Genomic DNA, 144,179 nt, shown 5'->3' on the forward strand with positions numbered 1-144,179 from the left:
ATTTGGCAGCTGGCACAGGCTTACCCCATGTCTGATTTTATAGATAGTGAAAAATAGCTGGGACACTAGCAACGCCAAAATGTGGCCTCTCGATCAGTGAAATTCTTCATTACGCCTCCCCCAAGGCGAGTCGAAGGAGTGTGTCCCACAGATTAATATCTGCGAAGAGTGGAGATGATTCTGTCAAAGGGTGCAATAGTACCCTGTTTGGAACTCTTAGACGATGAGGGCTCCAACAGGCGGAGAGCCTGGGGAGAAGCCACAAGCAAACTGTCGATAAGGGACGTGTTATGACAGAAAGTAGTTCACCTGAAGGGCAGTGATCGGTTGGCGATGGAGAACTTGTTGAGGTTGAGTGATTTCTTTTGTGCAAATGGAGCGTTACCGGCAACCGGGCTGCCAACATGACATCCCAATAGATGACAGCGCACCAATTTATAGGAAGCCATAAGATATAGCAAAGCCGCTGCAACGACTAGTAGAAGAATTTATTGAACAACCATTACGGGATGGGACTATAGACACGAGTAGTAGTCACTGGAGCACAAATTCTGTCATCGTGCTAAAGAAATTGGCGAAAGGGACACGGAAATACAGAATTTGCTGTGACTACACATATCTAACTAAACACGTGTACCATTTCCGATGCTTATCCAGTTCCAGACATCACGGGAACTTTGGATAATCTATATCAGTATCGGTTCTTTACAATATGGACCTCAGGAGCTGACACCATCAATTGGAGGTGGCATCTGAAGAGAGGCCGAAAACAGTGTCTAGTGTCGCAGCAAGACACTTTCTGTAGAAGTGCATGCCATTTGGATTAATAATCCACCTACAGCTTCTCAGCAATTGTTGGATGGGGTAATGAGAGGATTGTTTCGTCTATCCTGATGACATAATTTTCTATTCAAAGGATTTTCCGCAGCCTGTGAGACGTTTGGAGGATGTTTTTAGTAGACCACGATCGGCACGTTCGACGTAAAGTGTGAGGAAGTGCCATTTTGCGCAAACTCAGGTTAGCTACCGTAATTAGTGAGCGCCATGTACAGACCGATCCTCGTCTTATAGGCGCAGTTCAAAATTATCCGATACCACAAACAAATATGCAGGGACAGTCGGTCGTCGACCTCTGTAATTATTACAGACAATTCGCGAAGCACTTTGCAAAAATAGCCGGATCCTTGAACAAGCCACTGAAAAAGAGAAAAAGATTTCATTGGTCGCAGGGATGTCAGTAGTTTCGTATACAGTTTTCAACGTCGTTATTTACTTCATAAAAAAACATGTTCATAAAAAAAACATGTACCTTAGGAAGAACCTGTAGTTAGCATCTGATAGCGTATGATAAATAAAGGTAAATATCGTGTAATTTATTTTTAAGCTTCTACTAACTTTGGATAACAAGCTACTATTAAATTCAGGTGTTAGTAACACACATGGTCCTTGTGAAAATTGCTAGCAGTGGTTAAGTTACACACGGCCCCTGATGTCATCGAATCGTGAGAGCACAGCAGCACGGCTCAAACAACGTTATCAAAGGCGCCACTCAAATCTGATTAGAGTAATGCGATTACCGCGACTGAGAACTCGATATATCGTCCAACTCCTGTGGCACGGCTAGGCAGGGCCTACGGGAGGCAGTACTGGCGTGATACCGCGGTGGTCACTCCGTGGCGCGGTGTGTTACCATACAGCGGTGTGCAGAACGCACGAAAGTAACTTCTGCGTGATGTGTCAGTGTCAAGTAACAAAGCTCGATGAAGTTTGGGCCATACATGGAAAGCCGTTCTTGATTATTGTTCATAGGGGAAACTGAAAGACATACGCAGTGAGGCAATAACTACACTGAAGTCATTCTGACTTATCATTATCCCATGGAGATTACAAAAAGGGACGACATAGTTATAAATACGATTTGTAATGAAGGGAGTGCATGCTCTGCAACGTGGTCAAGTCCCAGCCACAAGGTTGCTAAGGACTATGTGTGGTAGGACATGTACTGCTCCATTAGCGCTGTTGACAGCTGCTGGATGGTTGTTGGTGCATGTGCTTGTGCACGTGCCGCAGTACATCTTCCCAACGCATCCCACACGTGACAGATGAGGTTCAAGTCGGGAGAATGGGCAGGCCAGTCCATTCGCCGATTGTCCTATCGTGCCTAGTTCTCCTCCACCTGCGCTGTTCGAAAGAGTCGCGCGCCGTCATCCGTAAAAATATATTCAGAGCCGAATCTATCCCCAAAAAGCCGCACGGGGGAAAGGCGTACAGTGTCACAATGATGACCACTGTGTGTGCCATGGGCAAAGAGAGATCAGTGCGTCCATGTTACATTACGCCTTCCCACATCATATACTTGGAAAACAGAAACATTCGTGTTCGACAGTGTTCTTTGGTGCGTTCAATGCCATATGAAGGAATATCGAGCATTGTCGAAAATGATCGTTTTATTTGGACAGGGTTTATGGTGTTGGGTGTCGTAACACCCAATTTTTTAACACGGTACACTCAACTTTCAGTGTATGAGAAAAAAAAGAATGACAGATACCCTAATAAAAGCCGTAGTTTAATAAGTTCACTGTGATTCTCCTTATGCTGAATAGCGTGTAGCATCCATATTAGCTCTGTCACAAATCACCTTATTAAATGAAGTTGGCACAAACATATTGGCAAGCTTCAAGACATTTTTACATTCTCAGATATGGCAGGAAGAGGCACTTTATAAAGCTTTGCCTCAGGAAAATTCAATCTAGTTTAGAGTTTCTGAATGACGAAGTTATGAAAGACAGACTATGATAATGATCGTTACAGCGAACTTTTTTCTTGTGTGCAGTGGAGTACTCAAAGAACCTGTACATCTAAAACTTTTCATAAGCAGCACTTTTAATGTTAGACCGAAAGAGCCTTTTTGGGTGGAACAAGAAGTGTAAAAAATATCTTGTTTGACATTAAGCACAGTGAACTTCTTGGATGTATTTCACATTCCAGAATCTATTTAGTGGAATAACAAAACAAGCCCTAAACATGCCTGGTTCTTTCATTCCCTGCATTACTCTCAACTGGTCCCATAGGAAAATTTTATTGGCTGGCTCTGAGCACTATGGGACTTAACTGCTGAGGTCATCAGTCCCCTAGAACTTAGAACTACTTAAACCTAACTAACCTAAGGACATCACACACATTCATGCCCGAGGCAAGATTCGAACCTGCGACCGTGGCGGTCGCGCGGTTCCAGACTGAAGCGCCAAGAACCGCTCGGTCACCGCAGCCGGCGAAAATTTTATTCCTGCACCACACGATAGGACAATTTTTCAAACCATGCAGTGGTAATAAATCCAATTTTAGGCCAAAAAATTGCATATCTGGTTACTGCACAAATGCCTTAAATTTACTTGAGCCCGAGAGTGTTCAATAACAAATGGGACCAACGTCGCATGCATGATTACAAGGGGCCCAAAGAAAACGTCGACATCATTCTAACAGTCTAGTATCTCGTACAATTCTCATACAGGTAAGCGAATGATTGAGAGGTGAGGGAAGCCCACAATTAGTTTAAGAAATCTTCATGGGGCATACATAACGAATTTAGTATGCCTTATATTTCTCTAAAAAGGATGATGCCTTATGCAGCTCATTAGTTTTCATCAACACATTGTCTGAATCGATGGCTGTTAGGATGGTGTGGTTGAAGCTGAGTTTAACGCCTTTTCAGAGTACCGTCCTCAAAGGTCTTCGTACGTTCAGAGCCCCATGGTTAGCACGCATTGGATGTGTCTCACCCAAGCATTCATAGTCAGAAGGAAAACCCAGGTGTAAATGGGGAGGTCCGTTCCGACCTCGGCCAGTTTCAGCAATGGTCATGACTGCCACGGAGGATTTCACTTGGCCGTTGAAGAGAACCCCGTGAAATTGTGATAATTACGTGCCTTAAATCAGCCAGGTAGGAAAACAGGGAAAGATTGGATCAGCGGGAATTTTACACACTTCATTGACTGGCAGAACACAGTTTCAGTCACATAGTAGCCATCTAAGCTTATTTTATTTATTAATTAGAATGCCAAGCAATCAGATTCTCATTTAAAATTCAACGCCAATTCAAACAATTTTCAGCAAATTTAAAGTTTAAGGTAATACTCGCCTCATATAACACAGAATTAAATAAGGGTAAACTCATAAAAAGGCAGACGTAAATCTAAAAAGTAGTATCCGAAAAGATCTGAAGGGCCTTAGTTACCAAATGGTGAGAATAAAACATGATTTAAACTTGACTGATCAAAAAACCTAAAAACCATACTTAAAACAATGAAAAACAGTTTAACAACAATATCTAGGCGAGATAATTTTAAGCCTCGAAACACACATCAATTGGAGATTTGAAAAATTTTTCAATAAGACAAGAATAATTAAGTGACAATAGATTAAGGTGTTTGTTGGGCACCAGCGCACATCAGCATTCGCTTAAAATGACGGCCACAAGCTAACAGATACAAATTCAGAATTGTTCCAAGTGTAAACTTACCTTTGACAGGAACATTAAGTAGCGCGGCGACGGTTGGAGAAAACAGCGCGGAAGACAGACAGCGGCGAGAGCTGCCGAGTGTATGCACTGTACATGATCTAAACAGCCCCCTAAGCTAACCGGCGGGCCATAAGTAAGTGGGACCCGATCCTGGGTAACACGTACCAACCATGGAGTAGAAAAGATCATTAACGACAGTTTCTTGCAGCACATAATTTTAATTAGACAGAATTCCACCACAACCGCGCATCAAATAAATATCTCTTAGAATAGAAATAATTAATCTAAGCTCTTACCAAAACCCAAGACAACTTAACTGTCTTCTTAATAAGTCAACCACAAGATTTAAGAAACCAACTACAAATATTTTTATAAAGTTGTTTCAGCAGTAAAATGATAATATTATATTTCTTTATTTCTAACAAACAATTTAATCAGCCACAAATAGGTCCTAGAACAGATAATAATGTACCTGAGCCACTTGAATAGCACAGATTCGCTATATACACTCCTGGAAATGGAAAAAAGAACACATTGACACCGGTGTGTCAGACCCACCATACTTGCTCCGGACACTGTGAGAGGGCTGTACAAGCAATGATCACACGCACGGCACAGCGGACACACCAGAAACCGCGGTGTTGGCCGTCGAATGGCGCTAGCTGCGCAGCATTTGTGCACCGCCGCCGTCAGTGTCAGCCAGTTTGCCGTGGCATACGGAGCTCCATCGCAGTCTTTAACACTGGTAGCATGCCGCGACAGCGTGGACGTGAACCGTATGTGCAGTTGACAGACTTTGAGCGAGGGCGTATAGTGGGCATGCGGGAGGCCGGGTGGACGTACCGCCGAATTGCTCAACACGTGGGGCGTGAGGTCTCTACAGTACATCGATGTTGTCGCCAGTGGTCGGCGGAAGGTGCACGTGCCCGTCGACCTGGGACCGGACCGCAGCGACGCACGGATGCACGCCAAGACCGTAGGATCCTACGCAGTGCCGTAGGGGACCGCACCGCCACTTCCCAGCAAATTAGGGACACTGTTGCTCCTGGGGTATCGGCGAGGACCATTCGCAACCGTCTCCATGAAGCTGGGCTACGGTCCCGCACACCGTTAGGCCGTCTTCCGCTCACGTCCCAACATCGTGCAGCCCACCTCCAGTGGTGTCGCGACAGGCGTGAATGGAGGGACGAATGGAGACGTGTCGTCTTCAGCGATGAGAGTCGCTTCTGCCTTGGTGCCAATGATGGTCATATGCGTGTTTGGCGCCGTGCAGGTGAGCGCCACAATCAGGACTGCATACGACCGAGGCACACAGGGCCAACACCCGGCATCATGGTGTGGGGAGCGATCTCCTACACTGGCCGTACACCACTGGTGATCGTCGAGGGGACACTGAATAGTGCACGGTACATCCAAACCGTCATCGAACCCATCGTTCTACCATTCCTAGACCGGCAAGGGAACTTGCTGTTTCAACAGGACAATGCACGTCCGCATGTATCCCGTGCCACCCAACGTGCCCTAGAAGGTGTAAGTCAACTACCCTGGCCAGCAAGATCTCCGGATCTGTCCCCCATTGAGCATGTTTGGGACTGGATGAAGCGTCGTCTCACGCGGTCTGCACGTCCAGCACGAACGCTGGTCCAACTGAGGCGCCAGGTGGAAATGGCATGGCAAGCCGTTCCACAGGACTACATCCAGCATCTCTACGATCGTCTCCATGGGAGAATAGCAGCTTGCATTGCAGCGAAAGGTGGATATACACTGTACTAGTGCCGACATTGTGCATGCTCTGTTGCCTGTGTCTATGTGCCTGTGGTTCTGTCAGTGTGATCATGTGATGTATCTGACCCCAGGAATGTGTCAATAAAGTTTCCCCTTCCTGGGACAATGAATTCACGGTGTTCTTATTTCAATTTCCAGGAGTGTAATTCCTTAGACAGTATAGGCCTTTAGCATTAGCATGAGAAAAACCAGAGTAACAGCAAATTATAAATAGACCAATAAGAAAGCGAAACTGAAACACATTCTGACATGAACAATTGCACATCCGTGGTAACTGGTAACACTAAACATTTCACCGTGCTTCCAATTGAAAATTAGATGACCAATCATTTGCTTTATAAATCAGAACAACTAATAGATGGCAGACAAGAATTGGTAGAACATACACTAGTGCACACCGCCAGACTTCCAATTAAGCTTTCTTCTAGTAGACGGCGCTTTACGCTTGCTAAACGTTCGCAAGCACCACTGATACATGAGGTTAATACATAAAACAAATTATAAGAAGTCATCAGCCAATGAATCAGTCTAAAGTGTCAACCCTATCTTGGAACCACATTGCTTTTGGAATACTATGGAGAAGAGGCCGCCCGTACCTGAAAGAAAACAGATCAAAATGACAGTGAACACTGCCCTGACAGATCAACGCCCTTCCGATAAATCACAACACGAGCTACGTTGATATTTGATAACTTACAATGGGTAGCATGATCCCAACATTGGTCGCCCGACAACAGCTAACACCACGGGAAAGAGACCCAAGGAAAGCTCATTACAGCCTAATTCGTCAGCTGATACTGCCAACCAAACTGACCACCACGCCTGGAGCCGCCACACTCTCCAACGGCAACATGTTAAAGATCATTAGAATAGTAATATCGATATGTTGCGAGAAAGTCGCCACAGCTCAGCCTCCCCCTCCAAAGGTCCTAGGCCGCGCTATAGTGCGGTTTAGGGCTAAAACTCACGACTTTCCTTAACCTGACTAACATATACCCTACATAAATTGCCAGTCTTAAGGTTACGCACTAGTAAACTGACTGGGCTCAATAGCTGAAGAACCCAACAAGTTCCCCAAACTGGTCACGCAATTACCAGAACCTTCTAGCTGTCATCCTTGGCCCACGGCGAAGTTACGTATAAAATTACCACCAGTTTTAATCTTAAAGTGGTGCTTGCCGCAGTTATATCTAAGACGCTACTTTCGATGGGCTAAGTCGATATTCTTCCTGGCCTTACTCCACTTACTTTCTGTAACCCCCGATTCGATCTTGTCGGGCTAAATTTCATCAAGAGACCATAAACTGGCCAAAGAAGAATTAATAGGACAATAAAATTTCAAAGATGTTGGGGTGGGTTTAACAGCTTAATGCTGTTTAACAACTTAATGCTGAGCTGTATAAAACGCAAAAGGAAGCCACGGGAAAGAACTGTCTCACTTTTTCTGGGCCGTATCATGGAAGATGATAAGCAACGATTTAAAGTTTCTATTAACCCTCTCGGCAAACGATAGCTGGGAATTTTGAGTGGTTTTATAATGCTGAATGTCATTTTGAAAACAAAATCTTCTGTACTCGAGACAAATGCGGGAGATTTGTCGCTAACCATGTTCCTGGTGAACTGAAGATAGAAAATATCTGTTATTGATGTTAAATGCTCAAGTCAGCAGTGACTCCCGGACTAGGAATCAACCATAAGAATATAACGATACCAGTTCCGGGTAGCAGGGAGAGGACCTACATTTTTTCTGTCCATGGGGCGGTCGTCCAGCCTAATATGCAAGAAAACTCTTCCGAGAACTTGGATTAGGCTTAGCTATTTTACATTTTTCGAACTGCCCCACCAAACGCCGAAAATCCTTACACAAGGCAGGCCAGGTAACATGTTCCCTAATGTTATCAGTGGTTTTATGTTGTCTCAAGTGACCTCTATAACGGAGTTACGAAGATAAAAGAACACGGCAGGTATTAACTCACTAACGAGATAAACGTTTAATCCCTTGCTTTGGTTATCCTTAAGACAAACAACGCCCTTGCTCAGAATATGGCAGTTAACCTTCTCTTCCTCTTGTAAGCGGCATTTAATAGGTCGAATAACTGGGTCTTAGTCTTGCTGAAGTTTAAGATCAGAAAACAACTTCGGACTTCATGAACAACATCCATTGGCTCAGTATGGTCATGTTCTTCGAACATGTTGCTAATAGCACCGGTACCCTGATTGTCACTGCCTTTAATGTGCCTAAACGTGAACTTAAATGCTGATATACGGACAGCCCAACCGGGCGATTCTTTCCGTTAAGTACCTAGACCCAGAAAACCACGTAAATCAATTGTGGATGTCTGACAGGGGAACCGACTGCAAAATTACCTTTCTGTTGACCAGGTGGTAATCTACTAAAGGCCGGAATTCTCTCTTATTAGGCTTAGGGAACAAGAACATGGGAGATGTATACGGAGAGGTTGAAGGTCTTATAACCCCTTCCCTTAGCATGCCCTCTATTAACCAACGCAAACTCTTCATCTTCGGGCTTGACAATCGACAAGCAGATCGTCTAACCGTCGCGTCATCCTTCAACCTAATCCTATATTTGGCTTGTCATTCCAAACTTGTTGGTCAGCACTTCTGGAAAATGCTCAAAGGGCTGCAAGAGGGATTCCCTGCGCTGATTATCGAGATGACTCATGTCATAGTTCTCTGTGGTACCATTCAAGAAACAAACCGGAACTGACACACGACATGAACAAAGAGCAATGCGCTCCTCAGGCCGAAATTTCAAAAATTGAACGCATTATTGGCCATCCAACACTAAACCGGCTTTAGCCATAAAATCACAGCCCAAAAGTAAATCCACGGCCAGTTTCTTAACCACCAAGAATCGAAACGGCCACGCAAAACGTCCTATGCCCACACTAGCCACACATTCCCACACTATGTCTAAGTTTGTCCGTTGACCGAGCGAAAAACCCAGGACGACTTACACAGTGGAAACAAGCGACATAATGTGTGAAATTCCAATAACCACTGATAGTCCACTGCTGATATGGCACTACCCGAATCCAGGAGAGCACAGACGGGTCCGTGATTGAGCTGGGCGCACGCGAAAGGCAACTAGGTGCCCGTAATTACCACTATTCGTCGTAAACGCTTGGGAGTCCTAACCCGCGTATTTGTACCCTCCTTCCGACACCGTCAACTGTTATTTTCCTTCTTCCGAGCGTACGGGCAGTGACGCACAAGGTGACCTTCCTTGTGACAACAGAAACATACTTTTGGTTTGGAAACTATCGGTCGCGCCACCTCCCCCTGAAATAAATAATAATTCGGTTGTCAATCTCTAATTTGAGACCTCAGCCGCTGTCTGTCAGCATACGACAGTTTCTAAATCTCTGATGATAATACATTAAGTTCACCCAAGGTGGCAGGTATCTTGGCAAATGTAATTCTTGACCTATCTCTTGGTATAACTGCCCCCAAAATGATTTCTGCCACCTGTGTTTCCGACACCTGTAGCTCCAGAGCTAGGACGGATGTTCGCACACTTTCGGTAACTTTAGTCAAGGGTTAATTATCCCCCTGTACACGTCAACAATGCTTATGTTGCAAGTCATTCAATAAACGAGGGGCACCTTAAGTGCAATTAACTGTTTTACATAATTCCCTCAACTTCTTTCCTTCCTGCAAAATTTGAGCAATAACTTTTATAAGGGGCCCATCGCTCACTGGATATAGTAGTTGGACAACCTGATCATGGTGAAAGTTCAAGGTGTCAGTGTGGTGTTCAAACTTGACAGAAAGCCACTACAACTGTCCAATTTCCGGAATCGATTCCATTGATAATCTATTTATTACCTTTAGCAAGAGACCCATGGGATGAGGCAATTTAACAAAACTCGAACCTACATATACTGAAAATCTACTTTCCCCTTGTATTACCGGCACCTGTATGCAATGCACAACGGAACCTTGTTCCCCGCTCTCATTTGTAGCCTGCTCAACATCTAATTGATTCAACGTCGCCCTCAACGCCAAAACGTAATACCGCAGTTTCTGCTCCTCCTGCGCTTGCTCTCTAGCAAGCTCAATCTCACTCAAATCTTTAACGCGCCACTCCCAATGCTCCGTTGCGCTTGAAGACGCGCAAGCTGTTTAGCAGTCGGTGCAAGATTCTCAAAAAACTGAACCTGCTGCTTCAACGAGGAGAACGATGTGAAAGAAAAACTCAAAGCATCACCTACCTCACCGATGACTTGTGGAGAAATTACCACCGGGTTTTCCAAGGACGATTTTACCTGCGTCAGTAATTCAGGCACGCCTCCCTCGCCCGTCTGTCCGCACATACGTTCTTCATATTCCAACAGTTCACCCTGTTCAACGCCACACTTCCATATCGGCTTAGCCGGCCGGGGTGGCCGAGCGGTTCTAGGCTCTACAGTCTGGAACTGCGCTACCGCTATGGTCGCAGATTCGAATCCTGCCTCGGGTATGGATGTGTGTGATGTCCTTAGGTTAGTTAGGTTTAAGTAGTTCTAAGTTCTAGGGGACTGATGACCTTAGAAGTTAAGTCCCATCGTGCTCAGAGCCATTCGAACCATTTGAACCATATCGGCTTCAAACCTGAAAATAATTTAATATTAGTAAAAATTCAAGTAAAAAAAATACGTAAAATTTAAATATTTGCCAAATCCTAATAAAGCGAATACTCAACAATTTATTATCATTGGCCAAATCCTGATAAAATGAGTACTTAACAGTTTTGATAGAATTTACAGAAATTGCCTCCTATAATGCCTCTAACCCAGGTTACAAATGATCGAAACCACGCGCTGCTACCATTTGACATGGTCTCGCAGGCGTTAGCTAGGATAGATACCAGGGAAAACATCAGACAACGCCTGAAGCCCAGTTCCTCGAACATGTGGAAGTTCTGGGGAGTACGAGCAGGCACTGTTCCTTTAATAAGTTTTCTTTACCAGTGAAATTTTACAACTTTTTTAACTTGATCTTAAAATAGTAAGTGAACGTTATTATAAACAGCAAGATCGTCAGTATAGCTTCTTAGTGAAAGTTTCTGAAGCATTATTTAACCAACAGTCTCATGAATAAAACATCAAAGAACAGCTCTCAGAATCAATTTACAACGCTTAAAACTCAAAATCCCTTTTTAAGCAAAGGAAGTAAATACAAATTATGTAATACAAGGTTAAATAAAAGACTCTACCGCCACATAGCAATACCACAATTTCCCTAGATATCACTTGTGATCTCTGAAGGCAATAAAATGTCACAAAATTTTAATTAAAACGACTTAAATGCAGTAAAGTCTGGTTACTATCAACGTACACTCAAACTCCGCGCACTACAGCCAACGAATTATGACACGTAATTAAGCATAGATGTTATAATTAACCAGGTACGTAAACCTTTTCCTTTCAAAATAAATAAATAAAAAACAAATCAAATCTTAAGTTCCGTGGTTACATCCATTATAAAATAATACACAATACATATCTTTCGATTTCGGCTTGGTCCTGCGCTGTTGTGCACCTTGCTGTCCTTCAGGATCACATGTGGCACGGGAAAAATTTTCACGATGTACAAAACGTTAATAAGGCGCAACCAAATTACACAAATTGCATACTGGGATTATACGTCGATATGGATGAGGCGTGGCGTGGAATGTCAGAAGCTTGAACGTGGTAAGGAAACTAGAAAAACTGAAACGGGAAATACAAAGGCTCAGTCTAGATATAGTAAGGGTTAGTGGAGTGAAGTGAAAAGAAGGCAAGGAATTCTGGTCAGATGAGTGTAGGGTAATATCAAAAGCAGCAGGAAATACTATAATGGGAGTAGGATTCGTTATGAATTGGAATGCAGGACTGAGAGTGTGTTGCTGTGAACAGTTCAGTGACATGGTTGTTCTTATCAGAATCGACGGCAAACCAACACCGACTACGTTAGTTCAGGTATACATGCAGGTATACATTCAGATATACATGCAGGTATACAAGATTAAGATATAGAGAAAGTGTACAAAGATATTGAAAGGGTAATTCAGTACGTAAAGGGAAATCAATATCTGTTAGTCATGGGGGACTGGAATGCAGCAGTAGGAAGAGAAGTCGCAGAAAAGGATACAGGAGAATATGGGCCTGGGACAAGGGCTGAGTGAGGAGAAAGCCTAACTGAGTTCTGTAACAATTTTCACCGAGTTATAGCAAACTTTCCGTTCAAGAAACTGAATAGGAGGAGGTGTACCTGGAAAAGACCCGGCGATACGGGAAGATTTCAGTTAGATTACATCAGAGTCAGACACAGATTTCGAAATCATATACTGGATTGTAGGGTGTACCCAGGAGCAGATATACACTCAGATGGCACTGTAGTAGTGATGAAGAGTAGGCTCAAGTTTGACATTAGTCAGGAAGAACCAATACGCAAAGATGTGAGATACGGAAGTACAAAGGAATGATGAGATATGGTTGAAGTTCTCCATGGCTATAGAGACAGCAATAAGGAATAGCTCAGTAGGGAGCAAAGTTGAAGAGGAAAAAGGGCCGTCAGAGATGTTGGGAACGAAAACATAGATACAAGAGAGGTAACTGCGAAGAAACCATGGGGGACAGAAGAAATTCTTAAATTGATGGATAAAAGGCGGAAGTACAAAAATGTTCCAGGAAACTCAGGAATATAGAAATAAAAGAGCTAAGCAATGAAATAAATAGGAAGTGCAGGGAAGCTAAGATGAAATGACTGCAGGAAAAAAGTGAAGGCATCGAAAAAGTAATGATTGTCGGAAGACAGGCTCAGCATACAGGAAAGTCAAAACAACCTTCGATGACATTAAAAGCTAGAATGATAACATTAAGAGCGCAACGGGAATTCCATTGTTAAATGCAGAGGAGAGAGCGGTTGGTTGAATGCGTCTATGAGGGGGAAGATTTGTCTGATGTGGTAGGAGAAGAAACAGTCGATTTAGAAGACATAGGGGATCCAGTATTAGAATCACAATTTAAAAGAGTTTTGGAGGAGTGAAGATCAAATAAGGCAGAATGTATAGATAAATTCCATCAGAATTTCGAATATCATTTAGAGAAGTGGCAAATAAAGGACTACTCACATAGGTATGTAGGACGTATGAGTCTGGCTACATACCATCTGACTTTCGGAAAAATATCATCCACACAATTCAGAAGACGGCAAGAGCTGACAAGTGCGAGAATTATCGGACAATTAGCTTAACAGCTCATGCATCCAAGTCGCTTACGAGAGTAATATACAGGAGAATGGAAAATAAAACTGAGGATGCGCTAGATGACGATCAGTTCGTCTTTAACAAAGGTAAGTGCAAAAGTGAGACAATTCAGACGATGCTTTTAGTAATGGAAACAAGAGTACAGAAAAAGGCACGTTCATAGGATTTGCCGACCGGAAGAAAGCGTGCAACAATGTAAAATGGTGCAAGATGTTCGAAACTCTGAGAAAAGTAGGAGTAAGCTATAGGGAGAGATGGGTCATATACGATATGTATAACAGCCAAGAGTGAATAATGAGAGTGGGCGATCAAAACGAAGTGCTCATATTAAAAAGGGTGTAAGGCAAGGATGTAGCCTTTCGCCCGTACTGTTTAATCTGTACATCGAGGAATCAATGATGGTAATAAAAGACAGGTTCAGGAGTGGAATTAAAATTCAAGATGAAAGGATAGTGTGATGCGATTCGCTGACGACATTGCTATCCGGAGTGAAAGTGAAGAAGAATTACATGATCTGCTGAACGGAATGAACAGTCTAATGAGTGCACAGTATGGTTTGAGAATAAATTGAAGGAAGACGAAGATAACGAGAAGTAATAGAAATGACAACAGTAAGAAACTTAACATCAGGATTGACGATCACGAAGTAGATGAAGATAAGGAAGTATTGTACCTAAGCAGTAAAATAACCAATGATAGATGGAGCAAGGAGGACATCAAAAGCAGACTAGCAATGGCAAAAAGGGCATTCCTGGCCATATGAAGTATCGGCCTTAATTTTCGGAAGAAATTTCTGAGAATGTATGTCTGTAGTACAGCATTTTAAGGTATTGAAATATGGACTGTGGGAAAACAGGACAAGAAGAGATATCGTACAACTGACCTTTGTATCTGCACAGTGAGTGTACTAATGAATGCAAACTTAGCTTATCACTTAGCACGTAAATGGACAAAACATCTGATCTGTCTCCTCAAGCCCAGGGTATGAAACAGAAATTCTAAATAAATTAGAAACATGCCCTGAAAGGCAGCTAATATCAGATGCGGATTATAACAATAATTATTAGAAATGCTGCTGCCACATACCTAGAATGCATGAATGTGACATTTTGGGGTCTACTCTAGAAAGACAGTGCAGATATTCCTTTTCTTATTCTGCATATAATTTATCAACTGTAGCTTTCAGGGTTCAAGTGATAAACAACAACCATTTTCAATTAATTTTGACACTCAATAACAAATTATTTAAGTCTTGGATATATTGAAATGACGATTATTAAAATCGTTATGTCTGCACACGAAAATTTTTTATCACGGAAAAGAATTATTATTAAAATTCCTCATTAGCTCATTTAAATCAACATTGTCAGAGCTGGTCAATGCATTGAGTTAGTGGAGAACAAATTTACTTTTGGAATCAATGGAAAAACTCTCATGGACTCAATGTGAGGATAGGTTAGTATCCTAGTTGTTTTATGTTCATCGGTCAATGTATGAGCCGTGCGTGGCTCGTGTTCCCGCCATCATGTATTTTACACCATGTTTTAACGTACTTCCACCTCACTACGTTAATTTAAATTACTACTGTCAGTGAGTTGCTGCTTTGCTTGACCGTGAGCGGCGCTAGCAGCGCGTATCGATATATCCCCTCTCGTAGTATCTTTGCTCGACTGCTATTACTTCGCAGTCCTTGTCTGTCGTAGTTCAGTTCGGATAGGGAGTTCGGGTCGCGAGGCCTGGGCTGCCAGTCGGTTGGAATGCGTCTGGAGCGCAGTCTGGACCTGCCAGTCGGGGAGTTGCAATGCGGCACTAGTGCAGTCGGGTTGGAACAGTGAGCTCTGCATCGACATGGCTCGCCCGACCATTGCCGCCACGCATCACTTGAGCCAGGCCACGGTCTTGGTGGATCGTCAGTCGGTCGTCCTACCGGACGACGCGTTTTGGCTCGCCGATCATTCATGAGTCAGTTGTGTGTGTGCATCGACTCCCGATTTGTGCTTAGTTGCTGTTGGGTATCGTTCTGGTCTTCGTGCAAGTGTTAGTCTGGTTGTGTGTGTGTAGTTGGTGTGATTTTCTTTGACAAGTTATTTTAAATGTTGTCGGCATACTGGCTCTGAGAGGTCGGTCATATCATCGGGCGACGTGTAACTGGTTCTCTGAGCGCTTGTGTTCCCCTTCAGTTACCTGGGTAGGTCCTTCCTGGAGCAGGGATGTCGTTTAGCGAGTGGGCGTGTTTCCTCTGCATGTTTGGGTCCGAGCTAGTATTTTCTCCGTCGTCTATCTGGAATTGAGTCGGAGACGCATCAGCAGTGCAGTCGCGACGGAGCAGCAGTCACTGACGGATCACCAATCAGCAGGCACCCGTTCGGTTGGTGCGGACCAGGGAGGACATCTCCGTGCGGTGCCCGCCTGGGTCCGCTGCCGGTCCCTGCGCAGCGTCTCAGCGTGCGTGGAGCTGTCCGATCGCTACGAGCTTCGTGGTTCACCGACCCAGGACGTCGAAGTTGCGTGTAGTTTTGACAGCTAATACGTATTTCATTGTTGATAATCACGTTCGTAACCTTTTGTGTTTGAGTTCTCATGTACTGATTCGTGGCAAGCAAGTCGTGTGTCGGTCCGCCCGTGGCTGTCCCCTCGTTGGGCTCACCACCTGTCTTACCTAAGTGAACTAGGGCAGACCGATCTCCCTGAGGGCTTCAAAGTGCTACTGGAGTTTAATTATCTGTTTTCAGCTGCTTAAAATTTAAGGCTGATGGTTATTTTCCTTTGGTCTTAAAATTTTGCAAAATTAAATTTATCTTTGAAGCTTAAACCTTGCGGCCTTCTGCTTTTAAAAGATTATGGATACATTTTAGAATTTTGAAACTTAATTGTGGCCTTCAGCCATTGGTATTGCAACTGGCATATGTATGTTGTATCTTCTTAGTCCTAAGGCTTTCCACGTAGCCGTGATAAGTTTTTTTATTTATTCGATTTGCCTCTTTAATTGTCTTTTAATCTTGTTGATTTTTAAGTTTTCTTGTTGTTAAACATTCTGACCTACCTTTTTAAGTCTATGGTAATATATTCTAAAATATTTAAATTTAGTTGTGGCCCTCAGCCATTTGTATTGCACTTTGCATGTGTTTGCTGTTTTTAAAAAATTATCTTATTTCTATCTTAAATGGATTTTTATCTTGTTGATTTGTTAAGATTTCTTGTTTGGAGGCCTTCAGCCGTGAAAGAGTTGCATTCGGTAAAGGTCCGGGTATGTGCCGCTTTCGTTGTAAAGGTTATTAAATTACAATAAATGACAATTAGAAGCAGAAACTGACCTCAACCTTTGGCCCTTTCAACAATCCTGTTACCTGTTCTGCCCAGCGGGTTTAGCGGGCGTATCACTGTACACAAGTTGGAGTGAGCAAAATTTAGACTCCACATTTACTGTGGCCTAATGCACATTGGTGCTTTACGAAGCCACATCTGCAATGGCATTGTCTCCGTGCTGGATCTGAAACGCTGAGTCCCTACTCTGACCTAGACTGATTCACTCAGACGCAACTTTCCTGTGTTCCATAGAACGTTAATCTTTTCCTAGTCAGAGCAATGGCTATTGCACACTCGCTATGGGTTGGAGCGACGTGCACAAATTCATTGCCCGAAAAAATTCCCGCAGGAATAATGAACTACCACTTTGCTATCTATCACCACGACACGTGAAGCGTATCGTCCTCAATTCACAGAAAGCAAAGCTTTCAATGCCCTCGCTTATTTACATATACTTGTGCAGTCCGCCGCCAGGTGAGAGAGGGAGATAGACCCTAAAGATCTCAAAATACTTTTATATATCCCCACTGTGCAGTGTCTGTGTAGCCAAGTTTGGCTTCAGCCAATCACCGTCTCGCTAGAGGTGAATACATTTTTATTTTTCTTGCTGGGTCGCAACCTAGCCCTGTTAATGACATGCAGCCAAATACCCTCTGTCCCAGACTTATTTACGTTAAGGGAATGATGCATTATTCTGGCCTTATCCCTTTCTGCGCTGAAGCTCGCCGTTCTCTTGTTAAATGAGAATTCTATAATATCATCAGTTACCTGCTCGGTTAGTCTCCAAAATGCGTTTCGCTTTAACTTATTTATTCCATGCCATTGCCCATATTGGTAAAGATTCTTTTGTTACTTTTCAGTACATGAAATTAACGGCCTTTCGTTGATATAATGTAATTATTGTTTTCTGAGGATCACATACTGTATTGTCCTATCGTTATGGATCAAGCTCATGTAAGGTAGGCCAAATAGAGACGCAGTACAGAGAACTGAAGTATTTGAGATGTGGTGCTACAGACAAATGTTGAAAATTAGGTGGACTGATAAGGTAAGGAATCAGGACGTACTGCGCAAAATCGGAGAGGAAAGGAACGTGTGGAAGACACTGATAATGAGAAGGGACAGGATGATAGGATATATTTTAAGACATGAGTTAATGACTTCCATGGTACAAGAGGGAACTGTAGAGGGCAAAAACTGTAGAGGAAGACAGATATTGGAATACATCCTCCAAATAATTGAGTACGTATGTTACAAATGCTACTCTGAAATAAAGATGTTAGAACAGGAGAGGAATTCATGGTGGGCCGCATCAAACCAGACAAAAAACTGAGAAAAAAGAAAATAAAAAAAATGGATGACCCTCACAAACCCTAAACCGGGCGAGGGAGTCGATGCGGTACTATTGAACACTTCGACTATACCCTACCGCACCAAACAGTAGTACCGTGGGGTAGACAACAGACATATCAACAACTGTTGCAAGGCAACCTCGGCAAAGGCAATAAAAAATATTTGGGGCTTTAAACCCATGGGTGAGCCATACCGAACCACAGAATGACGACCCAAGCTTAGTTATGAAAATAACATGGGCGATTTCGCCACGACAACTAGAACCATAAAAATACCATAAGAAGTGAACTGCAATTTATACGATTCAAAAGCGTCTGACTGAAAAGCTCAACAGTCAATCTTTCCATTATTACAAACACTTAACAGTACCTCCAAAGTTCACTCGTGGACACTACCAGAGTGTCAAATTACTCGTAACTATAGATAACAGAGTTCAATATGCTGGGGGCTAACTTAGATTTCTTAATAAGACAAGCAGTGATTCGGTCCCTCGCTTGGATCCAGCAGCTAAATAGGTGACAATACCGATATCAACGCTCACCTCGAAAGCAGCGCTCTAGCTGGAAACTGTAGTACCAAAGTAAAGTGAAGCCAACTCAACAACAATTTGCGGCGACCAGAGACTCCGATATCAATATTGGCATCACGGTGAGTACTGGGAAGGTGGGTGATTTAAAAAAAATTAAATAGTGAGCCATACCGGCTCAATAAGGAAGTTGCCTAACAGGTACATCATCTTTCAAATGAAACTTATACACACATTAAAGGAAAGTTTTCCATCACCCCAGTTCCCAGAAATCCTGAAGACAGGCGTTGACTGTCTGTATTTCACCACAGATACACTCCCTTTGACTGTTCAGAAATGCCGCTAAACCCGCCAAAAGATTTAAACAACCATGCATGAGCAGCGCCTATTAGAAGGAGAGAGTCCGACAGCCGATCACTTCTAGTCATTTCACCAGGAAGGAGGTACACGGCTCGTGTTGTCTGTAGTTCAGCCATGGCTAAAAGGTCAATACCAAAGTTCTTTAGTGTCCGCGTTGTTACTTTGTGCCAGGAAGGGCTCTGAACAAGGGATGTGTCCAATCATTTCGGAGTGAACCAAAGCGCTGTTGTTCGGACATGGAGGAGATACCGGCTTAACTCAGACCACCCAAGGGCTACAACTGCAGTGGATGACCACTACCTACGGATTATGGCTCGGAGGAACCCTGACAGTAAAGCCACCATGTTGAATAATGCTTTCCCTGCAGGCAGGACGTTGTGTTATGACAATAGGCAGCATGATGCGCAACTTCACTCCTGACGTCCATGGCGAGGTCCATCTTTGACAACCACAACAACATTCAGTGCGATAAAGATTGGCCCAGCAACATGCCGAATGGATCGCTCAGGATATGCATCACGTTCTCTTCACCGATGAGCGTCGCATATGCCTTCAACCAGACAATAGTCGGACACGTGTTTGGAGGCTACCCGGTCAGGCTGAATGCCTTAGACACATTCTGAGTGCAGCAAGGAGAAGATTCCCTTCTATTTTGGGGTGGCGATATGTGGAGCCACCCTACGCCGCTGGTGGTCATGGAAGGCGCCATAACGGGTGTACGATATGTGATTTCCATCCTCCGACCAATAGTGCAACCATATCGGCAGAATATTGGCGAGGCATTAGTCTCTATGGACGACAATTCGCGCCCCCATCTTGCACATCTTGTGAATGACTTCATTCAGGATAACTACATCGCTCGACTAGAGTAGCCAGCATGTTCTCCAGACATGAACCCTATCGGACATGCCTGGAATGGATTGAAAAGGTCTGTTTATGGTCGACGTGGCATACCAACCGCTGTGAGGTATCTACGCCGAATCGCCGTTGAGAAGTGGGACAGTCTGGACGTACAGTGCCTTGAACTTTCTGATAGTATGCCACGACGAATACAGGCATGCATAAATGCAAGAGGACGTGCTACTGGTTATTAGAGATACGGGTGTGTACAGCAATCTGGACCAGCACCTCAGAAGGTTTCGCTGTATGGTGGTACAACATGCAATGTGTGGTTTTCATGAGCAATAAAAATTACGGAAATGATGTTTACGTTGATATCTATTCCAATTTTCTGTAAAGGTTTCGGAACTCTTGGAACCAAGGTGATGCAAAACGTTTTTAATGTGTGTACTTAATTCTACTAATAATAACAACTCTGTCAGTTAAACCGTCGGGAATACTTTCTACCTCTGTCAACGTCCAAGTGTGCAAGGTCGATGCCATGAGCTGGCTCGTGCATCATATTAACAAGAAACCACGCCTGACAAGGGCAAAGAGCAAAACCTACATTAGAACAAAACTTGGGAACATGCTACCCCCATAATCAAGAACATGTGCATCACGCCATATAAAAGCGCACGCTTAAAATATTTTTACAGTGAGACCATCAACTGCTAACAGATTAACGGGCCACGAAAACCCTAGGATACTAAGTTCACCCGCACTTCACCTGTCACAGGCAACATTTACCCACTGGCAGCACAACATCCCTGATTGGAATCACGAAGGATGCAGCTTGAAAATGGCGTGAAACTCGAGATAACATTGATAATCGAGCAAGGAAAAAGTACTACCAGAGTCAAGAAGATCACAAAGAGGCTCCTGATTAAAATATACATAAAGAAGTCTTCCACCCACTGCCGGTATAATATGGGCTCATCGTTACGTGGTTCTGGCGTCAGCTGCTTGGACATGGCCCCCGCTTTGCCATGCAGTCACGCACCAAATGCCCTGGGTTACCACGTTGATAACAGTTCCTGACTTTAGGCTGGATATAAAGGACTCTTTCCGAACTCTTAAGATAATAAGATAACCACAAAATATAAGAAACCAGCTACAAAAGCTTTTTTTTATTATTTCAGCAATAAAATACTAGTATCATATTTTCTTCTTTTTAACAAACAATTAGAACAGCCAAAGGAACACACGCATGCCATTCAAAGCTCAACCGAACACAAATTAGTCCATAGCGATTCGGAGAGAACGAAAGCGTTCTGGAACAGACTGCAACTAATCTGAGCCACTTAAATTCAAGAGACGCACTACACGATTTCTTAGACACTATAGGCCTTTAGCATTAACTTCAAGAAAACGAGAAAACAACAAATTATAAATAGGCCAATAAAATATCAAAATCGACACTCATTCTGACATGAAACATTAAAAATCCGTTGGAATCGATAATACCATACATTTCATTGGGCATCCAATTGAAAATGACATGACTAATCATTTACTTTAAAAATGACGAAAATTAATCATAGTCGAACAGGTATCACATACACTAATGCACACCGCAAACCTCCCAAATCAGCTTTCCTCTGGAAAATGGCGCTTTACACTGGCTACAGGTTCACAAGCATCACGGATACATAATGTTGATACATAAAACAAATTTTAAGAAGATTTCAGCCCATGAATCAATCTAAAATGTCCACCAGATCATGAAATCACATTGTTCTTCGAATAACAATCCGTAAGCAACAATCAGAAGGAAGACAGATCAAGATAACTGTGGACACTGCCCTGGCAGCTCGGCGCCCTTCTGATTACTGGTTTGACACGGCCAGCTGCGAGTTCTCCTCCTCTGCCAACCTCTTCACGTCATAGTAGCACTTGCATCCTACGTCCTTAGTTATTTCGTGGAAGTATTCCAATCTGTGTTTTCCTCTACAGTTTTTGCCAATGACAGCTCCTTCTAATACCATGGAAGCCATTCCCTGATGTTTTAACAGATGTTCTGTTATAGTGTCCAATCTCCCCGAATCTGCGCAGAACTTTCCCATTCGTTACTTTATCTGTCCACTTAATTTTCAACATTCCTCTCTAGCGTTACATCTCAAATACTTGCATTCTCGTCAGTTCCGGTTTTCCTATAGTCCTTGTTTCACTACCGTGCAAGGCTATGCTCCGAACGTACATTCTCAGAAATTTATTTCTCAAATTAAGGCCAATATCTGATACTAGTTGACTTCCCTCGGCCAAAAATGTCCTTTTTGCCACTGCTACTCTGGTTTTCATGTCTTCATGTCCTTCATGCACCGTCTGTCATTGGTTATTTCGCCGCCTAGGTACTAGAATTCATTAACTTCGTCTCCTTCGTAACCATCTCACTGTTCTCATTTCTGCTACTTATCATTACCTTCTTCATTCCATTTGCTCTGAATTTGTATTGTGTACTAATTAGTGTGTCATTGCATTTAGCAGATTATATAATTCTCCTTCACTTTCACTCAGGACAGCAATGTCATCAGCGAATCGTTCCACTGATATCCTTTCACAATGAATTTTAATCCTACTCCTGAACCTTCCTTTTATTTCCATCATTGCTTGTTCGATGCACAGACTAATTAGTAGGGGCAAAAGACTACATCGCTGTCTTACACTGTTTTTAATCTGAGCACTTCGTTCTTGTCCATCCACTCGTAATATTTCGTCTTCACTCTTGCACATATTGTACGTTACCTATCTCTTCCTATAACTTCACTCTATTCTTCTAAGAATATCGAACATCTTGCACCATTTTACATCGTCGAGCCCTTTGTCTAGGTCGAAAAATCCTATGAACGTGTCTTAATTTTTCTTTAGTCTTGCTTACATTATCAACCGCGTCTCTGGTGCCTTTACCTTTCCTAAAGTCATATAACATATTTTCAATTTTCTTTTCCATTCTTCTGTGTAATAAACTCGTCAGCAACTAGGATGAATGAGCTGTTAAGCTGATTGTGTGATAATTCTTGCACTTGTCAGTTCTTAGAGTCTTCGGAACTGTGTGGATGATGTTTTTGCGAAAGTCAGATGGTGTGTCGCCAGATTCATACATTCTACGCACAAAGGTTTTGTTGCTACTTCCCCCAATGATTTTAGCAGTTCTGATGAAATGTTACTTACCCCTTCTGCCTTATTTGGTCTTACGTTCTCCGAAGTTCTGTTAAATTCTGATTCTAATACTGTATCCCCTACCTCTTCTAAATCTTTTTCTTTTTGTTCTTCTACCATATCAGACAAATCTTCCCCCTCACAGAATGCCTTCAATATACTCTTCCCACCTGTCCGCTCTCTTCTCTGCATTTAACAGCCAAGTTCCCATTGCAGTCTTAAGGTTACCACCCTTGATTTAAATTTCAGACAAGGTTGTTTTGACTTTCTTAAATGCTAAGTCCGTCCTTCCGACATTCTTTTTCGTCTTACTTTCCTTGCAGTTCCTGTTAATTTGACCTCTTAGCGGTTTGTATTTCTGTATTCCTGAATTTCTCAGAACATTTTTTTACTTCCTTCTTTCATCGATCAAGTGAAGTATCTCTTCCGTCACCCATGGTTTCTTCGCGGTTACCTTCTATGTACCTAAATTTTTCCTTCGAATTAGATGTTCATTCCTGTTCATCTGTACTGCCTACTGAGCTTTCGTTATTGCTGTATCTATAGCCTTAGAGAACTTCAAGCGTATATCGTCATTCCTTAGTACTTCCGTATCCCACATCTTTGCGTACTGATTCTTCCTAACCATCCTCTTGAACTTCAGGCTAATCTTCGTCACAAAGATCATACGAATAGTGATATCGATACATAGCGAGAAGGCGCCACGTCTCAACCATCTATAAAACTTAACTCCGCCCGAACAGGCCGCCGTGTCATCCTCAACCCACAGGCGCCACTGGATACGGATGTGGAGGGACATTTGGTCAGCACACTGCCCTCCCGGCCGTATATCAGTTTACGTGACCGGAGCCGCCACTTCTCAATGAAATAGCTCCTCAGTTTGCGTCACAAGGGCTCAGTGCACTCCACTTGCCATCAGCCACCTACAAGTACCAAGAATATGTGTTACCTTTCTTCCGTAGATATCCCATTCATCCAACTTGGTCAAATGTGTTGATTTTTCTATGCCTCACCGCTCTTTCCTGATACATTATAGCGAGAAAGAAAGGGACATATGACGTATGTTATTATTTACGCAGAAACTTTAATTTAGTAGTATCTGAGGTCTATTGTCGGATAGATTTTTGTGTGGGAGACCCTCGAATGAAAATTCTTTGGGGCTAGTGTAGTGTACTTCTGCTACGTATTTAGCGTATATTAACTACATATGTGCAGCTGGAACTGGCATCTACCATTATTATGTATATTAATGTAAAAAAAAAAATCCCTCGGAGAAGTTAATGTAAATCTTGTACCATGGCTCTATTGGATTTGTCTATGAGGCAACGCCGTACAGTATACCGTACGCCGAATTTTAACATTTTTTTGTACACTTCTTAGGTTCTCTCTTGCTGTCCATGTTTTAGTTAAATTCTCTAACGTAATAATTTATGTACAGTTTCAGAACTACTTCTTCCAATACTTTTTACTATTCAATAAAAATAACGTTGTTTTTGTTGACAGTCATCCAGTGTAAACTGGTTTCATTAGTGGAGTATAGTTTTCACTTTTATTAATATTATCAAGAGCCATCACATTTGTACTGATGCACATGCGCTATCTCCATTTCCTTGCTATTCTTTTTTCCTTTTGTTATGGTAAAGTGAAATGTAAAAGGCAAAGCGAGACTTGGAAAGAGACTGGAACTAGTTCTAAATAATGTAAAATTATAAGCAACATGCAAACAGTGTGCCTGATATCATGCAAAATCACACAATGAATAGCAGCGCTAAGGACTCTGAGCCTTGGCAGCTCTTTTCACCTGGCCACTACTGACAGATTCTAACTGGCGTCTCAGTTGGTGGCACGTATCAGTCCCTTGTGCGGTTATCGCTGCTCCGCCTAGGTTTAAGCGGCTGCTAGAGCGGCGTCGAGAGAGGCCGCTCTGTCAGTTTACGTGTAGTTTCACGCAGTGTGTAGGTGGGGCCAACGGCAGTGCTTCGACCAACGTACACGCGGTGCAATTCGGCACGACGTCTTTTCCGAGTCGTCGTTCACTATTCTTCGCCAGGGTTGCGTAGTAAGCAAAAGTTTTGGTTCACCTATACCATGCGTATCTGGTTGTTCAGTTCTGTACACAGATTTTCCACTCCGCAAGCTGTTTGAGCGGATTTTCCTGTTTATACAGATTGACTCACGAGGTGTTCCCTCGGTTGCTGGAAGTTTTTCATTAGCCTATTTGAAAAAAAAATGTAAATACTGTAATGTAATCAGATCCATTAATAAGGAGCTACAACAGAGTTCCGAGACATGCCACAGTGTATGGAGGGCTACAGTTGTGTTCAGAGGACACACGATCAGTCTTAAGTAGACAAGTGCAGCGAGTGGTACGTTTACATAACAACCACATTGTTGGTACTGCAGTTACTGTTTACAGTTATTGTCTCCTGTGTACAGGACACTTTGCGATGCCGTACAAGTTTCCATTCCAGGAGTATGGAGAGATGTTCTACATTTTGCGCTTCTGTCATAGTAATGCGAATGCTAATCGTAGGATTCCGAGTGCCAAAACATTTAGTGGAACATATCGAACATTGCTAGAAACTAGTACTCTTCCCAGTACTCGTATTCACTCCGAAAGACATCGTGACGTTCAAGAAGAGGAAAACATTCTTAATTCAGAAGAGCGCAGTCCTCGTTCAAGTACAAGACGCCTAGGTACCCGATTGAACGTTTCACTATCTGAGGTACTTAGGATTCTTCATGAAAGTGGACCGTACCCTTTTCATGTGTAGAAAGTCCACCATTTAGAGCCACATGATTGTGACAACCGTTTTCACGTTTATAACTGATTAAATGGAAATCAGCAACTCTATCGCTTCATAATGTTCAGTGATGAGGCAACATTTACAAGAGATGGCATCAACAACATGTATAACATGCATATATGGGCAGACGGGAATCCCCATGCCATGGTAGTATCTCAATTTCAAGGCATATTCAGTGTTATTGTCTGGTGTGGTGTTGTGTGTGACCGTTTATTTTCCAGGGAAATTTAAATGGTCAGATTACTTTTTACGAGACGACTGACCGCAGCTTCTTGATGTTCGTCGGGAAACAAGACGCCACATGTACGTCCAACATGAAGGGGCCCCTGCACACTTCAACCAGGTGGTAACAGCTTATCTTAATCAGCAGTTTCCACATCGATGGATAGGTTGGGGGGGCGGGGGGGCTATCAATTGGCCTGCCAGATCACCAGATTTAACAGCCTTAGATTCTTGCACTTGGGGGTGGATAAAGGCATCGTATACGAAGTTAATGTGGAAACACGAGAAGAATTGATACAATGCATTTTCGATGCCGCAACGTCAATAAGGAACCATCATCTGAAATTACGAAATGCTGTTCGCGCGACTTACTCCCGTGCGAATCTTTGCCTTGAAATTCAGGGAGGAAATTTTAAACGCTTCCCTTAAATCCAGAAGTTTATTGTAGAAGTTGAGGAATATTGCACAAGATGATTTTAATATGCTTGTGATTGGCATTGAATTGATTTAATAACTATGGGTGGCGAAAATGTGTTTGACCATAGGACACTCAATGACTGTGCCGTATGTTCATCCACCAGTTCAGATATGGAATATTTTTCAGAAAAACTGGCAATTTTTTGCCATAACTTTATTCAGATCAAATGGAGTCAGATCTGTGTAATTATTCTTAGCAGATATGAGTACTAATCCAGTTTCTTTACACATTAAAAAATATCAAATCCCTTCCTCCTGTTTGATGTAGACTCCCCATAGCCTTGGGAGTGGTGCCAAAAGAATCAAATTTCTGCCCTAATGATCACTTAAGTTCTGATTATCCCACACCCATCAGTATCCTGTATGACTGTCACCCTACATTTTTCTCCGCCAAGATCCTCTTTATCCTCATCTTCATGCTGTCTTTTTCATGACATCTTGCTGACACAGATACACAGTATTAATGTTCTTGACTATAGCACACTCCTATTCACCAATATATGTCATATATTTCTAATAAATCGTACAAAACATGAATTTGCAAACCCTTGACACTTATGAAAAATTTAGCAATATTACAAAGATGTACACTTTAACAAGGCCACCTGTATACTCATTACTACTTGGAACAAACATCTGTTCTGCTTCTCTTGTGTACAATAACAGGTTATAATTTCGATACGTTATTTGAAAAACCTTAGCTCATCCACGAAACGTAAAACAAGGTTGATCGGTTTTTGGTCAAGGTTTCTCCGTGCTTCCATTTTGACCCACTTCAAATAAGGAGCCCAGAATTATTCAATAAAATCCACAGTTACATCAGCAGCTCATGAAGTACAAATGTGCTAGCTGCAAAATATTTACTTGTCAACCTTGGTAAAATTCGGTAGCCTTTGGTAATTCACTAATACTAGTCGTAATGATCATAAGATAAGCTGAAAATTTACACTTACACAGCAACTAATTTAGAACAGATATAAATTCTATAAATGATAACAGGAGTTTGAACTCATGCAGAATTTATGAATATTGATGTACAGTACCATTCTACTCTGTTATACACAAGAAATGAGTGAAGGCCGGCAATGAATAATGATCATCATTTATAAACGAAACTTGTTCAGTATCAAATGAACAAATACCTGACAAAATTAAGAACAATTGTAAGCCTGATGGCAGCTAACCTCTTAATCTACATCTACATCTATACTCCGCGAGCCACCTTACGGTGTGTGGCGGAGGGTACTTATTGTACCACTATCTGATCCCCCCTTCCCTGTTCCATTCACGAATTGTGCGTGGAAAGAACGACTGCTTGTAAGTCTCCGTATTTGCTCTAATTTCTCGGATGTTTTCGTTGTGATCATTACGCGAGATATATGTGGGCGGTAGTAATATGTTGCCCATCTCTTCCCGGAATGTGCTCTCTCGTAATTTCGATAATAAACCTCTCCGTATTGCGTAACGCCTTTCTTGAAGTGTCCGCCACTGGAGCTTGTTCAGCATCTCCGTAACGCTCTCGCGCTGACTAAATGTCCCCATGACGAATCGCGCTGCTTTTCGCTGGATCATGTCTATCTCTTCTATTAATCCAACCTGGTAAGGGTCCCATACTGATGAGCAATACTCAAGAATCGGACGAACAAGCGTTTTGTAAGCTACTTCTTTCGTCGATGAGTCACATTTTCTTAGAATTCTTCCTATGAATCTCAACCTGGCGCCTGCTTTTCCCACTATTTGTTTTATGTGATCATTCCACTTCAGATCGCTCCGGATAGTAACTCCTAAGTATTTTACGGTCGTTACCGCTTCCAATGATTTACCACCTATGGCATAATCGTACTGGAATGGATTTCTGCCCCTATGTATGCGCATTATATTACATTTATCTACGTTTAGGGAAAGCTGCCAGCTGTCGCACCATGCATTAATCCTCTGCAGGTCCTCCTGGAGTACGTACGAGTCTTCTGATGTTGCTACTTTCTTGTAGACAACCGTGTCATCTGCAAATAGCCTCACGGAGCTACCGATGTTGTCAACTAAGTCATTTATGTATATTGTAAACAATAAAGGTCCTATCACGCTTCCCTGCGGTACTCCCGAAATTACCTCTACACCTGCAGATTTTGAACCGTTAAGAATGACATGTTGTGTTCTTTCTTCTAGGAAATCCTGAATCCAATCACAAACCTGGTCCGATATTCCGTAAGCTCGTATTTTTTTCACTAAACGTAAGTGCGGAACCGTATCAAATGCCTTCCTGAAGTCCAGGAATACGGCATCAATCTGCTCGCCAGTGTCTACGGCACTGTGAATTTCTTGGGCAAATAGGGCGAGCTGAGTTTCACATGATCTCTGTTTGCGGAATCCATGTTGGTTATGATGAAGGAGATTTGTATTATCTAAGAACGTCATAATACGAGAACACAAAACATGTTCCATTATTCTACAACAGATTGACGTAAGCGAAATAGGCCTATAATTATTCGCATCTGATTTATGACCCTTCTTGAAAATGGGAACGACCTGCGCTTTCTTCCAGTCGCTAGGTACTTTACGTTCCTCCAGCGATCTACGATAAATTGCTGATAGAAAGGGGGCAAGTTCTTTAGCATAATCACTGTAGAATCTTAAGGGTATCTCGTCTGGTCCGGATGCTTTTCCGCTACTAAGTGATAGCAGTTGTTTTTCAATTCCGATATCGTTTATTTCAATATTTTCCATTTTGGCGTCCGTGCGACGGCTGAAGTCAGGGACCGTGTTACGATTTTCCGCAGTGAAACAGTTTCGGAACACTGAATTCAGTATTTCTGCCTTTCTTCGGTCGTCCTCTGTTTCGGTTCCATCGTGGTCAACGAGTGACTGAATAGGGGATTTAGATCCGCTTACCGATTTTACATATGACCAAAACTTTTTAGGGTTCTTGTTTAGATTGTTTGCCAATGTTTTATGTTCGAATTCGTTGAATGCTTCTCTCATTGCTCTCTTTACGCTCTGTTTCGCTTCGTTCAGCTTTTCCTTATCAGCTATGATTCGACTACTCTTAAACCTATGATGAAGCTTTCTTTGTTTCCGTAGTACCTTTCGTACATGATTGTTATACCACGGTGGATCTTTCCCCTCGCTTTGGACCTTAGTCGGTACGAACTTATCTAAGGCGTACTGGACGATGTTTCTGAATTTTTTCCATTTTTGTTCCACATCCTCTTCCTCAGAAATGAACGTTTGATGGTGGTCACTCAGATATTCTGCGATTTGTGCCCTATCACTCTTGTTAAGCAAATATATTTTCCTTCCTTTCTTGGCATTTTTTATTACACTTGTAGTCATTGATGCAACCACTGACTTATGATCACTGATACCCTCTTCTACATTCACGGAGTCGAAAAGTTCCGGTCTATTTGTTGCTATGAGGTCTAAAACGTTAGCTTCACGAGTTGGTTCTCTAACTATCTGCTCGAAGTAATTCTCGGACAAGGCAGTCAGGATAATGTCACAAGAGTCTCTGTCCCTGGCTCCAGTTCTGATTGTGTGACTATCCCATTCTATACCTGGTAGATTGAAGTCTCCCCCTATTACAATAGTATGATCACGAAACTTCTTCACGACGTTCTGCAGGTTCTCTCTGAGGCGCTCAACTACTACGGTTGCTGATGCAGGTGGTCTATAGAAGCATCCGACTATCATATCTGACCCACCTTTGATACTTAACTTAACCCAGATTATTTCACATTCGCATTCGCTAATAACTTCACTGGATATTATTGAATTCTTTACTGCTATAAATACTCCTCCACCATTGGCGTTTATCCTATCCTTGCGGTATATATTCCATTCTGTGTCTAGGATTTCGTTACTGTTCACTTCCGGTTTTAACCAACTTTCCGTTCCTAATACTATATGCGCACTATTTCCTTCAATAAGAGATACTAATTCAGGAACCTTGCCCTGGATACTCCTGCAGTTTACCAATATTACGTTAACTTTTCCTGTTTTTGGTCTCTGAGGACGGACATTCTTTATCAACGATGATAATGTCCTCTCTGGTAAGCCGTCAGGTATTTTATCGTTTCGCCCAAGGGGGGGTCCCTCTAACCTAAAAAACCCCCGTGTGCACGCCACACGTACTCTGCTACCCTAGTAGCTGCTTCCGGTGTGTAGTGCACGCCTGACCTGTCTAGGGGGGCCCTACAGTTCTCCACCCAATAACGGAGGTCGATGAATTTGCAACCATTATAGTCGCAGAGTCGTCTGAGCCTCTGGTTTAGACCCTCCACACGGCTCCAAACCAGAGGACCGCGATCGATTCTGGGCACTATGCTGCAGATATTAAGCTCAGCTTGCACTCCGCGTGCGATGCTGGTTGTCTTCACCAAATCAGCCAGCCGCCGGAAGGAACCAAGGATGGCCTCAGAACCCAAGCGGCAGGCGTCATTCGTTCCGACATGTGCTACTATCTGCAGCCGGTCACACCCAGTGCGTTCAATAGCTGCCGGAAGGGCCTCCTCCACATTACGGACGAGACCCCCCGGCAAGCACACCGAGTGCACACTGGCATTCTTCCCCGACCTACCCGCTATTTTCCTGAGGGGCTCCATAACCCGCCTAACGTTGGAGCTCCCTATAACTAATAGGCCCGCCCTCTGTGACTGTCGGGACCTTGCCGGAGAATCGGCCACTGGCCCAACAGGCGAGGCACCCTGTGGTGGCTCGGAAACGATGTCATCACCACTAGGAAGCACCCCGTACCTGTTGGAAAGGGGTAAGGCAGCTGCCACGCGGCCAGATCCCACCTTCGCCTTTCGGCCAGGCACGCGCGAGCCCACCACTGTCCGCCATTCACTCTGGAGTGATGGCTGACCGGTAAGATGCTCACTGCCGGAAGACGCAGCGACATCAGGGGTTCCATGTGATTCCAAGGCCACCGAAGTAGGCATAGGTCTCACCACAGTTGCCCCAACGCCACTACGAGCCGACGCCTGCGCCTCGAGCTCGATGAGCCTAACAGACAAAGCCTCCACCTGCCCCCGAAGAGTGGCCAATTCTCCTTGCGTCCGCTCACAACAACCACAGCCCCTACACATGACTATGTTTACCCTACTCTATACGGTGACAAATTCCCAAGATAATCTTCTGATGAGCTACTCTGATAATCAAGAAACACTCACTGAAATACGAGACGCGAAAACTACGCTAGGTTTTCCCAGAAAAACTATTTAAAAGCTAAGCGCAGCAAATAAGTACAAAAACGCTTTATACAAACAGTACTCGCTGCTGCTGGTGCTGTCGCTCTGGCTGTCACAAGACAGATATTAATCATTTGTTAACACGCGATGGGCAGGGAGGGGGGAGGCATGTATTATCTTCCAGACATCTACACTTGAAACTGCTACTACCTGATAGCATCAACGAAAATGGCGTTGCCGTTCAGGTACTGCAAAGGCAAACTTCCAGCCGTAATTTTTCCCGTCGTCAGTAGGCGAAACAAAACTGGAGTTCTATGGATTTGAGTGTGGACTATTAGCTTCCTTAATCGTGCAGACAGGTTAGGAGACTGAAAGGGGGATATGGATATGTTGAAGTTAGATATAGTTGGAATTAGTTAGGTTCGGTGCAGGAGGAACAGAGCTTCCCATCAGGAGAATGAAGAGTTATAAATATAAAGTCAAATAGGGGTAACGCAGACGTAGTTTTAATAATGAATAACAAAATAGGAATGCAGTAAACTACAATGAACACATTACTGTAGCGCAAAACAGGCATAATCCCAACACTCAACAGTAGTAAATGTTTGTATACCAATTAGCTGATGTAGAGTTTGAAAAAATATACAATGAGGTAAAGGAAATTATTCAGATAGCTAAGGGAGACGAAAATTTTTGTGATGGGTGACTGTAATTGGATGGTAGGGAAAGGAAGCTACCTGGTTCTGTTTTGTACGGAGCATAATTTAATCATCGCTAATACTTTGTTTAAGGATCATGAAAGAAAGAAAGTCGTATGAGTGTAAAAGACCTGGAGACACTTTAAGGTTTGAAATTGATTATTTTATGATGAGACAGAACTTTTGGAGCTACATTTTTAATTTTAAGATATTTGCAGGGTCAGATGTAGACTCTGACCACAAATTGATGGTGATGAACTGTAGCTTAAAACTAAAGAAACTGAAAAAGGTAGGAAGTTATGGAGATAGGACCTGGTTAGGTTGAAAGAACCAGAGTTTGTTGAGAGTTTCTGAGTGAACATTAGGCAACAGTTGAATAGAACAGAGGAAATAAAAACAGTTGAAGACGAGTGGGCAGCTTTGAGAGATGAAACAGTGAAAGCTGTAGAGTATCAAACAAGTAATAAGACAAGACCTAGTAGAAATCCTTGGATAGCACGGGAGAGAATGAATTTAACTGACGAAAGGCAAAAATACAAAACTGCAGCTAATTAAGCAGATGAAAGGGAGTACAAACTTACGTAAAGTGGGACTGATAAAATGCAAGAATTTAGAAGCATTTTTCACCAGTATAAAGACAGATACTACTTACAGGACAATTAAAAGGGCCTTTAGAGCAGAGGGAAGCAGATGTATAAATATCAAGAGCTCAGATGGAAAATCAGACCTAACTAAAGAAGGGAAAGCTGAAACGTTGGATATAGAGGGTCTACGCAAAGAAGATGAACTTGAAGGGATTTTGCAGACATGGAAGAGGGCATAGATGAAGATAAGCTTGTGCAAGAAGAATTTTACAGAGCTCTGAATGACCTAAGTAGAAACAAGGCTGCAGAGGTAGACAACATTCCGCCAGAACTACTGATAGCCTAGGGATACCAGACATGACAAAACTCTTGCTTCTGATATGCAATATGTATGAGACAAATTAAAGATCCTCAGGTAAAGCTGGTGCTGACAGGTGTGAATATTATCAACTACTATTGTAATAAGTCGCAAAATACTAACATGATTTTTTTACAGAAGTATGTAAGAACTGGTAGAAGCCCACATCTGGGAACATCAGTTTCGATTCTGGATATATGTAGAAACGTGCGAGGCAATACTGATCCTGCTACGTATCTTCGAATGCAGGTTAAGGAAAGGCATAACTACGTTTACAGGATTTGCAGACACTTAGAGAAAGCGTTTAAGAGCGTTTAGTGGAATACCCTCCTTGAAATTTTAAAGGTAGCAGATGTAAAATACAGGGAGCTGAAGACTATGTACAACTTATACAGACACCAGACGGTAGTTACAAGGGTCTACGAGCACGAAAAGGAATCAGTGGTTGAGAAGGGAGTAAGACAGTATTAGAGAAGGGAGTAGCCTATCCTCTATGTTATTCAAGTACTGAGTAAAGCAATAAAGCAACGAAGTTAGAGACGGAATTAAAGTTTACAGAGAAGAAATAAAGACTCTGAAGATTGTCAGTGAAGTTGTAATTCTGTCATAGACAGCAAAGGACTTGGAAGAACAGTTGAACGAAATGGACAGTGGCTTGAAATGAGAATATAAGAGAAACATCAATGAAAGCAAAACAAAGATAATGGAACGTATTTGATTTAACTCATGTGAGCTGGGGAGTTAGATTAGGAAACGAGACACTTAAAGCCGTAGATGAATTTTGTCCTTTGAGAAGCAAAATAATTAATGGTGGGCAAAGTAGAGAGGAAATAGATTGTAGTTGGGCAATGGCAAGAAAGTCATTTCTGTAGAAGCGAAATTTACCATCTAATATAGATTTACGTGTTAGGAAATCTTTTACGAAAATATTAGTATGGAGTGTACTCACTCACGGACGTGGAACATGAACGATAAACTGTTTAGACAAGAAGAGAAGGCTTTTGAAATGTGGTGCTACAAAAGAATGCACATGGGTAGATCACGAAACTAATGAGGAGGTATTGAACAGAACTGGGGAGAAAAGAAATCTGTGGCGCAACCTGACTATAAGAAGGAATCGGTTCTTGGCACATATTCTGAACCATCATGGGATAACCAATTTAGTTGTGGAGGCGAGTGTGAGATGTAAAATCTGTAGAGGAAGTCAAGTGGTGAATACCGTAAGCAGATTCAGAAGGATATACGTTGCACTAGTTATTCGGAGGTGAAGAAGATTGCACAGGGTATGGTAGATGGCGAGCTGCATCAAATCATTCTTCGGTCTTCACACATACAAATGGCTATGGCTCTGAGCACTATGCGACTTAACTTCTGAGGTCATCAGTCGCCTAGAACTTAGAACTAATTAAACCTAACTAACCTAAGGACATCACACACATCCACGCCCGAGGCAGGATTCGAACCAGAGGATGTAGCGTCAGACATACAACAACAATTATAAAGTGACATGTTAAGGAAAATGTAAGACTTTGTTATTTGCAGGAGACTGTAAACAATATAATGACGTACATTTTTAACTAGCGCACAAGCAATACGGCAGAGATCATACAACAATGAATAATGAGAAGCAGCGTCAACACGTGTAAGCGCTCTATGAAACCAGAGAAGGATTATTCAAAAACCTGAGACGGATTATTCCTTGTATTCACCTTTTAGAAGAGAGAGAGAGAGAGAGAGAGAGAGAGAGAGAGAGAGAGAGAGAGAGAGAGAGAGAGAGAGAGAGATAGAGAGAGTTAGAGACAGTTATGTACCTTTTGTGGTAGAAACGAAGGTGATAGACCTGAACTGACTTGATCCTCCACAATTACAAAAATGGTTCAAATGGCTCTGAGCACTATGGGACTTAACATCTATGCTCATCAGTCCCCTAGAACTTAGAACTACTTAAAGCTAACTAACCTAAGGATATCACACAACACCCAGTCATCACGATGCAGAGAAAATCCCTGACCCCGCCGGGAATCGAACACGGGAACCCGGGCGCGGGAAGCGAGAATGCTACCGCACGGCCACGAGCTGCGGACTCCACAATTACAGATTATGGCGGCGACAATTATATAAAAATTTCTCCAATGACGAATACTGACGCCATCCTGTGGACGAGCCTAACAATAATATATCTGCATATTATATGAAGCACGTTCGGCGCATTTTTTTTACTTACTTGTTCGTTAATCTTTCACGTATTTCGTTCGGCGTTTTTATAAATCTTGGAGATGTGTGCAGGAAGATTCAGCAGTACGAAGCTGCACTACGGTCAACGTCCACTTGGGTTTAATATTTCCTTTACTTGTATTCCTGTATTCGACAGCTCTCCTTGCAACCTCCAGACAGCCAGACAGGGAGCCATCCTAACACAAATACATACTCCCCTTCGGTTATAATTACGAAAGACTCCAGTGTCTTGCAGGCGATCTTTATAATGCACTCTTCCCAGTGTATTCCACATCAAAACAGAACAACTATGTTGAAGGGACTCGCTTAATTGCTAGTAACTTCTCAGAATCATTGATAATGGAAAATAGTATTTGACTGCCAGAATAAATACTTATGTCATCAAAGCTCAGTATCGTAGGCGTGAGACAAAATTAATAACAATCGTGGATAAAATTTACACATTTATTGTGTCACAACCGGTTTTATTCGCCAAAGATTATCATCAGAGTACGCTGCTAACAGCCTTCATAATCATTTTCTGAAGCTTTCCAAGAAAACTGTTGGCAGCGTAATGTGTTGATCTCTTTCGAACGAAACCGGTCGTGACAGAGTAAATATCAGTATAGCTGGAGGATTTTTACTAATATTTATGCTTAACAGGTTTCTGCAGCTCATTACTTGTTAACTAAGTTATGTGTACAGTAGCCTATTGATTTCACCGTAGCTTTTTAAGTTTTACTTCTTTATGTCAAAGTACTTACATGACCTACGATTTTCAGCACTGTTGCTGTTGTGCCTTGACGTCGCATTAGTTATTCCTGCAGCGAAAATTTCTTTCGCGTGTATCGTTGCCTCCTTAAGAGACTTTACACTCTTTCTATACACTGCCTTTCACTGACTACTTTACTTTCGTAATTCATGTATATATAATTTACTGTTTTTTACTTGTATTTTTTAATGCTTCGTGTGGGCTTTTCGAACATCCTACATCATCTAACGCTCCTCAAAATTTCAGTAGATGACGAACTGCGATGAATCTATGTTGTCCTTCCCATCCTGTGGGCACCGAAATCCTTCGTTTAATTTGTAAATGAAAATCATTAGCTGATTTTTTGATAGCAGAAACAGAGAATTCCAGTCAAAACTAACAAATAGTTGCCGAATTTACGAGAGCACACTGAAAAGTGGTGCCACCGAATTTTTTATACGATAACTCTTGAAGTTAATTAAACGAAAGTTTTATTAACATTTATTTGTCAACATAGTCATTCTGGCTACTCTCACATTTCACCCAGCGAGAGGCCAGTGAACAACATCTAGTTCGTTTCACCACACTTCTCCAGTTATAACTCGTTCTCCACAACTTGGGTGCTCAAAGCGAACGCTGCGCTGAACACTGACCTTGTTGTCCTCTTTACATATTCCTCTAGCGTTATTAATCAATTTTGATGCTTCGTCTTCCTGGAGGCCTTACAACAAACACATGCAACATTAAGCAAAATCATACCACGCACAAGGGGATGGATGTTACGATATACAAGAATGCTAACTTGAAATACATTTGTTTATGTTACCTCATCGGGAATATCAAGCCTTATTTATGGGCGTATACCAATCTTATTATCGTTCGGCAATAGCCATCCTCTTCCGAACGTGTCATTAGAGAAGCTGACATTATCGCTACCTACATCTAAATCTAGATCGATACCTTGCTCGGAAAGCCACCTAATGGCGTGTGGCGTCGTGCAAGAAATTAATTTTCCCTCCACCCCCCCCCACCCCAATCCGCAGCTGCCCTGTTCCACTTGCGAATGGCGCGTGGGAGAATGATTGTAAGTAAGCCTCTATTTTAGCTCGAATTTCTCGAATTTTCTCTTCGGTTGTTTTGTGAGTTGTGAGACGTACATTTCTAGAAACTTCTGTAGTAAACCTCTTGGTGATGCACAACATGCGTTCACTAGAGTTTGTTGAGTAGCTCTGTACCTCACGCAACCCGACTAAACAGAACGGTGACGGAACGCAAGGCACTTGGTCGATCTTCTCTATCTCTTCTATCAGTTCTACCTGGTAAGGCTCTCAGACTGCTGAACAATACTTCAGAATCGGTCGAGCAAGCGCATGTAATCCGCCTCCTTCGTGGATGAGTTACACGTCCTTAAGATACTGCCAATGAAACTTAGATTGACATCTTTTCTTCCTACTGTTTGTCTTATGTGGTCATTCCACTTAAGGTTGATCGGAATAGATACTTCTAGGTACTTTACGGTAGATACTCTTTCCAGTAATTTGTCATAAATAGTTAGCTATACCCTAGTGAATTTCTTTTCTTAAGTACGTGTATTATGTTCAGTTTATTTATGTTCAGGTTCAACTACAACTCGTCAGTCTTCTGTAGGTCATTTGGCAAATCAATACTGTCGTACAGCGGCGTTCCTTTCTTAAAGACACCCACATTATCCTCTAACATTCTGAAAGAGTTTCCTGCGCTTCCTACTAGATCATTTACAGGGTGACAATTATTGAACATATGAGAAAAAAACGTAAATTAGTTACAAACTACGGTTAGCATACACTTTATTCAACATGAAAACATCACTGCTGATATTCGGGTTCAGGTTATGACATGTTCGATGTGTCTACCACCATTGGCGATGATGTGGCGCACATGATTAGCGAAATTCTGCATGGCTAGCTGAAGTGTCGGAACATCGATGCTGTCGATGACTTCCTGAATGGCTGTTTTCAGCTAAGCAGTGGTTTTGGGGTTATTACATGTCTTTAATATATGCCCACGAAACTGCGTCACAAGTGTTCAGATCTGGAGAATATGGCGGCAGTCGAGATCCAGGCTAGTGGCTTCTGGGAACCCCAGGGCCAGAATGCAGTCCCCAAAATGCTCCTCCAGGACATCTGTGGGGTCTAGTTTCGTCTTGCATGAACTACATCTTGTCGAAATCAGGATCACTTAGGATATCAGGGATGAAATCATCTTCCAAAACGTTCACGTATCGTTCAGTAGTCACTGTGCCATCAAGGAATATCGCACCGATTATTCTGTGACTGGACACTGAACACCACACAGTCACCCGTTGGTGAAGAGACTTCTCGATCGCGAAATGCGGATTCTCAGTCCCCTGAATGCTCCAGATTTGCTTATCGACGAACCATCCAAATGAAACTGGACTCCATCGCTAAACCAAACCATGCATGCGCGTACTAATTCCCATCATGCCCTACTGCCATCTGTGCAGCGAGAGCGTGCTAACGCATACAGTATAGAAGTTATGACGATTTTATTTCATATGCTTCAATAATTGTCGCCCTCTATACAGGGTGGTCCATTGATCGTGACCGGGCCAAATATCGCACGAAATAAGCGTCAAACGAAAAAACTACAAAGACGAAACTTGTCTAGCTTGAAGAGGGAAATCAGATGGCGCTACGGTTGGCCTGTATATATACAGGGGAGTCATAAATGAGGAAAAATTTGTCGAGGACCGCATGCTGCTATGAATAACACGTGACGCACCGTTGTTAATTTCGTTCTCCTCGGTGTACTGTGTACGTACAACAGAAACACGTGGTAACCGTTGAACGAGATACCGACGAGCCACACGATCACGACATGTCATTCACCCATAGGTACAACACATGACACACCAATGAGCTGATGTGTATCTGCCAGCGTTTGAAAGATACGAGAAAGAACAAATCCCATCCTAATGTATGTGAAATTGTGACAGAACTTGTGAATCACACGTTGCCGGCGGTAATGTAGTGTACAGTCCCATGTTAGGGAATGTGTGTCCTGTAAGCGAAAGAGTGGTCAACGGCGGAAGTGAATCCACGGCGTGCATGACGTGTTTACAGCACCTCTGCGTTGCTCACTCTGCCCGATACTCGCCGTGTCGAAAGCTGCTAACGGCCACGTCGCAGTATTACTACAGTACCACGGAAAGTTTCACAAACGAGGAATACGCCGACATCCACCTCACCTACGGGCTTTCAGATGGAAGAGCTGAAGTTGCAAGGCAACTGTATCACGAGAGGTTTCCTAGCCTGCGCCTTCCATCCGAAAAACGTTTTACTCTGTGGACAGGTGCTTGAGGGAATATGGTGCATGTGTAGCACCTCCAGGATTTAGTGGTCGTGGCCGACAGTCGACGTACAGTGCGGATGACGAAGAAAAAGTGTTGCGGAGGACCGAAAAATAAGCACCAGGTCTCTAGCCACTGCGATCAGAATGTCACAATCTACTGTTATGTTCTTTTTGTGGGCCCACCTGAAATCTGTGAGTTATGAAGAAGAGGTTATTGATGTCAACACCCTTCAACGCAGAATACAACAATCCTTTGATATTGCGCAAAGAGACACAGACATGTTGGATCGTGTTCAGCAATCCTTCCTGCGAAGAGTTCAACTTTGCCACACACATCGAGGCTGTCATCTCCTACAGTACTTATAAACAGCGACTGCAGCTTGTGGTCATGTGTTTCTATGTTAGTTTCGATTTGTACAGCTGTGCAGTTGTGTTCGTTTGTATTAACTGCCACATACCTGTGTAGTTGTATTTTTTATTCTGCATCTATGTACTCGTTTCTTAAAACTAAGTCTGGGACACAAAAACCGAATTATAAAACTTGCATGCACAGTAGTGCAGCCCCTCCTCACGTTCCTTTCCCTATGCCAACTAGCCACTATACATAATACCGGACAGCGTAACCGGTACGAGATAGATGTCGGCTCTGTCATTCCTCGCAGTGTCACGCAGACCGTCGCTTGAAGCCGCATGCCTCGCCTTCTCGTTCGCGGCTAGACTACCTACAACACTTGCATGTTGTGCCCTGTTGCCTATATGTCCCCTCGGCCAATGTCGGCGCACAGTAACACCCAAAAGTGTACTTCATATTTCCTGATTTTTGCTATTCAATTACCCGTGGTCTAGGGGTAGCGTCTTTGATTCATAATCAAAACGTCTTCGGTCCCGGGTTCGATCCCCGCCACTGCCTAAATTTTGATAAATAATCAGCACTGGCGACCGAAGACTTCCGGCATAAGAAGTCAGCCTCATTCTGCCAACGGCCTTGGCAAAGAGGGCGGAGAAGCGGATATAGGTTCAGGGCACTCTCTTGTCCTAGGGGTGGGAAGTTGCCACTAAAGGCGGAAGAATCAGCAATGATCAACGACATGAGGATGCAGAAGGCAATGGAAACCACTGCATTAAAGACACAAAATCTAATAGTCATGGGCGACTGGAATGCAGTTGTAGGGGAAGGAGTAGAAGAAAGGGTTACAGGAGAATATGGGCTTGGGACAAGGAATGAAAGAGGAGAAAGACTAATTGAGTTCTGTAACAAGTTTCAGCTAGTAATAGCGAATACCCTGTTCAAGAATCACAAGAGGAGGAGGTATACTTGGAAAAGGCCGGGACATACGGGAAGGTTTCAATTAGATTACATCATGGTCAGACAGAGATTCCGAAATGAGATACTGGATTGTAAAGTGTACCCAGGAGCAGATATAGATTCAGATCACAATATAGTAGTGATGAAGAGTAGGCCGAAGTTCAAGACATTAGTCAGGAAGAATCAGTATGCAAAGAAGTGGGATACGGAAGTACTAAGGAATGACGAGATACGTTTGAAGGTCTCTAACGCTATAGATACAGCAATAAGGAATAGCGCAGTAGGCAGTACAGTTGAAGAGGAATGGACATCTCTAAAAAGGGCCATCACAGAAGTTGGGAAGGAAAACATAGGTACAAAGAAGGTAGCTGCGAAGAAACCATGGGTAACAGAAGAAATACTTCAGTTGATTGATGAAAGAAGGAAGTACAAACATGTTCCGAGAAAATCAGAAATTCAGAAATACAAGTCGCTGAGGAATGAAATAAATAGGAAGTGCAGGGAAGCTAAGAGGAAATGGCTGCAGAAAAAATGTGAAGACATCGAAAAAGATATGATTGTCGGAAGGACAGACTCAGCATACAGGAAAGTCAAAACAACCTTTGGTGACATTAAAAGCAACGGTGGTAACATTAAGAGTGCAACGGGAATTCCACTGTTAAATGCAGAGGAGAGAGCAGGTAGGTGGAAAGAATACATTGAAAGCCTCTATGAGGGTGAAGATTTGTCTGATGTGATAGAAGATGAAACAGGAGTCGATTTAGAAGAGATAGGGGATCCAGTATTAGAATCGGAATTTAAAAGAGCTTTGGAGGACTTACGGTCAAATAAGGCAGAAGGGATAGATAACATTCCATCAGAATTTCTAAAATCATTGGGGGAAGTGGCAACAAAACGACTATTCACGTTGGTGTGTAGAATATATGAGTCTGGCGATATACCATCTGACTTTCAGAAAAGCATCATCTATACAATTCCGAAGACGGCAAGAGCTGACAAGTGCGAGAATTATCGCACAATCAGCATAACAGCTCATGCATCGAAGCTGCTTACAAGAATAATATACAGAAGAATGGAAAAGAAAATTGAGAATGCGCTAGGTGACGATCAGTTTGGCTTTAGGAAAAGTAAAGGGACGAGAGAGACAATTCTGACGTTGCGGCTAATAATGGAAGCAAGGCTAAAGAAAAATCAAGACACTTTCTTAGGATTTGTCGACCTGGAAAAAGCGTTCGACAATATAAAATTGTGCAAGGTGTTCGAGATTCTGAAAAAAGTAGGGGTAAGCTATAGGGAGAGACGGGTCATATACAATATGTACAACAACCAAGAGGGAATAATAAGAGTGGACGATCAAGAACGAAGTGCTCGTATTAAGAAGGGTGTAAGACAAGGCCGTAGCCTTTTGCCCCTACTCTTCAATCTGTACATCGAGGAAGCAATGATGGAAATAAAAGAAAGGTTGAGGAGTGGAATTAAAATACAAGGTGATTCGCTGATGACATTGCTATCCTGAGTGAAAGTGAAGAAGAGTTAAATGATCTTCTGAACGGAATGAACAGTCTAATGAGTACACAGTATGGTTTGAGAGTAAATCAGAGAAAGACGAAGGTAATGAGTAGTAGAAATGAGAACAGCGAGAAACTTAACATCAGGGTTGATGGTCACGAAGTCAATGAAGTTAAGGAATTCTGCTACCTAGGCAGTAAAATAACCAATGATGGACGAAGCAAGGAGGACATCAAAAGAAGACTCGCTATGGCAAAAAAGGCATTTCTGGCCAAGAGAAGTCTACTAATATCAAATACCGGCCTTAATTTGAGGAAGAAATTTCTGAGGATGTACGTCTGGAGTACAGCATTGTATGGTAGCGAAACATGGACTGTGGGAAAACCGGATCAGAAGAGAATCGAAGCATTTGAGATGTGGTACTATAGACGAATGTTGAAAATTAGGTGGACTGATAAGGTATGGAATGAGGAGGTTCTACGCAGAATCGGAGAGGAAAGGAATATGTGGAAAACACTGATAAGGAGAAGGGAAAGGATGATAGGACATCTGCTAAGGCGTGAGGGAATGACTTCCATGGTACTAGAGGGAGCTGTAGAGGGCAAAAACTGTAGAGGAAGACAGAGATTGGAATACGTCAAGCAAATAATTGAGGACGTAGGTTGCAAGTGCTACTCTGAGATGAAGAGGTTAGCACAGGAAAGGAATTCGTGGCGGGCCGCATCAAACCAGTCAGTAGACTGATGACAAAAAAAAACCATTCAATTGCATTGTCATTTATTGACACAGGAACATGAGGAAAACGAATTTATGTTTGTAGCTCAGTGTGTGATAATTTGCATGACATATTTTTCCTCATTTATGACTCAGCCTGTGTATTACCCAACGTTTCTCTAATTCGCTTAAAGCAAATGTGTGGATGATTACTTTGAGTAGGACTCTCATACTTTCCTTGCCAAATCAGAGCTTGAGTTCCGTCTATACTGCTATCCTAGTCCACAGGACTCAAGTAGCTTCATTGTTACCAAAATTTGTTGTGTCATCAGTCTTCTGACTAGTTTGATACAGTGCTCCGCGAATTTCTCTGCTCTGCCAACCTTTCCATCGCAAAGTAGTACTTATAATCTAAATTATCTGCTGTTCTCTGGACGTATTTAACTCTGTTTTCGTCTACAGTTTTTAAGCTCTACAGACCCCTCCGGTATCATGGAAGCTGTTCCATGATGACTTCACAGATGTTTCGGTATTCTGTCCATTCCTTGCTCAGAAATGTCGTCCTCCTATGAAGGCCTATGTTTGATACAGGTAGTCTTCTCTGGCCCAGGGATGTCCTTTTCCCCAGTGCTAATCTGCTTTTTATCTCCTCCTCGCTCCTTCTGTCATGGGTTACTTTACTGCCATCTACTTTGTGATCACCTACTCTGGTGTTAAGTTTCTCGGTATTTTGAGTTCTTCTATTTCTCATTACTTCCGTCTTTCTTTGGTTTATTCTCAATTTATAATCTATACTCATTAGACCGATCATTCCATTCAACAGATTGTGTAATTCTTCTGCAATTTCACTTCGGCTAGCAATGTCATCAGTAAATCTTAGCACTGATATCCTTTCACATTGAATTTTAGTCATACACTTCAACTTTTCATTTATTGACATAATTGCTTCTAAGCATAATCGTAGACTGAACAGAAGCGGTGAAAGACTACACCCCTGTCATACATGCTTTATAATCTGAGCACTTCATTCTTGGTCCAACATTCTTAGTGTTCCTTCCTGGTTCTTGTACATGTTGTACATTACTCAATTTTTCCTACAGTTTACCCCTATTTCTCTCAGAATTTCGAACGTCTTGCGTCATTTGACACTGTGGAACGCTTTTTCTAGATCGACAAATCATATGAACGTGTCTTGACTTTTCTTTAGTCTTACTTCTATTACCAATCGCAACGTCAGAACTGCCTCTCTGGTGCCTTCACCGTTCCTAAAATCCAACTGGTCGTCATATCTGGTGCCTTTACCTTTCCTTAAATTTAACTGATAGTCATCTAAAGCATCCTCAATTTTCTACCCATTCATCTGTAAATTATTCCTAGCAATAACTTTGTTGCATGAGCTTTTAAGCTGATTGTGCGATAATTCTTGTATTTGTCGGCTCTTGTAGTCTTCTAAATTCTGTGTATGATGTTTTACCGGAAGTCAGATGGCATGTCGCCAGCCTCATACACTCCACACAGCAAAGTGAATAGCCGTTTCGTTGCAACTTCTCCATATTGTTTTACAAATTCTCCCTTTTGCCTCATTTAATCTTAAGTCTTCCAAAGTTCATTTAAATTCTGACTCTAAAAGTGGATCCTCTATGTCTTTCCTGCGACTCCTTTTATGACGTTATCAGACAAGTCCAAATCCTTACTTACCCTCATAGAGCCCTTGAGTGTACTCTTTCAACCTAGCCGCTCCCTCTCTTCTGCATTTAACAGAGGAATTTCCATTTTATTCTTAATGTTACAGCCCTTGTTTTTAATTTCACCGAAGGATTTTTAACTTTTCTAAATGCAGTGTCAGTCCTTCCCACAATCATTCTTTTGAGATTTCTTCAAATTTTCCATTCCACCATAGCTTCCTTACACTTCCCGTTTATTTCATTCCAAAGTGACTTGTGTCACTGTTTTACCGATTTTCCCTGAACATTTCTGTACTTCTTTCTTTTCTGGGAAACTTCTTCTGTTTCACCGCTACAATCCTTGTACCTGTGTTTTCTTTAAATTCTATTGGATTTAGAAGCGTCCATTCCTCTTCCACTGAACTACCTTCTGAGCTATTCATTACCGCAGTGCCTGTAGCCTCCGAGATTTTCAAACATGTCTCTTCATTCCTTAGTATTTCCGTACACATTTCTTTGCACATTGATTCCTCCTGACTAGTCTCTTAAGTTTCACCTTACTCTGCATCATTAGTAAATTGTGACCTGAGTCTATATCTGCTTCTTGATACGCTTACAATCCAGTATCTGATTTCTGAATTTCCACCTATGACGTAGTCTAACTGAAAACTTACCGTATCTCCTGGCCTTTTCCCGTATGCCTCCCCTGCTTGTAATTCCTCAACAGAGTATTCGCTATTACTAGCAGAAATTTAATGCAGAACTCAGTTACCCTTCCTCATCTCTTATTCTTACTACCAAGCCCATATTCTCTCGTAACCCTTTCTTCTACACCTTCCTCTACAATCGCGTTCCAATACCCCATGACAATTAGACTTTCATCCCCATTATATACAAAAATGTTCAAGTGTGTGTGAAATCTTATGGAACTTAACTGCTATGGTCATCAGTCCCTAAGCTTACACACTACTTTAACCTAAATTATCCTAAGGACAAACACACACATCCATGCCTGAGGGAGGACTCGAACCTCCGCCGGAACCAGCCACACAGTCTATGACTGCAGCGCCCAAGACCGTTCGGCTAATCCCGCGCGGCATTATGTATAGAATTATCATTTCAATTTCCTTAAAAATTCTCTCTAAATTGCATCTTTTGCTTGCGACGTTGGCATGTGTACCTGAACTATTGTTGTCGGTGCTGGTCTGCTGTCAGATCTGATGAGAACAACCCATCACTGAACTGTTCGTAGTAAGTCACTCTCTGACATGCCTTCCCATCCATAACGAATCATGTTATACCATTTTCTGCAGTTGTTGATATCACGCTTTACTCATCTGGCCAGAAATCCTTGTCTTTCCATTTCACTTCACTGACGTTCACCATATCTAGGGTGAACCTATGTATTTTCCTCTACAGATTTTCTAGCATCCCTACCACGTTCAAATTTCTGACGCTCCATGCCACTACTCGTACAATTTTACCCTTTCGTTAATTATTCAATCTTTTCCTCATGGTTACGTCCCCTTTGGCAGTCTCCACCCGAAGATTAAAATCGGGAACTATCCGGAATACTTTACCAATGGAGATGTTGTGAATTTACAAGGAAGTTCCCAAATGGAGAAATCATTTTAAGGGAATGGGTGAAAAAAATGAAGCGTGTTATACACGGGAAGACGAAATTAGAGGAGTTTGGTATGTTTCAACTCTGAAGTAAATGATAATTTTATAAATAAGAGACTCGTTGATTTCGTATTTATCACGGAAGTCACAAACGGAGACATTAAAGAAGGAATGGAAAGATTTGTACTGAAACAATCAGAAATACTGGCTGGTATAGAGATGTACTTGTAATGTTCTGGGAACTGACGGAAGTACAACTGAAGATGACGTCTAAAACCAACACAGATGTGGTGATGAGAGTCCACTGTCGCAAAAAGACCGGGCTCCGTACACCCACGTGGTACTACATAGAGGGAAGACCATCATGATCGGAGTATGGCTTTGTGGCATCATTCTGCATCTGTAGCAGCAGTCTGAGCAACAGTGGCCACCATATGACACAACAAACTGTTACGAATTGGTTACTTCAAAGACAATTCCGATCAGATGCCCCATAGAGTGCGTTCCACTAACACCAAATAACCGCCATTTGCGACTTCATTACTGTCAAGCGAGAGCACATTGGAGGGGAGGGTGGAGATCTGCAGAATTTTCTGATGAAAGCTAATTCTGCCTCTGTGCTCGTGTGTCGGTTAGGAGGAGGCCAGTTGATGGCCTGCAACAACTGTTTGCTTGCTAGACACACTGGCCTACACCTGGAGTAATCGTCTGAGGTGTGATGTCGCGGGAGTACTCTCGTGGTTATCCCAAGCTCCCTGAGTGCAAATTTGTACTTTGGGCTAGTGATTCGACGTGTTGCCGACGTACAGATGTTGTAACTCAGCATGTTCTACAGAATGTCGAAATTTTGCCTTCGCCTGCTCGATCATCAGATCTGTCTCCAGTCGGGCACATATGGGGCGTCATCGGACAACTCCTGTGACATTCACAACCAACATTAACAGTCTCTGCATTGATCGACCAAGTGCAACACGCATGGAACCCCATCCCACAAACTGAAACCTGACTCCTGTGCAACGGATTGAAAGCACGCATGTATGCTCACATTCAACATTCTGGCGGTTACAATGGTTGTTTTTGTATCAACATTTCACGTTTGCGATTGCTTGTCTCGCATGTGTGAAATTGCAGTGTTAATTACTTCAATATGTTATATAGACAAATGTGTTCCCGAGATTTCATTACTGTACATTAATTAATTTTTGGTGTGGCGATTTTTTACCGTTAGTGTAGTAACAGAGGCCAATTTTTGTACTGCTAAGATATCGGCTTTTAATTGAAGGTTCTTGTGTAAGCACTCTATTAAGCACTCTCGTTTCCCACCTGAGTACCTGGCTGAATGGGTTGTGGTCTTATGTAGATGGAGTGCTTTGTGAAAGTTTTTTTGACATTCTTCGTATCTTTTAGTCCTGTTTTATACAGCAGACACTCGCCATTATCAGTTTATTTTGGTTGTATCTCAGTTCTGTGTTACGATGAGTCTTAATTGATAGGTCAGTAGCAAGGCTATTCTGCTAGGTTAGATTTTGTCGTGAGCACAACTTCTTTCGTTTGGTTCCCTCCAGTTTACGAACACCTCTTTCGAGCTTTTCGCTTACTTCCTAAACTTTCAGACAGCAGAAAACGTGAACTGCTGGATTCATTCATACCAGTTTCTAAGAGATTCCCTTCTTAACGTAACACAATCTCTGAACACACCATATCACGTACACCGAAGAATTTTCTTTATGATCTAGCAGGATAATATTTGATTTCGTGTTATACAGTTTACAACAATCACAGAACACGCCAGCCTAAAATGTAAGTGACGTTATATATAAACGTATAAAGCAGCATTTTTTGTAATCAAACAAAACTATACTCAATTTTGGTGGTATATAGTCTGCGTGAGAAGAAAAATATAATCCTCGGTTTCTGCAGCTAACTACTGCATGTCTTGTGTTAGTAATTTTTTGTTTTTCATATCTACTCTCACGTGAGCACCGTTTCAGAGAGCTGAACTTGTATGAAGAGCGTTATATCGTCTGTGAGTGATACATTTTCGTCTGTCCAATAATCTAATTAGTTTATATCTTACGGTATGTGTATCTTATTCTTGTTTTAGGTAGTTTATCCTAAAGTCATATTGACACCTCGTTATCGCTTATTCAAATTTATTCTGGAATTCATTTGACGACTCGATGTTCCGTAAACGATTCCATGATTGTCATCTCAAGAAAATTTATTATTTGCACTAAATATTTCTGGTGTTCACAAATGGTGTGTGCAACTTAAAATTACTGTGATTAAAATTTTTCTTTGTTACCGTGTAAATAAAAGTTTCCTCAATTAAAAAAAGTTCTCTTATTGTGCTTCTGAGTCATTCCTGAAAGCGTGACCCTTTGCAATGGAGAAACTAATGTTGCTGAAACACAATTCGAGGGCTAATATCTTCAAGGCATTAAATTTACGTGTGTCACTTGTGGGTCTTTCGGAGGCAAGTAGTATATACCTGATTCCACATATACATTAGCACTGCCATCCTCACCACAACTGTCATCTGTAGCGCACGCTGACACGCGTCTAAGGCTGTATTATGGGGTAATATTCCCAATCGGCCGTTCTGTTGTTGTTGCAGGAGCCTTCGACAAAGGGCACAGGAAAGCCCTTGATGCAGCGCTCGCCTTTGATTAGCGGCTAACAGCGTTCGCATTGTGCTTAGGTGGGAGTGGGAGAGGGGAGGCGGCAGAACACTTTACTTCACGGTACGCCTGCTTCTATCCAGCAGTAGGCAGCGACCGTAAACACGCTTTCATTTACATATTGAGTATGTCATAAAACCCGCGTACTTTGGAAAAAAAGAAAAGGTGTAATACGACAAGAGATGTAGACAGAGATCGGCGACCATTATGTTCTGTAATTTCGTAATAAGGCTCTAAGTGTTCCCCTGTGTTCACAGTCGTAAGACATTCCTGTTGATTAGAATTTGAAACTGCTAAAAGAGCGTATAACATCAAAAGCTAACTCATCTGGAGGAAGTTAGAAATTAAGTTTGCATAAGACATGATAGCAGGAGGCTCAAAATTCCTCAACCGGAAGTCCACTAAACATGGGTTCTAACATGCTGCTTTAAAGAGCTATGAGCACTTGTTCATCTTCGCTTGAGTGAAACAGATGAAGTCCACTGCAAATGCTTTGCTATGAAGAACGCGCTACAGAATGTAATAAGGAAATAACAAGTGAGGACACATTATTGTGTTTCTGTGAAACGGCAGAGCTTCGAAGGTAATGTGTGTGTCATTACATATGATCTGCACTTCTGAGTTATCGCTAAAGTTGGTACTCAGTGTGGTGTCCATTCATAGTAGGCCATACTTCTGGCCGACGTTTTAGCGACTCATGCACACTCTGGATAACTCTTAGGTTGGTCGTGGATTCACAGGAAGATACAGGTGACGCGGTCCTGCAGAGGCTGTACATCATTAATCAAATATTTAAAGTGTCCTCACAATCAAAATTCCGAGCAATTAACATCGGGGGAACGAGCTTACCAGCGTATTGTGGCTTCCCAACCAGTCTAAGTGATGTGTTCTTGGACATATATGAGAAAATGGGTTGGTGATCCGTCAAGCATGAATCAAATCTCTTGTCGTTCTCGGAATGGTGCCACATTTAGAGGAATAGGCAAATACTTTGATAGAAAATGACGATACAATGTACCACTGGATCCGTTTGGTTGAATGTAAGGTCGTCTTAGTCCTGCTCTTGCATTAACTTGCGCCGGCCGCGGTGGCCGTGCGGTTCTGGCGCTGCAGTCCGGAACCGCGAGGCTGCTACGGTCGCAGGTTCGAATCCTGCCTCGGGCATGGGTGTGTGTGATGTCCTTAGGTTAGATAGGTTTAAGTAGTTCTAAGTTGATAGTGCTCAGAGCCATTTTAACCATTAATTTGCAATCAACACTGGTGCCTTGTATCTTCAACGGAGTGCTTTTTGCATCAGCCCACACTTGCTGGGTATCAAAACTGACATCCCACATGCAACGCCAACCTTGTCTGTGAACAGTACCCTTGACGTAAAAATGGATCTTCAACACATCTTAGCAACAGTGTTTGGTAGGACCGCATTCTGATAGGCTGATACTTAAGGTTGCTCATCACTGAAGAGACGGCTAAATAACTAACGTAACTGTGACATAACGTCACAAAGAAGGAATGTGGCCATGTTGAAAAATAAGAGTAGTCTGTAAAATGGTGAATAGGTCGCTGAGGAAAAAGTAAGTCATAGTTATTTCAAAGTTAGACATAGTTATTTCAGTATAATGTGTTTCGGACAACGTCATCAACGGCTATCGTGGAACATCATCGTGTATATAGACAACAAAAGTTACATGGTGTAGTAAAAACTATCATAAATAGATGATTAATTGTGCAGATGCTACCCTAAGTACTGAATCATGTTACCGTAAGCAGGACACCAGCTCGATAATTGCTTCCATTTGTCCGATCTTAACGGAAGGCCATATCTGATATTTCCCTTGCGAAACAATAGGCTTTCATTGTGCTGGTAAGTGCAAAGATGAAACTACACTCCTGGAAATGGAAAAAAGAACACATTGACACCGGTGTGTCAGACCCACCATACTTGCTCCGGACACTGCGAGAGGGCTGTACAAGCAATGATCACACGCACGGCACAGCGGACACACCAGGAACCGCGGTGTTGGCCGTCGAATGGCGCTAGCTGCGCAGCATTTGTGCACCGCCGCCGTCTGTGTCAGCCAGTTTGCCGTGGCATACGGAGCTCCATCGCAGTCTTTAACACTGGTAGCATGCCGCGACAGCGTGGACGTGAACCGTATGTGCAGTTGACGGACTTTGAGCGAGGGCGTATAGTAGGCATGCGGGAGGCCGGGTGGACGTACCGCCGAATTGCTCAACACGTGGGGCGTGAGGTCTCCACAGTACATCGATGTTGTCGCCAGTGGTCGGCGGAAGGTGCACGTGCCCGTCGACCTGGGACCGGACCGCAGCGACGCACGGATGCACGCCAAGACCGTAGGATCCTACGCAGTGCAGTAGGAGACCGCACCGCCACTTCCCAGCAAATTAGGGACACTGTTGCTCCTGGGGTATCGGCGAGGACCATTCGCAACCGTCTCCATGAAGCTGGGCTACGGTCCCGCACACCGTTAGGCCGTCTTCCGCTCACGCCCCAACATCGTGCAGCCCGCCTCCAGTGGTGTCGCGACAGGCGTGAATGGAGGGACGAATGGGGACGTGTCATCTTCAGCGATGAGAGTCGCTTCTGCCTTGGTGCCAATGATGATCGTATGCGTGTTTGGCGCCGTGCAGGTGAGCGCCACAATCAGGACTGCATACGACCGAGGCACACAGGGCCAACACCCGGCATCATGATGTGGGGAGCGATCTCCTACACTGGCCGTACACCACTGGTGATCGTCGAGGGGACACTGAATAGTGCACGGTACATCCAACCCGTCATCGAACCCATCGTTCTAGCATTCCTAGACCGGCAAGGGAACTTGCTGTTCCAACAGGACAATGCACGTCCGCATGTATCCCGTGCCACCCAACGTGCTCTAGAAGGTGTAAGTCAGCCACCCTGGCCAGCAAGGTTTCCGGATCTGTCCCCCATTGAGCATGTTTGGGACTGGATGAAGCGTCGTCTCACGCGGTCTGCACGTCCAGCACGAACGCTGTTCCAACTGAGGCGCCAGGTGGAAATGGCATGGCAAGCCGTTCCACAGGACTACATCCAGCATCTCTACGATCGTCTCCATGGGAGAATAGCAGCCTGCATTGCTGCGAAATGTAGATATACACTGAACTAGTGCCGACATTGTGCATGCTCTGTTGCCTGTGTCTATGTGCCTGTGGTTCTGTCAGTGTGATCATGTGATGTATCTGACCCCAGGAATGTGTCAATAAAGTTTCCCCTTCCTGGGACAATGAATTCACGGTGTTCTTATTTCAATTTCCGGGAGTGTATAATGCAAAAGCATTTCACAAACTTATCGAAACAAAAACTGCTTCTTTTACAACTAATGTATACGCTGCTTTTACCTATAACTTTGAAATCGGCTTGTAGAAACAACACTGACGAAAGTTTGCTGATTGCTGTGTCTACAGACAGTCACAGAGGAATACGTCCTCATTTGTTTGCTGTATTCCGTAGATTGTACTCAACAGCAAAGAATTTGCCATAGAGGAAATGTGTTTCACAGTAGCGAAGATGAGCAAGTGTTCATAGCTCTTAAGGTACGCATTTTAGCGCTCGTGTTTATTGATATATTTGTCTCGTTTTCTTCGGTACTACTATCTCTCAAAATATGTAATGTTTATAACAACCTGTGCAACACGGATACTTTTAATAAGCTAAAATGAAGATCAGTCAAATAATAACGTGAGAATTAGAGTTGGTAGTACGAGCGATGCGTAATGGATGGGCTTTTGGTAGATCTGAAATCAAGAGAGCTTTCAAGAAGAGATGAAATATTTCTGCATCTATTACCTTCGTTCCTGATTAAGAGTACTCTTAAGCTGATATTAAACTATTTAGAGAACCTCGAATTACACAGGAAACTATTGCTTTGAAATTGTGTGTGGACTAAACTGTACTAGGGGCATACAGAAACACTTAATACACCAGAGGGAGACTGATTAGGGCATCATCAAATGGAGATGTGGGCATAGACTCTCAGTAAGAAAGTTAGAGTTCGGTGGTGCGTGCATTCGACAGAAAGATTTCCAGTTGTTGGCAATCAGGGTGGCACAGTTAACGTATCTGGATTGATTGGGGGTATTTGGAAACCTGTTTGTTGAGCAGAGATGATACTGGGTGGGCGAGAAATAGAATGATGCCTGTAAGCCCTTAGTGTAAGAATATCTCTTGGAGAATATAGGATGCATTCGGTAGTAGTACAAGTGCCTTACTGTTAGACCAGCAGTAGATATTAAGCCAGAACACCACCATCCCTGTTTATTAGACTGCTTCTGCGTCATAATCAGGGTATCGTTGCCTGCGAGAGGTGATCTGAGTTCGGTGTCGTTGGGTGAAATCATTCTAAGTGAATGCATCACGTACTGTCTTATATATCATGTGTGAGTCCAATGCCAGGCAGAATGCTATCCACGATAAGACAGTTTGGGAAGTGTATAGGCAGTGAAAGCGTATGATGTGACGTTTGAAAACTGGAATACAAACATCTTGCGAAACAGCTGTATGGACAGGTGGATAGAAAAGATTGCTTGTAAATCCCAATTGCCGCAACAATCAGTATGTCTCTTAAAGTATATCTATTTGGTAGATCCAGAGTGTGTGGTAGGTGGAGTTAGAAAGCAGCCTGCTATCACTAAATCAATAGATCGATGCCGATCGGTAACTGAAGATAGTATGAGGTCTTCAGTGTTTTCGATCGCTAGATGGTGATCATAATGTACACTGTTTTACCTGACTGTTAACAGATTTACATACAAACAATGAATAAAACGTTAACAGTGGCTCACAGCCAGAACTTTTGAAAATGAAGTGTATAGAGTGTAAAATACGGAAAACAGAGCAACCATTTTGCAGTCAAAACCTTATTTTCATGGTTATACATTGTCGCGACACTGTTGGTCAGTTTTGATTTCCATTAGAATTGTGTGATCACCAAAGAATTAACTATGAATAATACAGATTAATGATTAATCTGAAACTGGTTGTACTAGCAGAAGTACGTTAACCCGCTACGCCGGAAGTCATTGCACACTGGGAGTCGAAACTGACCTTTCTCTGTATTGATAGCTGTACACGAAGAGACGATAAAAATCGATAGTATTGTTTTATAATATTTTTGTAGCTGACCCGGTTTTGAATCCAGACAGACGCGTTTCTTGAAGATTTTGAAGAATTTGTAATCGTGTGGAAACAACGAAACAATGACACTGTATCGTCCTTAAAGGGGCAGAACTCGTGAAAGGACAGATCAGTCCGAATTCCATTCGAGTACCGATATTTTCAACATCTCATGGTACAAATAAAGCAAGAAATGCATGCACTATGACTTGACATGATTAGTGGTTCATTAAATAAAATGAAATTTTTAGTGTAACAAAGCTTACTGGTGACAGTTTTTCTGCTTGCCAAGATTCTGCCTCCGTCATGGCCAAATCTAAAGTCGGTCTTCTCCATTCTTTAAGAAAACGATGTGATATTTATTGTGGATTCAGAGCCACAGTGTAATCGTATGTTATACACTTGGTGATACCAGAGGCGAAGAACCATCGAACTACGCTTTTGGCACCATTGTGAGTTTGACATAACGGAGGATGTACCATTCTGGATAAGAATTCTTCCTCCTTGTAGAAGGATTACAGACTGTTCAGTACATATATTTTCTTGCTGTATCACATTGTCGTTCCTCAGTTGCCTCGACTCATGCCTCTCATACTTTCGACTTGATTCTGTAATCACTCAAATAATTCCATATGGCGGCCATCTGCACTAACTGGTAACGCAGTTGAATATGGACGTTTCCACAGGACATATCATGTACTTATGCTGTTCTTAAGCGTATCAGTTCATCGTACAGTGGCAAACGTCATGCAGCGTACCCCCAAAGCTAGTAAATCAAGCTCACTTCTTTTAAATTCGAAACCGTAATTCTTATATCTGCTGCAGGTACACTATGTGATCAAAAGTATCCTGACACCTGACTGAAAATGATTTACAAGTTCGTGGCGCCCCCCATCGGTAATTCTGGAATTCAGTATGGTGTTGGCCCACCCTTAGACTTGATGACAGCTTCCACTCTCGCAGGCATACGTTCAATCAAGCGCTGGAAAGTATGTCGGGAAAAGGCAACCCATGCTGCACGGAATGCTTCGCAGAGGAGAGGTATCGATGTCGGTCGGTGAGGCCCGGCACGAAGTCGGCGTTCCAAAACATCCCAAAGGTGTTCTATAGGATTTAGGTGAGGACTCTGTGCAGGCCAATCCATTACATGGATGTTGTTGTTGCGTAAACACTTTGCCACAGGCCGTGCATTATGAACAGGTGCTCGATTGTGTTGAAAGATGCAATCTCTATCCCCGAATTGCTCTTAATCAGTGTGAAGCAAGAAGGTGCTTAAAACATCAATGTAGGCCTGTGCTGTGACAGTACCACGCAAATCAACAACGGGTGCAAGCCCCCTCATTGAGAAACACGACCACAATATAACACCACCGCCTCCGAATTTTAGTGTTGGCACTACGCACGTTGGCAGTAGACATTCACCGGGCATTCGCCACACCCACAGCCTGCGATCGGATCGCCACATTGTGTACCGTGATTCGTCACTCCACACAACGTTTTCCACTGTTCAATCGTCCAATGTTTGCGCTCCTTACACCAAACGAGGCGTCGATTTGCATTTACCGCCGTGATGCGTGGCTTACGAGCATCCCCTCTACCATGAAATCAAAGGTTTCTCACCTCCCGCCTAACTGTCATATTACTTGCAGTGGATCCTGATGCAGTTTGGAATTCATGTGTGATGGTTTGGATATATGTCAGCCTATTACACATTACCACCCACTTCAACTGTCGGTGGTCTCTGTCAGTCAACAGACGAGGTCGGCCTTTGCGCTTTTGTGTGTACGTGTCCCTTCACGTTTCCACTTCACTATCACATCGGAAAGAGTGGACCTAGGGATACTTAGGAGTTTAGAAATTTCGCGTACAGACGTATGATACAAGTGACATCCAATCACCTGACCGCGTTCGAAGTCCGTGAGTTCCGCGGAGCGCCCTATTCTTCTATTTCACAATGTCTAATGACTGGTGAGGTTACTGTTACAGAGTACCTGGCAGTAGGTGGCAGCACAATGCACCTAGTATAAACGTATGTTTCTGGGGGTGTTCGGATACTTTTCATTACATAGTGTACGTCTGACAGTTTATTTTCTAGTTCGTCAGTAATAGCAAAACATACTAAAAACAATTCTGCGCCAGAACTCGTGGTTATCTGTCACAATCAGAACATTTTGTGCCCGAAAACTTCCTCTTGCTTCAACCGGCGCAGCTCACCGACCACCGGCCAGCTGATGTAGGCCTACAATGCACATGTAAACTCACATTGTCAAGCAGAAAATTATTTAATAGTGTGTACTATTTGTATTTGTAGTTTGATTTTCAGCTGCAAATAAATAAACCTAGTGAACGCCACGCTGTAACAGCATCATTGTGACTATTGCTGATTCAGCTTATGGTATAAGGAATATTGAATTATGTCAAGATAACAAAAAATTTTACAGGTAGCCACTCCTGGATAATATGCTGGCATTAGTCAGAACCCGATGTCGTTACTCGGGAGAGAGTAGTGTCGTAGAAGCTACTCCGTTGCGATAAACGGTAGCCGCGACATTGTTCTTAGGTATATTTCTCTTCCTGACCAGAAACAGTGAAATATTTTACCTTTGGTACGTGATAAGAAAACTACTGCTCTAATTTCTTACACTCTTAGCGTTGTATAACAACTGTGTTAGAAAGACAATGTTGGTTGCTCAAAGTAGGAGAATGTTGCACAGCTGGTTTTACTGTCTCTCACTCTTTGAAGTGTTTACCGTTTATAATAACTACTAAATCAGTGGGTTACGGAAATTATTAAATGCTGGCGACGTACAAGTAAACAATATTTGAGAAAATATTCTCGGATACTACCAATATAGTATGTCATTTAAGTGATGGAAATGTTAGATCTACTTTAGAAATAACCATTATGTAGTCATGACTCTCTGGATTATTTCGTAACGAACTGACCATTTCTTGTTTGCCCTCCGAGTGAACGTTCAAATGTCTTGCATTTAACGAGGTCAGGTACTTCAATCTACAGAGAGCCACATATTTATTTGGATATGCTGAACAATGGTACCTAATCTTTAACAACATGTGGTCTGCGCTCGCTCCAAGCATGGACATGGTTTACACCATGGAAGAGGTACGTGTTACTAGCTGATCAAATTAACGTTGATAACATTTGATGGTGATCGACAACTTATCTGCAGCATGGAAGGGGCCACCACGTTAAGATTTTGATGCCACAATGACTACTGAGCTCTTTGAACTAACAACAAAAACACTGGGAAGAAAGGGTCTTTTACTGTGTGGAAAAATTATGTATAACTCATTGGCGAATTTTATACCACGTTACGATGTTCAGAGTGCGTAACTTGAATATTTATATATGATGGCGAAGGTCAGATCAGATCTGAAGATGGCAGTAAACAACCGAAACGCATATTACCAAATTGTACCTATAAGGTGATCTTAATGCTTTCGTATAATAATTTATTGCATTTCAAGCAAGGGCTAGTGTAACTTCACAAAATGTTATGTTATGCATTTGATGGCACAACAATGGTGTTTTGTGTTACGTGTTGCTCCTCAAAGGTGTGTCCTTTGCAAATAGCATTTATTACCTAGCCGGCCGCGGTGACTGAGCGGTTCTAGGCGCTCAGTCCGGAACCTCGCTACTGCTACGGTCGCAGGTTAGAATCCTGCCTCGGGCGTGGATGTGTGTGAAGTCCTTAGGTTAGTTAGGTTTAAGTAGTTCTAAGTTCTAGGGAACTGATGACTTCAGATGTTAAGTCCCATAGTGCTCAGAGCAATTTGAGCCATTTATTACCTACAGCTGAAACATATTGTGAACGTAACACAAGAAAAATAACCACTAAGACTGCATTAAGTGTTGCTACTGCTGATGTGACTGATTATTTCACACAAGATATTGTTCAGGAGCTTATCCGAGAAGCCATCAATCACTGCACTTAATTTTCTAATCTTGTAGCCTCAAACGTTTACCTTCCTGAATTGTTACGATACGACTAGCAAAAAAATTTATTTGCGTACTGAGACGTGCTTCAAACATGTCTTTATGATATCGTTAACTCAGAATCAGTAGTTCTTACAGAGGAGGGATTAAAAAATTGCCTGAGATAACGTGAGATTATTGTGACGATTAATTTCACTCGTCCAACATCGTTTATCACTTTTTCAATATATTGTCGAAGAAGGGTCAAAAACATGCACTATAATAATGCAAATCAATTAAAAATTATCACAATAACCTTTTGGACAAAATTCTAACTTAAACATCAAAAGTATCCACAGTACGAGTGTGCCAAAATCGTCGTGAATTAGTAATTTGGCTATCTGTGCACTTATGTGTCAACTGGAGTAGCTTTACAGGACTACCATACAAGTGCGTAAATATGGCAGTAGATGCATAAAGAAACACAGTCAAATTATTCAGCGCCACAATTTTATTGACAAAACTGTATTCACAATAAAACTCAAAATTATCTCAACAAATGTAGAGGCGTTGTCATATTAAAAGTACTGCAATTTCATAAGACTATTTCTTTTAGTTCTACTGGGTACTTAATGTAGGGAAAAATGTTTTAGTGAAAAATTTTCATAAGTTTTTCTTACTAATGTTCGTTCTGTTTACTTGTAGCTCTGTTACTGAAGATTGGAAATGATAGATAATGCAGCCTTTGCTGAAGAATGTGAGCACGTTGCCACAAAGGTAGTAAACAACTGAAGCATTCAGCGTTCAAACACTGCTCTCATGGTGCTCAACACAACTACCACAGCAAATTTACAATGTGAAAAAGAAAATTTATTGTAGTTTCTGTGTGGAACAACTTTCCTGTATTCAGACACATGCATTGATCACTTTACGAACCATGTGAAAAATAGTTCAGCGTATTTAATTCGAATGCCAAGAAAAACTAAAGTCAATGTAGCAAGATTATTTTGTGTTACTCCAGGAAGCAAGTTGAGTATCATAGAGTTGCCAAATACTTTCACAGCGTTTCTAAATTGCAATCATACTATCATCAGGAAAAACAATTGTACACAGAGATGAGTCAGTGTGATTTTAGTGCAGGTTAGCAACAAGAATAAAACTTGGGCTTCAGACCGCACGTAAACAGGTAGAGGGCTGAAACACGAAAAGTCTAAGCCAGACAGTGCAGACCAAATGGAACAGCAGGAATTAAGAGTAGGACGAATTATTTTGGTGGTCTTTTTCTTGTTTCCGTCTACGTAATCAGAACATTCACAGAAGAATTACTGATAGATAATTCTCTCAATACACTCGCTACTTTCAGTGCAAATAAGAAAATAACTTCGTGCTCATTCTGCTGAAGGATTCAATGACAGTTAGCACATAAATTAAAAATAATTTTAGAAAAGTAGTTTCGAATGTCATTTACACAGCAACCAACATCTGTACTGGGACTCATCTAAACCGAAATCAAACACTACTTCGAATTAGTCGTGGGTAAACATTATGATGATTTCAGATTTTTTTTTAATGTGAAGAATAATGTCCGAAAAGTTTGTTGGTGATCTTACAACGTGGCGTATTCTACGAATGGTAATCGTAGAATTCAAATTATCACCTCGAAAAATCCAGGCTGTGCTAATGAAATGTAATGACTTATTCTTTCTCTTACATTTTTGTCCCTCAATGGCACGAATATTTTTGGATACTACTGCTGATGTCATGGAGAAGTCTACATTTTGGCATTTCAGGAAAATTCCCACCTCTAAAGTCACCTCTTAGTCGTTTCGGGAGTGCCTACCACAAAATAACCGAGTGAGGTGAGGCAGTGATAAGCACATTGTACTCGCATTCGGGAGTACGATGATTCAAACCCGTGCCCGTCCATTCAGGTTTAGGTCTTCCGTGACTTCCCTAAATCACTATGCAAATTCCTGGATGTTCCCCTTCACAGGGCACGGCCGATTTCCTTCCCCATCCTTAACACAATGTGAACTTGTGCCCCATCTGTAGTGTCCTCGATGTCGACGGACGAGAAACTTAATCTTCCTTCCTTCTCTGCCAAACACAGAATCGTTTCTTCGTCTGAGAAGAGAGGAAAAATTGCTGCGTATCAAAATAGGAAAATACGGGGTTTACGGCAAAATTTTATAGGTCAAATAATCAGCACGTGGACTGGGTCCTATTCGTCTGGGGCACTATCCTGGTGCAAACCTCATGGGTCAACTTTCTCTTATTTAGCCATGACATCCTCAGGCAATTAAGTTAGGTAGTATGCTCTCGCTACGGTTTGCCCCTTACCAGCATAAACTGCTTCCCAGAAAGACATTCAGCGTCACCTTGCAATGTGATAGTTGCGTCTTTAGCTATTTAACATAGTTTGATATGTTTTTATTCCAGCTGTGGTATGCTGTTTAATGATTTGAGTCAGATCGGCACATTTCGTATTCTTTGCCATAGTAATTTAGTACTGAAAAATATGAATCTGATCAGATCGTATTATCTACGCCGCTTCCAACGGTTCAAAAGGTATTACTTTCAGTACATATTTCTAAGCCTCCATTATTAACGCGGTCTTCTGTTGGATGTTCCAACCATTTTTATCCTGCAGCTCACAGTGTGATGTTAATTACACTTCTGCCCACTTTCAATCACCATGAAGGGCTATTTACCATTGGGAGAGCGATAGAAAGGAAGAATAATGAGAATTAAAGATACGAAAACGAAAATACATCTTCAAAAGGAAGCCCCATAGGTAATAACACTTGATGTACTTTACGAATGATTATTTTCAGTGCAATTTGCAATTTAGGTGCACGGATCTGTTACTCGTGTGGGAAAGACTGCATAAAAGCATGTTTTTACACCTAGTCATAGCTTTACTCTTTGTAGTTATGAAGTCAGGAGCTGTATTTCGCTTTTGGTTTGTAAAGAGAGATCCATTTTAAGTCTCCTTGTAATCATGAAGAAGGCAGATTCAAGAGTGGAAGAGTCCCAGTGTCTACCTAGTGAAAACAAAAAACTAAGTTAACAGTGTCCTGAACGAAGTGGATCAAGATCGCAGACTCAATTATATGATGAAAATCCCCACTTCATCACTACCTCGGAGATGCTGTCTCCCGTCGCTCTTGCACCGGCTATAACACAGCCTTCAAACTCACTTAAATCTTGATAACCGGCCACTGTAGCAGCAGTAACCGATCTAACAATAGCGTCAGACTCCAATATAGGCGTTGCTGACCATAGCGCTATATTCTACCTGTTTATATAACTCTGTATTTCAATACGCATGCCTATAAAAGATTCTTTGGCGCTTCAGTGTATAATGCATCGATGTACCATCAACGGTGTTTTAATAACTTTATTATCTTACGTGATGGGCTGAGTCCAACAATAAAATCAATAAAAAATGGAAACGACCATTTTCAAACAATATCATGTGAAAATCTGATTGGATCAAAACGTATTTTGTTCAGTGAATTGTTTCAAAACATAGTAAGTGCAATTTAAAAATTAAAATGGCACCGTCTTGCATGGGTAAATGATTTCAGTCATGACTGATTCTGGAATTTAACCTAAATATCTCGACTCCACAGTCGAGAGCTTTGACATATTTCATTTGGTTAGTAAGGGAAATTTTTTTTCACTTACTGTAAAATTTTGATCTGTGCACCTAATACTATTTTAACGACGCTTCTCATTTGTTTTGACTCCTCTAGTGGCGTGCTACGGTACTGTGCCTCGAGGATTTCAGTGTTTCTCAGGTTTGCAGACAAACCAAAACTGATCTTAATTATGTAGGTTAATGATTCCAAATTGATAATTAAATCTTTATGACAGCCGCTCATACAATCCAGAAGAATTCCATGTCGTCACATACATGTTGTTCCTCATTGAAGCGTTTGGCTGAGAATGCATAAAGCCACTTACAGACTATTTCTGGAACATTCCAGTTTATAATAGCACATGGAATGAACGAACACCTAAATCTTTCCGTGTGGGCTCTGATTTTCCTTATTAAGGTGATCAGTTATCCCTGTGTTGGTCGAAGTCAACTAAATATTTTTGAGTAGAGGGATACTGACAGCATTTGCGTTGAAAGAGATCGTCGGAACGATAAACTCTTCGTTTTATTGATTAGCTTCGCAAATCAGTCATCATACCTTGTGCTACTCCGTCCCTATTCTGCGACAGTACAAAACAAGCTACTTTTCCCATGTTCTCCGTCAATACTATTAGGCAGGATCCTATATTGTACAGAAGAGGATCGACAAGCACAGTATAGGCAGTCTATTTAAAAGATTTGTTGTATCATCTAACTGTTCTGCAATTAAAACACCGTCTATGGTTCCTTTTGTCCCAAAATTATTATGGTTCCAGTTGTAATTTCAAGTTGTTTAGTTGAAGCGACCACGGTTAAAGTTGTGTAATTTATCGTATGATAACGCTCAGAGGAAAGGTTTCAGAGAGATGAAAACCAGGCATGCTGAGGGACTGTCGGCTTTGCTTTTTAACTGTATAATTGATAGGGTGACCAGGGGATGACGACGAGAATTGGAAAGAGTGCGGGAAACAGGTCTGGGGCGAAAAAAAGAAATTAAATGGAACGTGGGTGAATTGTGTTCAAAGACGCTTCTCAGTGTCCTTCAGCTGCCCTACTGATGCGTTTCATGCAGCCTGCAACGCCTTCGAATATCATTTGCAATATTTTCACATTCTTTCGCTTGGTACACAAAAATTATCGGTTTTACAGGGAAAAAGAAGGTACATTATCGTAGGAATATTAATGTAATCAAATTTAGTGCTGGGATACGCTTTTACTGGAGGCAAAGGTTTCGAGTTGTCCAAGGAAAACACATTTGAATGTTACTTTTATAGGTTTCTCTCGAATAATTTGAAAAATACGGCGTTTGATGGAAAATTGTTCCAGTACAAGATTTAACTGCTTTATATTTCCCATACAAAAATTTCTGTTCATTTCATTCGGAAGGACTAACGGCTTGTGCATAGCAAGCGAGGATATGTGAAAATCTTACATGTGGCATTTGAAAGTGTTGCAGGCTGCATAAAACGCAGGTCTATTGGCAGTTACTCACTCCACATGTTGTGATATTATCTGCATCGTCAGAATCATTAAAAGATGAGGCAACTACGTAGGCAAGCGTCTAAAGGCGGCCTACAAATCTCTGTCAAGAAGATACTCTGTGTGAGAAATATCAAGGAAGTTCTTAGACGGATGGACAATGAATAAGGGAAAAGTGAGAAGATGGAGATATTAAAATATCTAGGAGAATGGATAGAAAATGGCCTGACAGAAAAATTACGGATGAGAGAGCAAATAAACAACATTAATTTAGCAAACAGACCAAATATAAACATCTGCAGTAAAAAGAATTTTTCAGTCATCGCAAAATGGAGACATCACCAGACAGTAATATCCCATGAAGCCCTAAAAGTAGAAGGAAGTATAAATATACACACATCAAAATAGGTTTTGCATCACCTTGGTTCCGAGAGTTCCAGAACCTGTACAGAAAATGGGAAAAGAAATCAACATAAACATCATATTTGCCATTTTTATTGTTCATGAAAACGACCATTGCATGTTGTACAACTATACAGCAAAACCTTCAGAGGTGGAGGTCCAGATTGCTGTACACACCTGTACCTCTAATACCCAGAAGTACGTCCTCTTGCATTGATGCATGCCTTTATTCGCCGTGGCATACTATCCACAAGTTCATGAAGGCGCTGTTGGTCCAGTTTGACCCACTCCTCAACGGCGATTTAGCTTAGATCTCTCAGAGTGGTTAGTGGGCCACGTCGTCCATGAACAGCCCTTATCAATCTATCCCAGACATGTTCGATAGGTTTCACGTTTGGAGAACATGCCGGCCACTCTAGTCGAGCGATGATGTTATCCTGAAGGAAGCATTCACGAGATGTGTACGATGGAGGCGTGAGTTATCCTACATGAAGACGAATGCCTCTCCAATATGCTGCCGATATGGTTGCACTATCGGTCGGAAGATGGCATTTACGTATCGTACATCCGTTACGGCGCTTTTCATGACCACCAGCGGCGTACGTCGGCGCCACATAAGGCCACCTGAAAACAGCAGGGAACCTCCCCATTGCTGCACTCGCTGGACAGTGTGTCTAACGAGTTCAGCCCCACCGGGTTGCCTCCAAACACGTCACCGACGATTGTCTGGTTAAAGGCATATGCGACACTCATCGGTGAAAATAACGTGATGCCAGTTCTGAGCGGTCCATTCGGCCTGTTGTTGGCTCCATGTGTACCGCGCTGCATGGTGTCGTGGTTGCAAAAATGGACCTCGCCATGGACATCGGAAGTGAAGTTGCGCATCGTGCAGCGTATTGCGCACAGTTTGAGTCGTACCACGACGTCCTGTGGCAGCACGAAAAGCTTTATTCAACAAGATGACTCTGCTGTCAAGGTTCCTCCGAGCCATAATCCGTAGGTAGCGGTCATCCACGGCAATAGTAGCCCTTGGGCGGCCTGAACGAGGCATCGCTTTGCTTCACTCCTAGACGCCTGGACACTTCCCTTGTTGAGAGCCCTTCCTGGTACAAAGTAACATTGCGGACGCGATCGAATTGCGGTATTGATCGTCTAGGCATGGTTTAACTACAGACAACACGAGCCTAGTACCTCTTTCCTGGTGGAATGACTGGAACTGGAACTGATCGGCTGTCGGACCCCCTCCGTCTAACATTCGCTGCTCATGCATGGATCTTTACATCTTTGGGAGGGGGGTTGGTGACATCTTTGAACAGTCGAAGGGAATGTGTCTGTGATACAATATCCACAGTCAACGTCTATCTTCAGGAGTTCTGGGAACCGTGGTGATGCAAAACGTTTTTTGATGTGTGTATTAAGGACAGAAGACTAGAACATGTGGAGCGAATGATTCATAGTAAGAACAGAAGGTCAATATGGAAGCTGAGTGAACCAAGAACTATAGATCCTGATTCGGGGAACCTAAGACGTCAGATGGAAAAGGAACCTTTTTAGAATTACATTCTTAGTGTTTTCTCGCATATAGATTCCACCATAAAGGTGTCAGAGTTGGCCACTGAATTGAAAATTCCCATTAGACGCTGACATCAGTCATGCTTGGTCCGGCGGTTCCAATGGAGGAAGTCTGGTGAGTAGCGCCTCCAGCAGCTGCATACCACGAGCACCCCCAGTTACTCTGGTATAGGATGGTTGGCGGCAGCCATATAGCCAATTCGTACTTGGAACCTCTTCATTGCGTGACACAACGGAGATGCCAGCTAGACATGGTTCCGACCCCATTGTTCGTTCTATGTTTCGGAAAGCCTGATCCTTGTTGACATGGAGACAGCTGGACTGTGTTTCTTGCTGCATTATTTGCAATGAGCCTTCCTACACTTAAAGAAATAGAAGTTAAGTATAGAAGTTAAGTATATCTTCCGTTTACTATGTTAACGTGTTCGCTAAATATTTCTGCTACTGTCCAGCTTTCTACGACAACAGTTGCCACCACTCTGTGGGGCACTTCCCCTTTCTGCTACGTATAAAGTCGTACACAACATACACTGCAACGAGCGTTTTTTGGTGTTATTGATTGTCTTCTGTTTCCCCAGTGTTCGCCTTCCTTGTGCTCTTTATTTTTTAGGTTCCGCAACTGCTGTCTTTAGATCCCTTTTCGCTTTCTACGTGCTAATTTTACTTTTCACTATTTGTATTTGAGTATTGCTTAATTGACTGTGGCTACCTAGCCGCATTCGCTTGCTGTCCCGCCAGCAGTTGATCTACATCAGTTTATTCAGTTTCATAGTAAATAAATGGATCAACTGTTTGAAATAGTGAATCGCTTCATGATGGCGCAGATGACTTTACCCAAGCCGATTGACCAAACAGCGACGCCATTGTCTGAACCACTTGCGTTTGTCCCGCCATTTCGTGAGTCTGTCGAGGTGAAGGAAGACAGGATACAGTACCTCGCACAGTTCAGTGCGCATATAGCAGCACATCAGAGACGAGGTACTGACAAATATTCTTAATTAATGGCCCTAGCAGGAGTGACTATTTATAGGCTAAACGCAGAACTTTTTACCACGTCGCGCCCTGAACTAGTGCAACATGAGGACTTACTGCAGGCGCTTAGAAAGTATTATGAGAAGTGGGATCAGGTGGTGGCTGCCGTTATAAGTCCTTCAAGCTGCGTAAACAACGAGGACAGACATACCGTCAGTGATTGACTGACATGCAAGACATTACCAGGCAGTGTAGATTCAAATGTGACTGTGGCAAATACCAATGCGTGATGGCCTCACGCATAATGTAGTTGACTCTCTGATTCGGTAACAGACACTTAAATACGCAGGCCCTCCCTTGCAACAGATTCTGCAGATTCTAGACTATCACGATTCCTATGAAAGCGCAGCAGACAGTTTTGAGGAAGCGCCTGTTTATTCAGCAGATAGCCACGGCACACACACCTCGCGGTCGGCTTGTAAACAGTGGCGAGGCCGCTCACATAAACATGGGTAGCGTGGTAGCGTCGAGCAAGTGGTGATACATCGTGCCCTCACTGTAATACGACACATGATTTCTGCTCTTGCCTCGAGCGTAAAGCGACTTGTGTAACTGCGGCGAACGGAGACATGTTCAGTCTGTGCGCGTACAGAAACGTAAGGCGCCCAGTTCTGCTCCAAGTCTAAGTCACAAACGAGTATAGTCTGTTTTACAAGCCCCACAGTGCGATTAGAGCAATACAACAGTGCAATAAACATTCAGCAAATGCTCCCAACTCAACTCACCAATGCTATGTGAGGGTAATAAACTTTTTGTATCTCTTACTATTGATGGGCAATCAGTCCGTTTTCATTTTGGCACTGGAGCTACAGTGACTTTGCTCAGTCGTAGCACTCATGAATTGCTTTTCAAACCTAAGTCGTGGATGTTGCCCCATACGCTGACGGCGTATAACGAACAAGGCACTCCTGTCTTAGGCACTTGTCATCTTCCAGTAACTTTCCGAAATTTGACGAAGGCAGTGACATTTAGAGTGCTTGCCTCCCGAGTCGGTGATGCTACTTTTGGTTTAGGCTCTTTTGATTTGTTTTGGTTAAACGTTCACAACTATATACTTTCTGTTTCGTGCACTGACCCTTGGGACAGCGTTGCTAAGTTATGTGCAGAATATCAGGATCTGAGAGGACAAGGCTCAGCCACATTTTGTTAGCCTGTCCCTCAGGCTCTTCGAGATTAGGTGGCTCAGGAGCTTATTCCTCTGCCAGACAGTAAGATCTTAGTACCATATACACTGGACTCGCATTCGGGAGGACAACGGTTCAATCCCGGGTCCGGCCATCCTGATTTAGGTTTTCCGTGATTTCCCTAAATCGCTTCAGTCAAATGCCGGGATGGTTCCTTAGAAAGGGCACGGCCGATTTCCTTCCCCATCCTTCCCTAATCCGAGCTTGTGCTCCGTCTCTAATGACCTCGTTGTCGACGGGACGTTAAACAGTAATCTCCTCCTCCTCTTAGTACCTATTACTGCCAGTCAACGGTCCGTCCGGGTGACTCCATTTGTTTTAAGAAAACTGCGTATCATCAAACAGATAGACAGTTATCCGTTACCTGGAAGAATCGATGGAGAAACTGGGGGCTCGTCATTACTTTACCAAAACTGACTAGCGCTCTGCTTACTTACAAATGCCTCTGGACAAACAGTCACAAGATGTTTCTGTTATCAACACTCATCTGGGCCTCTCCAGATTTTTCAGATTGCCGTTTAGCATTTCTTCCGTACCTACCACGTTAACGCTTTCTGGAGCAACTCATTACATATGTTCCTTTTTGCTCGATTTATTTAGATCTATTTTCTCAAATGTAAAAAGAAAAATATGTGCTATTTTAGACTGAAACGGAGCAATTACGACATGGCACTAATAGCCAATTGTTCACAAATTTCTGTCATATTTGCTTACTATCTGTGACCTTTCATCGGCATCCAATGTTTGGGAAAGGCAGTCTGTGTTACGGACGCTCACGTATTATATGCGATTTAGTCCTAATACTGCTCAAATCGCAGTTCTCTCGCTTCTCTTGTGCAGGAAGAATGCTCTTTTTGTTTGGTCACATGTGTGATCTGCAGAAGCTGAAAGATGCTTTGCTTAGTGATCGATGCCTTGTTCGTTTCGCTGCAGTCAAACCTGTGGATTTATTTGTGGTTGCTTTCTCTTACAGCATCGGTGTAGTTTGCGAATAAATTTGGTGCTGTCGACCGGTCGATTGCTTTCTTTCGAAGTTGTTTAACAAAACTCAATGAAATTATTGGTAAATTGAGAAGGAAACTCTCGCCATCGTGTGTAATGTCACTAAGATTGACCAGTATCTTTTTGGAAGAAAATTTTACTTGTTGGCTGATCATAAACCTCTACAATCTTTGTTTATCCTTTACCTGTCAGCCCCAAACGCGCAAAGCGCAGAAGCTGCAACAGTGGGCTCTTCTTTTGTCAAATTAATAAAATGAGACTGTATATAAGCCCACCTCAAAGCATGCCAACGTAGACGCACGTTCTCGCCTCCATGTTGGCCCAGATTCCACATTCGACGAGTTCTCTGCGTCTCGTTGTGACACTGATGTACGAGATAGGGATGCTTAGCTTAGCTTTCCACTTAATCACCGAAAATTACCAAAGCCACAGCCGTGGATACTGATTTGCGGATTCTGTTGCAGTACATCCGCACTGGCTGGCCACGTTCAACCAGACAGATCCGTAGCTCTGTGGTTCGTCGATATTTTGCCTGTCGGTATGCCCATGCAGTTCACCAAAGTGTCATTTTACTCATCACCGATAATGGCCAGTTACGTATTGTGGTTCTCCGGGCTCTCCAGCCTGGCGTGCTTCTTTAGCTGTACCACGATACTGCGGCGTCGTTCGTACCAAGCAGTGGGCGCGACGTCGTTTCACTTGGCACGACATGGGCGGGCAAACTGCACAGTTGACTTCTCAGTGCCAAGCCTGTGACGAACACGTCATCCCCACCTCAGCAGTTCTTTGTGTGGCGCAAACCTCAAGCACCTTCGTGGGTCGTTGCTGGAACATGTTGGCTCATCGTCGTTGACACCCTCAGCAAATTACTCTTTACGATTCCTATGCGCTCTACTATGGCTCGTTCCACAGTTTAGGCCTTGTGTTCGATCTTTCGCTTCAAATGATTGCCTAAAATTATTGTAACTCAGTTTGTTGCCAACGAGTCTGAACAGTTTCGCACCGCCTCTAGTATCAACCACGTCCTAACTCCACCAATGCAACCGTGCAACTGAACGCTTAGTACGAACATCCAAGCAACATATGGACAAACTTTGTGCATCCCACACATGAATGTAACTCTGTAAGTATTCTCGTCTTTCTATCAATCACAGCCACGTGGCAGACCACCCCCAATGTAGTTATTACATGGACGGCACCATCGCACCTCCCTTCAGTTGCTGCACCCGCAACGGTAGGCGGCACCCACTCCGTCCAGACAGGCAAAGAATCACACTAACGATTCGGTCTTCTACAGATTGTATGTTGGACAGACGCGCTGCGAGCAAGGCACCATTACATAGCTTCTCGAAAGTCCTGTGTTTCTGTTGCAGGGACCAAGAGGACTGCTGAGATGCTACCAGAATCAAATTTGTCCATGTGATTTGTGTGCTCCTTCCACAGCCTCTGTGTTTTCAGATTCTGTGCCTGTCTGGACGCAGCAGCCCTCGCTGAATCCGGCTCCTGCTAATCCCGCGACCTCGGCGCCCGTCACTGTGCAGTCGTCGAGGTGCCTCTGTCTTCGTTTGCTGCTCCACATTTGCCCAGGTTTTCGGCGGTCGTTTCCAGGCGGGATCAGGGTGTACAATGGGTCACAGGCAGGTGCTCAGCAGCTGCCTTAGTTTCGGCTCCCCCCCCCTCCCCAACCCCCCTCCACCGGCGTCGTTCGCTCATCTACACTACACGATGATGGTAAGGCAGTATGGGGGCAAGGATGTGGTCCCACGTATCGATACCACACTAAAAGCATCAAATATCGCTGCGGACTGCTAGTTTCTGTCAGATACCAATAGTGGTCGTGTGGGATCTGGCGGACGCAACGAAGTACGCCCAATGAGCCATGCCTCCAGTAGCTCTGTACCACGGTCGCTCGTGATACATGCCGTAGCCTCTTCGCTAGGTGACACAACGCAGACGTCGCTTGGACGCGTTTCTATCCAGCGTCACTTGCAGCACCGTCCCTCACTTTCGGCTGTAAGCAACTAGAAGTCTTCCCCCGATCTATTTAACTAGTGCACTCTCCTATGCATTTCTGAACGCGTAGCCGGTGTCCCTAGTGAAATTTATATTTATTAGGTCAGTGGTGTCGAGGAAACCAAGATGCTTGCTGTTCAACAAAGCCAGGTGTGCTAACACACAACCGGGCTTCCACTCTGCGGTGCAATAACTAGTGAGATAGGGAAAGTTCTTTACAGGCAAGGAAAAGATAACCTCGGTCCGGAAACGCCAGAAATTTATAGTACTCCTAGGTATGTGGGCAGTATATACGGCTGTTTCTTACCGCAGTGTTGAACACCTGGAATTTCAAAACTCAACGCTGGCTGAAAACTGTCTGTTAAATAAACTCAAGATTATGTTTAAGCACACGAGAATTCTACTCCACGATTTTATTTGCAAGATAGGATTCCAAACTAAATGCTAACGTTGGAGGGTATCGACTAACTCTTACCTTTCAACAAAATCGTCTTCAACGATTGATCATCCGTCACGATCACTAAACGAATACTTTCTTCCGCGTTACAACTTACCGCAAGATGTTTACCCGCTTCCATTGTATGCGGTATAAGTCTACGATACTGTGCAACGTGAACTTAACTAATAATTTTCCAGCTCGTAATAAATGTCCAAATGAATGGAGAATTAGTTATCACTATTATCATGTACAAGTGAGAAAAAAGGAAAGATCTGTCCAATTACAGAGGGATGATTCTACTCATTTCAGCTCTTAAACGCATTAAAAAGAGGAGCATTATGGCTTTAGATACTGCTAATCATGCACAAATTCTGGTTCTCATATTTATTCCAACAACTACATCCAACCGAAAATTGATTCCAGGTAGTATAGATGTGTACCAGTGTTATACGAAAAAGTGACTCTTTGAGCCCGGTACTTTTTGTGCGGTCATGGACGAGGTGATAAAGAAAATATTCGCTGGTAGTGCTTACAGAATGGGGCAAGCAAAAAAATCATTTTCATCGCGAACGATGCAGTACTGCTAGCAAACAGTGAAAATAACCTGAAAGCACTTTTACATATGCAGCAGTTGGACAAAAATATAGAAACACGGTGAGAGATGAGTGTTTGAATATAAATCCGGTTGCCAGAATGAGATTTTCACTCTGCAGCTGGGGCTAAGCCATGTCTCCACAACATCCTTTCTTCCAGGACTGCTACTCCTGCGAGGTTTGCAGAAGAGCTTATACGAAGTTTGTAAGGTAGGAGACGAGGTACTGGCGGAACTATAGCTGTGACGACGGGTCGTAAGTCGTGCTGGGGTAGCTCGGATGGTAGAGCACTTGCCTGCGACAGGCAAAGGTCCCGAGTTCGAGCCTCGGCCCGGGACACAGTTTTAATCTGCCAAGAAGTTTCATAAATCCAGTTGCTAGCCAAACATGCAGGTTCAGGTTGCACTGTAATATTTAATCACGGTCGCGACCTGTACAGTGTCATCATCACGTTACACCATATCAAAGACTTAAACAGCATACAGGGAAAGCGAAAAAACATCACCCGGTAAGTCATAACTCGGACCAAAGTGTTCGTTGAGTGATCGTTACGGATGATCTCTGAAGATAGTTGTTATGAAAGATAAGAGAACGACAGCAGCGAAGGTCTCTGCAGAAACGAAAGTCCCACTCACGAACCCTGTCAGCAATAAAACAACGTGAAGGGAGCTCCATAAACAGGGAATTCGAGAGCGAGCTAGAATTAGTCGTGATGCAAATGCCGGTAATAGGAAAACGTGCTGCCGAAGCCTTAAAACCTGATCTTTGCGAGCAATAGGAGGATGTAATTTGGTCGAATGAGCCTTGTTTCACACATTTTCTAACTGCTGGCAGAGTTTATGTTCCAAGAGTGAATGGTATCCGAATCGCCTTAGGTTACAAGGATTTTATGACCGTTACGGCTGATCAGGTCCAGCCCATGGTACAATGTTTGTCACAATGGCGATGCTGTGTTCCAAGAAAACGGGACTCCTGTTTACACAGACTGGATCGTTCAAGACATTTATGGTGAACACTTGGATGAAATATCGCCCCTTCCCTCGGCATTGAAGTCAGAAAGTCTCAATATTATTGAGCGTTTGTGGTCTACTTAGTAGATAGCTGTCCCCCTTCCGTCATCGTCACGTGAAGTTGCCACTATTTCGCAGTAAAAATCATATAAGATTCTCTTCTAAAGAACACAGGACCTCAATTTATTCGTTTCAAAATGACTCTAAGCTTTATTGAAATCCAATGGTTTTTCTGTGCCGTATTAGGCAGAGTAATATGTCGTGATCGCCTGTTTCCATTTTTTTGCCCACCCCTGTATTTAACGCGACAGCCAAATACCTAAATATGTTCATGTCCCCAGAAAAACCTAATGTATTACCATACCTGTGGCAGCTCTCAGATGCAAAGTGGAAGTGGATGGAAAAATTATTCAGTGGGTAGTGACATTTATATTCCTTGGTAATGAATTGTCCAGAAATGCAGGTGTCAAAAGGAATCTAGATAAAAAGGAGACGCAATATACGAAGTAGCCGGATGTTTGAATGATATAATTTGAGAAACCAAAATTGTAGGAAAAGATACAAAGGCAAGAATGTACAAAACAGCACTGAGATCAATTATGACACACATGGCAGACAGAAGACCTGAAACAGCGACAACTATAAGACTTTTGAGAGCTACGCAAATGAAAGTTCTGCAAAGGAATCAAGTCAAAACACTGAGAGAATTGAAAGCATTTGAAAATAATGAAAAATGGACTCCATTAATTAGTGGGTACATAAGAGAAAGAAAGAATGGAACAAACACACAAAAAGGACAGCTGAACTCAGGTTGCGAGAGTAAAAACGAAATCACAAATGTTAAAAGAAGGACACACGGAGGTGACAAAGAGGCATGGGATAGCGATATGCAAATACACTCCTGGAAATGGAAAAAAGAACACATTGACACCGGTGTATCAGACCCACCATACTTGCTCCGGACACTGCGAGAGGGCTGTACAAGCAATGATCACACGCACGGCACAGCGGACACACCAGGAACCGCGGTGTTGGCCGTCAAATGGCGCTAGCTGCGCAGCATTTGTGCACCGCCGCCGTCAGTGTCAGCCAGTTTGCCGTGGCATACGGAGCTCCATCACAGTCTTTAACACTGGTAGCATGCCGCGACAGCGTGGACGTGAACCGTATGTGCAGTTGACGGACTTTGAGCGAGGGCGTATAGTGGGCATGCGGGAGGCCGGGTGGACGTACCGCCGAATTGCTCAACACGTGGGGCGTGAGGTGTCCACAGTACATCGATGTTGTCGCCAGTGGTCGGCGGAAGGTGCACGTGCCCGTCGACCTGGGACCGGACCGCAGCGACGCACGGATGCACGCCAAGACCGTAGGATCCTACGCAGTGCCGTAGGGGACTGCACCGCCACTTCCCAGCAAATTAGGGACACTGTTGCTCCTGGGGTATCGGCGAGGACCATTCGCAACCGTCTCCATGAAGCTGGGCTACGGTCCCGCACACCGTTAGGCCGTCTTCCGCTCACGCCCCAACATCGTGCAGCCCGCCTCCAGTGGTGTCGCGACAGGCGTGAATGGAGGGACGAATGGATATGTGTCGTCTTCAGCGATGAGAGTCGCTTCTGCCTTGGTGCCAGTGATGGTCGTATGCGTGTTTGGCGCCGTGCAGGTGAGCGCCACAATCAGGACTGCATACGACCGAGGCACACAGGGCCAACACCCGGCATCATGGTGTGGGGAGCGATCTCCTACACTGGCCGTACACCACTGGTGATCGTCGAGGGGACACTGAATAGTGCACGGTACATCCAAACCGTCATCGAACCCATCGTTCTACCATTCCTAGACCGGCAAGGGAACTTGCTGTTCCAACAGGACAATGCACGTCCGTATGTATCCCGTGCCACCCAACGTGCTCTAGAAGGTGTAAGTCAACTACCCTGGCCAGCAAGATCTCCGGATCTGTCCCCCATTGAGCATGTTTGGGACTGGATGAAGCGTCGTCTCACGCGGTCTGCACGTCCAGCACGAACGCTGGTCCAACTGAGGCGCCAGGTGGAAATGGCATGGCAAGCCGTTCCACAGGACTACATCCAGCATCTCTACGATCGTCTCCATGGGAGAATAGCAGCCTGCATTGCTGCGAAAGGTGGATATACACTGTACTAGTGCCGACATTGTGCATGCTCTGTTACCTGTGTCTATGTGCCTGTGGTTCTGTCAGTGTGATCATGTGATGTATCTGACCCCAGGAATGTGTCAATAAAGTTTCCCCTTCCTGGGACAATGAATTCACGGTGTTCTTATTTCAATTTCCAGAAGTGTATACAGTATCGCTTACACAGTGTACGGGTATAAAAGTGCAGTGCATTGGCGCAGAGGTCATTTGTACTCAGGGGATTCATATGAAAAGGTTTCTGATGTGGTTATGGCAACACGACGGAAATTAACAGTTCTTGAACGTGGAATGGTAGTTGAAATTAGACGAATGAGGCAGTTTATTTCGGTATTGAGTATGCAGAAATATACAGTGTCAAGAGCGAGGCGAGAAGACCAGCTTCCAGGTCGTACCTCTCATCACGGACAACGCAATGGCCTACCTCCTTCACTTTAAATAAACGCTGAAGTAACAGCAGAAATCAATGTGGGGCATACAACGAACGTATCCCTTAGAACAGTACGGCGAAATATGGCGTCAGTGGTTGCATTGTTAACAGCGCGACATCGCCTGCAGTGCCTCTCGTGTGCTCATGAGCATAACGGTTAGACCCTACACGACTGGAAAACCGCGACTTTGTCAGATTTACTATTTCATTCCGTAAGAGTTGATGGTAGGCTTCAGGTGCGGCTCAGACACACAAAGCTATGGACTCTACTTATCAACAAGGCACTGCGCAAGCTCGTGATGACTCAATAATGGTGTGGACTCTGTTTATACAGAATGGACTGTGTCTTCTGGTCCACCTGAGACAATCTTTAGCTTTAAATGGTTATGTTTGGCTACATGGAGTTTAATTGCAGCCATTCATGTACTTTGTGTTCCCAAACAACGAATGAATTTTTATCGATGACACTGTGCCACAACTCTTCGTTATTGATTTGAACAACATTCTCGATAATTCGAGCAAATGGCTTGGGCGCGCAGATCGCGCTCCAAAAATCCCATTGAACGTTTATGGTATATAACCAGGACGTCAGTTCGTGCGCAAAATACTGCTCGGGCAATTATGGATGCTGTAGAGGCAGCATGGCTCAATATTTCAGCAGGGGACTTTCAACGACTTGTTTAGTCCACGCCTAGCTGCTGCTCTACACTGGGCAAAAGAAGGTCTGAAACGGTATTAAGAGGTTTACCGAGACATTTCTCACCTCTGGGGAGGCCGTCCACGGAAAAGAAGGAGTAACGTCCTCAAGGTAGATTGAGGTGTAGTCAATCCTTTAGTCTCGAGAAAAAGGAGGAAGAACAAGGAAAAGAAGATCAAGAACACGAAGAAGTAGTTTACCGAGAACTTTCTTTCGCTGTCTCCGTGGCGAAAAACTTCATAGCGCTCTTCCTCCAGATTAAGGTGAGACTTTTCCATCATCTCTGACGGGGAGCCATGTCTCATGGAAGGCCTCTGGTGCTGGAGAGTTCCGCTGAACGTCCCTGCCACGGATCCGTACGGAGAGGTGGGAGTAGAGCACGCACGGCGTGCTGCAGACCTGTTGCACGGCCGGTTACACTCGCTAATGGGCAGCGGAATGTGAGCGCCGCGTGTTGCAAGCGCGGCTGCCATTAGCGGCTAACAAGTTGGCTGCGCGTCAAACTTGGCCCCGATTAAGGCTGCCCCCGTCCCGTTGGTCGATACCGCCGCGGGGAATCGCGGCTTGCTGCCAACTTGGCTGATTAATTAATGAAAGCCTGGCCTCTTGGGCCTCACGGCCGCCGACCGCAGGGTGCACGTGCAGAACTGCCCTCCTGCTGCTGCTGTGCGCCGCACAGCCCAGATGTTCGCCTCGCGGCCACCGCCTCCCTGCCACACTGAGACGCCATAGGGGAGTCTCACAGAGCGACTACCCGCAGTGTTCTCCGCCCGGAAGATCACTTCCCGATGTGAGAGTACTCGGAGGAGCGTTAATCCCTTCGCTGCTACAGACGTGCTCTTCGCATTCATTGCTGAGGCTGCTTTTGTTGTGGCTGTACTGTCAGCCAGTTGCTAATGTCTGTGCTGAAATATAGCATCCCAGCTGGCATGAAATACTTGTCATCAGATTTCTCGGAAACCGTGAGGTGAAAAAATTTGATTCATCCAGATCTTTCAGTCTGATATCTTCTCTCGACAAAGAACTGAATTTCTTTTCGTTATCCGTCATATTTACTGCGGTGCATCAAAATAAGTAAAGCATTGCATAAAATTTTAAAGAATTCGACATTGCAGTGAATGAAATGTTGATAAGGTGGATATATTTTATTTAAAATTAAGAGCAGAGTAATATCTCATTTCGTTGTGGAGTAATTGGATATGTAAAAAATGTGTTAAGTGAGCCAACTCCAAGTACATCTAATGCCGAAGCTTCTTTAATACATGTATTTCAGATTAATAACAGGACTGTTTACAGTAACTGATAAAGAGAATAATCCTTGTACAACAAAAAGTACCTGTAATGCTACACCTTGATTTACAGCTAAGGATGTGACTGAAATTTTAGAATTTAAGAGTGCAAGAGAAGAAATATATCATATGAGAATATACTAAAAGAGTGTGAAGGTACCGGGAATAGCGATTTCATACCCCCTTCAAACATGCAGCCACACACTATATTTATTAATCAATCGGGTTTATATTCATTAAATAACTAATAAGATTAAATAAAAACTCGAATAAAACAGTTTTCTATCAAACGGAACCAACACCAAATACATATGCTACAGCTGTCACAGCATTAATGAATATATATGGTGAGTCACTAAGTATTGCCACGTAGAATAACTCCGAAAGTGTGGCAGTATCTCAAAAGATTGTGGGACAAGTGATGCATGGGACAACGTGTACAATAATATGCCGTTGGCTTTTTGTTGCTAGGCTGGGTCGTGTCATAAATATGAAGGTCAACTGTTTTGTACTTATTTTCTGATAGCGGCTATCGAGACGAATCCAATGATGTGTAACAGTAAACTATGTGAAGGTCAGCGAAGATCAAAAATGTGTTATGAACGTCCATTTACAGAAGATGTTCGAAGTGATTTTATTGGTACCAACGCAGTGCTGCAGTCTTCTTATCATGGACTGAGCAGTATTACTTATCACATAGGCACTTAGCGAAGCACATGCTCTTACAATTCTCTAATGCATATCTTCATGTCTAGTTGGAATGTCTTTATAAACAGTGTCTTTTACGAATCCCCACAAGAAACACTCCAGAGGCGTCAAGTCTGGCGAAAGAGCTGGCCAATACACATCTCCTCTGTGTCAAATCCAAAGATTTGGGAATTGTCTTGCAACTCATTCCTAGCCAACAGCGAAAAATGCTATCAGAAAATAAGTACCAAAGTAAGTATCCCATTTCCAAAACCAAAGTTAACCTTCATATCTCTGAAGCGACCCCACCTAGCAACAAAAACCAACGTCATCTTATGGCTCCCGTTGTCCCATGCAACATTTTTCCCACAAACATTTCAGCTACTATCATACTTTCGGAGCTATTCTTGGTGGCAATAGTTAGTTGTGTATCAGAATACACCAGGACTGTTTATAACAATGATTAAGTTCTTGTAGTAATTGGTAAAGAGAGTAATCCATGATTTAAATCCAAAATGTTGCAAAGATGTTTGAGTATAACGACAGTGACTATACAGTAAGAAAATATATTGAAGAAAAAGATAAAAACAGTTGGAAATTTTAAAGCCCAGGAATCCCTTGGGGTTAAGAGGTAATGAAAAAAAAAATGTTTTTGTGAGGGAAGCTGGTCTGTATTCGCTAATTCCCAAATAAAAAAAAAAATAAAAAAATAGCACACACAAATTCTAAAAAAAAACATCGATTACTGTTAAGAAATATTAAAACCTTTATTTATTTCTGAAATTCCCTACAATTTACCAGAATCTATTTCTACTAGATCAGCTTGCCATAAATCATCATTTTTTCTAATTGGTTTGTGTAAATTGATGTTATTTATCTTTTTACAATAATCTTCTCTAGTACTATCATGAATCATATTTCTTTTTTGGAAGTGTGTTAGAATACTTGTCTATTCAGGTTTTGTAACAAGATTGTTTATTAATAGAGAAAGTTGCCAACTATAGTCAGCTATGGCTGATACAGGGTGTTCTTTAGCGAAACAAACTCATTTTCTAAATATTGTGCAAATGTTCAAAAGTGTGTGAAATCTTATGGGACTTAACTGCTCAAGGTCATCAGTCCCTAAGCTTACACACTACTTAACCTAAATTATCCTAAGGACAAACACACACACACCCATGCCCGAGGGAGGACTCGAACCTCCTCCGGGAGCTGCCGCACAGTCCATGACTGCAACGCCTCAGACAGCTCGGCTAATCCCGCGCGGCTTCTAAATACTATTTGGTAACTGCATCATCATAATTTTCAGAATCTTTTATATCCACCCCACTTTTATCTTTGAAACCCATATAGCTTTCAGATGTGGGACCTTAACTTTTCCCGGCGAACTGAATGTTCAAATAATTTACGGGTTTGCTGCCAGGTGACGTCGTTGACCATCGCCGATATTTCGACAGGAGCACACCCTGCCATTCTCAAGGCACAACTGCATGGAGGAAGGGAATTTAATACCTCGGTACACAGAGGAGAAACAAGGAAGATGCCACACAAAGAACAGGTCACCGCAGAGTCAACACATAACCAAAGACAACCAACATCAGAAATATCGATAATGACTATTAATCAACAGGTGAGGTAGCACTAATTCTGTCCCTCTGTTTTTTGATGAGCGACAGAGCCGGATTCCAAGCAGCATTTGAACAAAATTCACCATCTCTGTTTACAAGGTTCTTTGATAGTTTGATTTTAACCTCTTCCTTAATAACACTATCCCATTAGCTGGACGTGCAAGCCAGAATCTCCGTGTTGTTGTATTCCATAGGATGACCGGTGTCAAGGCAATGTTCTGGATGACCGGTGTCGAGGAAATGTTCTGTAATAGCGTATTAGCTCGGCTGTTGTAAGCGTGTGTGACGCATATGTTCAATACACCGGTCTTCCACAGTCCTGATCGTTTGACCAATATATGACATGCCACAACTGCAAGGAATACGATAGACATCAGCCTTACGCAAACCAAGATCATCTTTTACGAACGCCAACAGGGCTTTAATCTTAGAAGGTGGTCGAAAAACAGATTTCATATCATATTTCCACAAAATACGGCCAATCCTGTTGGAAATGTCACAAATATGGTATCTCATTTGTTGCTGTATGCTTCTAGTGCCCTAATTTGTTGTTCAATAGAATCGTCTGATGGTAACACTTATACTCAAACGTAAGTGTTACCCATAACACCTCAACAGCATTCTAGTCATAACATCATGACACTGCGTCTATGGGGGAAGTAATTTGTTCCCAACTGTTCGTGGTGACATTCAACCTGTGACCTTTTGTCGGATTTCAGCTGTTCTCGTACGTCTATCCGCCAGAGACAGTTGAATAGCGCTACGATCTCGTGTTTAGTCCTCCAGAAAGGATCGTCGCCTCGGTTTCTTCATAAGCTGCGCTCCTGAGCCCATCTCACCACCACTCTCTCTGCAGGCCTTACACCACAATTTTTCGCGCGATCCTTCGCCATCATGCTCGAGGCAATGATTATATCTTTCTGAAAGTCCGAAAGGTGGCGGTAAGCTACATGTGTACATCGTCTGGGCATGCTGTGCTTTATTCTAGGTACTATTGAGGTAAAAAGTTAAAAAGATGGAAAGTTCTAGTAACTGTAGGCACAACCAGTAACCGCCATGTACCGACACCTTTATTCATCTAAAGTAGTGGTTTCTTTCTGCAAGCAAAATATTGAAACTCGGGGCATATAAAGCGGAAATTGTAGTCAAAATTCTTGTAACTGCATTAGGCCAGAAGGTGTATGTCAGTAGTGTTGACCAGCCTATGCTTTCTTGAGGACACCTTTGTACGGTTATGGAACGGAATGAGTCGATTCACTATACTTTCTCTTCTTGTTATTTCAGAGTGATGTGGCCGAACGGTACGAGTTATGCGATTACAGGTAGCAGCTAGAAACTTTCGACAGTCGCATACTCCATGGATCAATAAGAAATCATTTTGTAGTGTCAAATTTATCCCATTTCATTTGTACACAATCTGATGATCAGAATTTGTATTTTACCAGACCTCTTCGCCCCCCCCCCCCCCCCCCCCAATGAACCATAGCCCTTGCCGTTGGTGGGGAGGCTTGCGTGCCTCAGCGACACAGATAGCCGTACAGTAGGTGCAACCACAACGGAGGGGTTATCTGTTGAGAGGCCAGACAAACGTATGGTTCCTGAAGAGGGGCAGCAGCCATTTCAGTAGTTGCAGGGGCAACAGTCTGGATGATTGACTGATCTGGCCTTGTGACACTAACCAAAACGGCCTCGCTGTACTGCGAACGGCTGAAAGCAAGGGGAAACTACGGCCGTAATTTTTCCCGAGGGCATGCAGCTTTACTGTAAGGATAAATGGTGATGGCGTCCTCTTGGGTAAAATATTCCGAAGGTAAAATAGTCCCCCATTCGGATCTCCGGGCGGGGACTACTCAGGAGGACGTCGTTATCAGGAGAAAGAAAACTAGCGTTCTACGGATCGGAGCGTGGAATGTCAGATCCCTTAGTTGGGCAGGTAGGTTAGGAAATTTAAAAAGGGAAATGGATAGGTTAAAGTTGGATATAGTGGGAATTAGTGAAGTTCGGTGGCGGGAGTTATAAGACTTTTGGTCACGTGAATACAGGGTTATAAATACAAAATCAAATAGGGGTATTGCAGGAGTAGGTTTAATAATGAATAAAGCAATAGGAATGCGGGTAAGCTACTACAAACAGCACAGTGAACGCATTGTTGTGGCCAAGATAGACACGAAGCCCACGCCTACGACAGTAGTACAAGTCTATATGCCTACTAGCTCTGCAGATGACGAAGAAATTGTAGAAATGTACGATGACATAAAAGAAATTATTCAGATAGGGAAGGGAGACGAAAATTTAATAGTCATGGGTGACTGGAATTCGACAGTAGGAAAAGGAAGAGAAGGAAAAGTAGTAGGTGAATATGGATTGGGGGTAAGGAATGAAAGAGGAAGCCGCCTGATAGAATTTTGTACAGAGCACAACTTAAACATAGCTAACACTTGGTTCAAGAATCATGAAAGATGGTTGTATACATGGAAGAACCCTGGAGATACTAAAAGGTTTCAGATAGATTATATAATGGTAAGACAGAGATTTAGGAACCAGGTTTTAAATTGTAAGACATTTCCAGGGGCAGATTTGGACTCTGATCACAATCTATTGGTTATGAACTGCAGATTAAAACTGAAGAAACTGCAAAAATGTGGGAATTTAAGGAGATGGGACCTGGATAAACTGTAAGAACCAGAGGTTGTACAGAGTTTCAGGGAGAGCATAAGGGAACAATTGACAAGAATGGGGGAAAGAAATACAGTAGAAGAAGAATGGGTAGCTTTGAGGGATGAAGTAATGAAGGCAGCAGAGGATCAAGTAGGTAAAAAGACGAGGGCAAGTAGAAATCCTTGGGTGACAGAATAAATATTGAATTTAATTGACGAAGGGAGAAAATTTAAAAATGCAGTAAATGAAGCAGGCAAAAAAGAACACAAACGTCTCAAAAATGAGATCGACAGGAAGCGCAAACTGGCTAAACAGGCATGGCTAGAGGACAAATGTAAGGATGTAGAGGCTTATCTCACTAGGGGTAAGATAGATACTGCCTACAGGAAAATTAAAGAGACCTTTGGAGAAAGGAGAACCACTTGTATGAATATCAAGAGCTCAGATGGAAACCCAGTTCTAAGCAATGAAGTGAAAGCAGAAAGGTGGAAGGAGTATATAGAGGGTCTATGCAAGGGCGATGCACTTGAGGGCAATGTTATAGACATGGAAGAGGATGTAGATGAAGATGAAATGGGAGATATCATACTGCGTGAACAGTTTGATAGAGCACTGAAAGACCTAAGTCGAAACAAGGCTCTGGGATTAGACAACATTCCATTAGAACTACTGACAGCCTTAGGAGAGCCAGTCCTGACAAAACTCTACCACCTGGTGAGCAAAGTGTATGAGACAGACGAAATACCCTCAGACTTCAAGAAGAATATAATAATTCCAATTCCAAAGAAAGCAGGCGTTGACAGATGTTAAAATTACCGAACTGTCAGTTTAATAAGTCACGGCTGCAAAATACTAACGCGAATTCTTTGCAGACAAATGGAAAATCTGGTAGAAGCCGACCTCGGGGAAGATCAGTTTGGATTCCGTAGAAATATGGGAACACGTGAGGCAATACTGACCCTATGACTTATTGTAGAAGCTACATTAAGAAAAGGCAAACCTACGTTTCTAGCATTTGTAGACTTGGAGAAAGCTTTTGACAATGTTGACTGGAATACCCTCTTTCAAATTCTGAAGGTGGCAGGTGTAAAATACAGGGAGCGAAAGGCTATTTACAATTTGTACAGAAACCAGATGGCAGTTATAAGAGTCGAGGGACATGACAGGGAAGCACTGGTTCGGAAGGGAGCGATACAGGGTTGTAGCCTCTCCCCTATGTTCTTCAATCTGTATATTGAGCAAGCAGTAAACGAAACAAAAGAAAAATTCGGAGTAGGTATTTAAAATCCATGGAGAAGAAATAAAAACTTTGAGGTTCGCCGATGACATTGTAATTCTGTCAGAGGCAAAATGGTTCAAATGGCTCTGAGCGCTATGGGACTTAACATCTGTGGTCATCAGTCCCCTAGAAGTTAGAACTACTTAAACCTAACCAACCTAAGGACATCACACACATCCATGCCCGAGGCAGGATTGGAACCTGCGACCGTAGTAGTCGCGCGGTTCCGGACTGAGCGCCTGAACCGCTAGACCACCGCGGCCGGCTGTCAGAGACAGCAAAGGACTTGGAAGAGGAGTTGAACGGAATTGACGGTGTCTTGAAAGGAGGATATAAGATGAACATCATCAAAAGCAAAACGAGGATCATGGAATGTAGTCGAATTAAGTCGGGTGATGCTGAGGGAATTTGATTAGGATATGAGACACTTAAAGTAGTAAAGGAGTTTTGCTATTTGGAGAGCAAAATAACTGATGATGGTCGAAGTAGCGAGGATATAAAATGTAGACTGGCAATGGCAAGGAAATCGTTTCTGAAGAAGAGAAATTTGTTAACATCAAGTATAGATTTAAGTGTCAGGAAGTCGTTTCTGAAAGTATTTGTATGGAGTGTAGCCATGTACGGAAGTGAAACATGGACGATAAATAGTTTGGACAAGAAGAGAATAGAAGCTTTCGAAATGTGGTGCTACAGAAGAATGCTGAAGATTAGATGGATAGATCACATAACTAATGAGAAGGTATTGAATAGAATTGGGGAGAAGAGGAGTATGTGGCACAACTTGACTAGAAGAAGGGATCGGTTGGTAGGACATGTTCTGAGGCATCAAGGTATCACCAATTTAGTATTGGAGGGCAGAGTGGAGGGTAAAAATCGTAGAGGGACACCAATAGATAAATACACTAAGCAGATTCAGAAGGATGTAGGTTGCATTAGGTACTGAGAGATGAAGAAGCTTGCACAGGATAGAGTAGCATGGAGAGCTGCATCAAACCAGTCTCAGGACTGAAGACCACAACAACAACAACAGACCTCTTCCTCTTCCCAGCTGAACCCTGGTAACGAAAATGTCTGATAGTCTGACTTTAAGATCTCCAAAACTGTCAGTCAGCAATACATACAGTATTTCTCGGTCTCTGACGTGGTGATTTTGTAGGTATACCTTCATCTTCTGCAATGGAGGTTAATGGCTTAACACTAATCCTACAATCATGCCCTTTCTTCTACACATTGTTTTAATAAGTTACTTTCGTAGCAGGTTCTTTGGAGAACCTCCTCATTTATTAGCTTATCAGCCCGCTTAATTTTCAGTACACTCCAGAATACTAATTCTGAGTCATTTCGATTTTCTTCTTTTCACGATATCTAAAATTCATGGTTCACTTCTGTACAATGCTGCAATCCACACACAGACTCTCATACAATGCTGCACTCCACTCATAGACTCTCATACATTTCATTTTCAAAGTAATGCCTAACTATCGTATTAGTACGTTTATTTTTCCGAGAAATGATCACTTACTCTGCATGCATTAGACTGCTTCTGATGTCCTAATTGCTTCATCCGTCACACGTTGTTTTTCTTCCAAAGTATCAAAACTCCTTCATCTATTACGTGGTCCCCATTCCAACGGAAATTTTTCGCTAATCTCAGTTATGCAAATTCTCGATACCGGCGCATTGTAGCAGGATGGGACATACGTAACTGCATGTTTACATATGTTAAACTCCAACGCACGTAACTGAGCTCTAGGCGTTTAATAGTACTCATAGTAAAAGTTGAAACGACCAAACAAATGATCTACCGGCTGTCTCAAGCATTTTGGGTAAAACTGCAACTCGTGGCAGCAAGTCCACAACCGATAATACACTGAGGTGACAAAAGTCAAGGGATACTTCATAATATTGTGTCAGACCTCCTTTTGCCCGGCGTTGTGTTTCAAGTCGACGTAGTATGAAATCTGCAAGTCGTTGGAAGATTCCTGCAGAAATACTGGGCCGTACAGCCTTTACAGCCGTCCATAATTGCCAAATTGTTGCTGCTGCAGTATTTAGTGCACGAACTGAAGTCTCAATTATGTCACATAAATATTCGATGGGAGTAACGTCGCGTGATCTGGGTGGCCAAATCCATTCCTCAAACTTCCCTCAATGTTCTTCAAACGAATCGCCAACAATTGTGGTCTGTTAACTTGACATCGCTGTTTGGGAACATGAAGCCCATGAATAGTTGCAAATGGCCTCCAAGTAGCCGAACGTAACCATTTCCAGTGAATGATATGTTCAGTTCGACTGGAGGACCCAGTCCATTCCATGTAAACACATACAGTCCATTAATGCAGCCACGACCAGCTTGCACAGTGATTTTTCGACGACTTGGATTCATATGAATGTGAGGTTTGCTCCGCAATGGAACCCTACCAATCAGCTGTTACCAACTGAAATCGGGACACATCAAATCAGCCACCGTTTTCCAGCCGTCTAGAATCCAACCGAAACAGTCACGAGCCTAGGAGAGGCGCTCCATGTGAAGTCATGCTGTTAGCAAAGACTTGCGTTGGCCATCAGCTGCCATTGTCCATTAATGCCACATTTCACCGCACTGCCGTAACGGATACGTACGTCGTAGATTGCACATTTATTTCTGCTGTGCTGTTCGTTTGTTAACACGAACAACTCTGCGCAAAAGCCGCTGCCCTCGCTCGTTAAGTGAGGACTGTCTGCCACTGCGTTGTCCGTAGTGAGAGGTAATGTCTGAAACCTGGAACTCTCGGCACAGTCTTGACACTGTGGTCTCGGTTTATTGGATTCCCTAAGGATTTCAGAGATGGACTGCCCCATGCGTCTAGCTCCAACTACCATTCCCCGGTCATAGTCTGTTAACTCCCGTCAGGCGGCCATAATCCCGTCGAAAACCTTCTCACACGAATCCTCTGAGTACAAATGACAGCTCTGCCAGTGCACGATACTACCACCATGTGTACATGTGAACATCACTGTCCCATCACTTCTGTCATATCAGTGTAATGATATAGGGAACCAATGGTCGGAAATGCTTATTTATTGTGTTTTGAACATACACAGCGTACACCACTTAAGAACAACGCAGCTCATAGTAACTGTTTAAAGTTTCGACCACTAGTCTCAATGCAGGCATGGCAACGGCGCATGAAGTTCTCAATGGTCCGTTGTGTCCGTTGTACCAGGAGACAGGCGGTTTGGACCGAAGCAAACAGGTCTTCATCAGTTTCTGCGGAGGGTTCATACACCACCGTGTTGACAAAACCCTTGAGGGGAGTGTCAGTAGATCCAGCTACGGTGCTGCCCATGGGCCAGCACTTCCCCTCCCGATCCAACAAGGAGGATACGTGCTGTGAAGGTGCCCGTGGGCAGTAACACTGAAGTAAGCTGGTGCACCGTCGTGTTGAAATTTTTTTTTTTTTTTTTTTTTTTTTTTTTTTTTTTTTTTTTTTTTTTTTTTTGCCGACAACAAGAGGTAAAAATCTCCATGACCTGTATCGTCACATCTCTCAAGAATACCAAGTAAAGCGGAGCAGTTAAACGGGAAGGTAGAATATAAGATTTCATCATGTGACATTGGGCAACACCCGCCCATATGTTGACAGAAAATCGTTGCTCGTGGGTATCGATGTGGGTGGCTTAGGGATTACCCTCACCCTAGACATGGCTGTGTTGTAAATACCATCGCAGGTGAATCACACCTGATGTGCAAACAGTACAACGTTCGGCACCAAAGCACTCCGGAGGATAATCCTTTTACAGAAGTGAACGTGGGGCTCAAAATCCGTTTGTCCCAGTGTTTGTACACGTTTTTTTATAACAGGGAAGTAATACCTATTCCACCTGTACTCTTCAAACTGTACCCTTCGATGAGCGCGCTTCGAGCACAAATTAATTTGTGTTTATTGCTGGGTGATCTGTCACACGACCAAACATCATCTCCTCAAAGTCTGATGAACGGATATGCCTTTGGCGGGAAGCTTGCCAGGCTGTTTGTGGCGTGAACGATCCCGCCTCTCATGTTAGCGTCAACAGAGAAACTTGTCCCAATTAGGATGACCCCGGTTGGAAAAGCGTTATGTGTATATTCGCGCTGCTCTAGCGGTAATAATTTCTGTCGCACCTTACATTAAATGCATGTCTAACAGCTCACGTAATGACTAACACTCCATATTCGACTGAGTAATGCACTGTACACAGTAACACTTCTCACCATGGACACACCACAAGCTGATTGACACCAGGAATAGTGGTATGCGGTCGTTAGAGCACACATGTGATATGAGCTAAGCTATGTACAGTATGTCTGGCTGGTGATCAGGGGCGTACATTCTTTATCATCCACTGCTTGTTCCATTGCAGAACAGAAAGATCTTTTCTAGAGTGCGGCAGAACTGCATGTGCCGTTGCAATACATTTATTGAGACTACCCGTCGTCAATCTGAAAAATTACTAGGAGGTACGTTGTTGTCCTTAAGAGGTGTACGCTGTTTGTGTCCATACAATAATGAACATGTATTTCCGATCATTGGTCCCCTGTCTCAAAATAATCAGTTGTGGGCCCACTGTCACCTGTTTAATTTGACCCAAAAGATGTTAGACACCCTGTATAAAAGCATTTAGTGAATATTATCAAGGCAGTCATCTACAGAACCTCAAAAATTAATTATGCCTGTACAGTTGACAAGATGCAGGTCTTCCCAACGTCACAATTCTTAGCAAGTAATAGAGTTTCTGCGGGTCTTCATTGCAGTTGGCGATAGTTTGTTCATAACAACGTGACATACAGGTGGTAATTCCTAACGTAATAACAATGATTACAGTTGCAAAGATTACATGTCAATTATTAGTACACATCCCATTAATATTGTAAGTTATGCTGATGTTTCACTGTTAAATTCAGGAGAGGTCATTTGGTAGATCAGTTCTTTGGACATCGTTAGCGTTACCAAGAGTACCATTAAACCTATAGCTTTTAGCTAAGCCCGTCGGATTTTTATGTAAATATACCGCCGAAAAAAAAAAATTAATACACCTGGAAAGAGGACGTGGATTTTGATCCGATGACGGCGTATGCCATCTGGGGTATACTACATGTACTGATAGTGGTTTCAACGTCGTCTGCCAACAGATAGAGCAGTGACATAGCTATCCGAGTACCTTTAATACGGAATGCTCACAGCCAAAAGGCTGGGTGCGGTCCTAATGTGTGACGTAAGCTGGCTGCCATGCCACGAAGGTGCACTCTTGCTTCCTACAGCCCACTGAGCGAGCTCCAAAAAGGTCAAACTGTGCTCTTCCTAGTGGTGGGATGGTCCTTCCACAGAACTGCCATAAAAGTTAAACGTACTTCTTTACCTGTGCAGCGATGCTGGTATCACTGAGCACTTGAACACACTTATTTCCGTAGATGAGGTTCTGGGCTACCACGAGGCACAGACGCCCGCCATGATCGTCGTAATGTAAGAGCAGCAGTGGCAGATCGTACAGCTGCGACAGCACAGATAAGCGGGCTTTTCAACCATGACGTGTCAACACAAATTTTTGTGAACGGATTTTTAGCACTGAGACTACAGGCAAGCCCACTTCTAGCCCATCTTCCACTCATCCCGCAACATCGACGTGCACGGCTCGATTGTGCTGTCAGAGGATCACCTGGAAGATGGAATGGTGCGCCGTGGTCTTCAGCAATGAAAGTAAATTCTACCTCCCGGTAAACGATGGTCGTTTACATGTGCGACGTAAATCTGGCGAGTGCTGTGTTGCAGAGTACATTCGTCTAAGATATACTGGCCCCGCCACAGGACTTGTGGTCTTTAGTGTGATAAGCTCTATCTCTCGTTCACATTTGGTGTGACGACCGCTCAGTACGGCAGAATATTGTTATACCCGATCTTTCGTTGTTCTTGCAACAGGAAGTTGAAGTGTCGTTCCAACAGGGTAACGCTCGCCCACACTACACGTGAAACTCAATGTGCTCTTCAAGACGTGCAGCAACTTCCCTGGCCAGCACGTTCCCGACTTGTCTCCAGTCGAACACGGATGATGAGAGAAATGACTCGTGCGATCATCAACCAACAAGTCTTACGAAGTAATACGGGTGTTTCAGCATGGGTCGATACGTGTCACCTCGGATCCGCTTGTGCTACCGATCCGTAAATGTAATGATTTCATGTATGGTATTTCATACGCACTGTTGCGACAGTAAAAGTTAGTGAATTCGAAACCACTAAAAGGATGCGTTATTTTTTTTCCGGTTGTGGAGGACATGGGTGCCGCGCGGAAGTCCAGAACCTCATCTACGGAAATGAGTGTGTTCAAGTGCCCAGTGATAACAGCATCGTTGCACAGCTAACGTATTACATTTAACTTGTATGGCAGTTCTGTGGAAGGAGCATCCCGCCACTCGGAACGCCACAGTTTAATCTCTTTGGAACTCGCTCAGTGGGCTGTAGGGAGCACGAGTGCGTTTTCGTGGCATAGCTGACTGTTTGCGTCACTATCGAACGAACGATTTGGCCCTAACAAATAAATTTAAAATGTCATAATAACAACAAACCTAATATATATATATATATATATATATATATATATATATATATATATATATATATATATATATATATATATATATGCCTGAATGTGTCATTATCGAGTTCCATGAACGCTAATTTTCCTACTTCTTACTATCCGCGTAACGTTTTGTTTATTTTATTTTGTAATTTGTCCCAGGAAACTTAATGGTTTATTTCAGTGTCAGAGCCTTTGTGTAATCAAGTTTATCACGTCTGAGCAGCTGAATGATTCAATGATGAAAAAAAAGTTGTCTTATATCTGTAAGAAACTACATGCACAAACAAAGTTTTTGACAGAGGATTCCACTTCATGACGATCACGACTCGAAAACTATGTTAGCAATTTTCGAAGTCAATGTACCATATTTCCCAGTCGTATACAAAGTTCCAGAGCATCAGTAGACATATCCAAAAGGCCATAGATATTAGACATATTGCACAATGAAAACAAAAGATTTTTCTTTTCTTTTTGTGCTTTAATAGTAGTTACTGAATCTTATAACGAAGTTGGCATTACAGTTGAATAGAAACTACAGATCATTAAACTCCACCATTCAGCACGTATTTGAATCTCGTTAATAAAATATATCCCAGTGCATCACGTGTAAGTAATTTATACATTGTTCATAGTATGAAAGCTTTCACGACCGGATGACATATCTTCTGGTAAACGTTCCGGGATGTAAGGTCGTGGTCCATGAAACTCTTCAGCTCCTAACGTTTCGTCCAGAGCTGCGCTGGACATCTTCAGAGGGGTGTTTCTCCTCCGGTGAGTCTTGCCGACTGACGGGTCGGACGTCTGAGAGCGACTTATGTATCGTAGAAAGTGGGCGTGACCAGAGTTACACGTGATATGCAGAGATAACCTTTGTCAGAGATAAAACTTAACTATCAATCGTAATCTCGTCACGGATAAAACTGTCTAGCAATTCTGTAGAGCTACTGTCCAAATATCACTAAGTTTCATGGTCTCTTCTTTCCGATTAAAATTATCCCTATGTTTATATATTTCAATTGCTTCTCTACAAAGCCGTGGGTAATAGTTCGTCGTCGTAGATAAAATTTTTGTTTCGGATAACTTCACTTGATGATTTCCTGGCTGAAAAGCGTGTTCTGCTACTGCCGATTTATCTGTTTTTCCTAATCGGCAAAGACTTCTGTGTTCTTTTAACCGTGTATTTACGCTTCTTTTTGTTGTTCCAACATAAACTTTACCACATGTACACGGAATTTTATATACGCCACTGGCTGATAGAGGGAGCGCGTTTATCTTTTACAGACCGAAGAACATGACAAATTTTCTTCGTTGGTCTAAAAACAGGTCTAATATCATGTTTACTTAAAATCTTTCCAATCTGATCCGTTACTTTCTTTATAAAAGGGAGAGAGACTGTATTCTTCCATCGTTTTTCGGACTTGTCCTTAAGCTTTTTGTTGTTTGGGTGCAGAATTCTGCTTACTTCTTTCTTTGAGTAGCCATTTTTCTCAAAAGCGTGCTTCAGATGTTTTAATTCGTCGTCTAGATACTCCGGCGTGCAAATCCGTCTGGCTCTGTCAACGAGACTTGTAATCACACCTCTTTTTTGTTTTGGATGGTGGTTAGAGTTTTTATGTAAGTATCTGTCTGTGTGCGTTATTTTTCTAAAAATCTGTTGTTTCAAGCTTCCATCTGTCTGTCTCATAACTAAGAAAAAGAAGAAAAAAGAGCTTTATTGAAGACTGAAGCTATGTGTCCTAGACTCTATGGCCTACCCAAGGTACATAAGAAGGACCTAACTCTGAGACCGATTGTTAGTACTATCAATTCTCCTACGTACGAAATAGCAAGATATCTAACAACTCGTTTACAACCATATTTTGGAAAAACGGACTCATATATAAAGGACTCACGTCATTTTATAGAGAAAATTGAAGGTTTAATTCTGACTCCTGAAGATATTTTAGTACGTTTCGATGTGGTATCTTTATTTACTATGATTCCAGTTAATGAAGTTATGGATTTTATAACGGATATTTTTCCAGAAGATCTGACTGCTCTTTTCAGACACTGTCTTACTTCCAGTCATTTCCAGTGGAATAATGAGTTTTATGAACAACTTAATGGCGTAGCAATGGGTAACCCATTGGGTCCTGCAGTAGCTAATTTCTACATGGAGAAATCCGAACAGTCAGCCTTGGAAAAAGCAGATAAGAAACCATCTCGCTGGTATCGGTATGTAGACGATACATTTGTGGTCTGGCCACATGGTAGAGAAGCCTTAAGCGAACTTTTTGATTACCTTAATAATATAAATCCAAGAATCCAGTTTACCTTAGAGAGAGAAAATGATAACAAAATACCGTTTTTGTATGTTTTAGTTATGAGACAGACGGATGGAAGCTTGAAACAACAGACTTTTAGAAAAATAACGCACACAGACAGATACTTACATAAAAACTCTAACCACCATCCAAAACAAAAAAGAGGTGTGATTACAAGTCTCGTTGACAGAGCCAGACGGATTTGCACGCCGGAGTATCTAGACGACGAATTAAAACATCTGAAGCACGCTTTTGAGAAAAATGGCTACTCAAAGAAAGAAGTAAGCAGAATTCTGCACCCAAACAACAAAAAGCTTAAGGACAAGTCCGAAAAACGATGGAAGAATACAGTCTCTCTCCCTTTTATAAAGAAAGTAACGGATCAGATTGGAAAAATTTTAAGTAAACATGATATTAGACCTGTTTTTAGACCAACGAAGAAAATTTGTCATGTTCTTCGGTCTGTAAAAGATAAACGCGCTCCTCTATCAGCCAGTGGCGTATATAAAATTCCATGTACATGTGGTAAAGTTTATGTTGGAACAACAAAAAGAAGCGTAAATACACGGTTAAAAGAACACAGAAGTCTTTGCCGATTAGGAAAAACAGATAAATCGGCAGTAGCAGAACACGCTTTTCAGCCAGGAAATCATCAAGTGAAGTTTTCCGAAATAAAAATTTAATCTACGACGACGAACTATTACCCACGGCTTTGTAGAGAAGCAATTGAAATATATAAACATAGGGATAATTTTAATCGGAAAGAAAAGACCATGAAACTTAGTGATATTTGGACAGTAGCTCTACAGAATTGCTAGACAGTTTTATCCGTGACGAGATTACGATCGATAGTTAAGTTTTATCTCTGACAAAGGTTATCTCTGCATATCACGTGTAACTCTGGTCACGCCCACTTTCTACGATACATAAGTCGCTCTCAGACGTCCGACCCGTCAGTCGGCAAGACTCACCGGAGGAGAAACACCCCTCTGAAGATGTCCAGCGCAGCTCTGGACGAAACGTTACGAGATGAAGAGTTTCATGGACCACGACCTTACATCCCGGAAGGTTTACCAGAAGTTATACATTGTTTCTGTGACACAAACTACACTCTATCCCTTTTTATATTTTTTAAGGAACTGATGGAAACGTTTCCGTGCACCTCATTAAAAGTGTGACGTTCAGTGCAAGGGTGTTTTTTTAGAAAAGCTAGATTGACTGTGCGTCAGCGACAAAAATTATTAACTACGGTAATTAATAATTCTTCCAGTTTAGGCCGTAACATTTATTGCGCAAATCAGTTCCAACTGCGTGTAGCTAGATCAGAAAATTCGCACTAATTGCTGAATTCAGTCTACGTTACCTCGTCAAAGTAAATTGAATGCTGTCGCTTCTAAATTAAAACTGTTGTCAATGTGGACTAATTAAAGTAGAACACAATTTACCTATTAAATTTTAATAAAGTGTCAGCTTTTGTGTTAGAATGAAAAGGTACCTTACTCCGAACATGAAGAAAATTAAATCATAGTTGACCGACTGGATTACGAAAGCGAACGTGCTATAAAATAACGTACAAGGAGAAAATCCAGTCAAATTATTCATATGCGCACTGCGATTGTAAAAACGATAATCTTTGATCCGCTTTGTGGTCTTTAAAATGATGCCTGTGACTTTACGTGCTTTGTCAGTTTAAAGAAAGTAAAATTAACGAATGACAATGCACCATAATACAAATATCTTATTCAGATATTTTTAATTACTGGTGTTGCAGTGACACTACCGAACGAACGATTTGCCCTTAACAAAGAAATTTAAAATGTCGTAGTAGAAACAATCCCAAAATTATCTGTGTACTGTTCCTACCAATTAGGAAATGAGTGTTTTAGCGACCGCTGTATCACTTGGCACATTTCAAGACCGTTTCTAGTGCACACTGTTTTACTGTATATTTGTCATCCTTGGTTCACACAACGGGTATCAATACCGATTTAGATTTCATGAAGTGAACTCTTTCTAAGACAACGAAACTGGTTATGACATTGGTATGAAGCTGGGGTTGAAAAATCGGTAAATGAATTTTCTTTGAATAATGATCACTGTGTTCCTGTTAGGTAGTATCCCTCACTTATAGGAATTGTCATGTTTACGAAAAAAAAAATCTGAATAAATTGGAAATATAGTTTGAAACCTCTGGTTATTTTAATTGCTCCGTGTCTGTGGATATGCGGATATCTGTGCCACATACGAGTACATAAAGAGTACGTTTGAGATTGAATTCTTACATGATTCAGGCTCACAATTTTTCTGAAATTATTCCTCATAGTGTTTAGCAACATTAATAACAATTGATTTTGCTCACTAATAACCTCGGTCGGCATCCCTGACCGTAATGAACGTCACCTAATTGCAGGGAGACATCTGGATTGTACGAAAGTCGCTATTGTTATACCTATGAACAACTCAGCACCCTTTATTTTCGTTGCCATACTAAGCCATTTGCCGTGCTGAAAATTGTCATGAAACATCAAGATACTGCAGCTACGAGACACCGTGCACATCCAGTGTAAACTGAATCACACGGAAAATTTTATCAGGGAAGACCTCGAACTTTCATCTACAGCACGATGATATGTTAACAAACCATTACCACAAGGAAGATTACGAGAAGTAAAACGGGCTTTTGGACTGTTGATCGTCCATCTGACATTCAACATTATTGAGCAAAATGAGTAATGCTACACAACCAATAGTACGTAATGTCTCGTTTCAGGGAAGTTCCTACACCGCCTTCGACCCGTAACAGTAGTTTACTCATAAGCTCAGTTGCAACAGAGGAGATTACTGAATCGTAAAGTATGCATCACTTAGTAGTCAAAAGATCCCATTCGGACTCGCAAGAGTATTATAGTCAGTAGAAGCTCTTCATTCCTTCTCGTTTTCGTAAAATGTGTTAGCGTACTGCATAATTACCCAGACACAGATACAATGAAAAGTACGTACCCCATCATCCCCAGTCAGAACTTGGGATCGAGAGACCATTCCATTCGACAGATCTAGTACCTCATTCTGATTTTCCCTGAAAATAACAGTCAGTGAATGTTATCATTGATATCCATTTGGTCTGAATTATAATTGCTCTCCTATTGTGGCTTATCAAACCGTCAATTACGAGGTCTTTAGCGGCAGAACTCAATCCCCTCGGGCATGGATGTGTGTGATGTCCTTAGGTTAGTTAGGTTTAAGTAGTTCTAAGTTCTAGGGGACAGATGACGTCAGAAGTTAAGTCCCATAGTGCTCAGAACCATTTGAACCATTTTTTCGGAACGATCAGATGTGGATTTCAATCGCGGTCCTCCAGGCCGCAAGTCAAATGCGTCACCCATGCGCCATCCACTTTTTTAAAAACTTTTTACCACATTTTTGATGTCGCTTCTTCGTAGTACAGTTCTAAGCGTAGAAAAAAAGGACGGCATTCCTGTCTCACTCCCATTTAATCCGAATCCTGATTTCTCGGTAGGCAATTCTTACACTTCATTCTCGGTCCACACATATTTACACATTTCGGTACATTCCTGCCACTTCTACCTTTTACGTTGTCAAACCTATTTTAAAAGTCGTAAAATTACCTGGAAGTCTTGTGATAAATCGTAAATCTTCCTTCTCTTATCAAACACAACGTTGAAACTGCCAGTTTGGTGTGTTTACGTAACGTGAAAGTAAACAAAATAATACCTAAGAGATCCTCTATTTTCTTTTCCATTCTTTTGTATATGAGCTCTGTCAGCCGCCTGCGTTCATGAATCAAATTTATCTGCTTCTACTATCTCCAGGATTGTGTTGTTGATATCCTCCCGAAAGTCAAACAGTCTCTCAGATTCTACAGGGTAACGTAAATAATCTCTCGGTCGTAACTTTATCATTACAAGTGCTACAATCGATCAGATGAGTGACAGCCATTACATCCAGTCGATACAACGGATTCTGCAAATTCAGTTGATGGCGATGTTATTAAAAATGGACTTGACGCTAGCGAAGCTGTACTGAAACTCCAGTTTCGTTATTTAATGCCGTATAAGATCTTGTTACTCGAGTCAACGATATGACGAAATTCCGATTTATGCAGAGCTACGGCGAGTGACAGTGTAATGATCTCCTTTGGAATCATACCATGGCTTATAAGATTCCTTATTACTGTAAAACAGTACGCTATACCAACATGAGAGTGAATTTTGTGTATAATTTTCTATATGGTCTAGCTACGTATAGCCAAAATTAGCAGCACATACATCATTTGAGGGAATCATTTGAGGGACGTATCTGCTCGATTAATGAGAGGGTGTTTACGCTGGAGCCTCACAAGGATAAGCTAGTGTTCCCAGAGATGGCGTTTAGGGACATCTGATGTCCCCAGACAGAGTTAGGGTTGTCACAAGTTGAGCTCAGCCAATAAGGGAATGTTATATCAATGCGTCCGAAAGAACAGACTCCACGCCGGATCCGCAGCTGTGACACGTGTTATTTAAATTGAAGGAGGAGAGGGGAGGCAGGAAAAGGAAGGAATTCATGATACCGGCTGCATCAGGAATTAGCGCCGACGAGCGAAAATCTGTGCCGAACTGGGACTCGAACCCGGGACCTCCTGCTTATTAGGCAGTTGCGTTGAGCATTCCGCCACTTGGACACAGGGTTTATCGGAACTGTGCAGCAATCTCGGCGTGCTCCCCGGACGACTCATGTTCCAACCTAGCGCCTCCTATCCACAGTCCCCGTGTACGTCCCCCAAGCTCGCTAATTTTAGGTTCCCACTGGAGTCTGACGGAAATGTATATTGTCTTAGAAAATTCATCCCAGTTTTGTTCATCAAACCATGCCAGTAAGAATTTCCCTAATTGGGGGTCTCAGATGGGTCTTGTTGAGAGGATTAAGGAAGTTTTGGCGTGTGCCCTAGTGTTGCCAGTCCTGGGTTTCCATAATCAATTTATTGTCTGAACCGATGCTTTATTGGTTGTCTCTGAACCGATGCTTTGTTGGCTGACTTTGTAGTTGTCCTACTGTAAAACAGGAGAACTGTACCCTACGCCTCTCAGACTGTTACCACTGGAATAAGGTTCTATATTATTCTCGCTTGTAAAAGTACTGATTCCGCGCTCCTAGTTGTGAGTATACTACGTCATACTGTCCACATGGATAGCTTGTGTTCCGCCCGCCTTTTGGTCTCTCTTAGTCGTTGGAGCGGGACATTTTTACTTTGCCCGACGCATGCTTGCCCTACCATTGCTCTGGTAAGGCTATGTCACGTGATACAGAGGGACAATTATTGAATTATATGACTTAAAATAGTCATAACTTCAGAACGGTTTCTGTTAGGACGTTAAAACTGCACGATTGGCCGCGGGGCATGACGGGAAATAGTATAAGTGTTACGGGTTGGTTTAGCGACGATACCCACTTTCATTTGGATGGGTTCGTCAATAAGCAAAACTGGCGCATGTCGGAACTGAGAATCTGCATTTCGCGATAGAGGACCCTCTTCACCCTCAGCGGGTGACTGTGTGGTGTGTAATGACCAGTCACGGAATAATCGGTGCAATATTCTTTGATGGCACGATGCCTATCGAACTGTACGTGAAGGTTTTGGAAGATGATTTCATCCCCATTATACTCATCGACCCTGATTTCTACAAGATGTGGTTCATGCAAGATGGAGCTCAACACCATCGAAGCAGGAGAGTGTTTGATGTCTGGAAGGAGTATTTTGGGGACCGCTTTCTGAAACTGCTGTACCAGAGGCCACTGGCATGGGCCTCGATTGGCCGCCATATTCTCCAGATCTTAACACATGTTTTATAGGCCTTTCAGACCCGATTTTTTTCTGGAGGAAGGAAATTTTTTTTAAATACTGTTATGGACTTGGATGATTTTTTAATGATTTTAGAAGCAACTTTTACAAAAAGATATGTTACCATTTTCGAAAAAAATTTTGTACACATTTGTGTACTCTGGGTCTCAATCAACACTGAAATCATAGCAGACAAAACTAATTTGTTTAAACACTACATCATTTACACACAAAATACATGCAAAACTTACCATAGTTTAAATTAAAAATGAAATGAGTCAGGAATTATGTTCATTATGTGGTTCTAATTGACATGAAATGAACGGAAACAGTTTTTTTCCTTTGACAAATAAAGATGTACGTTACATTTTTCACATTCTATTCGTATACGTCCCTTGCATCCCTGTTAGGCAGTGCACCACTTTCATGAAGAGGTAAGTGTTGCGTTACATCATACTGAATCTCTTCAGGAGGCCTAGTTTCTCCTCGTCGTCTTTGAACAGATGTATCTGGAGGTGTGGCAGATGGTTGGCCTCGTTTTCTATTCGAAGTATCCATCCCACTTAACAACAGAACATCAACTTCATACGGAAGTATAGGAGATCCATTATTTTCTTCGTTGGTAGACCAACTGCATTGGCATTTTTCCTGTATTCGATCCAGCTCTGTACCACATCAAAATCTACAGCATGGAAAATAGTTCTGAGTGTCCATTTCTTTGACTTTTTAAAAATTCTGTAGTATGACACCAATTGATCAAAAAATCAACTCCGCCCATGCCATGGTTGTGGCATTTTACAATCTCTGGTCGATCGATAGTAACATATTTACTTTCTCTTTTGTCCCAGCGTTCAACTTTGACAATTTCTCCTTTTCCAATAAAATTAGAGCCTAGAACAACTGTTTTGTTGTCAACCCATTTTACCAGTGTTATGTCATCAGCGCTGCAAAATTTCTTCTGAAAATCCTCTTTCCTTCTTCTTGCTTCCTTATCTGGTATTAGAGGAGGATTTGCAAAACGATTAACTGTGACAGTTCCAGCAGTAGAAATTTTTTCTTGTTTCAACGCTTGGAAAAGCTTCTATGAAGAAAATAAATTGTCAAAATATATTTTATGCCCCATATGGTTTTTTATTCTCTGGGCTAATTGTAAAACTACTGTTGGACCTTGGCCAAATTCCTTCAATAAAGATGTTTGAAAGTCAGTCTATGCTCCCTGATAAAGAATAAAATCATAGGCTTGTCCACTCTTACCACATAACATGTACATTTTGATACCCCACAGAGAAGGCTTTCCCTTCACATACCGTTTTACTGACAGCTACCCTGTGAATGGGATCATTGCCTCATCAACAGCAAGCTCTTCCTCCACAGATAACTCCAGACATCTGTTACGGATAGCAGTATATATATGCCGAACTTTATAGAACTTGTCTTTATTGTCTGCTGGTATAGCCACGTTGTTAACAAGATGTAAATTTGTTCTGATTTGGAAGAATCTATTTCTGGGCATACTACCCAAGAATAATTGCATTTTCAATGTTGTGCCCCAATACATTCGGACTCTAAGAAATTTTAGAGTTCCCATAATTATATGAAGCCCAAACAAGGTTTGGAGTTCCGCTGGTGTAGTTTGTTTGAAACTGCTAATTGTTCTACTCTCCAAGGCATATAGGTTTGTCATATCAGCCATAGTACTGAAAAGATCATTGGTAATGTACTTGCTGAAATAAGTTGAAGGAGAAAGTATTTCCTGTTCTTCAATACATTCTTCCCATTTGTAATATGAATCCATTATAGAGAGAGGACGATGACGCCACTTGATGTCCTTTTTTCAGACAAAATGTATTTTACATCACTGAGCTCATTGTTGGTAAGTGTATCACTGTCTCGAATATCACTATCGATGTTATCATTGTCACTGCACACACCACTTTCATTATTTGCAGTTGACTCAACATTGGTTTCTCCCCTGTTTATTTTTTCAGCCTCCACTCTCACTTCCTTCTCTCTTGAAGTACAGTAGGATTCTACATCAGGAACTGATTCTTCATCTGATGATAAATCGAAATCTGACACCTCTCCATTCAGCAGCATCTCTAAAATGGCATCTGAATCTCGCTCACTGTTGAAATACTGTTTCTTCGACATGATGAACAGAACTGAAATATTCACAAATAATATCAGTAGTGGTATTTCCCTAAAATAATAATTTACAGTAGACCTAACGACATTGTCATCAACTGGAGCTTCAATGCTATGTCTATTTTCCTAACTGTTGCTCATAACAATAGCTAGTAACACAACATACTTAATATGTTTTGAATAAATCCCAGTCAAAACTCACACAATCGTCAGGATAAAAAGAAAATGTTCCAACAAGCACTTCATGTGAAGGAAACACAAGATACTCAATGGTATGTAAAACATTGTTCTTGAGACCTCATGGCTACAATTGTGCACACAGAAAAACATCTCTTCTTCTTGTTGACTAAAACAAATGATTTTGAAATATTGATTGTTGTAATAAATAAATCGAACATTCTACAATGTTCATGCAAAACAACAATACTGGTACTCAACTATACTGTGGGTTATAGCTTACCAAAGACTACCAGGTACTTTCAAGGTCACAAACTGCTCTGCACTGCTACGTTAATCTGTTGATATATTTATAGCGCTGCACAACAGATGGCAGCACTTGTGCACAGTGAAAAGAATGAACATTCACAAATGTGTACATCAGCTCCCAATTGAGGAAAAATATCTCGATTGCAGTTAAGACGTCGTGAAAATTAATGTGCGCAATTGTAACCACAGGGTCTGAAAGGGTTAATGAAAAGGTGAACAGATATAACCCCAAAACCACCGCTGAGTTGAAAACAGCCATTCAGGCGATCATCGACATTTCAGCGTGTCACGCAGAATTTCGCTATTCGTCATCGCCTATGATGGCAGGCATATCGAACATGTCACAACCTGAATCCGAACATCTGTATGTTGAAGGAAGTATGTGTGCACCCCGTAGTTTGTAACTAACTTACTTTTCTTTCATATAGGTCAATAATTGTCACCCTGTACATTCCACACAGTAATTAGTATAACGCAACAAATAATCCTGTTACCACTGACAATTTTTATCGTCTATCCAGCCCTTACATGAAAATACTTTCAACGCCCTCTCCCAACAAAATATTTTTATTTTCTATTTTCAGATGCAGGCAAATTTTGAAACACGGCTCTATAGCTGCAAGTTTCACGTATCGCCTGTTTGTCCTAAATGAATGGAGCACATCTTCGTTACTTTTCGTTCGCCTTAGTATTGACTATATTCACTGAATGGTAAATATTGCCTAAGAGCGATGTGCATGCCTATGGTCTTATAACCGTTGAGAGTATATTTTAGATATTACCTTACTAATTTTAATATCCACAAAGTGGTGGCACTCTATATTGCTCTTTACCATGTGGGTTAAAAATGGTGATGCGGCTTTAGGCCGCGAAAGAAGTCAAGTTCAATAATCAACAAATTTACCAAAGATTAGAGGGATTATTCCTAATATGATGCGTTTCAGCAACTGCGGATACCCGGAACATGAAACTGTCTTTGATTTAGTAATGAAATAAACAAGAAGTGACTTCTAGAAAAATGTGGAGAAATCCAAATAGAAAAGATCGTTGGAAGTACTGACTCAACGTATAGAACAACCAAAGCTGTTTTCGCTGAAATTAAAAGCGAGGATGCAAACATCAAGTGTGCAATAGGAATTTAACTGTTAAACTCAGAGGAATAAGTGGATAGGTAAAAAGAGTAAATTGAAAGCGTATATGCGAGGGAGGAGTTGTCTGACAATACGAGGTGAAACTGGAGACAGTAAAGAAGACGCAGGGGATCGAGTACAACAGTCAGAACTTACATGGGCTCTGGCGGAGTTCAGATCAAATAAAGCAGAAACGACAGATATCATCCACAGGAATTTCTGAAATCTTTCGGGGAAATGACAACCAAACGAGTTTTCAAGCTGGTGCTTCGAGTCTATGAGACTGGCGACGAACCATCACACTTTCAGTAATTCATTCTCAGGATTTCGAAAAGAGCAAGACCAGATCGGTGCGAAAACTGTCTCACATTTTGGTAACAGCCCATGCATCCAAGCTGATTGTAAGGGTAATATACGAAAAAATGGAAGGGAATAGTGTGTCCGTCAGATGACTATCAGTTTGGAATTAGGAGAGGTAAAGTCAGGAGAGAGTCAGATCTGATGTTGCGCTTGAAGACTGAAGAAAAATAAGATACGCACATAGGACTAAAAATCTAGAAAAGGCGTTCGACTACGTGAAATGGTGGAAGAGGTTTCTTTTTCTGACAAAAGTATCAGAAACCTGCAATGAAAGACGGGTTGTATATAATATGTACAAGAATTAAGAGGAAACAATATGACTAGAAGACCAAGAAGCTCTGATTAATAAAGGCGTCTTTCGCTCCTCCAACTCAATAAATACATCGAAGATGTAATGACGGAAATAAAAGGAATGCTTCTGAATGGAAGTGACGCTCTGGCTGGAAGGATATAAATCCCTGCAACCTGGGGAGATGGGGTTGCATTGTGAACAGGTGGAGCGCAGAGTGTGGATGATTGGTTCAGTTCTGGCCCGGAGGTGTCAGAGGAACTGTGGTATCTCAAATAACAATTTATTTATCGTGCGGAATGTACAGAGTTACAACTGTCGTCAGGGTTGGTAGTTGGGTATAAGCACATGTGCGATGAAGAAGTGGTGATGTCTTATCAGCGAGTCGTGACACCGCTTCACAGATCAGTGGCATGGCCACGTGCTGTTCTGGTGGCGGTAGAAAATCGAGGATGGCGCCTCCTGCCCAGTCGTTTCACGGTAACCTACTGCTGATTTCACTTCAGTGCTCTCGAAGACATTTAATGAGCTCTCAGGTGGAGATTGCCAACTGTGGTCCAAGATTTCAGTCGTTGTGAAGACTAGGTCCAGATCATCCATCATAGAGAGGCCTAGATGGCAGTATAGGTTCTCAAGTCGGCCAAGAGACTGCGCGGTAGCTCCACGCCTGGTCTTTGTGTGGATGGCAGCCTGTGGAGCATCAACGATATCCTGTAGTGTAGAAGGACTGGCCACACCAAGCCCTGTCACTGACGATGGACCAGTAGACAGCAACGGCAGACCACACGGTATGCAGCATATTTTGTCTCCTTCACTCTGTGATTGAGTGGCAATCTTTGCGTCTTGTCGTGGGTCTGCTACACTGGCGGTTACCTAGTCGACACTCCGCCTGGCACACTGGCCCAGCACTAACATTCTCTGTTCTGAACTCACCAGGTACAAACTCCTAAGATATTTAATCATGTGTAATACAACTGAAGACTAGAAATTCAAAATGGGCAAAGTACCAAAATGAGTGATCTGAGGTACTGAAAGAAAACCGATTTATACTGCGTACACGGAATACATTGGTTTTATTTAAATAGTTTGTAAGTCAGACTGTAGGGCGCTGTGACCTGGTACACAAATAAGAGACTTAACCGAACTACTAGTACGCCAGTAGTAGCACAAAGAAAATGACAATCTGGGAAAGGGCTAAGTCCATTGCTCTTTTGTTGTTGTTGCAGTGATTGCAATAATAAGACGACGCCGAATAAGTGTACCAAATACCATCTCGTTACATTTTAAACGTATTTAACCACAAATGTCGTGATAAAACTTACTGTATTCTTCGGGCAAATATAGTATCATACTAAACAGGGTCTTCTCCTTCTCTCGCGATAAGCACTGGCAGTTGTCAACTCGCTTTAGTTCCATATTTTGGAAATCAGAGACTGATTTGACCTTCTTCAAGACATTTAACGTTATACACTCTTCCAGCACGTTACGGGTTCTTCGTATTTTGACTTCTCCAGGCAGTTCTTCGAATCCGCTCTCCAGTTTACATCAACAGTTTGTTGGTGGTGATCAAGTTTTCTGCAGTTGTGTAAAAGTCAAGAAACTGTGAGTCATGTATTTCCAGAACTTCGAAAGACTTTGCATGACGTGATGTACTCACTAACTTCATTAGATCACACAAAACAAAATATTTCACTGTCTTCTTTCTATTTTCAGTGGGTGCAAAATTCTCTATAGCCTGCCAGAAAGCTAGATCCAGAAACGAGATATTTATGCTCAACACATCGAAACATACGACAAGACACTAAAATATGTACGCAAATAGAAGAATTTTGTTTTTATTTTGTGCGCAGCAGTTGTCACTCCATGCACACAGCTTTTTGCTTCATTGTGACGCTGAGTACTTGACTGAGAAACACAAATAAATAGGATGCGATTTCATTGGCTCCCCTGCCACCTTCCGCCTTATTCCACATACACATTGTTGCATCACCTGTGCCACGTAAATGTACATCGAAGTCGTAACATGAGAACTGACTCAGACAGAACATATCTAAATGTGTAAGGAAGGGTACGAACATTACCTGTTGGAGACCTATGGATAGCGAGCAACTATCACCATTGGTAACGTTAGCAATAAGCTCATCAGCTCTCAACTGTGATGAGGCTCTTTCAGCTTTGCGATGTTGTAATTCAAATCCTTGCTCAGCTTTGTCAGCATTCAGGTGGAATGTTTTTTTTTTCTTTTCCCCTTGTGCTGGGGGGTCGTCGTTCTAACCCACGTCTTCAATTATTTCCTGGATGTATTCCAATCTCTCTCTTCCTCTACAGTTTTTGCCCTCTACAGTTCCCTCTACTACCATGGAAGTCTTTCCCTTGTATCTTAACAGAAATCCTATATTCCTGTCCCTTCTCCTTATCAGTGTTTTCCACATATTCCTTTCCTCCCTGATACTGTGCAGAACCTCCTCATTCCTCATCTTATTAGTCCGCCTAATTTTCAACATTCATCTGTAGCACCACATCTCAAATGCTTCGACTCTCTTCTGTTCCTGTTTTCCCACAGTCCACGTTTCATTGCCATACAATGCTGTACTCCAGACGTAAGTTCTTAGAAATTTCTTCCTCAAATTAAGGCCTATGTTTGATACTAGTAGACTTCTCTGGACCAGGAATGCCCTTTTTACCATTGCTAGTCTACTTTTGATGTCCTCCTTGCTCCATCTGTCATTGGTTATTTTACTGCCTGGGTAGCAGAATTCCTTAACTTCATCTACTTCGTGACCATCAATCCTGATGTTAAGTTCCTCGCAATTCTCATTTCTGCTGCATCTCATAACTTTCGTCTTTCTTCGATTTACTCTCAGTCCATATTCTGTACTTATTAGATTGTTCGTTCCGTTCAGAAGATCATGTAATTCTTTTTCAGTTTTACTCAGGATAGCAATGTCATCGGCGAATCGTATCATTAATATGCTTTCGCCTTGAATTTTAATTCTACTCCTGAATCTTTCTTCGCGAATCGACACCAACATTTCGTTTTTCACAAAAATGAAGCTTAGCCATTTTTGAATTACTAGTCTTCAATTATTCTGTCGCGCAGCATAATGACAAGGTTCGCTGATGGCACTGCTATGATCAGAGAAAGTCAAAAATGGTTACACGATCTGCAGAATCGAATGGACAGTCTAGTGAGTGTAGAATATGGTTTGGGAATAAATCGAAGAAAGTTGAATGTAATGAGAACGAGAAGAAACGAGAAAAGCGGAAAACATCAGGATTTTGATCACAAAGAAGATCTGCCTTGGCAGCAAAATAACCCATGAAGGACGGAACAGATTGGCACTGGTGAACAGGGCATTCCTGGCCAAGAGAAGTCTACCAGTATCAAACATAGGTCTTAATTTGAAGAAGAGGTTTCTGAGAATGTTGGTTTGAATCGAAACATAGTGTGGTAGTGAGCCATGGTCACTGCAAAAACAGAAAAAGAAGAGAATCGAAGCGTCTGAGATGCTGTGCCACAGAAGAATGTTGAAATTTTTGGACTGATGAGGAATGAGGAGGCTCTTGACGAAGAAAATAACATGCGGTGAATAGTGACAGGAAGAAGGGAAATAATAGTAGAACTTATGCTAAGACGTCAGGAAGTAACCTCCATTGTACTGGAGCAGTGATTCCTAAAGTAGGTACCGCGAAACTAAGGGGTTCCATGGAAAAGTAACCGGGGTTTCGCGAAATTACATTCATCTTGAATCGTTCGAATATTTTAGTCTGTTATATACTTCCAGAGTCACGAAAATCATTTTGTAACAGCGTAAAAAAATTGTCGAGAAGAACCCACGATCATAGTTTGCGAGAATTCGGTCCCAAAGTTCGGCGCGGGTGCAGCGCGGCAGCAGATTGTGGGGAATGCCCGGTGGACGTCTGCCGCCCACCCCCAGCTAAGACATTCATTTGCTTCATTTCATTCTTTTCGCGTTTTTTTATTGGCGAAAATATATGTTGAAAGCCAGTGGCAAACAGAAAACATATTCCGAAATTGTATTAAATGCTTTCTCTGAGAATTACTTTGAACAATTAGTTCATGAGCACATACGAATTGTAAATGGTTGCAAAAACACACTTGACCTCTTAGCTACAAATAATCCTGATCTAACAGAGACCGTCTTGACGGATACAGGGATTAGTGAACACAAGGTCATTGTAGCGAGGCCCAAAACCATATAAACCAAAACGCGAAATACATATATTTAAAACAGCAGATAAAAATTCCCTTGATGCCTTCCTAAGAGAGAGTTTCCATTCCTTCCAAGCTAATTATGTAAGTGTAGACCAGATATAGTTCAAATTTGAAAGGTACTGATCAACAGCAATAGATAGATTCATACCGCGTAAGCTAATAAGAGATGGGACTGACCCACCATGGTACAAAAAACACGTCAGAACACTCAGAAGCAACAAAAAAGCATGCCAAATGCAGAAGAACGCAAAAACCCCAAGATTGGCTAAGTTTCACGGAAGCGCGAAATTTAAAAAAGGGCTCTGAGCACTATGGGACTAAGGTCATCACTCCCCTAGAACTTAGAACTATGTAAACCTAACTAACCTAAGGACATCACACACATCCATGCCCGAGGCAGGATTCGAACCTGCGACCGCATCCCCTCGAACCGCTCGGCCACTACGGCCGGCCTCGAAATTTAGTGCGGACGTCAATGCGAGATAATTTTAATAGTTTGCGCAAAGAAAAATTGTCCCAAAATATGGTAGAAAACCCAGAGAGATTCTGGGCCTATGTAAAGTACACCAGGGAAAAAAAAAGAAACCATTCAATACTATCACAGCGCAATAGCGATGGAAATGTTACCGATGATGGTGCCACTAAAGCAGAGTTACTCAATACAGTTTTCCGTAATTCCTTCACGAAAGAAGACGAATCAAATATTTCATAATTCGAAAACCGAACAGCTGTTAGCATGAGTGACATAGAAGTAAATATCTTAGGTGTTGCGATACAACTCAGATCACTTAAAGAAGGCAAGTCGTCCGCTCCAGATGGTATACCAATCACGTTCCTTCAGAGTATGCTGACACAATATCGCCTTTCTTGGCAATCATACACAACCGCCCACTTGACGAAAGATCTGTTCCTAAAGACTGGAAAGTAGCAAAGGCCACACCAAGAAAGGAAATAGGAGTAACCCATCGAATTACAGATCCACTTCACTGACCTCAATTTGCTGTAGGATTTTGGAGCATATACTGTACTCTAACATAATGAATCACCTTGAAGAAAATGACTTATTGATACATAACCAACACGGATTCAGGATAAATCGTTCTTGTACAACACAGCTAGCTCTTTATTCCCATGAAGTAATGAGTGCTGTCGACAAGGGATCTCAGATCCATTCCATATCTCTAGATTTCCAAAAGGCTTGTGATACCATTCTTCACAAGCAACTATTAATCAAATTGCGTGCATATGGAGTATCGTCTCAGTTGTGTGACTGAATTCGTGATTTTTTCTCAGACAGGACACAGTTCGTAGTGATAGACAGTAAATCATCGAGCAGAACAGAAGTGATATCTGGCGTTCCGCAAGGCAGTGTCATAGGCCCTCTGCTGTCCATTATTTACATTAATGGTGTGGGTGATGGTCTGAGTAGCTCCCTTAGATTGTTTACAGATGACACTGTAATTCACCGTCTAGTAAAATCATCAGACGATCAATCCCAATTACAAAATGATCTAGAGAGAATTTCTGTATGATGCGAAAAGCGGCAATTGGCACAAAACAAAGGAAAGTGCGAGGTCATCTGCATGGGTACTAAAGGAAATACAATAAATTTTGGTTATACGATAAATCGCACAAATCTAAGGGCTGTCAATTAGACTAAATACCTAGGAATTACAATGACGAGCAACTTAAATTAGAAAGACCACATAGATAATATTGTGGGAAAGGTGAAACAAAGACTGCGCTTTTGTTGGCAGAACACTTAGAAGATGCAACAAACCCACTAAAGAGACAGCCTACATTACACTTGTCCGTCCTCTGCTGGAATACTGTTGTGCGGTGTGTGATCCTTATCAGGTAGGACTAACGGAGGACACCGATAAAGTGCAAAGAAGGGCAACTCGTTTCGTGTTATCGCTCAATAGGAGTGAGAGTGTCACTGATATGATACGCGAGTTGGGGTGGCAGTCACTGAAACAAAGGCGGTTTTCTTTGCGGAGAGATGTATTTACGAAATTTCAGTCACCAACTTTCTCTTCCGAATGCGAAAATATTTTGTTGACACCCACCTACGTAGGGAGAAATGATCATCAAAGTAAAATAAGAGAAAACAGAGCTCGAACGGAAAGATTTGGGTGTTCCTTCTTTCCACATGCCATTCGAGAGTGGAATGGTAGAGAAGTAGTATGAAAATGGTTCGATGAACCCTCTGTCAGGCACTTAAGAGTGAATTGCAGAGTAACCATGTAGATACAGATCTTTTTTTATTTCTTTCATAGATTACAAATTATGCTGTAATGACGGCAAAAAGTATAATTATCTTCCAAAAAATGTGCCACGTGAGTTCTTGAGTAATTTCACACGTAATTGACTTTTATATGGAAATGTGGAGGGTACACGTTGCCATGTATCAAGGATCTTTGAAAGTACGTTGCTTTTTCCAGGGATTCGTTTCCAAAAAAATGCCGGGGGGTTCTACGTCCGTGTATAAAACTTTTACTATTCACTGGATTTATAAGTTTTACAGCTGCAAGAGAAAGTATATTGTCACTTAACACGGAAAGAAATGTGTTTTCTCCAGGGATGTGGTGTAATTCCACCACGAAAAAGTGTATGTTTAGTTGGTAGATTCGGGAGAAGTCGGGGAAGTTTTTACCAAATCCCGTTATACTCCCTGGAAATTACGAATTAAATAATTTTGTGATTATTATCACATACAGGATGCTAAGCCTTGAGTCTCCTCATAGCTTTTACAAAATAAAAATAAAGATTAAAAAACTACAAAAAATACACAGTTTTGTAGCGACCAGAACTAAAATATAAATTCAAACATAAAGCTCTCATTCGACAGCAATAAGACGTCCCTCAGCCCGATATATATTTCTTTAAATAATGTTGCAAGTTAATGGTTACGATGTGTGAATGTATGTGAATATCATTATTACTACCATTATTATTACTATTATTATTATTAATCTGACATTTACAATTAGCTATCGATATTAAATCACGACTACTTATCCAAGGCACTTGTTACTGCTGATGAACATGACCTTTGTATTCAAATATTATTTTTTATTTTTATCATGTTGCTGCAGAAGCGTGTTTTTTAGTAGTTTTCAACCATCGTTTTATTTCTTTTTTCAGTTAAAACTTCATTTCTCGTTACAAATAATTGTTATACCAATTTAGTACTTCGTTAATTTTAGTGTGCATAAAAAATGTCATCAAAATCAACGAGAGATAGAAGGGAACGTAGGAAAAACTAAACTCTGCCCGATCAGGCCACGAAGGCCCAACGGCATCGACCGGCCGCCGTGTCATCCTCAGGTCACAGGCATCACTGGATGCGGATATGCGTATGTGGTCAGCACACCGCTCTCCCGGTCGTGCTTTCAGTTTCCGAGGCCAGAATAGAAGACAACATGCTGGAGAAAAAAAAATTGTAAACACCGCTAGCAAAGCTAAAACGACAGTTTGATACAAAAACCGAAAATCTCAGAGTCGAACTTGTTTAAATCTGCAAATACCAATGATAGAAATGCTATTGAAGCAGCGTTCCTCCTAAGCTACAGGATAACTTGATCTGGAAAACCACATTCAACTGCAGAGAACTTGCTTGGACAATGCATGTTAGAAACAGTTATCTGTGTACTTGCGGCAAAGAAAGCTGCAGCAGTACATTGTTCAAACAGCACTGTATCTGACTGCTTTCATAAACTATCCGATCACAATGAAGACGAAATCATGTGGAGACTGAATGCTTGTAAAATGTTCGCAATGCAACCAGATGAAAATACTGATGCAGCTGTTTTATTTATATTACTCGTATTCGTCAGATATACCTTCGGTACCTTTCTCGAACAAAATGTAATGCTCTGCACACGTCTGGCAACCAATACGCTGGAGAAAAAATATTCGAGGTCATAGAATGTTACATGAATAAAAACAACATTGATTGGAAAAAAAATGTATTGATGTATTGATGTATGTAGCGAAGGGATCGCAGCAATAGTAGGAAAAATAAAAAACACCGTATCAAAATTAAAAATGTTGCTCCAGGATGTAATTGCATTGATTGCAGTTTGCATTTTTGCGCTATTGTAGTAAAGAAAATGCCATCTGATTCAAAGGAAATTCTTGATGAACCCGTGAAGAACGTTAATTACGCGAAAAGACGTCCTCTTCAGTAAAGATTGTTCAAAACCGTTTGCAAGGAAATGGGCTGTTTGTATGAATTAGTTCTCCTGCACACTGAAGTCTGATGGCTTCCAGAAGCAAAGCTATAGCCTGGCTATATGTATCTATTATTATAATAGGTATCTCTCATGTATAAACCAGTTCTGTGTATTATTTTACGTTGTTGTTTAATAAAATTGTTTAATGAAATTTCTACCTAGACACCTATACAAATTACGTCCCCCAAAACACCCAGCCACTATTATTGTCCTGCATATACAGCAGAGAACGACTTTGGTTCGCCTTTAAAGTTCTGTAGGATCATAGTTAAAGTAAAACTCATCGTTGGGGACTGCATATTTCTGTGTCGTTAATTACACTGCATAAGCGTGCATTGGTTTACAACTATTTATGATGAGTTTGTTTCATAATGATATTTATATGCCATGTAATATATAGACATATGAGATGAAATTTACTGATGAGACACTCGAGATAAGTATTATTTTAGCGAAGTACGAAAACAAGGTACTACTTTTTAACTTAATGCCATTTTATGCAGATCAGGGGGAGTGCCTAAATGCGTGTGTTTATGTGTGTGTGGGTTGCTAATGCATACGACATGTTGCGTCCTGTACACAATTTTGAGGGTAAATAATTTTTAACATGGCACAAAAAGCTCTGATCGTTCAGATACTTTTGAGCACAGTCAAGTTAGTTGCTCTGGGGGTTCCCCTGTACTAATACGTTTTCTTTCGTTGGAGGGGGCTAGAGAAGTGTAAGGAGGAAGAAGAGGAGGCATGGCTTATACCGTCATCGATAAGAGGGAAGGGCCTGACGAAATGTTGGATTGTGACTTCATTGCCCTGCATATCGGCAACCTGCACTAGCCCTTGCACAAGGTCAGTGATATCGCAAGTTTGAATCCCGCATTTAACTGCAACGTAAGCCAAAGTCGGCTCGGATATATTACAATCTTCGTATCACCTTTTCTGCTCCTTGTGGAAGAACGTTCAAGAAAATTCCTTTCCAGGACTTGAAAGAGCAGATTTTAAAATTCATGAAATTATAGTACAATGTGCTCTGACTGTTATAGATAACATAAAACACTTAAATGTTAGTGATTAACTACGTTCTTATGTATAATAGTTCAAAGATGTATGAATAAGCTAATATCGTACTGGATAACAAATTTAAAGCCGTTATCCTATGGTGAAAGTACATTAAAATGTAACCACAATAGCCGGCCGCGGTGGTCTAGCGGTTCTAGGCGCTCAGTCCGGAACCGCGCGACTGCTACGGCCGCAGGTTCGAATCCTGCCTCGGGCATGGATGTGTGTGATGTCCTTAGGTTAGTTAGGTTTAAGTAGTTCTAAGTTCTAGGGGACTGATGACCACAGATGTTAAGTCCCATAGTGCTCAGAGCCATTTGAACCATTTTGTAACCACAATATGAGCCATATGTGCCTGCGCAAAACTTCATGGATCCGTAACTCTGTAGGATATGAAGAATAATTGACCTTCAAAAAGTGTATCTGCTAGCAGACATATGTTACACAGAAGCATAATGCCAATACCACCTCGAAAATACAGAAATCGGAGAGTGGGACTGGATGCATAAAGAAACCACTTAAACTGTTGAATTCTACACAGAATCAAACAATTGAATATCCACAAATTTGATTTCGAACAAGCTTTTTGTATCTCGGGTTCAAGAATAAGATACGATTCCCATGTGAGATTTGTACTGATTGCTAAGGGAGCTTTAGCTTCAGAAACAGAACATCCTACCACTGAGATAGAGAGCCGAAGCTAAGCTTCTCACTGCTACGGTAAGAGCTAAAGTAGAATATTCGTATCATGGACGGTGACATTACATGTGGGATAATGGTTCGAATGACTACCAGAGCTGGAATACTTTCGTTTAGTAGCTCTATAAATTGAATTTTGTTCACAGTCGCAGCAGTAACTGGACGAAACATAAACAAACGGATGCAGTACTCCACACAACTATCTAATGCTACCTAGGAAAGCTAAAACGCACTGACATCATCATTACACTACAGAGAAATATATGCTGGGATGGGTTGGTACTGACACAGAGGAAAAAAGGCAGCTCCAACTCTCGTTATAGTTAAGATACAATGGGGTCCTCTGGGAGCCTGGAGTTACATAAAACTGAGGCAATTATGAAATAGATGGTGAGATCTCTTATGCCTGTTACTCACAGAATGCTGTAACAATTTTACAGAGTTTTCGTATCAGGAGCTTTCAGGAATTTTTTGAATGTCATTGCCGTATAATTTGTAGCAGTATGGGCAAGGTGGAACACTTCGTTTACATTTGTTCGTCGTATGTCCTAGTGACGTCGTCATCATTAGTGACATCAACAGCGAAGACACTGTTGATATCGGTAACATCATCAGCCTTATAAGTGGGAAGCCAGTCCCTCCTTATCTAGAGCCAATCACAGTGCACGTTTATAAATTCAAGATGGTGGGAACAGTCAAATTGTGTAAGTGTAAAATTTAAAAACCTCCCTTGACATATCTCCCACCAATCCAAAAGTGCAGTTCTGTTTATCTCAAGCCAATCACAGTGGAAAAAATCCAAGATGGTGAAAATGGCCCAACTGCATTGATAGAAAATTTAGAAATCTCTCCCTTCTTTGCCTCTCACCTCCCAAAATCTCCAGCTAATTTCAATACAGTATTAGAAGTCTAAGTTGATGGCAACAGACGAACTCTATGCTCCACCGAGTCTCTTTCCAGCCAATGAGATTTTAGTATTTAAATGATGTGAAAAATTGTGTCAAATTACATTATTAACGACGTACACTTCGCTGTCTCGAACTGATCAGAGTTTCGAATGAAAAATAGTGTCAAATGACATTACTTATGTACGCATGAATAGCTCTGCTGTAATATTAAAATGTCAATAAGGAAAAATATATGCTTTATATATGTTGAGTGGTGCAGATGCACTTTCCATAGTGTTCGGCTTCCCTCTCCTTTCCTCCAATCAGACCCTAATATTAAAATGCAAGAGCCAGTTGCAATGTAACCCCTCTCTCACTTCCAAACAAAACGTTCTATAACAGCCAATCACAATGTAGCCCTATAAGGTCTGCACTAAAAATTGTGTCTATACAATGGAGATGCACATGAGGAGAATGTTACGGAATTGGAAGAGGGCGTAGATGAAGGTGAGATGGGAGATACGATACTGCGAGAAGAATTTCACAGAGCCGTGTGCGGCGTAAGTCGAAACAAGGCCCCAGGGGTAGACGACATTCTATCGGAAATACTGATGGCGGTGGGAGAACCATTCATGACAAAACTCTTCCATCCGGTATGTAAGAGCTATGAAAAAGGTGAAATACTTTCAGACACCAAGAATATTGTAGTAATTTTAGTTACAAAGAAAGCAGGTGCTGACAGGTGTGAATATTACCGAATTACAGTCTAATAAGTCAAGGTTGCAAAATACTAACATGAATCCTTTACAGAAGCATTGAAAAACTGCTGGATGCCGGCATGACGCAAGATCATTAGTATTCTGGAGCGATGTAGGAACATGCGGACGATAACGATCCTACAGCTTCTCGTAGAAGATAGATTACGAAAAGACAAAACTACTTTTATAGCGTTTGTAGACTTAGATACTGACTTTGAAACTTGACTGGAGCATTCTTTTTGAAATTCTTAAGACAACAGGGGAAAAATACGAGAAGTGAAGGGATATTTACAACCTGTGCAGAAACAAGTCGGCAGTTGTAAGTATCGAAGAGCATGAAAGTGAAACAATGGTTCAGCTAAGACTGAGACAGTGTCGCAGCCTATACCCGACGTTATTTAACTGTACACTCAGCAGTAATGAAAACCAAAGAAATATTTGGAGTAGGAATTAATGTTTAAGGGGAAAAGTAACAACTTCGAGGATTGCTGATGACATTGTAGTTCTGTCAGAGACAGCGAACGACTTGAAAAAGCAATGGAACACAAAAGATGGTGTCTTGAAAGTAAAACAAGGATAACGGAATGTAGTCGAATCAGGTGATGCTGAAGGAATTAGATTAGGAAACGAAACACTTGAAGTAGTAAATGTTTTGTTGTTTGAGCAGAAAAACAGCTGACAGTGGCTTAAGCAGTGAGGATGTAAAGCATAGACAGGAAACGGAAAGAATAGTCTTTTGAAAAAGGGGAAATGTTTTAACATAGAATATAGACCTAAGCGTCAGGAATTCTCTTCCGTAAGTATTAGTATGGATTGTAGCCACATATGGCAGTGAAACATGGATGGCAAACAGCTGAGGTAATAAGAGAAAAGAAGCTTTTGAAATATGGTGTTACACAAGGCAGCTGAAGATTAGATAAGTAGATGATGTAACTAATGAGAAGTTATTGAAAAGAATTGTGGAGGACAGAAATCAGTTGGCAGGACACATTCTGAGACATCAAGGGATCACTAGTTTACTTCTAGAGGGAAGTGTGGGATTAAACATCGTAGAGAGAAAGACTACGAGATGAATACAGTAAACAGATTCAGAAGGATGTTGGTTGCTAATTATTTGGGGATGAAGAGGCTACACAGGACAGATTGGCATGGTGAGCTGCAACAAAACAGCTTGTTTATGTCTTCGGTTTATATTTAAATTAGGGTTTTGGCACTTAACCCATTGTTTCCTTAAGTGAACGATTGTCTAGACAATGACATCTTAGACAGAGTTAACTATATCTACCGAACTGTGAATATGGTCAGCTCTACGTCAAATGTCATCAGTTAATTATGAAAAAGTTAAAATGTGCAGCATCACAAATAGCACATACAAGAGTATACCGAGGAAGCTACATCTGTTCCGACCATTAATCACCAATTTATAATATGAATATTTCAATAAGATGAAGAATGAGTCATAAAACGTACAGAAAAAGAGAAACAACATAGAAAACACATTATAGTACGAGATAAAAGCATGGAACTCAATACGGAAATATACTAAATGAATAATTTCTATGGAAACCCACCACTAAAGAAGCTAATGAAGGTTGGGAAAATATAAGTAGTAGTGTTGTGGAGACAGGTTTTGACACTCTGAGAACAATATTAAAGTTTATAACAAGAAAACACAGAATGAAGAGTTAGGAAAGGTAAGAAGAAAGAAAAATTAAACAAGTCTGAACATCTACGAAAAAAGCGAGCATTAAGAGCAGAATACAATTGGAAAAGAGGAGTTGCTAAACCAGAGTACTTAAAAGCACAACGAACAGTTTAGGACAGATATATGAGAGTAATCCAGAAACTGACATTCACATAAAGCAAGCATTTGGCCCTTTAAGCAACCATTTAAACAGATAAGGGAAATATACGTAACACATTGAAGCAATCGATGCATAACAATGGGAAGAACATTACAAAAAATTGTGGTGTAGCCAAAACGTAATGGATCGAGCAGAAATATACGAAGATTGGAAAAGGTTAGATGTACTTACATTAGTAGAATTGAAAATCGGAAATGTAGCATTACAAGCGAGCTATTAAAGTACTACGCAATTCTCCTCAAACAAAGATAAACAGTTTTAACTGATGACCAGAGTAGAGTTACATTTGAACAAAATACGATGGATACTGTATTCACTTATTTATAAATGAAAGACGAGAATTTTGTAATGAGAAAAGTATAGCTTTCACTGCCAGTGTCAAGGCATTTCACATTATAAGCCGGACGAAACTCTGGTCAGTATTACAAAAGAAAGGAATTCTGTGACTGGTTATGGACCATAAAAAGCGTATTCAGTGAATCTAAATTTTATGTGAATTGAAGGAGGAGGGGAGAGGGTTGCAGGAAGTAAGGGAAAGGAAAGAGAAGAGGCTATTGATATCAGCTGCATCAGAACTTTGCGTGGCATCAGCGACGAGGAGTGAAAATGTATGCCTGACCGGGATTCGACCCTCTGATCTTCTGCTTACTAGGAAATTGTGCCATATAATTCGAACTAAATTTGTAACAGAAAAAAGAGGAACAAAATAAGTAAGCTTGGCACTATTACTGACTGACGAATTTAACAAGTTTGCCGCCTTTCCATTTATTTATTCAATTTAAATATAAAAGACGTGATTAAAAAATGGAATGAGGAAATGAAAAATAAGAAAGGTGTAAAAACAGATAAGGGCTATTACATGCTAACCATATACGCTCTCGATGAGACTAAAATGGCCATTTCAGACGTAGAATTACAAATACATATTATTTTTAAGTGAAACCAAATTTATCAAAGTTATAATTTCACAGTATATGCAGGGGAGACGAACGTAATGTCATTCTGAATAAACAAGAAGTGAGCTCTATACCAGAGTCAGAAAACAAAATAATAGGCTGTGATATATCTTTTGATCACGAAAAATATTTTTCATGATAAGTATACAAAAAACAAAACTGCATAATTTCATTGTGTCTGTGGATCAATAAAAGTATAACTAAGTAAACACAACTGAAATTATATAAAACACTAGATGTTCCATCGCTACTTTACGGAACTGAGGCTTGAATGTAAACAATGAAGACATACATGGAATAGTGTCGTCACCAATAAAATCCATCTGATCGTGTAAAGGATGTAAACTGGAAGATAAATTAGGAATCGAAGATATTAGAACAGAGCTTGAAATTTTTGCACTAACATAAAGAATCGTTACATACAAACAGAAGTGGAAGAAACATGTAAGCTGAATACAACAATGCAGCTTTTCTAAAAAGTTGTGGCAATGTGTACCAAAGGGTAAGGAACGTAGGTCGGCCCAGCTAAGAAACTGTAGCCGGAACTGGTCTCTCGAATCTAATTTGTGAATGTAGATGATCATCATAATGATCACACGACGAACCTAGGAATACCCGTGTGTCCACTAGGCAGAAGAAAAGCACAGCATACTATGCAGATTATGCTTAAAAGATATTTCGTCCTGATGAACATCCTCTAAAAAGCAGCTTTTTCGCTATTCGAAAATCCTTGAACTTTTGGAATAATACTATCCATGCAAAAAAGCCGAAAAATTGCACAATTAGAGGGAGTTCTTTTTATTAAAGAGACTGTAGAAAGTAAACACAGGAAAATAATACGTTGAAGACTTCATAAATACGTCTCAAAGAATTCAGAAGTCTATCGAAATCAAAGTTTCAGTGATCTCAGAACAAATAAGAAACATTTAAACAAAATCATAAGTGTAATTTAAAGTAAATACAGAGAGAAATTATAAACGTGAATTGCGGTTCTTAGTAAATGCAGCTGCAAGGAAAGGAGAATGATTGAGAGTGAGCCCTTTCTCTCATCGTCCTCGATAATTGGCTGTTTGCCAGGGGCGCTGTTTTCTGCCGGAAAATGTAGCTAACCATTCTCACGACAACTGAGGAACGCACATTATATTGGGAACGGCAGAGAAAAGTTTCGCTTCCTCAAAAATCTTTCGCTTCCTGACGCTAGTCTGTCGCTACTGGCGCGTTAGGAATGGTGCCGCAAGGGGAACGACGCACAAAATGGGTAGATACAGACACGAGCCAATCAGCCTCACACGTTGTTTACGGGCAGTGTGGGCGGCAGTCTGCGACCGTAGACAATGTGTTCTGCCTTCCTTTGTCGACCGTCTGAGACGAGGGGCCCCTCAAAGGCCACGCAAATAATAAGCACCTGTTGGTGGGCTTGTTTGTCCTCGCTGGTTGCCCTGGCTACGGCGGAGTGCGTCATCACAAGGTGGGAACAGTGACGTGCAGCATCAGCAGCAGTAGCAGTGTGTCCTCTGAAAGGAAGAGGCAATGAATATGTAGACCATAATGTAAAATGTGGTTAGAGCAGCATGTATGTTTGCTTACACCTGTCACAGCTAATTGAAAATGATTTAACATTCGTGAACCTCATTTTGAACATAACTATTACAAACCATTTCACTTTTATCATAAATTTCTTTCAAGACTTTGTTTCGATAGTCCACAGATAAGGATCTTATTAAGAACTACTAGTCACTCGAAAATAATGCATTCCACTCAATTTCAAGCTTCTAAATTTTGGAGTTTTGCTGGTATAGTTAAATCACTGTATCTTTGAATGTGTCCCTCTTTTAAAACATAGCTAATAGTATAGCGGTGAAATTTATGATGTAATTAGGAAAGTAACAGGACACAGTCAAATGAAGCAAAATTGTCACTTAATTTTGAGATTTCAAAAATTTTTATTTAATTTATAATCCTCAAATTAATTTTTTTCTCTTCGGTGGTGTAAAATATTGAAAGAGCTAACTTGTTGTATTCGTTGTGTGATAGCTTGGAGCAATAACATGATAACCTCAAAATTTCATTCAGTTCTGATGAGAGGTTTCTGAGAAAAGGTATGCAATAGCAAAAATGCATCTAGTGGGGAAAAAAGTGTTTAAAGATGAACAGGCAAAATTCATTTATTTAAACAAATTCTTATATATGTTACATTCATAGGCCTTCGCTGCAGGCTGTATTTTTTCCTGTTTCTCTACCTTCTTTTCTTTCTGAGGACTTACACTAACCTACATTAATAATTTTTCGCATAACATCAAGATTTGCAGAGTAGCAATACATTAAAATTCTTTTTTCTCATCCATTGTCTACAGTATGAATTTGGAAGATATCTAACCGTCTTAGAGAACCATCTCACAGAAAGTGCATACAGCATACAAAAATATAGAGAATCTTTTTAATTTTTTGGGTACCTTTGCCATATAACCACACTAAATGAATAATTTTTATCATGCTGTACATACAGATACATATCTGGACAAACAAAGATAACGTTTAATCTAGAAATTGGGCGTGTCTTTCACCCATGTCTACTCAAATGTCAAAATTTAACAGGACATAGTTTTAACTCAAGATATTTTCATGATGGCAACAGCCTTAGCATTACAAAAATTACAAAAAATTGAAAAAAAACAAAAAAAAATTAAAAATAAAGAAAATGAAATTTGGTTGGTTGAACGTAACAGTGAATAGCGCCTTCTGGACACCACACAACCTGGAAACTATTCACATTGATTCAAAAAGACGTGTGTGTCAATCTCCTTCGAAATCCTCAATAACATAATCGTGGTGGTTAAGACACTTCTCTCGTCTTGCGAAGAGTCGGTATTCACTTAATCTTATTTTAATTCTTATTCAGGTAGACACGTGAAGCACACAGGAAACCACTAGTTACGACTTGACACTTTCAACTCATATGTAATTAGGACAACCTGAGCAGCAATCAGTGCACAGGGAGGCTTTAGACAGAGGTTGTCCCAATGTCAATTATCTGCATCAATAGGCCAATGGCCGACCACGTCTGGGAACAACACCATCTTCTAAGAACAATGGAATTACAACACCCTTGGCTTGCACGTCCAACTGATACGATAGGCATCGAACATGATTTGGTATTAACTAATATGCAAATTTTTCCACGGGTGCGCTCGCGTAAAAAGCACATTGAATGAAATTCCCAGAAACAAATCTAGTCTCCATCTATTTTCACGCCAAGGAATAAATCTTACGGTAATAAGGCAGGGGCATCACACTGTACTAAGACTTTTGTGTTACTATACCCTTTCTTGGTATATACTCCTGGAATATAGTCCATCGACATACGGTCTCGTGGTAGTGATAAAGTTCACCGAAAGATAACTGATGTGACCTTCTCAACAAACCAAAGTAAAATTTTAATGCACCACTAAGGTGGTAACAATACACCGTGTCACCGCTGTGTTGACATCTGTGGCAGCAAATTCATTTTTGTCACTTTTATCCCACTAGCGTAGGTTCGAAAATTCAGTGCTTCACGAAATAATTAGGTAGAGAGGTAAAAGTTGACATACGTACTTGAAATGACAGGGAGTTTTACTGAAACAAAAAAAGGGCGCAAAACGATTAACGGATAGCGCTCCATAAGATAAAAAACAATAATTAGCATGAAAATATATTTTTAGCAAGGAAGGTGCTCATTATAACATATACTCAACATATCAGCCCTCATTCGTTAGAAGTAACTGTAGTCGAGGGACAGTTTTGTGAAGAGCCATGTACAGTATGTCGGTAAGTATAGTGCGATACTGCCATTGGATGTTGTCTTTCAGCATTCCTAATGAGGTCAGACGAGCGCAGTAGAACTGCGACAGCAGGTACCTACAGCTAATAATGACACAGGTTGAGATCTAGAGACCTGGAAGGCCAAGCATGACGGAAGTTGCGGTTTAGCACGCGATCCTCACCAAACGATATGCACAAGAGCTCTTTCCGATGTCTGGCAGTACGGGGTGGTAAAACTACCTTGCGTCAAAGGTGTACCTTCCGTCAAGTGTTTATCAGCCGGGCTAGGGACAAAGCGATTCTGTAACATATCGCCATAATGCAGCGTCATGGACATGTTACTGTCCGGCACCATCTACTGGCCGGTTTTTGCATTTTTTTTTTTGCTTTTAATGAAACCTATTGTCGTTCCAGGCACGTGAGTCAATTTCTGTCTCTCTAAAGAAACTACTCCACAAATTGCTGCACTTTCAAACGTTAACCGACTTCATGGTCACCCGTTAAATTTCTGATTCATAGTCCAATTGAGGCTGGGCAGTATCCAATATATAAACATTCATAAATTGGAGAGAAATCAGGAAGGTCAATTGAACTTTACGCAACTATTACTGCTGGGCGTCTTATGGAAAACACCTTCTAGAAGTAGGCGGCCGCATGGCTCCATAGTAGCAAACTGAACTGTGACTGCAGTGAAGTGAAGTGATCATCAGTTACCTACGAGGTAACTTCGCACATGTGACCACTGTAAGGAAATACGAGTAGTACAGTAACGTTGGCATGCCTTTCACAAGCCTGACCGTAAACATGTTGCTGATTTTATGTTATTGACTTCTACCAATCAGGCAACCTCGGACCCCTGGCTGTAGTACGATGATATAGGATACAGCATGACTTTCCGGTCTTTCTTATGTCTTGGAATGCCACACATAATTTCCTTGCACAGTATTCCACCCTGTTCAGAAGCTACCTCTCATGTCAATCTCCATTTCATTTCCATAACGTTCATAATAACGCCTACACTCAAGTGTCTTATATGATCAAGTCTTTGTTTTCTTGTCACTGCCAGTAATTTCTATGTCACCGTTCAGGGCTGTGCAATCTGAATTAAAGTAACATTTGTGGCAGACAACTTTTAACATTCTATTCCACAAACACTGAAAACTTATTTTTGGAAACTCTGTAGCTCACAGCCACATTCCAGACATTTTTCACTTTTCTCTTTCATTAATTAGCTGTCTACCCATCCTCGTCTTCTGCTGTTCTACGTAAGACATGAAAATGCTCCAGTGTGCTTTACTTACTACTAAAACAAGCATTGCCTTATCAAAATCCAATTTTTCTGTCTGCGTTTGTGATTACACAGTGCTTCACATTTCAATACAATTTCCTTATTCCGTCCGCCACATCTGAAACCCAACTAGATTGGAGACTCAGGATGTGGTAGTTAGTCTCAAACTGTAGAGGAGGAACCCCTCTGATGTTTATACGTTTATCAAGTTTCGCGATTCTGCGCTGCGGCGTCTTTCATATTAACGCAAAGTAAATGACTTATATGTATCCCATCCCAGCCCAAAATATTTTCTTACCAACACACAAGAAAACTGATGTGCTTGAAGCCTACCTGCTGTATTCATTAAATGAGCCATTTCAACTAATGCTTCATAGACTAACTTCATTTCATCTATACCTTTATGACTGACTACCTTTTGCACGTTCCTGAAAACCTGTTTATTTTCAGCTTCTTCTCGGAGAGATAATAACCACTAAGAACACCAAGAAAATCATCACACAACAAGGGTTCACAGTAGCAAGAATGAAATCTCAACAATTGTGAAATCCTTCAAAGAGATTATTCAGAGTACTGAATTCTACCCAAATAGGATTCATTTGTAGAAGTAATTAATCGTCTGCCTGAAGTAACCACTCCGAAGGCGCTAGATCTATTTTTAGGGAAACTAAACTAGTATGGGCCGTGTGTGACAGTGCAGACGTGTGGGTTGATAGCAGCAAACGTGACAAACACAGTACTTCAGAAAGGTATAGAAAACTGGCTGAAGCCAGAGATAAATTCTGCCCAAATTTTTACAAAGACACAGACGGTCCAGAATGAGATTTTCACTCTGCAGCGGAGTGTGCGCTGATATGAAACTTCCTGGCAGATTAAAACTGTGTGTCCGACCGAGACTCGAACTCGGGACCTTTGCCTTTCGCAGGCAAGTGCTCTACCATCTGAGCTACCGAAGCACCACTCACGCCTGGTTCTCACAGCTTTACTTCTGCCAGTATCTCGTCTCCTACCTTCCAAACTTTACAGAAGCTCTCCTGCGAACCTTGCAGAACTAGCACTCCTGAAAGAAAGGATACTGCGGAGACATGGCTTAGCCACAGCCTGGCGGATGTTTCCAGAATGAAATTTTCACTCTGCAGTGGAGTGTGCGCTGATATGAAACTTCCTGGCAGATTAAAACTGTGTGTCCGACCGAGACTCGAACTCGGGACCTTTGCCTTTCGCGGGCAAGTGCTCTACCATCTGAGCTACCGAAGCACGAATCACACCCGGTACTCACAGCTTTACTTCTGCCAGTATCTCGTCTCCTACCGTCGCCTGATAAACAAAGTAAGAGCCTACGGAATATCAGACCAGCTGTGTGGCTGGATTGAAGAGTTTTTAGCAAACAGAACACAGCATGTTGTTATCAATGGAGAGACGTGTACAGACGTTAAGGTAACCTCTGGCGTGCCACAGGGGAGTGTTATGGGACCATTGCTTTTCACAATATATATTAATGACCTAGTAGATAGTGTCGGAAGTTCCATGCGGCTTTTCGCGGATGGTGCTGTAGTATACAGAGAAGTTGCAGCATTAGAAAATTGTAGCGAAATGCAGGAAGATCTGCAGCGGATAGGCACTTGGTGCAGGGAGTGGAAACTGACCCTTAACATAGATAAATGTAATGTATTGCGAATACATAGACAGAAGGATCCTTTATTGTATGATTATATGATAGCGGAACAAACACTGGTAGCAGTTACTTCTGTAAAATATCTGGAAGTATGCGTGCGGAACGATTTGAAGTGGAATGATCACATAAAATTAACTGTTGGTAAGGCGGGTACCAGGTTGAGATTCATTGGGAGAGTCCTTAGAAAATGTAGTCCATCAACAAATGAGGTGGCTTACAAAACACTCGTTCGACCTATACTTGAGTATTGCTCATCAGTGTGGGATCCGTACCAGATCGGGTTGACGGAGGAGATAGAGAAGATCCAAAGAAGAGCAGCGCGTTTCGTCACAGGGTTATTTGGTAACCGTGATAGCGTTACGGAGATGTTTAGCAAACTCAAGTGGCAGACTCTGCAAGAGAGGCGCTCTGCATCGCGGTGTAGCTTGCTCGCCAGGTTTCGAGAGGGTGCGTTTCTGGATGAGTTATCGAATATATTGCATCCTCATACTTATACCTCCCGAGGAGATCATGAATGTAAAATTAGAGAGATTCGAGCGCGCACGGAGGCTTTCAGACAGTCGTTCGTCCCGCGAACCATACGCGACTGGAACAGGAAAGGGAGGTAATGACAGTGGCACGTAAAGTGCCCTCCGCCACACACCGTTGGATGGCTTGCGGAGTTTAAATGTAGATGTAGATATAGATGTAGAAGTACACTTGTGAGTGAACGTGAAGTTGTTGAGTACATCATTGCGAGTCTCTGAAGCTATAACATCGTATATTCATACACAATGACGATAAAACGAACAATGCATTAAACAGTGGTTACTCTGGCATAAATTTACGCCGTCAAACTCATGTTTTCCCATAACCGATTTTTATGCTGAGCTCTCGTTATCTGCTGCACCGATGATTTGAAGGGGACCTCTAGAAAATACACTACTACGAATGTACCGCTCTACAAACATAGTACAATCACATGAAGAAGAATATCGCAGGATAGCCACTGCTAGAGGTACGTGTGGGGGAAACTGCGGGAGAGGATCGCCAGGACTGCGATGAGTGCAGATTCAAGAATGGTTACTCAGTAATAACATTCCTGCAACCAAAACGGCGGGGTATCAGTTGAGATGCCAGACAAACGTGTTGTTTCTGAAGACGGTCAGCAACCTTTTCAGTAGTTGCAAGGGCAACAGTCTCTAAGATTGACTGATCTGGCACTATAACAGTAACCGAAATGGACTTGCTGTGCTGATACTGCGAACGGCTGCAAGCAAGGGGACAGCCGTAATTGTTCCCGAGGGCATGCAGCTTTACTGTATGGTTAAACGATGATGGCGTCCTCTTAGGTAAAATATTCTGAGGATAGAGTAGTCCCAAATTCGGCACTCCGGGCAGGGACTACTCAGGAGAGAAGCAAAACTGGCGCTCTACGGATCGGAGCGTGGAACGTCAAGTCCCTTAATCGGGCAGGTAGGTTAGAAAGTTTAAAAAGGGGAATGGATAGGTTAAGTTAGATATAGTAGGGATTAGTGAAGTTTGATGGCAGGACGAACAAGACTTGTGGTCAGGTGGAGATAGGGTTCTAAATACAAAATCAAATAGGGGTAATGTAGCAGTATGTTTAATAATTAATAAAAATATAGGAGTGCAGGTAAACAACTATAAACAGCATAGTGAATGCCTTGTTGTAGTCAAGATATACTCGAAGTCCACGCGTCCCACAATAGTAAAAGTTTATATACCAACTAGCTCCACCGATAACGAAGAGATTGAAGCAATGTATGACGAGATAAAAGAAATTATTCAGATAGTGAAAGGAGACGAAAATTTGAAAGTCATGGGGGCTGGAATTCGATGGTGGGAAAAGGAAGAAAAGGAAAAGTAGTAGGTGAATACGGAATGGGGGTAATGAACGAAAGAGGAAGCCGCCTGGTAGAATTTTACACAGAGCATACCTTAATCGTAGCTGGTGCTTTGGCATCATGAAACAAGGTTGTACACGAGAAAGAGGCCTGGGCATACTAGAAGGTTTCAGATAGATTATATAATAGTAAGACAGAGATTTAGGAATCAAGTTTTAAATTATAGGACACTTCCAGGGGCAGGTGTGGACATTGACCACAATCTATTAATTACGAATTGTAGATTAAAACTGAAAAAAATTCAAAAAAGTGGGAATTAAAGGAAGTGGGATCTGGATCAACTGAAAGAACCAGCGGTTGTAGAGAGTTTCAGACAGAGCATTACGGAACGGTTGACAAGAATAGGGGAAAGAAATAGAGTAGAAGAAGAATAAGTAGCTTCGAGAGATGAAATAGTGACGACAGCAGAGGATCAACTAGGTGAACAGACAAGGGCTAGTAGAAATCTTTGGGTAACTGAAGAGATATTGAATTTAATTGATGAAAGGAGAAAATATAAAAATGCTGTAAATGAAGCAGGCAATGAGGAAAGCAAATATCTAAAAATGAAATCGACTGGAAGTGCAACATCGTTAAGCATGGATAGCCAGAGGACAAATGTAAGGATGAAAAGGCATATTTCACAAGGGTAAGATAGATACAGCCTAGAGAGAAATTAGAGAGACCTTGAGAGAAAAGAGAAACACTTGTATGTATTGAGCCATGGCTGGCTCATGTTACGCGTTGCATTAAACCTTGATTGCTATTCTATGTTTAGTCTCATGCGGTTATCGCGAATATAATGTTATCTTCCCACTCCGCGAATGGCAACAGCGGTGAGTATCGATATTCGCACCTTGTACTATCTTTGGCCTGGCGCTTATAGTTTCCAGCTGTGCCGAGTGCAGAGAGTTGGTCGGTTGGCGTGGAGCAGCGAGTAAATCTCCGCGGGGCGTGGTTTGGCCGAGGCCGCTGGCGGCGTCCTGCGCGGTCGGAGTTGTGCTGTTCTCATTGCTATGACACCCGTGGCCCACCAATTCTGGACTTGAAAGCTGAGTTTTGACTTAATCTACCAGCAAGTCAAGACAGTTCACACTGTGTCGTTTGGATTTCGTTGTCGGCTGTTGGGACATTCCCGCGAGCAACAACGTGTGTTTTGAAGTTGGCAAAATTTAGCCACCCTCCGGTGGAGTTTAACTGTACTTGGTTATTTTGAATTGAAGTTCACCAGTGGAATCTTATAGCTTGTGGTCGTTAATATTATGGTTACCTGCCCTTGCCGTTGACGTAAATTCAGGCAGTGTAGTTTCCTCATCGTAGTGTCGCTGTCCAGCATGGTGTGTAGTTTGACAGCTCAATGTACAATAGGTTGTCGGTTCCAATGCCTTCTACGTTGTTGCATTGAACTCCCTGTTGTGTGCTGGACGGGTGGAGGGGAAGTTATCTTGTCGGTGGGTCCGTTGACTTTCTGTCGGTTGGGTTGTTGTCGGATCGAGAGTGGTTGGGGCGACTCCCTGTCTCACCTAAGCGAGCGTTAGGGTTTGAATTCCAGGCCGACTCTCGGAAACTTCTGAGCACCATTGTGTGTACTGCCTTTCCTTATTTGTTCTTGTTTATATTTGTATGGTTTCTAGCCGATTTTTAAATTAAGGTTGCTTTGTCCTTAAGGTGTAAGATTGTTTGAGCCTTCAGCCTAATTTAAAGAAATGTTTTAAGGTATGGCCTTTGGCCTTTTAAAAATTTATTTTTGTTGAGTCTTAAGTGATGGGCGTTCTGCTCTTATTGTGTCTGATTGTTTGGGCCTTGAGCGGAATTGAAGAACTGCTTTAAGATGAAGCCAGCCGGTCGCGGTGGTCTAGCGGTTCTAGGCGCTCAGTCCGGAACCGCGCGACTGCTACGGCCGCAGGTTCGAATCCTGCCTCGAGAATGGATGTGTGTGATGTCCTTAGGTTAGTTAGGTTTAAGTAGTTCTAACTTCTAGGGGACTGATGACCACAGATGTTAAGTCCCATAGTGCTCAGAGCCATTTGAACCAAGATGAGGCATTGTGGCCTTTTAAAATTTTTTTTTGGTTTCGGTCTTAAGTGATAGGCCTTCACCCGATTTTTAAATTGAAGGTGTTTTGCTCATAAGGTGTCAGATTGTCTGGGCCTTCAGAATAATTAAAGAACTGCCTTTTAAATTTGTGATTATGGTTTGACTCTTAAATTATTGGTTTTCAGCTGATTTTAAATTAATTTGGTCTTCCCCCTTAAGGCATGAAATTGTATGGCGCATTCAACAGAAAATTAAGTTCCAAAATTAATGCTGTGTTTTTCTTTTAAATTTTCTTGGCTGTTGAAATGTTTGGTCAAATAAATAAAGTTCTATGTTCGAATGTATCTGACAGCCGCTTATTTTGGCCTCTTTCCACAGTTCAAACTACCTGTTCCGTCCTATCGGTTTATCAGGGCATCTCACTGGTTGCGCTTGTGTTTGCCATTCTAGTTACTCTGAGTTTCATTTTTGTTTCGTTTGTGTTCTGTAGCAACATACACTCCTGGAAATCGAAAAAAGAACACATTGACACCGGTGTGTCAGACCCACGATACTTGCTCCGGACACTGCGAGAGGGCTGTACAAGCAATGATCACACGCACGGCACAGCGGACACACCAGGAACCGCTGTGTTGGCCGTCGAATGGCGCTAGCTGCGCAGCATTTGTGCACCGCCGCCGTCAGTGTCAGCCAGTTTGCCGTGGCATACGGAGCTCCATCGCAGTCTTTAACACTGGTAGCATGCCGCGACAGCGTGGACGTGAACCGTATGTGCAGTTGACGGACTTTGAGCTAGGGCGTATAGTGGGCATGCGGGAGGCCGGGTGGACGTACCGCCGAATTGCTCAACACGTGGGGCGTGAGGTCTCCACAGTACATCGATGTTGTCGCCAGTGGTCGGCGGAAGGTGCACGTGCCCGTCGACCTGGGACCGGACCGCAGCGACGCACGGATGCACGCCAAGACCGTACGATCCTACGCAGTGCCGTAGGGGACCGCACCGCCACTTCCCAGCCAATTAGGGACACTGTTGCTCCTGGGGTATCGGCGAGGACCATTCGCAACCGTCTCCATGAAGCTGGGCTACGGTCCCGCACACCGTTAGGCCGTCTTCCGCTCACGCCCCAACATCGTGCAGCCCGCCTCCAGTGGTGTCGCGACAGGCGTGAATGGAGGGACGAATGGAGACGTGTCGTCTTCAGCGATGAGAGTCGCTTCTGCCTTGGTGCCAATGATGGTCGTATGCGTGTTTGGCGCCGTGCAGGTGAGCGCCACAATCAGGACTGCATACGACCGAGGCACACAGGGCCAACACCCGGCATCATGGTGTGGGGAGCGATCTCCTACACTGGCCGTACACCACTGGTGATCGTCGAGGGGACACTGAATAGTGCACGGTACATCCAAACCGTCATCGACCCCATCGTTCTACCATTCCTAGACCGGCAAGGGAACTTGCTGTTCCAACAGGCAATGCACGTACGCATGTATCCCGTGCCACCCAACGTGCTCTAGAAGGTGTAAGTCAACTACCCTGGCCAGCAAGATCTCCGGATCTGTCCCCCATTGAGCATGTTTGGGACTGGATGAAGCGTCGTCTCACGCGGTCTGCACGTCCAGCACGAACGCTGGTCCAAATGAGGCGCCAGGTGGAAATGGCATGGCAAGCCGTTCCACAGGACTACATCCAGCATCTCTACGATCGTCTCCATGGGAGAATAGCAGCCTGCATTGCTGCGAAAGGTGGATATACACTGTACTAGTGCCGACATTGTGCATGCTCTGTTGCCTGTGTCTATGTGCCTGTGGTTCTGTCAGTGTGATCATGTGATGTATCTGACCCCAGGAATGTGTCAATAAAGTTTCCCCTTCCTGGGACAATGAATTCACGGTGTTCTTATTTCAATGTCCAGGAGTGTATTTTTTGGCTGTTACTTGTTTCAGGTGCTTATCGTAATGAGTGAGACAGTATCCGGGGATTGGCCTGCTCAGAAAGGACCAACTTTTTTACAAGTTGGCAATAAGGTGCCAACCGATTGAGGGCAGTGTTCCGGAATTTGTATCCCGTTTGCATGCTTCCGTTCTTCAGGAGGTAGACGTCACTTGGGCGGTGGTGGATGAGATAGGAGCGGCAATTGATATTTTGTTTCAGCCTTTTAAAGGCCTTGAGAACACTATTTGTCTTTTAGAGGGAACCCAACCTAGTGACAGTCAGCTGGATAGGGTGCGGGGCACAGTTAATGCATTTTACTAGTTGGATAGCGGATTTAAGCACGTTAGATTTCGAAGATCACCACAAAAAACTAATCGTTGAATGAATTGGGAACTTTGGTGAGCACATTACTGATTAAGCTTACGCGTTTGGAGTTGGATGGGTGGAAGGTTGAAGATAGAGACTTCAGCTGTCACGGAGAGGGTGAGAGCCAGCCCGGGGGTGGTACTGTTACATCCTGTGTTAAGTTAGATGCTGTGTTTTCCAAGTTGCCTAATCCTCTGACCTGTTTCTTCCGAGATATTACTGAACTGGTTTTGGAGCGACTTGATCAGGTGGAAAAATTATTGTGGTTATTGGTTCGTCTATAACGACATGCGGCCGTCCTTCGCGTTCCGCACCAAGTAATTTTGTCGTTGTTGTAACCGCTAGCTAGAGGAGAGTTGTACAACCTCCTCTCGCGAGCCATAGCTGAAATGTTTTCCTTGCAGCAATAAAGGGAGCTCGTAATTAAGCAAAAGGTGACCACCGGGGTTCGTAAACAGCTTGAGTGTCGTTACATTTGGCCTTGCTAATTGATTTAGCTGAACAAGAATTGGTCTCTATCGTTCTTAGGGGAATGCGTGCGGCGGATAAGTCGCATTTTGTCTTCCATAAGCAGCCTTCAACCTGGGAAGAGCTCCGTGACGTGGTCATAGCAGCAACCGCATTACCACTTGAGAACCATGTATGTCACGTGGTTAAGGGGTGGGACATCGGCGCTGGTTCCGGAGTATCTACATCCGCTGAAGTTATCAAAAGGGAACCACGGCGTTGTTTCTGGTGTGTGAATACTGCTCGTTTGGTGTGCTCTTGTGTTCAACCTCTTGCACCCAGAGGCAATAGATGACGCCCGGTTGGGCCGCGAACTCGGTTACGAGCTTTTACCTGAATACAAGTTTCGCCTTTGCGAATGTGCTAAACCTATTGTGCATCAAACTGCTGGGGCGTTGGCCGTAGCTAACGAGTTTGATCTGGCCCATCTCTTGCCCCATCAGGCTTCTCAGTTACGCGATTTGTTACACAGTTTTCCCCAGATCCTTAGTGATAACTTGGGTGTTAGTAACATTCTTGATTATCATATCCGTCTGTCCGACAATATTCCCGTTAGGCAGTCCCAATACCGCCCCTCACCCCCTAATGTGAAGATACTCAAGAATAAAATATCTCAGATGTTCCAACAAGGAGTGATTATGCCTTTTACATCTGCTTATGCTCCCCCAATATTTCTTGTACCTCAAGATCGGGGGCGCAATTTCAGACCTGTGGTTGACTACCGCCGTTTAAACGTTAAGGTTGTCCTTGAATCGGTACCCCTACCTGCATAATTATTTTACTTGGTTTGCCAGCGTTAATTGGTTTACGGTCCTTGATTTGAATCAAGCCTATTATCAGATTCTATTGGCTGACGATGCAAACATGTTACATCATTTTGTACTGATTGGAACTTGTTCCAGTTTAACAGAGTTCCTTTAGGGCTAGCAACTGGAGCGGCTGTGCTTACTAGTTTGTTGGATAATATCCTTGGCGACATGAAGTTAGTCTGTGTGTATAATAATTTGGACGACTTGGTTATCTATAATCGTTCGTTTGAGGATCATTTGGAGCATATCCCGCAAGTTCTTTTGAGATTACAGGCAGTTGGCTTACCATTAAGTCTAGTAAGATGACGCTAACAAAGCAATAGGTATCTTTCTTAGGTCATATACACTACTGGCCATTAAAATTGCTACACCACGAAGATGACGTACTACAGTCGCGAAATTTAACCGACAGGAAGAAGATGCTGTGAAATGCAAATCATTAGCTTTTCAGAGCATTCACAGAAGGTTGGCGCCGGTGGCGACACCTACAACGTGCTAACACGAGGAAAGTTTCCAACCGATTTCTCATACACAAACAGCAGTTGACCAGCGTTGCCTGGTGAAACGTTGTTGTGATGCCTCGTGTAAGGAGGAGAAATGCGTACCATCGCGTTTCCGACTTTAATAAAGGTAGGCTTGTAACCTATCGCGATTGCGGTTTATCGTATCGCGACATTGCTACTCGCGTTGGTCGAGATCCAATGACTGTTAGCAGAATATAGAGTCGGTGGGTTTAGGGGGGTAATACGGAACGCCGTGCTGTATGCTAAGGGCCTCCTATCACTATCAGTCGAGATGACAGGCAGGCATCTTATCCGCATGGCTGTAACGGATCGTGCGGCCACGTCTCGATCTTTGAGTCAACAGATGGGGACGTTTGCAAGACAACAACTATCTGCACGAACAGTTTGACGACGTTTGCAGCAGCATGGACTATCAGTTCGACCATGGCTGCGGTTACACTTGACGCTGCATTACAGACAGGAGTGCCTGCGATAGTGTACTCAACGACGAACCTGGGTGCACGAGTGGCAAAACGTCATTTTTTCGGATGAATCCAGGTTATGTTTACAGCATCATGATGGCCGCATTCGTGTTTGGCGACATCGCGGTGAATGCACATTGGAATCGTGTAATCGTCTTCGCCATACTGTCGTATCAGCCGGGTGATGGTATGGGGTGCCATTGGTTACACGTCTCCGTCTCGGTTACCTCTTGTTCGCATTGACGCTACTTTGAACAGTGGACGTTACATTTCAGATGTGTTACGACCCATAGCTCTAGTCTTTATTCGATCCCTGCGAAATCCTACATTTCAGCAGGATAATGTCCGCCCCAGTAGCTGAGTGGTCAGCGTGACGGATTGCCGTCCTCTGGGCCCGGGTTCGATTCCCGGCTGGGTCGGAGATTTTCTCCGCTCAGGGACTGGGTGTTGTGTTGTGTTCATCATCATTTCATCCCCATCCGGCGTGCAGGTCGCCCAATGTGGCGCCGAATGTAATAAGACCTGCGATATGGCGGCCGGACCTGCCCCGCGAGGGGCCTCCCGGCCAATGACGCCAAACGCTCATCATCATCATCAGCAGGATAATGCACGACCACATGTTGCAAGTCCTGTACGGGCCTTTCTGATTACAGAAAATGTTCGACTGCTGCCCGTTATTACGGCCAGAAGTGGCTGTTCTGGGTACTGATTTCTCAGGATCTATGCACCCAAATTGCGTGGAAATGTAATCACATGTCAGTTCTAGTATAATATAGTTGTCCAATGAATACCCGTTTATCTTCTGCATTTCTTCTTGGTTTATCAATTTTAATGGCCAGTAGTGCAGTGTCGGGTCAGAGTATTCGCATCGACCAAGAACGAACTAACGCCTTACGGTCTTTGCCTACGCCTAGTGATAAGCGGGTAGCTGCTAAATTTATAGGCTTGGCAAATTGCTTTAGGCGTTTCGTTCACAATTTTTCTCTGCTGGCCGCACCCTTAATTAATCAGTTACGCCGGAAGGGCGTGCGTTTTGAATGGGGACCCGCCCAAGAGGATACCTTTCAGCACATGAATGCAGCAAATAATCAATCCTACGGTTCTTGACGTACCCCATTTTAATAAAAGGTTTGTTGTTCCAAGTGACCCTTCTAGCCGGCCATATAGGCCGAGCGGCTCTAGGCGCTACAGTCTGGAACCGCGCGACCGCTACGGTCGCAGGTTCGAATCCTGCCTCGGGCATGGATGTGTGTGATGACCTCAGGTTAGTTAGGTTTAAGTAGTTCTAAGGTCTATGGGACTGATGACCTCAGAAGTTAAGTCCCATAGTGCTCAGAGCCATTTGAACCATTTTTTTACGCTTGTAATGCTGGTATTTCAGTTGTTCTCCTCCAGGAGTTTGAGGGGCAGAGACAGCCATTATCCTATGCGTCTCGTTGGTTAACTGATGCCGAACTCAAGTACTCTGTCTACGAGTGCAAGGCTTTGGCTGATTTATTTGCATCAGAGAAGTACCGCTTCTACCTTGAACATCGGGTTTTCCAATCTGAAACCGACAATCAGGCTTTCAGCTGGGTGTTGGCTAGGCCGGGTAGAACCGGCCGCATTGTCAGGTGGGCAGTACGCATTTCGGTATTTCGGTTTGAAGTTAAACATGGGAAGGGCTCTGAAAATATCCTTGCCGATGTCGTCAGCCGAATTTTCGCCGAAACTACACCTAGTGAGAGAAACCAGCAGGTAGAGGGAGACAGTCTTAATTGTATGGTGTTCGGTGAATTTCCCCTCTTGTCTGAAGATGTTGCTCAGCATCAGGATGAGGACCCTGTTTGGGCCCCCATTAAGCAATGTGTGTTGGCAGGAGAGCTGTCGGATGAGTAGTATATATAGTTAAGATTGGTATTCTCTTTAAGAGGGTGGGAGATGTTAAGCAGTGCAAGATCTGTTTGACTGTAAGCTTGGTGCGTCCGGTTTTTCGTTATTTTCATGATTCGTTGGTGGGTGACCATGTAGGTACTTACAAGACTCTCCAAATATCAAGGATCATTTAACTTGGCCCTCCATGGACCGGGATTTGAGAGAGATGATATCCCAATGCCACTTATGTAATGTAGTCAAACCCAAGAATGCTCTTCAACAGTGTTTGATGAGTTCTGAACGAGAGTCCTGTCCTATACACAAGCTCTATATTGATTATTTAGGACCTTTACCTCCTACTAAGGGTCATCGATATGTACTAGTTGTTATCGATGCGTTCTCCAGATTTACTTGGCTCTTCCCGAGCCGTAACATTACCGCTTCCATCACTATTTATCATTTAACTAATGTCTTCAGTGATTTTGGCCTACAGAAGCACCTTGTTAGCGATAATATTCCTGCTTGTCTTTCGGCTCCTTCGAAGACCTTCTGTTTTCAGAATGGTGCAAAGCATATCACGACCGCCCCGTATTATCCCATAGGGGTCCTTTCCGGAGAGAGTTCACCGAAATCTTAAGTCCGCGTTATTATTTATCATCAGAAGACCCATAGTAAATGGAACTTCAGTCTTCCCTGCCTTAGTTTTGCCATTAATACCGCCAATCATGAAGCCTTGCGAACTACGCCCGCCTCCTTGACTCTTTCCTATCAACTTAATTCCCCTGTTTCGAACTTGTAGGGAATTCAAGATCTTATTTCAGCCTATATTAGTCCTCGAGTTTTCAAGGAAAACTGGAACCGGGCCAGGCGTAATGTACTCAGAGCCCATAATAAACAAAATGAGCGTTATAATCGTAACGGAGAAACTGTTAAGGGCAGGCCAGGGGATAAAGGTTACGTCCGCAATTTCCTGGGGAGGTAGGTGCGTGGCGAGAATCTTAGTAAATTTACTCCTAGTTTTCTGGGCGTCTTGCACTATCGTGCATATTTTAGGCCTGGTAAACCTGTTGCTCAAGGAGAAGAGTTGAGGTAAGCAGTATCGCGTTCACCTTAGCAAAGTTCAGGTAGCTCAGGGGTTGAATCACCCCCTACGCTTGTTACGTTGAGGGGGTGATGTTGAGCCATGGCTGGCTCATGTTATGCATTGGATTAAACCTTGATTGCTCTTCTGTGTTTAGTCTCCTGCGGTTATCGCGATTATGCTGTTATCCTCTCTCTCTGCGTGCGGCAGCAGTGGTGTGTATCGATATTCGCACCTTGTACTATCTTTGGGCTGGCGCTTATAGTTTCCGGCTGTCCTGTGTGCAGAGAGTTGGTCGGTTGGCGTAGAGCAGCGAGTAAATCTCCGTGACCAGAAGTTTGGCCGAGGCCGCTGGCGGCGTCCCGCGCGGTGTCGGAGTGGTGCTGTTCCTATTGCTATGGGATCCGTGGCCCACCGATCCTGGTTACGAAAGTTGAGTTTTGACTTAATTTACCAGCAAGTCAAGACAGTTCACACTGTGTCGTTTGGATTTCGTTGTCGGCTGTTGGCAAATTTTAGCCACCCTCCGGTGGAGTTTAACTGTACTTGGTTATTTTGAACTGAAGTGCATCAGCGGAAGCTTCTGTTTTGTGACCGTTTACGTTCCGGTTACCTGCCCTTGCCGTTGACGTAAATTCACTCAGTGTATTTTCCTCATCGTGTTTTCGCTGCCGAGCACGGTGTGTATTTCGACAGCTCAATGTATAATAGGTTGTGGGCTCCAATACCTTCTACGTTGTTCCATTAAACACACTGTTGTGTGCTGGACGGGTGTAGGAGGAGTTATTTTGCCGGTGGATCCGTTGACTGTCTGTCGATTGGGTTGTTATCGGATCGAGAATGGTTGGGCCGACTGCCTGTCTCACCTAAGCGAGCATTAGTGTTTGAATTCCAGTCTGATCCTCGGAAACTTCTGAGCACCGTTCGGTGTACTGCCTTTTCTTATTTGCTCTTGTTTGTATTTGTATGGCTTCTTGCCGAGCTTTAAATTAAGGTTGTTTTGCCCTTAAGGCGTCGGATGGTCTGGGCCTTTAGCCTAATTTAATGAACTGTTTTAAGGTAAGGCCTTTGAACTTTTAATAATTTATTTTGGTTTGAGTCTTTAAGTGATGTGCCTTCAGCCTAATTAATAAAATGATTTAAGATGTGGCCTTCTGCCTTTTAAATTTCTGATTTTGGTTTGAGTCTTAAGTTATTAGCCTTCAGCTGATTTTAAGTTATAGTGGTGTTTCCCTTGAGGCATAAGATTGTATCGCACATTCAGGTGGTAATTAAGTTCCAAAATTAATGCCGTGTATTCTTAAAAATTTTCTTAGCTCTTATAACGTTTGGTCAAATATTTAAAGTTTTATGTTCGAGTGTACTGGCAGCCGCTTATTTTGGCCCTTTCCACAATTTAAACTACCTGTCCTGTCCTGCGGGTTTAGCAGGGCGTCTCATGTGTATCAGGAGCTTAGCTGCAAGACCAGTTCCAAGCGAAGAAGGGAAAGCAGAAAGGTGCAAGGAGTATACAGAGGGTCTATACAAGAGCGATGTACTCGAGGGCAATATTATGGAAGTGGAAGAGAAAGTAGGTGAAGATGAAATGGGAGATATGATACTGTATGAAGAATTTGATGGAGCTCAGGAAGACCTAAGTCGAAACAAGGCTCTGGGATTATACAACATTCCATTAGAACTATTGATTGTCTTTGAAGAGCCAGTCCTGACAAAACTCTAACATCTGCTGAGCAAGATAAATGAAACCCGAAAATCACCCTTAGACTTCAAGAAGAATATAATAATACCAATTCCAAAGAAAGAAGGTGTTGACAGGTGTGAAAATTACCGAACTATCAGTTTCATAAATCATGACTGCAAAATATGACACGAATTCTTTAGAGGCGAATGGAAAACTGGTAGAAGCCGACTTTGGGGAAGATTAGTTCCTATACGTAGAAAAGTAGGAACCCATGAGCCAATACTGACGTTATGACCCTATGACTTATCTTAGAAGCTAGATTAAGAAATGTAAACCTTCGTTTCTAGCATTTGCAAAATTACAGAAAGTTTTTGACAATGGTGAATGGAATACTCTCTTACACGTTCTTAAGTTCGCAGGGATCAAATACAGGGAGCGAAAGACTATTTACAATTTGTACAGAAGCCAGATGGCAGTTATATGAGTCGAGGGGCATGAAAGGGAAGCAGTGGTTGGGAAGGGAATGAGACAGGTTTGTAGCCTATCCTTAATGTTATTCAATCTATATATTCAGGAAACAGTAGAGGAAAATGTCGTAGCAGCCCCTTATTAGCTAGAGGGCACACACAACAGACACACAAGATGGATTGCAGACCCCCTTTCAGGAGCGCGGTTAGAAAAATCGCCTACGGACAGAAACAATAACAGACTTCCCAAATAAACAAGTAACTACTTTGCCAGACAACATGTGACAGTATTCCACTAATCGGAACTCATATGACTCATGTAGCACTCCGCCGACCTTGCTTTTTAAGCACGCCTAGACCGTCAGACCAGCAGTGTTTAGCGACCGCTAGGAACGTCTCCGGCCAGTACTTACGCCGGCCCTAGCATTGTATTCACTCGCCTTAGCATTGTAGTAGCACGTTGTATTTTGTACAGTAGATTTTGGTCAGTATTCTCTTCCATTGCCTCCTTTCCTTATCTGGTTTGCCGCCACAAGAGTTGTGGGGTTTTCTGGTTGTTCTTGCGTTTAAAACTTAGTGTATCCCAAGAAAGCGCTAGTATTTAATTATAATAAAGTGTGTTCAAATTGATTGTTAGTTCTCTCCTGTCATTGACCGCAGTACATTACAAAAGAAAAGAAAAATTTGGAGTCGGAATTGAAATCCATGGAGAAGAAAAGGAACGTTGAGGTTTGCCGATGACATTGTAACTCTGTCAGAGATAGCAAAGGACCTGGAAGGGCAGCTGAATGGAATGGACAGAGTCTTGTATGGAGGATATAAGATGAACACCAACAAAAGTAAATTGAGGATAATGGAATGTAGTCGAATTAAATCAGGTGATGCTGTGGGAATTAGATTAGGAAATGAGACACTTAAAGTAGTAAATGAGTTTTGCTACTTGGGGAGCAAAATAACTGATGATGGTCAAAGTAGAGAGGGTAAAAAACGTAGACTAGCTATGGCAAGGAATGCGTTTCTGAAGAAGAGAAATTTGTTGACATCGAGTATAGATTGAAGTGTCAGAAAGCCTTTTCTGAAAGTTTTTTTATGGAGTGTAGCCATGTATGAATGTCAAACATGGACGATAAATAGCTTTGACTAGAAGAGAATAGAAGTTTTTGAAATGTGGCGCTGCAGAAGAATGCTGAAGATTAGATGGCTAGATCGTGTAAGTAATGAGGAGGTACTGAATATAATGGTCAGAAGAGGAATTTGTGCCATAACTTGACTACAATAAGGGATCGGTTGGTATTACTTGACCTGAGGCGTTAAGGGATCGCAAATTTAGTACTGGAGGACAGCCTGGGAGGGTGGGGTGGGGGGTAAATATCCTAGAAGGAGACCAAGAGATGAATAAACTAAGCAGAATCAGATGGATGTAGGGTTCAGTAGTTACCTGTAGATGAAGAAGCTTGCACCGGATAAAGTTGCATGGAGAGGTGCATCATACCAGTTTCTGGACTGAATGCAACAACAACAACATTATTCGATGCTCCTGTACATAGGGTCACCGGCTGCGTCAGAAGAGCCGACCTTGCGGCTAGTAACAGCCCGTGTAATGAGGCAGCATAGTGCTGCGGTGGAAAAACAGCAGCTGGCGTCGATGGCGCCCATGCTGATGCAAGTCTGGTGTCATCTCTACAGTGTGGTGAGGCATCTAGCTTGATATGGCATCCACACTAATGTGATTGGCAGCAACGTGCGGATTTCACGAGTTGAACACAGGACCTCAGAGCCTGAGTAGAGTGTCGTATGATGACATACACTGGGATTCCTTGCCTCAGAAGATCCATTTCGTGCCCAGAACGATAAGGGCTAGTTGACACTTCGTAGTCTCGTGGCTTCGCCTAGTTGATGACAGAGCTCAATAAGAATATAGAAGCTTAGCCACACAGTCGACTGATGGCTGGCATGGAGACTGCAATCCAACAGCTAGAGGTCTGTGGAATGCTGCTGGAGCCAGATATACTCGTGTCTAGTTACACTGTGTCGGGAGCTATGTATTCCGTCACATACTCTGCTGTGAAACTCCTTGAGACTCTGGTGAAACGCTATCTAGCTGAACGCCCGTATTATTGCAGCACCGATCTGTAGAATTATATCGGCGGGTGCCCAAGTATCTCCTGCCTGGTTGTGAAGGGCTGCTGATGGTTGATGGAACAATATAACGTATATCATTAGTCATACCGTAAACAATAAATGGCCACCACTAAACAGTTAACCCTAAAAGGGCCTGACTCTCAAGTTTTTTGTCTCTTATTGTGAAAGCGCCACCACACATACACATCGGGCTTTCACACATCTACTCAGCTTTGAATGAGGCCTAGTAGAGGACAATCGTTCGATGTTGTGAAATATTGCTTAATGAATTTGGCAGAAATAATTTTTGAACAGTCACTTGGACCTTAGTGTATACTAATTGTTCTATCGCTGAGAGCGAGGCACGTTTATGTGAAACATAACGTGGATGCGACATTTTGCTAGCGGAAGACGATATACGGGAAGCAATGTGAAAGTGACGTATATGACTTTTCTGTTGAAAGTGATGCTGGAGCTGATCTCCTGCAACAGTTATCGATAATAATGTTGAAACTGATCAGTCTGTCGAATCATCAGTACCAATAAAGAAAGTCACAGTCATTCACGGTAAGAACGTCATTGATGGAACACAGCTGTCCTTAATAGTAGAGGTCGGCCAGTTGCAGGTAACACTGTAATCACTATTCCAAGAATGTGGAACAAAATAAATGAACAGCTTTATGAATAACTAAGAACAACTCAGAATATTTGTGTAATATACAGGATGTTTCACTAAATGTGTTTGCCTCTGTAAGTTACGAAGTAATATGTGACGGAAGTATTTATTGCGGTAGGTCGCCATAAGAAACTTTACACTGTCTGCGAACCTATGAATATAGTTTATTGTGTTATTATCCAAAGAGTTGCAGCAAAAAGATACAATTTTTTGAATGGATCAATAGTTGTATCTATCATGCACTGGAATCAGTAACATCAACTGTGTATACAGCAACTTAAGTTACATTCCTATCACTTTTAGTTTGGGAGCAACAACCCTTCAAAGTTACACGGGGAGGTACCACATGCTGGACATAGTATATGGCTGTGTGGTGGGTGATGGATGTTCTGGCGGTGGGAAGTCGATTTAAATGAGATGTTCAAATGTGTGTCCATGTTCCTGAATGCATAATGCAATGCGGCTTCTAAAGGATCATTGTAGTCCTCGTCATATTTTTCCTCTTCCTCTAATGCTCCACCTTCCACTTTCTGAAAAGATTCAACATTTTCCAACAAGCAAAACCAATATTCAGCAAACTGAGACTTTTCAAGATCCTTCCCACGAGCAGGAAGGCTGTCAGCTAGAGGAGATGTCAGTTATTGGTTTTGTAAGGGTGTCAGCCATTGGGGAAAACTATACGAAACATTGGTGTCCTATTAAAGTAAGCATTAAAGGCGTCGTAGAAGGACAGAGAATGGAAATGAATTGATTTGAGGGGCCATTGAGCTTTCCATCATCTACAATACAGAAAACGAAATTTGCCCATTTACTAGTGGAGCTTAACACGCAGTTTACGGCGTAAACACACACACACACACACACACACACACACACACACACACGCACGTGTGTCTGAATAACACACAGTCAGACACACACGTGTGTGTGTGTGTGTGTGTGTGTGTGTGCTCTGCTGACGCATTTTAAATGTAGAAATATCACATGATACAAAAATTCAGACTGGATAATTTTGAGGACAGCGATGACTGCTCTGGTGTTACATTTTGATTTCATTTTAATGCTCGCTAAAATACTATGTTGAGATTGACTGTTTTGTTCTAATACTACACTGATATAGGCTGAAGAGAGAGATGAAGGGGAAGGGGGCAGGGGACTCGGAGAAGCGTGGTATGTCAGTTGATTATGATTGTGTCACTGATAACGGAGATATCATTGATGAAAGTGATGATATCGTCACTGATTAGGGGAGCAGGGCTTGTGAAGTCAGGGTCTGGGCACTGATCTGCTAACGTGAATACATGAAATGTAAACAAAGCATTCTGGAGACCTAATAGATACACATGTAATGATCATTGGATCGTAGACTTTGCTGCGAAACTAATTTCTGCTTATTCTATTTAAAATTTGTTAGTAATCACGTTCAAGATTGCAACGGCAGAACGCAGCCATTGGTGATTAATTACTTCGTTGTCTTTCTAGACCTATGACAACAGTCCTGTATAAGGTAGCAACGGTTCAAATGATTTTTTACGTTATACATCTACCTCCGTTAAATCACTATGCACTTGCATTTTAACAAATAAAACACATTAAATATGTCGTACATCTCCATCGAATTCACAAATATTCTTGGTCTATTTGGCATGTCAAACTCCAGTAGAAATTTAAATTCTGACATGGTGCTTTCCTTAACTTCATTTGTTTTATACTTCAGTGGCAAACGCCTGTGTCATATTCGAAGGATTAATCTTCTATCAGAGATTACATTAATGACAGTGATGGAAAACCTACATCAGTGGTGCATAACAACGAACACTTCACTCTGGGAGGCTGCAAGAAATGTCGTCGAATTCTTTACGGAAGGAAATCTTTATCGAAAAACACTTACCTAGGGCAGTGGATTTGGAATAGCATCTTTGACATTCAGAGAAGCAGTTATTTCCGATATCAACTGGCAGTTTGAATAATTGATCGCCCATTTAATAATACTATCAGCATCCTTTTCTCACTGGTATCACTCTTTCGTTGACAGCTTAATAGCTTCTATCGTAAAATGCTGCAGTAACAATGTCTGCATTAACTGAGACGTGTGGAGTTAGTTTTATTATGATTTTCTTTCAGTTATTGTTTGGCTAGCTTATAATGCTACACTGTTGACTTTAGTTCTAGCATGAAAGGTAGAATGGGTAATTCATCACGTCGGAAGGCACTATACGTGATAAGCTTTCTGCAGTGTGCAAGATCTCTCCCTCTCCCTCTCTCTCTCTCTCTCTCTCTCTCTCTCTCCTCTCCCTCTCTCCCTTCCTATCTCTCTCTCTCTCTCTCTTTCTATCTCTCTGTCTCTTTCTCCCTCTCTCTCTCTCTTGTGGGTAAAGCTTACCGAGGAAATGCCAGCGAACATAGAACGTATGGCTGCTAGTTCAAGGCTGTTTTCATCACACGTTTTCTGTGCTAGCAACCAACAAACATGAATCGATTTGCTGTGAAGCATGAGTTTCAGCACGTTCGTTACGATCCAAACTACTGTGAAATATCCGACTGCCAATAACATACTTCTCACTGTAATACCAGGATCAGGAAACTGGCTCATTATACACTCCTGGAAATTGAAATAAGTACACCGTGAATTCATTGTCCCAGGAAGAGGAAACTTTATTGACACAATCCTGGGGTCAGATACATCACATGATCACACTGACAGAACCACAGGCACATAGACACAGGCAACAGAGCATGCACAATGTCGGCACTAGTACAGTGTATATCCACCTTTCGCAGCAATGCAGGCTGCTATTCTCCCATGGAGACGATTGTAGAGATGTTGGATGTAGTCCTGTGGAATGGCTTGCCATGCCATTTCTACCTGGCGCCTCAGTTGGACCAGCGTTCGTGCTGGACGTGCAGACCGCGTGAGACGACTCTTCATCCAGTCCCAAACATGCTCAATGGGGGACAGATCCGGAGATCTTGCTGGCCAGGGTAGTTGACTTACACCTTCTAGAGCACGTTAGGTGGCACGGGATACATGCGGACGTGCATTGTCCTGTTGGAACAGCAAGTTCCCTTGCCGGTCTAGGAATGGTAGAACGATGGGTTCGATGACAGTTTGGATGTACCGTGCACTATTCAGTGTCCCCTCGACGATCACCAGTGTAGGAGATCGCTCCCCACACCATGATGCCGGGTGTTGGCCCTGTGTGCCTCGGTCGTATGCAGTCCTGATTGTGGCGCTCACCTGCACGGCGCCAAACACGCATACGACCATCATTGGCACCAAGGCACAAGCGACTCTCATCGCTGAAGACGACACGTCTCCATTCGTCCCTCCATTCACGCCTGTCGCGACACCACTGGAGGCGGGCTGCACGATGTTGGGGCGTGAGCGGAAGACGGCCTAACGGTGTGCGGGATCGTAGCCCAGCTTCATGGAGACGGTTGCGAATGGTCCTCGCCGATACCCCAGGAGCAACAGTGTCCCTAATTGGCTGGGAAGTGGCGGTGCGGTCCCCTACGGCACTGCGTAGGATCCTACGGTCTTGGCGTCATCCGTGCGTCGCTGCAGTCCGGTCCCTGGTCGACGGGCACGT

This window comes from Schistocerca americana, chromosome 3 (assembly GCF_021461395.2).
Source record: "Schistocerca americana isolate TAMUIC-IGC-003095 chromosome 3, iqSchAmer2.1, whole genome shotgun sequence".
Classification (NCBI taxonomy): domain Eukaryota; kingdom Metazoa; phylum Arthropoda; class Insecta; order Orthoptera; family Acrididae; genus Schistocerca; species Schistocerca americana.